Genomic DNA, 144,179 nt, shown 5'->3' with positions numbered 1-144,179 from the left:
CAAGAAGGATGCCGCATTCGGCAGAGCTGTACTGTTTTCCTGCGTGGCATGACCCACCTCCAGGTCAGTAGCTTGCTATTCACCCATAAGTGTGCATTTCACGGAGGACACGAAGAATAAATAAAGGTTGCTTACCTGTAACCGTATTTCTTCGAGTGTCCATCCGTGAAATTCACACGACCCGCCCGTCCTCCCCTCTGTCATGCCTATATGTATTATGTCACTATTTGGCGCTGGGGAACTACCTCTCAGACGCACGCCACGGCCTATATACCGGGGGGGCGGGGGATGGGCGGGGCTTGGGTTGTGTTCAAATAATCATTTTTAAATCATTAAAATCTCTAGAAAGTTCCGGATTGCTGCGCATGCGCGGAGGGATAACCCATAAGTGTGAATTTCACGGATGGACACTCGAAGAAATACGGTTACAGGTAAGCAACCTTTATTTCCCTCCTGCCAGACTCCACCAGAATGGCTAGGATTTTTTTTCTAAGTTCATATATATTTTGTAACTTCCAATGTATCCTCACAAAGACCATAGGATTTCAGTTTTAATCCTATTAGATTTTGAAAATAAATTTATAAATGTGTTCACCGGGATTTGCATTCCACTGAAATATAAAATATGCATGTGGAATACATATAAAAGGTATAATTTTCCCCTGACATTAAGTCTAGTTGTGTCCACATCTGGGAGGTGGTGCTCATCTCCATTTCTAAGCCAAAGACCCGGTGTTGTCCGTAGATGCTTCCAAGGTCATGTGGCCAGCATGACCACATGGAGCACCATTACCTTCCCGATGAAGCAGTACCTATTAATCTACTCACATTAACATGTTTTTGAACTGCTAGGTTGGCAGAAGCTGGGGCTAACAGCGGGAGCTCACCCTGCTCCCTGGATTTGTTGGTTCACTGAGATAAATCACCTTCCTTATATCAACTGCTTCGACCTCACAAGTTCTATTTGTAGGCACAAATGACACTGGACTCCTTAAAGCCAAAAGCGGCACTTATCTTCATTGGCAAATATACACTATATACGAGAACTTTCAACCGTGTCTGTTCACATCTGGACATGCCGCAAGAAGCACATTCCTATCTTATTGGTTCTTCATTTCCGCCTTACACAGGAACCTCCTAAAGGTATACTCTAGCAATATATCACAACTCTTATGTATTAATTTATGCATTACTTGACCACACAGTTTAAACTGTAAGCAATTTTCACATCATATAAAATACTGACAGGATTCAAGCCACTGTCCTTTCGGTCAGCAAGTTCAGCAGCTCAGCAGTTTAACTGTGCTTCCGGGAGCTCCAGTGGTGCATATCTTTCTAAAAAGAAATGAAGACCTGTATACTGCCTACTTTATTACACATGCCTTTGTGTAATTTAGCAGCCTCACCCCTTCAAACATACTTTACCAGACAGCAGGTGCTGGTCTGAGTCTCTTTAAAAAAAACAAAAAACAAAAGGAGGAGGATTGTTAAAGTCTTGCTTCTTTCCTGTGCCATAACTGCCAACTGAATAGACCTAGATCTCCTGGTGCAACTTCTCTCTGGCAAACAAAGTTTGGGAGTGCAATTATAACTCTTGACAATAGTTACACAATCGTGGCTACATGGTCTTATTGAAAAGAGAAATTAAAGGCCCGAAATTCTAGTTTATGAATCCATAACTGCAATACAAAATGCTAGCCCAGATCCTTAAGATTTCCACAAGTTGTGCTGCTGCCCAATTGAATACTATATACAACTACACTTTTCTAATAGAAGGAAAATATATTTTTTATTTATTTTTCTAAGTAAAGAAATTTATTTATTTTATTTATTTACTGTATTTATATACCATTTTTCTCACCCCTGGAGGGACTCAAAGCATAATCATGGCAAAATCCAATGCCATCATAGACGTAAACACCAGAGCATCAATCAAACAATAACAAATAACTATAAATAAAACTGTTAAAACCATATTAAACTATAAAAAATAAACAGCATTTAGACATTAAGACATAGAATTAAAACATATTAGTATAAACATTAAAATCACATAATCCAAATCATAATCCAAAGCCATTCCAAAGGTCAATTGCATGTATTCCCTATTCATTTCTTGTGCTTAACCAAAGGCTTGGTCCCACAGCCATGCCTTTGCTTTCTTTCTAAAGACCAAAAGGGATGGCGCTGATCTAATTTTACTAGGGCAGGAGTTCTAAAGCTGAGGGACCACCACTGAGAATGCCCTGTCTCTCGTCTCCACCAAACGCTCCTATGAAGGAGGCAGGACCAAGAGCAGGGCCTCCCCAGAAGATCTTAATCTTGATGGTTCATAGAGGGAGATGCATTCAAACAGGTAAACTGGGCCAGAACTGTTTAGGGCTAAAGCCAGCTCAGTAGCAGACTGGCAGCCAGTGGAGCAGATGTAAGCCAAACAAATAAAACACAAAGTCAGCTAGCAGAATCCCTCGCCTCAATATCATTGGTTAGAAACCATACTTTTTGGTGCAATTTTCCTGATCAGAAATATATTCTATTCTGTCAAGTGTCTGTTGAAACTTTGAATTAGAAATGTATGTGGGAAAAACTTACCCTACATCTTCTATCAGCCCAATTAAGTTATTTAAATAATGGTCTTCGAGAACTGGTAATTTTATGATGTTAAAGTATTATTATAGTGTTACTCTTACTAGTAACTATAGGATAAGAAAACCACTAATTATCAGTCGCAACAGTTAATCAGGCTTAGCGTATGTGGTGGGAAATGGAGGTGGAGTTCTGTATGTAACAAAAAGATAAGCAAAGGCATTAATTAGCTATGCTATTAATGTAGGGCACAATGGATTGCAATACAACCACGCATACTTATTAAGGCTATTATTATTGTTACCCCCATATTAACTTAGCACTAACTGATTTCATTGATAAATAAAAGCACATGTGTGCACAAAACAGGAACATCTACGCCTCCATAAGCACCATTAAAATCAACCATCCAGGGTCCAGTTTTTGTTAATGTATTCTTACTCTGTTTTTAATTATTGGCAACCTACATTGCAATTACAGATTCATAATCTACCGTTAGGGATTTGGAACTGCTCCATACTCATCTATGGAATTTATTCACAATTATGGTGCTATTGCTAAAATTGTAAATATTCCCCTCTTTGAAGCATATTTTTAACCTGAGCTTCCACTCATTGCACTGTAGTTTGGAGGTGGGAGAGAGCTAGTTTTCGGGTCCAGATTCACTCAGATCCCAGCTCAGATAGGTGTCTCACAAGGGTTCTGGTGCTGTTGGCAGTGTTATATAGTAGGCCTTTCACTTTTGCAAGCATTGGGGGCATAGGGTCCCTCTGAACATGGAAAACCCACAGATTAAAAAATAAAATACTGTTCCATTATCTAGGTGGAAGCCAAAAGGGGGATGCTGGGCAGAAAAGGATAATCCGTTTTAATGGGAGGGGGGAGTTGGAGGAAAAAAAATCCCTGTTTTCACTGGTTATTCCTGCTCCCCACTTCCCATTTCATAAACGAGTTATTTCCATGATGTCGACATAGGTGGAGGGGAATAACAGGAAAACAGTGGGAAATTGTTTTACTCCTTCCTCACCCCCAAATGGACTATCATCTCTCTGGCGCCCCGTTTTGGCCTCTACCTGGATAATGGAGCAGTACCAAAAATACTTTTTTTTTACCTGAGGGAACACTTCTCTAGGAATATCTGTTCTTCATTGATGATAGAATTGCCCTGTAAGACCTAGAGATCCCTAGAGAAGTGCTTTCTATAAATCTCTTGGTCTGCCAGGGTGGCTTTATGGTTAATTTTTGGCAGAAATAATTTCTAGACGTTCCTAGAGAGAACATATTATTCAAATCCATAAAAAAATCAAAACTGCCAAAATTAAATGCACAAACATGGAGGGTCAACTGTAGTCTAATCCTCAATATCCTTGATTGTTTGTAAAGCCATGTAAGAAAAGTTTCTTGACCCTTCTTCCAACATTTTCCTGCAAAACCTCCGAGCCATCAACACCCCCAAAGGCCATTTGAAGAGCCAGTTCATTTTGAGTGGGAGTTCCTCAGGAAGAGCAATCACCCCAATAAGATTGCAGACTTTAGTCCATTAAAGTGAAGAGAAGAAAGCTGCTTCCTTCCATCTCAAGCCCCTCTCATGCCTTACCCTGCATTGTTCAGGAGGATATCCTCTCCTTGAACCTTCTTGAAAAGGTTAGGGGGAATAATTGTTGCAACGTTCTGGCGAACTGCTGTTTCCTCCATGAATGTCCTGAAATTACAGTAGCTTATGAACCAAGCCATCAATGGAAAGAAGGTCCCAATAAAATCAATAGTTCTTAAAGATTCCCACTGGAAACAATGAACGGGTACAGGTAGTCCCTAAGTTGAGAAGATAGGTTCTGTAGATTTGTTCTTAAGGTGAATTTGTATGCAAGCAGAAACAGTGTTAACTCCAGCACAGGGAAGATAGATAGCCCTGTGGTGTTTGTTTTGCTGTCTGTGCCCCAGTTCAGAAGATTTCACCTAATTTTCTGTCCCGGTAATAATTGAATTTTGAAAAAATTATCTTGTTATGGAAGCAGGGATAAGGAGAAAGATTCAGTAGAGACATCCTTTCCCCCTGATAACTCTTTCAATTTCCCTTCCTAGGAGTAGATTTCTCTCACTTTCTATTGTCTCAGTCCTGTTCTTAACTATGAGTCGTTTCTAAGTTGGATGTTTGTAGCTTGGGGACTGCCTGCACTTGCATTACAAAGACCTTTCTGTCAGAGTATGCTCAAATGTAAAAAAAAATCTAATAGTTTTTAAAACTAACCAGATAAGGGGGGAAAAACATGACATGCACCAATGTTCTCTGAATGCTTACTCTTGTACAAATGGCTTGGATTTTCTCACCACCATTTTCAGGAGATTTTTGGTTGGTCCACGTCTGTGGCCAAACGTGTACTTAGTTCTCACAACTTGTTCATCATCTCCTAATGATCTTCGTAGGTAGTTGAAATGGTCTTTAAGGGCTCGTTTCCATAGAAACTGTATGGGAGGAAACATTAGTGTTTTCTTTGAGCTTTATTCTCTTCAAGCATGCTATCTCTTACTCCCCAGTTGGGTGGGAACCAGTTTATTTCCAACACAGTGTTTTTAAAACAAAAATCTTTGGAGAGGTTCTTTGTGTTCCTTGTCTCTGGGGAAACATGGAATTCGCATCTTGGAAAGAAAGCAGGTAGTACCTTGATATCAAATTACTTTTATGTTTTTTTTTACGGTAAGTTTTCTGCATTTGTATTCCACAGTGAGATTCCATTAGAGAATGAGCAGAGGCCCTTTGCAGATCACAGATACTCTACAAATCAGTACATACTCTGTATGGGAATCTCCCATTCTGGTTATCTGGATATGGCTGTTGTACAATGGACAATAAAAATGCTGTGCTTGCAAAACACATAATATGCCTGTGAGTGTCACTAACACGATGCTAATCCACATAGCCCTTTGAGCAGTGAAAGTAGTGCTATATCATATAATCATAGAGCAAGATGAGAACTCATGGGCCATCTAGTTCAACCCCATTCTGCAATGCAGGAAAAGCGCATTCAAAGTACCCCTGACAGATGGCCATCCAACCTCTGTTTAAAAGCCTCCAAAGGAGGAGCCTCCACTACACTCCAAAGCAGAGAGTTCCACTGCTGAAGTGAAAATGATTTCCATATTTATATCCCACTCTTCTCACCCTAAAAGGGGACTCGGGCCAGCCTTTCAGCAGGCAGCAATTTGATGCCAATACTTATAAATATAAACAAATACAATTAAAACTATACAATTAAACATTAATTATTAAACATCAATTAAAATCCCATAATCCAGATCATAGTCCAAGGCCTGTCCAATTATCAATTTCATTACGCTGTTATCCTTATTGCATGATTTACTGGTTGAATGCTTGGTCCCACAGTCACATCTTAAGCTTCTTCCTGAAAGACAGGAGGGAGGAAGCTGACCTGATTTCATTGGGGAGGGAGTTCCATAGATGAGGGACCACCACCACTGAGAAGGCCCTATCTCTCATCCTCACTGATCGCACTTGCAAAGGTGGTGAAATTATGAGTAGGGCCTCCCCAGATTATCTTAACTCATAGTGGGAGATACTTTCGGACAGGTAAGCTGGGCAGGAACTGTTTAGGGTTTTATAGGTTAATGCCAGCTCTTTGAATTGGGCTCAGTAGCAGACTGGCAGCCAGTGGAGCTGACGTAACAGGGAGGTTGATTGCTCCCTGTACGCCGCTCTGGTGATCAACTTGGCTGCAGTCCGTTAGACCATTTGATTTAAAAATAAAAGCACATTTAAAACATATGAAACATTACAATCACTATTGCAGACCATTAGATAGTCTTCAAAGGCAACCCCATAACAGAGTGATTGCGTTCTCCCTGTACGTCGCTCCAGTGAGCAATCTGGCTGCCGCCCATTGACATTAAATTGGCAAGAATGTCTGGGCTTCAGTTGTCTAACATGAGCAACAAGCACAGTTCTTTCTATAGTCTAAACTGCCATGTGTGCTAGCCACACAGAAAAGAAAATACGGTAAGTGTAGATTTAACACATTTTAAGTGCAGCTTTTCCTTTTTTAATTATATGGAATACAAACATATTTGTTTGAAAGCTACTCCTATCGTCATCTAAAAAAGGGTATGCCTGCAGCAATGCATTGACAACATCATACTGCTGCGTAGTAGGATATCTGTCAACAGAAAACAAATGCAGCTCAAAATTTATTGAAGTGCTCCTGCACAGCAATTAGAAGACTTAATTGCAATATTGTATGGCATTCTAGATTGGCTGGCATTGACATAGGGAGATCTAATTATGTAATATCTCCTGACTCAATCTTCTCTCCAGCCTACCTTGAAGAGTCAGCTGCTGGATCAAGCAAAGCAGGTACATTCAGCTGGTGATAGGGGTACCAGTAGGATCACATTTTCAACTCCCTCCCATAAACCAGCAAGGCTACAACAAGAACTTGCAACAGGGATCTTGCTTCAGATTGTTGAAGCCTCTCCAACTGATGAGGGGCTAGAAACGTCATCTTCCTTGCACCATGATCAGAATCTGAACAAACCTCCTTTGTCCTGTGTGGGTAAGATGGCATTTACTAGATTTCCAATAAGATAACATATTTTTACCAAATGCAAATCAATTACAGACCCATAATTGTAGTATACATATCCATACATAAAATCATGATGGCGATTGGTCAGAATCCTATTGTGCAGTTATGAAGATGTAATTCTTATATTTATAGGTGTCTTACAGACCAATAAAACCAGAAAAATTAAAAACAGGTAAACACGTCAACAATAAACATGTAAGGCTGATTTTAAAAAGCAATTAAGTAAATAATTGAAACTATTTAAAAATACATCATTAAAAGCCTGTTACAGTCAGTCCCTAAAGCCTGTTGCCAGTAAAGGGAAAGCCAGTCTCCAGTTGCCAGTAAAAGGAAAGCGTGGAAGTAGTCATTCAACGCTACCAAAGACTGGGACATCCACAAGGAAGGCGGTTTATTTTTAATAGCTACTGTTGCAAAATCTCTGATTTTGTAAGTTTTTGTGGGTTTTTTCGGGCTATATGGCCATGTTCTGGAGGCATTTCTCCTGACGTTTCGCCTGCATCTATGGCAAGCATCCTCAGAGGTAGTGAGGTCTGTTGGAACTAGGAAAAAGGGTTTATATATCTGTGGAATGACTGGGGTGAGACAAAGGACTTTTGTCAGTTGGGCTAGGTGTGAATATTTCAACTCACCACCTTGATTAGCATACAATGGGCTGACTGTGCCTGGAGCAAACTCTTCTTGAAAGGTAATTAGATGCCCCTGTCTGTTTCCCCTCTGTTGTTTTGCTGGTGCAATTTTAGAATTTTTTAATACTGGACTACACAGAGAAGCCATTGAAATACACAAACATGTGGACAATTTCAACAGAAAGGAGGAAACCATGAAAATGAACAAGATCTGGCTACCAGTATTAAAAAAATTCAAAAATTCTAAATTTCCACTATAATGTCAGGGCCAATTCTCCACTGTGGGCAAAAGACAGGCAAAAGTGGATTACCCACTTAACAGATGGCAAGCTATATAACCTCAGCATAATGAAAGCCAAAACCAAGGTCACAACAACATCTGTTATAGAACTCCAATATGCTGATGATAATGTAGTCTGTGTGAATTCAGAAGAAGACCTACAAGCCACTCTAAACAACTTTGCAGAAGTATACGAGAAACCTGGCCTCTCATTGAACATTGAGAAAACCAAAGTGCTCTTCCAGTAGTCACCAACCAATCCCTCTGCAATGCCAGAAATACAGCTTAATGGTGTAACATTAGAAAATGTTGACCATTTCCACTACCTTGGCAGCCACCTCTCCATAAAAGTCAACATTGACACCAAAATAAAACACTACCTGAGCTCTGCAAGTGCAGCATTTTTCCAAATGAAGCAGAGAGTGTTTGAGGATTGTGACATCCATAGCAAAACCAAGGTGCTTGTTTATAAAGCTATTGTCCTCCCAATCCTGCTATATGCCTTTGAAGCATGGACTGTCTACAGATGTCACCTGAAACGATTCCATCAGTGTTGCCTCTGAAAAATCCTGCAAATCTCTTGGGAAGCAGGTGGACAAATGTCAACGTGCTGGAAGAAGCAGAGACCACCAGCAATGAAGCAATGCTTCTACACCACCCACTCCGCAGGACTGGCCACATTGTCCGAAAGCCCGATCACCATTTCCCGAAGCAGATACTATACTCCCAACTCAAGAACGGGAAATGTAATGTTGGTGGATAGGAAAAAAGATTTAAAGATGAGCTTAAAGACAGCCTTAAAAATTGTGGTATAGATACCGAGAACTGGGAAGCCCTGGACCTTGAGCACTCCAACTGGAGGTCAACTGTGACCAGCACTGCTGCAGATTTCAAAGAGGCACAAATGGAGGGTGAAAGGGGAAAACATGCCAAGAGGAGGTGCGTCAAATCAATAATGACCAAGACCGCCTTGCACCTGGAAACAGATGTCCTCACTGCGGGAGAACATGCAGATCAAGAATAGGACTCCACAGCCACCTATTAACCCACCGCCAAGACACTACACTTGGAGGACCACCATCCTCAGGTTACGAGGAATTGCCTAAGTAAGTAAGTATCCCCATCACTGCACTCTTGATGTCGATGTGGAAACCAGTGGTAGCTGGTGGCTGCAATGTCAGTAGGGCACTGAAACCACTCTGGATTTTAGTTTGAATTTTAAATGAGACATTCAAAGTGCTAAAACTTCTCTCTTAGATGGACATTTCTTTTAAAATTCACTCTATGAGTTCTTCTGGTGTAACAAATGTTCTCTAGGTTTCAGACTAAGCTTTAAAGAATATATTTTGGGCATAGGGTTCAGTATCTCAAATTGCTCCTCTAAAGTTCAGGCTTAATCTCAAAATGGATTCTTCACCACACTAATTGGAAAGTCACCAGCCATTACTGAAAAAAGATATGGAAAAGTCTGCATACAAGCTGCAGGAAACGCATAGAAGAGCAAGAGAGGGTGGTGGGACAGACACTACAGTCAAGGTTGCAAAAACAACAACATGGCAGGATCTCAGTCAAATGGAATGCACAGAGTGGAACTGTGAAGTCTTGGCTCTCCCTTTTCCTCTTCTCTGCTTTAGTTTCCCCTGTTTAGATTTTCCCAATAGTGTAGATGCCTTCCTTTGTATTAGTTTTGGCCAGCGTTAGTTGGTCTATTCCATTTGCCTGTAGAGAGCTTTTTTTGCTGGACTTAATGTATGAGTCAATACACATGTAGAAGCTAGAAATAGGCAAATTCACCTATCCTTAACTTCAGCACAAGTAAAAGACATTCCTAATTCTGTTTTCTGTGATCTGGTGGTGTGCACAAAAATAGGTTGCTACAAAAATAATTCAGTATTTGTGGAGCACAGTTCATACATAGGGTTTGTGGTGAGATAAAACATCACCTTTAGCTGGACTTGGCTTCCAGATCAGCCCACATTTGAGAAGTTATGTTCAGCCACAAATATATTAACCATGTCTTCTTAACCAATTAATCACTCTTCAAACCAATGTTCTCAGCATATAAATCAATGCATTATCTCTATGAAAATTCTTACCATGCCTTATTTCTCCCATGAGGCAGATTGCTTTAAAAAAGCCCTTAGTTGAAGCAATCCTTCACGGTTCTTTGTCATGTCAGCTTGCAGGAATTTAATTATCCTGATTCTCAAACTGTGGTCAGGCATATCCTCTCTGCTAACATGCATTTCACATCATAAAGAATGCGGGAAGAATATATGAGTGTTTCCACTGCAGTGCCTTGTAACTTGCTCTAACATGTATCATATTTTTTCAGTGAAAGAAAATAGAAGACATTGAGTTTTATCATGTGGACCTTTGCTAGTTCAATTACTTAAACCTAATCGAGGAAGCACCAACCTCTTGTAACATGAAGGTGCTTATGCTAGTATACTTTATGCCTTGCGATTTTCTTTATTGTGTCAGAAGCAACTTGAGAAACTGCAAGTCGCTTCTGGTGTGAGAGAATTGGCCATCTGCAGAGACATTGCCTAGGGGACACCTGGATGTGTTACCATCCTGTGGGAGGCTTCTCTCATGCCTCGAAATGAATATAAATTATATTTTCCTTTGAATAATTAAAAAAACAGTTGATTTATTTAGCTTTATAAGAAGCTACTCTCTCCTGATAGTCAGAGAGGGAGCAGATCAAGTCCTATGTAGCAAACTACTAAAGTGTGGAAGCATGATCCATCTACAAACCCCTAAGAACAAGGCTATGAAAACAAGCAATGGCTTTTATTTCCCTTTATTCAAATAATTTGTAGGTATGGGACGAACCTATCTTTTCCTTTTAACAGACAGTTCTACTACTTGTAATTTCATAACCTTAGCTGTTTCTGTCTGAATTTTTATTCTTCCACACTAAATTGTGATATATTAATAGTTTTGGGGTTTTAAATTATTAAATTTTCAGTCAATTAAAATATTTATTTGCAACATTTATAGCCCGCCTTTCTCAACCGTATGGCAACTCAAGGCAGGTTACAGATTGGCACAATTCGATGCCATGCATTCATAAAAGTGCAATTAAAACCAGTCAACATAACAATATAAAACATGTATAAAAACAATTAAAACATGTGGTCATCGACGTCATCTTGTTAAAATTGTTTTCCAGTAACATCGTCTGGCCATTCCATGTTCATCATTCATAGTTTCATGTTATCTATTCCGTTGCATTCTCAAAAGCTTGCTCAAAGAGCCAAGTTTTTACCTTTTTTGGAAAGTCAGGAGGGAGGGGGATGATCTAATATTCCTGGGGAGGGAGTTCCATAGCCAGGGGGCCACCATTGAGAAGGCCCTGTCCCTCATCCTCACCAATCATGCTTGTGATGCAGGCAGGATCGAGAGCAGGGCCTCCCCAGACGATCTTAAGCTCCTAAATAAAATAAAGAAACCACACATAAACATATGTATATAATTCTTGTTCAGCTTCTGCTAAACGTAAACCAATATAATTAAAATAAACACATAACTATAAAGAACAATTTATCCATTTTGCCTAGAATTCAAATTCTTATTTTTTAAAATAAATTAATCTTTGGATTATCTCCCCAAACTTCATTTCCTTATCTGTGACTACTACTCTCTTCAAGGCTCACAGATCACTTAAGACAAATAATGGCTCATGTGGATTATCCTCTGACGTCTTTCACATCCAAAATACATTAGTGTTGGTTTTGAAGCCCAAAACCAGGTTTCCCCCCATAAATTGTATCTCCCCTATAATAAGAGGGAGAACTAACTCCAGGGCTCACCCCCAAAAGTTCTTGTTATTCTGAAGAGTGTAGTTCCTTAATTTAAGGCAAATGTAAATAGACAGGTATAATAATCCTGTAACATTTTTATGTAAATGTATGTATGTGTGTGTGTGTGTGTGTGAATGGATAGATGATAGATAGATAGATAGATAGATAGATAGATAGATAGATAGATAGACAGACAGATATGCAGATGATGAATATGTCTTCTTACCACTATGAAAATACCAATGAGATCTATATATAAGAGTCAAAGTATGTCTGCCTGCATGTATATATGTGTGGCTGTAGGTGACAATCTAGTGGTCCGTTGTGATGTCACTGGATTGGCTATTGCTGGATGTAGGGTTGACTATTGCTAGATGATGTGACTCTCTGTGATGTCACTGGGAAAGAAAGGTGTCTTCCCTGTGCATGAGAGAAAGCAAGTAAGAAAGGAAAGAGTCACTAACAGAGCCATGTTGCAACTGAGACATTATGTGAGGCCCTCTCAGAGCTGGAAGGAAAGGAAAGATTTAAAAAGGTAAAGCAGGGAGGTGGGAAGAAAGATAAAGGAGGGAGGGAGTGAAGGAAGGAAGAGAAAGGAGAGGGGGAAAGATGTGAAGGGAAGGGAAGAGAGAGATGGGATAAAAAGAGGGGAGTCTCAGCCCCTCTGATACCCAGGCAATGCCAGGTAGATATGCCAGTTCTGAATGAAGGCAATAAAATTTCCAGAATTAACAGGGATCCCATAAATTCACTATGTTTGAGAACTCTGTGGTCAATGGATCCATCCTCATGACATTCATTAGGAGAGACCCAGTTTATCTGTTTCAGAGTGAACTGAATGCCAGGACTCCTGTAAGAAATAAAATATAATTAGTTATGACTCACAATGCCAACAAAGATAGAAAATGCCTTGGCAATCCAAGGTATTAGTTTAAAATTCGGAAAACCCATCAGCAGATGACATCCAGAAATTTCCATGAGGCTGCTTAACTATGCAGATGACCCATGGTTCCTACAGATAAGATAGGCTTTAATTGTCTAGAGAAAATGTCTAAGCAATTAGTTGAAGGCCAATATAAAAGATCAAAAAATTAAATGTCAGAAAACCAAACTTACCAAGAGCAATGATTCCCCCAGAGCCTACACAAGAGATTCCATTTACTCAGTGCAGCATAAGTCCCACTATGGAGTAGCATGGCAAAAGCTGGCACTCTCCCTACAGAAATGAATAGACTGAAAGAAGAAGAAAAGTATGATATAGAGTTGACCTAATAGCAAAGTACTTTCAGAGCAAGTTAGATCTTTTTTTCTTCAAAGAGAATAATCATAGCATGTTCATATCATGAGTTGGTAATCGAGTATATTTATTACATAATAAAAAAGATCAACATGCAGCAAACCCTTCCCTATTAAAATTGATTTTGCACAACCCTTGAATGCTTTAAAAAATACCTGTCAGTCAAACAAGTAAACAAATGGGGCAGCTTAGTTGCCTATACCCCCCCCCCCTTAATTTAATGATAAATCAATCCATACAATTCACTATTCTGGACACAAAGTAGTAGGAAATGAATATACAATTACTCCATTAAGGCTGAAAAAAATCCACTGATTTGGAGACCACTGTGAAGTTATTGCATGAATTACAATGGGGTTTTTACTGGGACCAATATTTAAGATTTTTCGTTCTTTCTAATTATTACAAGGAAACTGCTGCCTTTTATCATTAACAAACAATAATACTAAGATTTGTTAATATTTTAAAACACATTTTCTTGAAAAAATATGTATGAATGAATACATTTTATACTAGGCTTTGCATTTATGTCTGATTTTTGGAATGGTTTTTAAGCTGTAAACCTATGAACAGTCACCAATTACTTTATCCATATAGCCAAAGTTTTAAAAAATGACTTTTGGATTATGGTTCCTGTGTTATCATACTGACTAGGGAATTCTGGGAGTCATTACCCAAAATGTAACTTCTCTAAGCCTAGCAAGTAACCCGGAATACAAGCTGACTTTTCCAAACACTTCTTATGGGCCTATGATTTTGATCAAGAATAAATATACCTGCACAGCTACTTAGGTTCCTTGCTTGTCTTCAGGTTCAGCAGCCATTTACATTGCATATTATTATTATTATTATTATTATTATTATTATTATTATTCCACTTTTCTCTCCACAAAGAGTCTCAAAGTGGGTATAGTGTAAATCTAGACGAGGTTTTACTCCACACTTTAAACAACCTATCCAAGGTGCTGAATTTTATGCTTTAAACACCTTCACCACCTTGGATAGGTCCTTTAAAATTCAGATTACAATCCAGGGGAGATTCCTGACTGTCAACACAAAAACCACCAGCTGCTCCTGCAATTATTTCCCCCTCCTTTGTGCAAGAAGAGATGCTCAGGCCATCTGAAAATAATACTAATTCAATTAGAAAATTGGAAATTAAATTACTATTAAAACAAAGAACAAGATTTAAATTATAATGAGAGCACATCAAGAAAATTAATGACAGTCAAATTGGGACAGTTGAAAGATAGGAAATTGGTACCAAAAGTAACTGCACGTGGACCTTAAAAGTATGATACATGAGAAATTTCTCTGATCAGAGGTCCTTCAGTGATGCTGACCATATTTCATATTTGCAGATAGATACCATAGTTGTACTGATTCCCCTGCTATCTGAAATTCAGAGGCACAATAAAACACATTTCTATCTACTTTGTTGGTCTGTGATATATGTTTTATAAATTCCTTAATTTTTAAATTCTATAAATATGTAATTTTGAAGATAGCAGGAGGTTAGTTAGGACAACAGTAGTTATGCAGCTCCTTTCACGGGCTAAGGAGCAATAACAGGGTGTGAAAAATCATTATTTGGAGAGAAGACTGCTGTAAATTAAAAATCACACCTCCCTCACACACTTCTTGCTTCTTTAAAATGCTAAGGATTAAAAAAAGTCACCAATATAAAAAGGCAGAACATATTTCATTGGAAAAAGAATGCATATTAAATTTTGATATGCATTTTAATTTAAAAAAGAAATATACTTTATCACTATAACTGATGCCTTTAATATATGAATGTATTGACATTCAGAAGTGGACAAAAACAGACTAAAAGGTCAAGGAGAGTCGAGCTACTGGAAAATGAGTGATTGTGGACTTTTTCAATTTCAGTTACCACATTGATACTAACGAATATTCATATATATTTGCCTTCCTAAAAGTTAGGTTCTGGCATAAAAAAGAAATGATGTATGTGACATTTAAAAGTACAGGAAAGAAAAAGAAAAATAGGGAAGGAAGGAAGGAAGGAAGGAAGGAAGGAAGAAAATTTGAAGCTGCAAAATTTATCATCACATATTTAACCAACTCCACACATTATGTAACCTTATTCATTATCAAAAAAATATTCTCTTAACCTCAAAAATACATCACTTGTTAGTTCTTCCCTATGTAAGAGAGGACCTGGAAAAGTTTGGTCCGAGCCACAGCAAACGAGCAAAACAATTAACACCCTCCTGAGTCAGAAACTAGTAGCCGAGATCTTGCCTGAAACATAAATCCATGATATGTGGTTAAAATCGGTCTCTTAATCTGACCCCTCAAAACCCTCCTTAAAAACCAGGCGGCAGCAGCACCGAGGGTTGGCCTCATCATACATGCCATCAGAATTGCCAGGGATCATGGTGAATCCAGAGGTGCCCAGCGGGGGATGGGGGGAACTCATCGCCCCACACCCCACATTGCCCAGCTTCCCTCCCCTTCATCCCATGGGGGAAGCATCTGCTGCCTGGCTTCTTCCCATTGATCCCAGCATAACACAGGAAGCTTCCCATGTTGACATAGCAGCATATGCCAGTTCCTTTGTAGTTTTGCAATGGAGACCTGCTGGAAGTAGTTCTGCGTTGTGGGATGGGAACATCACAAAATTTCATAGGAACTGTCATATGCCGCCAAAACCAACCCCATCTTATGAGGTTGCTAGTGAATGAAGGGCAATGGCATCACAAATGAAAATATGAATAACAGACAGTTGTGAGGTTGTAAGCCTAGATTTCCTTTACTTACAAACATTTTCATAATCTATCTATCTATCTATCTATCTATCTATCTATCTATCTATCTATCTATGGAGATTTGGGGTGCACTCATCTGCTCCTAGAATTCAGCGAAAAGGATCCAAATTCCAAGCAAAGAGGGAAGTTTTACTCTTCCTTTTTGTATTGCTATTAGACATATCTGTTATCTTGTATTAATTTTTACTTAATATAAGTAATTCACCATAGTCAGCCTTTAGTCCTTATTTCCGGCACCTCTATTCAAATGAACAGTACTTTCGTCTATTTTATTTAAAAGCACAAAGTTTTTTGCCAACATTTTCAGCAGTTAGAACTGCATGACAAATACACTATTATCTCATCAAATACAATTTGACCTATACTCCCATGCCAAAGGAATCCAGATTTGAAATTGGTAAGGAACCATGGACTGATAATGGGCTTGCTATCTAAAATCAGATATTTCATATTATTGATGGGTTTTTGCTTTTTTCAGTTTTTGCAGAAGTGGTTTAAAATACTTCTTTCTGTCAAATAGCAATATTGACAACTGAAACATTAGCTACATTTGGCCCATTCTTTAGCGCATGTTTTAAGGTTCTCCCATAGAGGTACATTCTGGAAGGAAGTAATCCCACAAAGACATTTGGTTTTGGAAAGTTCCTTGATAGTCTGGGAATCTGTCCATTTCTTCTGAATTATTCACCTGTTTCTTGGAAATTAATACGCAATCAATGGAAGTGGATTTTTAAGCCCTTTTGACTACTAAAAGATTTATACTTTGCAACTGGAAAGATAATTTTTATCCACCTGAGATCCAATGGATAAGATCTATCCACACATCCAGCATTTTAAAAGGATGATGCACAGTATAGGAAAAAATATAAGTGGACATTTGGGCAGTTTTCATAGAAACTTACAGCTACTATAGTTATTTTTCTTCCCTTCGTGTGCTTCTTTTTCTGCTTTCGTCATATTGGAACATTATAATATGTAATTGTGATCTTTTTTTTAATGTAATTATTTTTGAATTTTTTTAAAAAAAATATGTCATGCTTTTTATATAATACCACATGCTAACATATGCACCATCTACACAGCCATTAAAATGCAGATTGAAATGTATTATATGGTCATATAATCCAGTTCAATATGGTTAAACTACATTATAATTCAGTTCGGATATCAGCCAGCACACCAACGCCTTAAATCATGAAATAATTTTCTAAGATCTATAGAGATACTCACAGGAACATCTCAGCAAGTGAGAACCCAAAAGTGGCAGGCTAAAACCCAGCACCTCAAGCCATGGCTGATACCAAATGAGAGACTCCCTCCTGGGCACACAGAAGACTGGGCAACTTGGAAGGCACTAAATAGACTGTGCTCTGGCACCACAAGATGCAGAGCCAACCTTAAGAAATGGGGCTACAAAGTGGAGTCCACGACATACGAGTGTGGAGAAGACCAAACCACAGACCGCCTATTACAATACAGCCTGAGCCGTGCCACATGCACAATGGAGGACTTTCTTATAGCAACACCAGAGGCACTCCAAGTGGCCAGATACTGATCAAAAGACATTTAATAGAATGCCAAGTTTTTTAACCTTTGTGTTTTCTCAAATACATTGGTTCGCTCCTGATACTATAAATAAAATAAATAATCCCACATCCAACACTTTTGCATTGATTTCAATGTGACAGATGTCCCAAGTGTTTAGATGATGTCTATTAATCATATCTATAGTCTTCACTGAAACAATAAGAGAGAGAAGACCATTTTAGTCTGTTACAGCAAAAGTACATCTTAAAGACTAAAACATTTATTTATGCCATAAATGTCTAGGTCACAAAACCTTATGTCAAGAATGTAATGTGACATGTCATAATAAATGACATGTTAAACCTGATAGCTATATTTAATAATATAGCATAATAAATCTTATAGTTTGCAAGACGCCAGGTGATCATTTCTTATTTTTGCTATGTTCTTTGGTTCTTAACTTTTTTTTTCTCAACCATGCATCCAACTTTCTCTTACTTCCATATTATCTTTAGAACTGAAGTACTCCATTTCCTGCATCACTAGACAACTGGGAATTAAATTGCTGTGTTGTTCTTCTTTGTTTTGCTTGCTTGTTTAGAAGAGTAATGGCCATAGCACTTGGAATTAATAACAGGGATAGTAAGGACATTGCCTTTTAAAAAGACTGCTTAAATAACCATTTCTCCCCAGAATAACAGATTAAGCATATGTTTCTCTCCAGAGCTTTATTGTCCTTTCTTCAGAGCATAGGACAAAGACTGTAGATCTTACTATTTACAATTCATAAATTTCTTCTTCAAAGCTCCAGTGGTCTCTCTTATACAACAGTACTAGAGCTCTTGAGTAGTGAGGCATTCCACCAAATTACAAAATCTAAGGAATTTGTAGAATTCAGCTATATATCATATCAGCTATAATGCTGTGTCTCCAAAAACTTCAATTGTGATGAAGAATTCATTAATTCAACTGGAGTTCATGCAATTATTTGTATGGACATTGATTCTGCACCCTAATGTGTATTCTATTCATATTCCCAATGAGAAATGCAGGTAGGTATCATAGTGGGCAATTATCTTCTATCTGAGATTAGAAATAACAATGGGCTTTTTTTCTGTTCTGCTGATGTTTCCCTTTGGAATATGAGTGTAGTCAATGAATGGAAGTTTACTGTTATCACAAATATCAAATTGTAAAAAAACAGCAAGATTTCCCACCACTCCACTTGCAGAATCTATTGTCCATTCAGGCATGGACTTTGTTCTACCCTATTCGTGTTTCCCTATCTGGAATGTGAATCCTTTTATTCCCCTGAATAGAACCATCCCTGAAACCACTTTTTCTCATTTCAAGTCGATTTGAATACTTTTTCAATTTAGAATGATGGTGCTGGACTTTATCTCTGTCCACTGCTGAAAACATAATGCTTATTTGTCATCATCATATAAAGCAGGCATGGACAAACCAAGGCCTGCAGGCTGGACACAGTCCTTTGAGCGCTTTCTTCCCGTCTCCATCAGCCTCAACCCTTATGTCAGCCTGAGGACACGGCAGCCCACCACTTCTCCAGGCTGAGAGGAAGGCCAAGGCAGAGGCACGTGGTTGCCGAGAGCTAAATGGGGAGCTCTCTGGTAGAGAAATCGGTTGTGGCAAGGCGGCTTCCTCCCTCCCTCCCTCCCTGCCTGCCTTCCTCCTTGAATCGTCCTCCTCCTCAGGAGCCGGCAAGAGAAAGAAGGAAGTGAACAACCACAGCAATACAAATTCAGAAGTACACATAATGCTCCCACACTGCTCCCTAATAATAATAATAATAATAATAATAATAATAATAATAATGCAGAAGTACACACAGTGTTCTCTCACTGCCCCCTCAAAAAGGTGCTTTTTCAAAAAGGATAGTGCTCACTTCACTGTTCCTTCAAAATAGTAATAATAATATTGCAAAAATGCACATAGTGCTCCCTCACCTCCACAAAAGATGTTCTCTACTCAAAATTATGATGATTATAATTAAAAGTACTCCCTCATTGCTCACTCAAAAAAGGCCCTTTCCCCCAAAAAGGATAATGCAACCTAACTATTCTCACAGAATAATAATAATAATAATAATAATAATAATAATAATCCAGCATATAGATCTCATTTGCTGTGACATACTGTGTTTTTGTGTCAGTAAAATAATAATAATAATAATAATAATAATAATAATAATAATAATAATAAGTACTCCCTCACTGCTCCCTCAAAAAGAGGTGCTTTTTCAAAAAGTGTAGGGCTCCCTCCAAACAATAATAATGAAATAGTACTTTAAAGGGCAAAACTTTATGTTTTGGCTTTTACATGCAATTTATATTAGTTCAAGGGGCCTGGCCTATCTGCCAAATTTTAAAATGCAGTGTGGCCCGTGTGAAAAAGTTTGCCCATGCCTGATATAAAGTATCCTCTGGTTTTTCTTTAGTTTGGGTCACTGCAAGGCTTTCTTCCCCATTGCTGCAGCTACCTCCCTAATCGTCTAAGAGTTCCAGCTTCTCATTAAAGCACAGAAGATTTAAAGGTCTTTGAAATGGCATTGTCACTTGTTCTACTCTCTCCGAAAAAGTTGGTAATAAATATTTAGGTAATGCTAGTAACAATTGTTTCTAAGGATTTTTCTGAATGTGTTTGTTAGAATTTATGTAAGAAAGGGATGGAGTTTACAATCTACATATCATAAATTCAAATTTCAGCTCAGTTTGTGAGTTTGTTCTGTTTTTTTCTCACTATTAATATGCAGATGCAAAAGAAGTAATTTGCATTGTTTTGCGGCTGAATTTGAATAACAAAAGTACGATGACACAAAGTGGGTTTTCTACTTAGGGTGTAAAATTGTTATTTTTCCCCACCAGCAGTCTTTTAGAAATAATTTAGGTAAGTTTAGAGTTGATGATTTAATTCAGTATATCTCTGTAATGGAAATAAATGCAACGTAGTAAGATATGTAGCATAAAACATCAGGCAGAAGCAGTGAAGATTTTCATCCTCTTGATCTGCTCACTTTACCATGAAGCTGTGGACAAGTCTACATAGGGACCACCAAATGCTGCGCCCAGACAAAAATCAAAGAACATGAAAGGTACTGCAGACTTATTCAACCAGAGACGTCAGTCATAGCAGAGCACTTGATGAACCAACCTGGACACACCATATTATTTGAGAACACAGAAATGCTGAACCACTCTGACAACCATCATGTTAGATTGCACAGAGAAGACACTGAAATCAACAAGCATGTGGACAATTTTAACAGAAAGGGGGGAAACATGAAAATGAACAAAATCTGATTACCTGTATTAAAAATATATATAAGAATCAAAACAATAAACAAGGAACACCACTCAGAAACAGGGGAACTCCAGACAACAAGCAATAAAGGGACAGTTGACATCTCCCAAATAAAGGATGCATTCAGGAAACAGAGGTAAGGCTAACTGTATGCAAATAGTTTCACTGATTGCCTTTGCAGCTTCATGGCTACTCAATGCTATTCAAGCTTGCCAATTGTGACATTCACACTTGCTTCAAACAGACGAGGGTTCGTTCTCCCACCCAGGACATTCCACAGATACACACACACACACACACACACACACACTCCACTTACTTCACTACAAACAGAACCTTTGAAGATACCAGCCACAAATGCATGCAAAACACTAGGAGAGAATGCTACTGTAACATAGACATACAGCCTGGAAAACGCACAGCAACCAAGGGATTCTGGCCATGAAAGCCTTCAACCCCCTTGACCACATATCTCCCACTGATTATATGATTATATGATGGAATGGTCTAAAAATTTTGTTTACATTATACATTATACAGATGGATCAGTGGGCAATTTCTCTGGAATCAGATCATTTAGCAATGATACATCATTTTATAGAGGGTTTTTTTAAAAAAAGAAAAAAAGCTTGTAATACAATATAAAAATAATATAATGTAATTTTCAACCCCCTTGACCACATATCTCCCACTGATCCATCTGTATAATGTAAACAAAATTCTTAGACCATTCCATCATATAATCTTTGACTTGTTCACTTTTTGACTTGATTTTAAAGTCAAAATCATCATAATAAATTGTAACTAACAGTCAAACTGATAACTGAAATTTCATTTGTTCCTGTCCCCCAGAAGCTATAAATGAACATTGTTGTTTTTATCAAATCTGTACATGTACGTGAAACTTCAGCTCCCCAAATCAAAGTTTTTCCCTCCCAAAAACCTCATTGCTTTAAAACCTTGACCTCCACACTCTCCTGCATGAAATCCCCATCTAATTTCAGCTGTCAATCTGTGCTAAAAGCAATGGCAATCTCTTCTGTCCTCCTTCTTTTCCTTGCTCAGGCAGCAGACACAGTACTTCATTTGTGCAGTAACAGCAAAGCCACCCCATAACAGGCAGTGTCACATAAGTGTGAGAAATGGTTGGTTTTTAATTAGTTTTTCACACAGAAGAAAACGCTGCTGTGAGGATCTGCAAGTGGGGTTTGGTTATTCAAAGTCACAAAAAGCTTTCCATTCATGATTCCTAAATATTTCCCCATATAAACAATCTTATTTGGACAGGAATCCAAAATTATAGCATATGGGTGTCATATCTGCTGGGAGAGAAAAATGTTGTGTGGGTTATTACTCATATAGAGGTCAAGAAGCTAAAGGATTAGTCAGTAGCCAGAAAAACCAAGATAGGCAGAGAAAAAACATAAAAAGAAGAATTAGTATCCAGTTTCAAAGATCCAGAAAAGAGGGCAAATTCTCCAAGCTGACTGGGGTATGTTTTCTACAATGTTGGGGACAGATGTTGCTTCCAGTAAGTATTTGTTGTCTGTCTTATCTAAGTAGACTCATTGTCCTGGTAGAACAGCTAAAGCCACAATACCTGAACAGCAGAAATACAGAAACACTTCCCAACTCCTTGTGTACTGTTTCTATCCCAGAGGGAGGCTTGGCAATGGCAATACTTTTATAGGGCTTTCTTGTGGAAATACTGAGAATGACAATCTGTCAATGATGTGCACATATAGGGCATTGGTTGTTCCTTTTTCAAAAAGGAAAGAAATATTTAAGAGTTTTTTTTAACATGTCAAAACAAGTTACTCTATCTACTAAGGGTGCATCTGCACAGTAGAAGTATTTGAACTGCCATAGCTCTGGAGTCTTGGAGGGTTATGATTTCACTAGGTGTTTAGCTTCCTCTGTCAAAGAGTGCTGGTGCTTCCAAAACTACAGATCCCTTGATTCCATAGCAATGAGCCATGGCAGTTCAAATGGTGTCAAACTGCATTAATTCTACAGTGACGATCTAGATTAACCCAAAGTAACATTGGTATGTTTATTACAAAATGATGGGCGAGTCTAAGTTATTTGGCTAGCAGACACCAAACAACACCAGCGGAAAGCCAGGTCTATTGCACCCCTGAGCTTGCACAGAAATGGCTTTAAAGCAGGGGTAAGCAAAATGTGATACACAGGGCTATTTTATTTTGTTTTCAATTTGTTTGACCTCATATGCTTCCTAGGGGGCATTTCTATATTTTGGACCCTCCCTGGGCCATTTGATGCCAGAAAAGGCCCTTTTAAAAACCAGATGTGATTTCTAGTTACTTCCTGTTTTGAAAAAAAAAGGTCTGTTCTGAGACTGAAATGGCTCAGGGAAACATAAAAGCATTGCAACCTCCCAGCCTCATTCATAGGTGTTTAGGAACTGGGGACAAAATTAGGCTTTTTTTCTCTATTTTCTTTTTCATTTTTGCGGCATAGGGGGTGCATACTCAAGGTCTTCTAGAAAGCTAATGTGCCCCTTGTAGCCCCTCACAATTGTATTAAAGCCAGGGTGCCATTTAGTTATTGTTGGATTCTGCTCTAGACAATACAACAAATGTTGAAACCTGTGATTCAGCAAGTTGCCCACCCCTACTTTAAAGAAACATTTTTTTCAAATCTAAAGAAGCAAAAAGTAATCAATAGCGTTTTGCTGTTGTCTTTTGCTCTAATATGTTTGAAGGCATGTGAAACAATCATGTTTTAACATTGTGTGGTACAGAATTTATTGAACAGTAGGAAGAAGGAGGAGCAGGCCAGAGATTAGCAAGAGCAATGTTGGCAATTAAACCACTGTCAGTCTGATTAAAAAAATATGAAAGCAAAACACTTGCTTTTAGTGCAAACTTTGTGACAGACCATTTCCTAGTTTCATCTAAAATTCCATGTTATAGGATGTTTTCATTTCTGTAGGCAATAAAGTTTATTAATTTTACAAATATCAAACCCTGGGTCTATGTGAAAACTATTTGTAACTGATATATGATATTTACTGCTGAAAGGCAGGTTGTTTTGACAGTTCTAAGGTTTTGTGGGGGAGCGGGGAGGGTTCTGAGATTCTACTCTAATTTTAATTGGATCAATGTATTCAATATTTTTTCCAAAATTGTGACCACAGACACAAACGTTTTTTGATAACAAGAGGGTTTGCCATTCAACTCACAGTTCCTATAATGAGACTTTCTGCATTATCTTAGAGATAAGCTTCCCACTCACATAACCAAGCATTGCACATCTAGATTCTAATTAAAGAAGACTCTACAGCAGTAGTTCTCAACCTTCCTAATGCTGTGATCCCTTAATGCAGTTCATTTGATGGTGACCCCAACCATAACATTATTTTTGTTGCTACTTCATAACTGTAATTTTGCTACTGTTGTGAATTGTAATATCTGATATGTAGGATGTATTTTCATTCACTGGACCAAATTTGGCACAAATACCCGATACACCCAAATTTGAATACTGGTGGGGTTGGGGGGGATTGATTTTGTCATTTGGCAGTTGTAGTTGCTGGGCTTTACACTTCACCCAAAATCAAAGAGCATCCTGAACTCCACCAATGATGGAATGGAACCAAACTTGGCACACAGAACTCCAACGAGCAACAGAAAATACTGGAAGGATTTGGTGGGCATTGACCTTGAGTGTTGGAGTTGTAGTTCACCTACATCCAGAGAGAACCGTGGATTCAAACAATGATGCATCTGGACCAAATTTGGCTCAAATACTCAATATGGCCAAATGTGAACACTGGTGGAGTTTGGAGAAAATAGACTTTGATATTTGGGAGTTGTAGTTGCTGGGATTTATAGTTTAGCAACAATCACAGAGCATTCTGAACCCCACCAATGATAGATTGGGCCAAACTTCCCACACAGAACCCCCATGACCAACAGAATATACTGTATTTAGATGGTCTTTGGAGACCCCTCTGACATCCCCCCCTTGTGACCCCCAGGTTGAGAAATGCTGCTCTAAATGTTGCTTGTATAGCCGAGAAACCATAGGGAAAAGTATAGGCGAACTCATCAAAAACTCTAGTACAGGGTAGAACAATGTATAGCACCATAGATGTTGCTGTGTACTTTCAAGTGACCCTAACATACCCTATCACAGGGTCTTCTTGGCAAGAGTTCAGAGAGGGCTTGTCTTTGCCTTCCTCTAAAACTTTAAGAGTGTGACTTGTCCATTGTAATCATGTGGGTTTTCATGCCTGAGCAGGACTCTAGTGCTCAAATCCCTTCACACCAACTCTCTGGATTCTATATACTGGCCACAATTTTTAAGTTCTCTATATTCTGCACTGGGAAGGAAGCCTTCTGCTGTGAGTAAAAACTGCCATCTGATTGGGAACCTTGCTCTATCAGGATCACAGGAGGATGTCTGCTCACATTCAAGCAAAGTTGAGTAGAAGTAATTTTCAGGTTTCTACACTCACTGTGGGGAGGCTGGGTAGTATGGGACTGGTACATGTGCGAATACGGTTGCCAGAGAAATAAAAAGTAATACCTCTGTCTTGAAATTCAGCAATGACAAGCCAAAATTTCTGAAATTCTCTCTTCCACACAACTGTTAAAGGAACAAGAGCCCTGTCCCTTATTTCATTTGGCATCTTTATGTGTGAATATTGGACAATAGTTAGTGCATTTATCTCTATGACTCTTATGAATAACTTTTGACTTGTGTCAGAGCATATGTGAAATAGATTGACTCTGAGAAAGATAGAACTGCATGTTGGCCCATTTCTTTTCTTGGGGTTCCAAGAGAGAACAGTTTACCCAAGTCTCTCTCACACATGCAAGCATACATGCAGGATGTTGCAGGGATGGCGAAAAACAACCTGTTACAACTTTTGTTTTACTGATAAGGAGCACTGAGGCTGAGAGGAAATTCACCAGCATAAATCCAGTAATATTAGAGAATTAGAAGGGGGAAAGGAGTCAAAAACCCTTAGACTGAAACCCACCTAAAGATCTGCCAGAAGATCCCACTCCACTGGAACAATGGCTTCAAACTACAGGAAAGGAGATTCCACCTGAACATGAGGAAGAACCTCCTGACTGTGAGAGCAGTTCAGCAGTGGAACTCTCTGCCCCAAAGTGCGGTGGGGGCTCCTTCTTTGGAAGCTTTTAAGCAGAGGCTGGATGGTCATCTGTCAGGGGTGCCTTGAATGTGATTTTCCTACTTCTTGGCAGGGGATTGGACTGGATGGCCCACAAGGTCTCTTCCAACTCTATGATTCTATGATTCTACCATCTTTCTATTCCTCATTTTCATCATGAAAGGACACATCTGACCAAAATTGGCAAACTTTTGTCCAACCCTTGCCCCAGCAATATACTATTATAAGGACTGCTGCATCAATTCAGTCTGTTATCTCAATGAATATTTGCAGATCAGCATCTACAATCAGTCACATTTAAAAAACAGACTTTTTTTGCTGAAGGAAAACTGCTACTCCTATTCTTCCAGCAGCCTCTTTTCAGCCTTGTGATATAAAAATTACATGAGGCTTACATGGTGAATCAGATATCACCTCAGCAAATTGTTTTGCCTCTTCTACCAATATGAATTCGGTGATAAGATCATCTATTATTCTTACCTGTAATAGATGTTTATAAAATCGAAGGTGTAGTTATCTGCTTAAAAAGCTCACACACACACAGAGTCCATTTTTAAAATAAGCGAAAGAGTTGCTCTGGGGAATTCAGTCCGGAGGTGTCTTTGAGTAAAACATGGTGGCATTTTTACAGAAGGCTAATTGCTAAAATCACACAAATCCATCTCCACCCACATAATAAAGGGTCAAGCTGTGATGTTGTATCCATTTACATTGCAGTAAGCTTCACTGCACTCACTTCGCACTTATCTCTAAGTAGACAAGTACAGGATTGTGCTGTTGGTGTTTTAAAATCGTGAAAGGCTGCTATCGTCCTTATCATTATTGCCATCCTTGTTGTTGTCATCACCATTCCCACCCCCGCCACCCTAGTAGTGGATGAGAGATTCCACACTTCTGAGCTGACACTTCACAGATGACATGCCTCTTCACCAAGATGACTTAGAAATGTCAATACAATTAAAGCACCTTCTAATACACATTTTGGTGACTTGGATGTAGAACAGCAAGAAGCAATATTCTTTTTTATCTACTTATAGTTCTCATGTTATTAAATCCTAGTTTTCAATATAGTTCTTATGGGATTTTACCTTTTCAAAACAATCTGTTTAGATCTTTGGAACAGCTGTTGGAGTAAAAGTTGCCAGAAAAGTTGACAAGCTGGAATGTGTCCAGAGGAGGGTGACTAAAATGAAAAAGGACGCAGAACAATGGCTTCAAACTACAAGAAAGGAGATTCCATCTGAACACGAGGAAGAACTTCCTGACTGTGAGAGCCATTCAGCAGTTGAACTCTCTGCCCTGGAGTGTGGTGGAGGCTCCTTCTTTGGAGGTTTTTAAACAGAGGCTAGATGGCCATCTGTCAGGGGTGCTTTGAATGCAAGATTCCTGCTTCTTGGCAGGGGAGGTTGGACTGGATGGTTCATGAGGTCTCTTCCAACTCTATGATTCTATGATTAGTGATTCTATGCTTACTTGAGATCTACCTAATATCTTGTCACAATTTACTTTTAAAAGTGGACCATGCATCAGAATGACTTGTGAAACATCATCACTTTGGAGAAGAGAACAGCTCTCTATTATTATTACTGAATCTGTTTATCCAGCCAAATATACTTCTTAAATCCGATTTTATTTCTCTCTGAAGTGCTTAATTGTCTCCAAACTAATGGGATTCAACAGTGCTTTTTATGAATTGTACGCAATTTGTTAAATATATTTATTGTGTAGGAGGAGAGAAGCTACAAGCAACCCTCAGACGAATTGTCTAAAAGGGAATCTTACAAATACTTTCACCAACATATTTTTGGAATCTGATGATCAGCCAAGATATGCCTCCACAATGTTGTGAGCTAAGCTGTTTGTATCGAATCATTTTTTAAATCTGTCAGAGCTAATGAAGATAAATGTCACTAATGCATCAATATTGATCTGATCTCTTTTCAGTGTGTTTGCTCCTGCTGTATCACAAACACATTCACATGTGACGTCTACAGAATGCCTAATGTATTTTAAAAGGGCCGTGAGAAAATTTCTTAGCCAAAACGTCTCAAGTATGATGGAGCTGCTAATTCTTGGAACATCAAAAGGCTCACATATCATATGGCTGAAGACATCCAGCACTGGTGATATCTTGGAACATCTTGAGACAGTATTTTAACATTGTCTGGAAATATCTACTTAAGTTTATCCAAGCAGACAAGAAAAAAAATCTTATAATCTTATAATATTTTATGATTATTCTTGGGAGGAGAGCAATTACCAATCTTGATAAAATAGTTAAGAGTAGAGACATCATGCTGACAATGAAGATCCACATTGTTAAAGCAGTAGTTGTAATAACCTATGGGTGTGAGAGCTGGACCATAAGGAAGGCTGAGTGAAGGAAATAAGACAATTTTGAACATTGGTGTTGGAGGAAAATTCTTAGAGTGCCTTGGACCTCAAGAAGATCCAACCAGTCCATACTTCAGGAAATAATGCCTGACTGCTTACTAGAGGGAGGGATATTAGAGGCAAAGATGAAGTACTTTGGCCAGATAATGAGAAGACAGAAAAGCTTGTAAAAGATAATGATGCTGGGGAAAATGGAAGGAAAAAGGAAGAAGGCCCGACCAAGGGCAAGATAGATGGATGTTATCCTTGAAGTGACTGGCTTCAAGGATAACAACATGAGGTGATGGTGGCCGACAGGGAGCTCAGGCGTGGACTGGTCCATGAGGTCATGAAGAGTCAAAAATGACTAAACAAATAAACAACAACAAAAAGAGCAACTTTATTCTAAAAAGAATAAAGAAAATACAAGGACTCTAAATAATGAGATTAATCCATTACAGCAAAGTTTGGTTTAACTGGAAATCCCATGTGTTGTTTTGCTTGGAAAAGTGTTAGAAAAAGACCTGGGGGTGTTTGTGATTTATATTTTCTATTAAAAGCAGAACACAGAACATTTAATTCTAAGCCAGAGAAGTATTTTCTCATTTTAAAGATTCTGTATCTTTATTAGTGAACAGGTTTTTCAGACGCTGCTTATTATAAGGGATACCCCCTTATTTGAACATGCCAGGATGGCATCGCAGGTTGAGTCCTGGATAAAGACCCTGGGAAAGCATAGTTCGAATCCCCATTTGGCCACAGAAATCATGGGCAGGTCACAGTCTCTTAGATGGAGGTACGGGATATGTGTTCAAGAAAAAAATCCAAGATACAGTCACCTTAAGGTTGCCATATGCGAGAAGCCACCTGATAGCACATGCAATTTATGAACATGGAATATGTTACTTTTGCAGACAAACATATGGCTAATTTAACTGAACTCAATACTTTTATTTGACAATTATGTCGAATGCAAACTTGCTAATGGATGTTGCCTGATTGCCAACATGCATGTCATGAATTTCGACTGCCCTTTATTGCAATTTTGAAAAACTATGAAGATTATTTCAGAGATTTTTTAAAAAATAACATCCAAGCTGTAGGCTGTGCCTCAAAGGTGGTTTTGAAATCTTTAAAATATATAATTACACAAACTGCATGTCTATTGTTTAGAACACTGTTGAAATACTTCAAAAAAGTGGGTTACCAATATCTCAAATAAAGGTGCAGATGTACTTCCAGCATTACCCTATTCTAGACAATGAGTTAAGAATCAACAAACACACATAAATGCTTGAGAAAGTCTCAAAGAGGATATAAAAAAAACCAAACACATGCTGATACAGAATATGTAGACCTAGATGTAGAAACTCATCACAATGAAGACAGAAAAATCCACAAAGTAGACCCATATGTAAAAATGTTTTGAAAATCATTTTGGTTCTTGAAGATTTAAAGGAGCGTTTTGGAAGGAAATGACCTACCATTGCTCAGAGAATTGGTTCAGAGTAGTGCATGATCATATTTCTAAATTGTAAACCTAAGACAGATAGTTTTTAAAACCCTGGCTCATTCTTTGCTCCAATGTATTCAAACAGTAATAGATCCAACAGGTCACTGGATTTATTACTGGCTTGCATCCAAAGCTCTGCGATGCGCTTAAAATCTTAAAACAAAATTTGGGAAATTGTACAATGCAACAAGAGGTTGTTTTGGCAATAAAAGGCTAAGGATTTCAGCATTAATCTATTCCATGAGAATTGGCAATATCGAAGACATTAATTGAGCATTGGCAATACTGAAAATGCACTTTAAATCTGAGCTCAGAGAAGCATGATGAAGCAGTAACACGTCCTTCCAAAGCTCTCCAGCTGCACACTTCCACTAGGTGGAAGCAAATATAATTAAAGGGAGCCTTTTCCAATTGAGATTAAAATCCCCTAGGCTCCAGCACACCATTTTGACTGCTGCATTTGCACTATTCTTCAGCCTTAGAACTGAAAAGTCCCTTTGCTTATGTTTGCTGTGTTCGAAACAGTTAGTATGTAAGAGTGAACCTCACAGTGGGCAGTAGCAACAGGGTTAGTGTCCTCCCTCTATGTCTACCTAAGATGATCATTCTGTAAATATAAACTGATATTCTTAAGCATGTTTCTTCACTTCTTCTTCCCATGTGTCCTCTTCCAAGATGTAGCCTAGATTAGCACCTGACTAGCTTTCCTATCTTAGGACAGAGTTCCTAACAATAAAGCTTAGCTTCTTTTCAAGGGGAGTCTTTTCAAGGCATTGGTGTGTTGGCTCCTTAAATCAAGATCTCTAACCGCTGCATTCACTCTAATGTGCTGCATGATGAGGCCATATTATCTTTCACTCTCTATGTATACATGAAGATTCCTAGACCCTCTGGCAGTGAGAAAGTAGTACTGCTTAAAAAAATGCAAGCTTCTGCATATTTACGGAGAAGTTGGGCATTAACTTTAATGGGGCCTGTTCCCTACTAAGTGAGTTTAACATTCCTTGTCCTAGTGTTTTATTGTTTTTCTCAAGAGGCATCCATCATTGTGCCAACTGTATAATGAGTCAGCATGGGGAACTTTTTTCCCTTTTCCCCCAAATTACAGAATTTTCCTCCTTTCTGAAATGTAGGTATGCGTATGAAAAAAAAACATATGACTATCCAGTGACTGGAGCAGTCACTGGAAATAAAGCAGACAGTCAACAGGGACATAACATTATACAAAGCAGGTCAGTTTCTCCCAACCACTTCTACTGGAATTATAATGAAGCCATACCCACTCTCAAAGGAGAACTTCCTATTGCCATTTAAGCCTGTCTTAATCAAACAGATTTTTCATACAGCAAGCTGTTATATATAAATAAGTCCAGCTTCTTGTTTCCCTTCCTTAGTTTTATGCTAAGGTTTTATAACTGTGCTTTGCTTATATTGCAAAGAGGAGTAGTAAGTGTGTCTCCAGTCTCGTAGCCAGAAAAAAGATTTTTGAGTGGGGTTGAAACTTTTCCCCCCAAGATGACTTTTAAGGTCAGTGTCTCTTGATCTGACAAGAGATCTCAACAAGCCCCTGCAATTACCATCATTGTGCAAAGGTTCTTCACAGGTAATAGGTCCTGAATCATTGCTCCCTCTTCAAGCCGGCTCTTGTCAGCCACAAAGAACAAGTTTCCACAATTGGCAGAAGTTTCTTTCTGTTTTCTTCTTATTTCCTTTATTGTGATGACAGGTTACCTCAAGATGCTCTCCACTGTGAATTAGCAAGAAGCTTTCAGCCAAGAACAAGTTGTTCTGATGTTTTTTGATGAAGACTTCTATTGCATTTCTTCATTGCAAAAATACTTTAGCAACCAATGCACCAAGCTTCCGATGACCACCTTTACCTCCAACTTCTCCTCCAAGCGGCACACAGTACTTACGGAGTGCACCTTGTTCATGAAATAAGTAGGCCAACCAGGGAAATATGTTGAACCGTTTGAGTTGAAAACTTATGTGCCTCTTCTTATCCACAGGAAATATATATCCTGGCAATGGAGTCTGTGGATTTTGCACTCATTGAGCTTTTACCTGGTCATCAAGAACAGTCATGTTCATATAAAGTCCAAGGCCTAACAATGACACAATTTCTTCTCTTTGCTCCTGTTCCATGGTTTCTTTGGCAGGGCTTGGATTAGATGGACCGATGGGAGGCACTGCAGTTTCCACAGTTTTGACATGCAATACAGGGCAAATCCCCTTTGCCTGCCAGGTGCAGATAGGCCAACTCGGACACTTCCACTATGTCAGCTATTGCTGCTATTACAATGTAAATTGGTAGAAAGGTAGGTAATGATAGTGTGAATCATCAAAATTTTGTTGAAACTGTGCTTGCTGCTCTGGAGTGATACTAAGTTTTGCTTCTCATAGACTTGGCATGGGGACTTGGTTAAGCAGTTAAAATTCATGAGTAAACCAGGTTTCTTGGGCGTTTTTTTTACCTGTAAATTTTTGGTGGTGGTTTGAACCCCTAAATTGCCTCCCTTGGCTACAGGCTTGTGTTTAGTGAAGGCAAAGGGCTCTTTAGTTGAGAATTCTAAATGCCTTTCCTAAACTGCATATCCCAGGATTCCATACAATGTTATGGCAGTAAAGTGAAATATAGCACTACAACAGTCCAGTGTGATGGGGCCCTAAGAGTTGGTAGATCCCAAGAATCTTATAGTCCAATTCCTTGCCAATGAGGTATCATTCAACCTCTATTTTTTTAAAGGAGTGTGTGTGGGGGGGGGAGGGGGACAGTTCAATATGTGAGGGGGGGAAAGGGATGGGAAAAGCAAAGAGAGAACACCTAGTCGAAGCTGGAAAATATGTTTTTTTTTAACCTAGGCAAAGCTGGGTATTTTATCTAGATTCTCAAAAACATGACTGTGCAATGTCTGCTTGTAATACTTTGCCAGTAAAATCTTGCTCTTTCTGTATATTCTGCCATGTGTGTCATAGGCTAATGGTTATGTTTCCTGGGGGCAGCCCTTTGGTTTTCATATGCATAAGAAGACTTTCACGGTTCAACACATGGATCAAAGCCATCATTATTCTGTAGCATTTCTGCCATTAGCTTAAACCCAGTGTATGCCTGCATGCCCAGAATACACTGCCAGCATTTATTGGCTTGCTCGTGATTGGCCTTTCGTTATTAAAGAAACATTTGCGATGGGGGGCGGGGGCTGAACACATTACCCAGGTGAATACCAGTCCTGATATTTAATCACAGGGATTTGCAGCCAGTCACAGATTGCTTGAGCTTTGCTCTTACCATGTATGACTTCAGCAGCATCTCTTGATTAAATTATAGCATTGCTCCATCAAGGATGATGTATTCCTTTTTACTACTGGAAAACAGAAATGGATAACAGAAAGTCCCTGTAATGGTGCCTCGGTAAATAGGTTTGTTCATAATCTGGAGGGATAGGTTCTCTGTTTGTTTATATAACATATTAATATAATTCTGTATCTGGAAAAGAAGACTATATCAGCTTCTGAAGAAGTGGTGATTCTGTCAGAATCCACTCGCCAACTGATAAACTATTGGTTGCCATGATACTTGCACACACACATTTTTATTTGAAAAGCAGCATTTCCACATGTGCCATCTTTCTCAAAAAAAAAAGTTTTGTTGTTTCACAAAAGCATATTAGTGAAGATGGCAATCTCCATTCTGAAGTTACAAGCAGTGATTTCTTTACTCACTTCTCAGCCTAAATATTGGCACATCAAAGCACTAAATAACTCTGCTGGGTCACACTGATGCTATTGTTTCTCAAACAATAGAACTGCTGAATGTCAGAGGTGCAAACATTTCCCTTAAGCCAGACATGTTAGATATAATTTAATAAGGTTACATGCATAGACTTAGATCCTATAATTAGTCTCTCAACTACAACAGACAATTGAATCAATATAATATTTGTTGCAGTTGTTGTGTACCTTCAAGTTATTTCCAATTTATGGCAACTCTAAAGCAAACCCATCACAATATTTTCTTGGCAAGATTTTGACCAAGAGAACTTGCCTTGCCTTCCTCTGGGGCTGAGAGAGTATGTGTTGTGGATGAGTCTCTGAGTAGTAGTAACAACAGGGAGTTGGAGACTAGGCAGGCAAAAAGGTCTACTCGGGAGCAAGAATCTATTGAAGAGCAACAGCAGAAGAGAATTCGGCAAATACTTACAGAACCCACTGATGAAGAGTCTTTTGAAGGGTTTGATGGGGAGGATGGGTTTGGCAATGAAGCAGATTCTATGAGAAGTGCTGGGAGTGACACTGATGGGGTTGGGGATGAGATGGATTGGACAAATGTAGCAGAAGTGAGAGAAATGTGTGAGGAGCCTACAAGTAGTGACACATTCAGAGTTTACTGGAGATGAAAAATGGAGGGAGGATGAGTTGTCTACTGTTTGGGGAGATGTAAGTAGAAGCAGGAGAAGGACCTCTTTGAAGGCAAAGCAAAGAGCAGCTCAGGCAGCACAACTGGCAGCTGTGTGTGGGGTGTTGTCTGATTCTAGTTTGGAGGAGAATGCAGGAGCAGCTGAGGGTGGGGTGTTGTCTCATTGCAGCTCAGAGGAAAATTTGTAATATAAGGAGAGTTGGTTGCAATGGGGACTTTGCGACTGGTGAAGTGTTTGCTGGGTTGTGATTCCTGAACTTTGTGGACCCTCTGCTACTGCTTTGGCTTGGACCTTGGATCACTTCTGGACATCGCCTTTGCTTTTCTGTCCTGACCTTGGCTGGATGTTTGACACTCCTGTTGTGGTATCCTGTTTGCTGTGGATAACCCCTGGACCGGTTTGAATATGACTTTGCTACACACTGGAACGTGCTCGCTGAAACGATCGCGAGTGTCCTTTCCTTTGCTGTGTATTTTGGTTAGTGGGTTGGTATTTTTAGGACTTTTGGACTCTGATTTGCCTCCTTTTTGACCAGTTGGTCTATGTTTTGTTTTGGGAATACTATTTTGTTGCTGTTAAGCATTTTTGGTTTTTTTGAGCTGTACCTTCAATAAACTGTTGTTACTTTGCACTTGGGACTGACTTTCTGGCGTCTGCACCTTGACAGTATGATTTGCCCAAGATCATCCAATGAGATTGATCTGGATTGGATTGGATTGGAAATGGATTGGCAAGATGATATATATAAGGATATGGTTTTATTGTTCTATCAATGGGTTTGTGGACTGAGTATTGTTTTAATGACTGTTATGATAATTGGTGATAATTAATTGCTATTGTTTTAATTCTGTATGTATTTATGGTTTTATACTGTGTTATTGATTTGTGGCATAGAATTGCTGCCTTTGTTAGCTGCTCTGAGTCCCTCCCCCCGGGGGGCCTTGAGAAGGGCGGGGTAAAAATGCTATAAATAAAGCTGAGCGGGAATTTATACCGTGGTCTCCAGAGTCATCGTCCAATGCTCATCCCACTACACCACACAATGTATGGTAAATGTTAACCGAATTACCTTCGATGGGGTGCATATACACTGTAGAATTAATGCAGTTTGATAGCACTTTAATTGCCATGGCTCAAAGCTGTGGGATCATGAGAGTTTTATAAGGTTTTTAGGCTTCTCTTCCAAAGCGTATTGCTGCCTCAACAAATTACAATTCCTTTGAGAAGGGAGGGATGGATGCTATGATCCAGAATTATTCATTCTAGTTCTGAGTTTCTTCCAGCTGGGACTAAAAATTGGATTAAAATCGGGATTGGCTATTGTACATCCCTCCAGAGACTGTTGGGTTACAATTCTCAGAAGGTTTAGCCAGCATGACTGAAGATGAGGAATCCTCTCAGTTGAAGTTCAAAAATATCGGGAGACAACAAGATCCTCATTCCTCATTTAGATGACAGTGTGTTATCTAGGTAATGTCTGAGATAATGGACTGTGCTATTTTAAGGAAGCGGATGCAGTGGTATCCCTATGTAGGGTACTAGTTTTAACATAATAAAAGGAACAGTAGATTTATCTGGGCTTCTTATGTAACTAAAATCTAATGAGAAACATTGAAATTCCTGATACAATGGTGGAGGTTATGAAGTAAAAATAATGGTACTAACAAAACTGAAAAGTTTTTGTGAGGGAAATGTAATTATTCAAAGAATTTAAGCAGAAATGCAGGGTCAAATACTGCTAAAATGTGGTGGTGTGGGGTAGTATGGAGAAGAGGAAGATGAAATGTGAGACAGAAAATATCACTAATCTTTTAATTTGTATGGAGTCCTTCCCTGTGACAGTTATTGAAAAATAAAGAACTATTTGGAGCCTATGCTTTGCATCTTTTCATGCTAGATTGATCCAAATGTCAGCTTGAATAGCAGCTCTACTTATCAAGTAATTGCTTGGGGTTCCCATTTAAGCAAGTATAGGAAAACCTATATTATACCTATAAGCAGGTGAGATATGTCCTCAAAAAACAAAAACCATAACATGTTCAGAGTCCATTTCTTATGGGAAGAAGTAATCAGGAGCCCTTTCATTACCACTACACATATATCAGTCTGAGGTTAATAGTTACTTAATTCTTTAGCCTTAAGACCTTGGAATGGTATTTTCTAAAACCCTAATGCGTCAATATGAATGGTGACTTTTCAAAAATAAAGCATAGCACATTACTAACATGCCATTCTAAATTAATTGCTATTCTTTTAAAGCCTCAAAATTGAAATAATGTCCACCACTACCATAAAACTATTGTTTGAAAAAGCAATATTGTAAATTAGGGTTGTAATCATGTTGGACTGTAGCTCCTAATATTCTTTATTGTCTAAGCTGCTTGAAACTGCTAAGAGGTAGTTTGACAATGTCCAAAGGACCACATGTTTCCAACACTTTCTTTAAAGTAATGGGAAAACATTACTTGTCTCACAGAGAAATAATACAAAGCAATAACATATGGCTGAACAACAGACACTGCTACTCCGAAAGGAATGTGGCAGAGATAACATTATTACCTTAACTGCTTACAACCAAACTCTTCCTAGTTTCATCTATTCTGAATGCCCACATGGGATGGAAAAGGAAAATCATCTGCTTACTTTGAGTAGATCACACAGAGGATAAGAGAAGATTTGTAACACTATTTATTTATTTATTTATTTAAAACATTTATATTTTGCCTTTCTCATTCCGCAGGGGACTCAGGGCAGAGCACAGCAGATATACTGCAAACACAATGCCGGGTCATAAAACCATAAATATATACAAACTCCAGTCTGAGTCCCTCTACGGAGGTGAGAAGATTGGGATATAAAAGTTTTAAATAAATAAACAAATAAACATTAAAATCACTTATATCCACATTAAAAGTTGCTTTAAAACCATCTCAGGTTTCATTATAACCACCATTGCACTGTCTTCGGTAATCCTGGGTTTTGCAGTTTGGTGAGCTTTTGGATCTTTAACAACTATTTCTTCCTAGATTGCAAACTCCAGGATTCCATTGAACAGAACCATGGCAGCTAAAGTGGAATAGTAGTTCTATAAATCTGTTGTGTAAATGGGCCCCAAGAAGGGACAAGAAGGATGAAAATAACTGCATAGTTCAACAAGGATTTTTATGTGATGCCTCTGCTTCAAGCAAAAAAGTACCTGGGACCAGTACTGAAATGAACCAAGAAGGGCATTTTATGACAAAGGTTAGCAATTAATTCTTCCCTGTTGCTCTATTCATCAAACTCTTTCCTACTAGGTTCTAAAGCTGAATTTAATCTGTAAAGAAGGTATCAATGCCACTAGATGCCACCAAATATATAAGGAAGGGGTTAAATCTGCCACCAAATAAAATGTAAAGAACGTTCCTAGACTGCTATTAAATTAAACTGCCACCAATCTGTTTAGAGACGCTGGTTTGTGTCTCTGTTTATCCTTAGTTGTGTTGTGAGGTGACGCTGGTAGTGTGGAATGCACCAAGCATAAAAGCAATGTAGGAGGCAGGTTTGAAATACAAAGAGAACAAGTTTTATTGTTAACAGAACGTAATTGTTGCAGTTTTGAGACTTTGAACTTGGCACAAGGCCTGATGTTACAAAATGGCTGGTTTGAGATACATACAGGCTTCTGATGTTACAATTCTACAAACTTCTTCTTTAGTGAAGTGCTTATACTACTTCAGAGTTCCCTATTGTGAATATCCACACTGTTTGCCCTATACTCGGAACAAACCACTGATCACCAGTCTTTCCTTACTGGCGATCCTTTAAACCCCCTCTGTTAGATTCTTTAACCTAAGCAATCTAACAAGGTATCACCTTCAGCTCTCTTGCTGAAGAAATATTCACAAATTCTAAGAACTACTGAATTCTCACAGCTTCACAACACTCATCCACCGGACTGAACTACTTTTCCCAGAGTCCTTTCTTGACTCTGCTATTTCCCAGAGCCCTTAACTGGCTCTGCTCTTTTCCGGGTCTCATCCACCGAACTGAAGCTTAACTGCCACTTACAAACCTTTTTCTCCTTAAGCTCCGCCCACCTCCTCTGCTGCCTTGTCTTGTCACCATGGCAACCTATCCCTCACAGCTAGGCTATGGCAACAAATGTAAACCACAAATACAGTTTTAAACACATTATAAATAACACTTTATAATAAACACATCTCTACACCTTCCTCCCCAGAAATATATTTTTGCACATTTCTTAATCCTAGAATGGCAAAAATAATTCCACATATTATTTAACAATAAATATATATACATCAATTCTGAAAGGGAAACACATCATAGTTAAGTACATTTCAATTATACCTATATACAAACCTTTAACCTATGGAATCCTAGATAAGGCGTCCGCAACTACATTTCGTTTACCTGAAACCTGTTTTATGTCAAATATGAAATCTTGTAAACCCAAACTCCATCTTAACAATTTGTTATTGGTACCTTTTACATTATCTAACCATTTTTATTTGTTGACATACTACATTTATATATATATTTGTAAATATTTATTGCCTATTGCAAAACGTATATACCTATCACACTTTAATATAATGGGTTCATATCTTATACCTAGGGTATGAAACATATACAGTTCACCACTGTAATAACATCATACATTTCACAAATCTGCAATTAAAACAGGTTATCCATTTTTATAATATTACACTACATTACACATCTATTACCTTTTTACCTTAACATATATAATTGACCTTCTACCTAGTCTGGTCAATTTATAAGACATTTATCTATATACCATACCACAACTTTTCTCCATACATATGGTCTCAATTTGTTAATAGCCCATTCAATAGTTAAACTCCCACATTTGATCATTGACATAGATGTCTTAGTGTCCAATGTCCCATGGTTCAAACACAACCTCGGTTGTATTGGACCAACTGTCTACAGCAATGTCTCTTTATGATGATCTTTTAGCTTCTTTTTTCCACTTCTTCGTTTCTTCTTTTTAGGTTTCTTCTTTTGTCTCTTGATGTCTTTTCGATTACCTGGAGATATGGTTTTCTTCCTCACACGGTGTCTGCAAGTCTTTTCTCCTCTCTTTTTTTGTTGTTGGGGTTTCCTCTTTTAATCTAACCTTCCAATTATCAGGAACAGTTCTGTTTCCATCGACTTTCAGGGCTTGAACAATGGCTTGCTTCCATGGAGCATCAGGTTGTAGTGAATAATCTGGAATTCCTTTAGCATCTTTTCTTGGCACTGAAGAGAATTCACTGTCATTAGAAGAACGAACACGAATATTGTCCTTCTTCATGGCAAGCTCATCACTGCTATCTGGACAAACTTCCAAAGCTAGAAATTGCAGTTTTTTCTTTTTATCACCACCAATATAGTCTGCGTACATCAGCTCTCCTGACAGTCCATTAGCTTGGCTTTTATTCTCTCCTTCCTCTCCGTCCAAGGATAAAGGAGATCTCTCTTCCGACACATGGCCAAATCTTCTTTTTCTGTTCACTTTCTCTTCAGATGTATGGATCTTTGTTTCACAGAAGACCCCTGGATATTCTGAACTCGCATCAGCTCCTACTGTCACATCCAAAGTTTGTTTTCCTTTAGCTTTCTCTTTTACTTTTATTTTATTGTCTTTGTCAAAAAGTTCGACTGAGGTAATTTCTTTATGTGGAGCTGAAGGAAATACATCTTTTAAGGTCAAGGATTCCTCTTTCTCCTCAGAGTTTATCACTTGTCTTTCCAGACCTATTGTTTCTATACTCTCTTCACTGGTTCTCAAATAATCAGCCACTGGAATCGGCTCTGCTGCAGGGCTTGTTCCTCGTTTGCATGGTCTCTTCTGGCTGTACACTTCTGACTTTATATTTGGAACACCATCTTCAGCAATAAATCTATAGGGTTGTTCTTCTGCTCTTTGTTCCTGTTGAATTTCCTCAACTCCTCCCGTCTTCTTAACAAGCTTAGCAACTGTAGCACTGGCTTCTGGGCTCTCATCCCCATCTTGTCGGATGGCAAAACACAGGGCTTTCTGTTCAGGGCTTTTGTTGATACATTTTTTCTCTCCACACGCCATCTTACAGTATTTAATCTCCTCAGCCAAATCATTTCCAATTAAACATTGGTATGGTATGTTAGGACTGACTGCAAAATCCCACACACCCTTCCATCCTTCATATTGTATTGGCAAAGTCACGACCGCTGTCGGAATCGCAGGACCTAAGCCTTTTAATCTTACTTCAGAGGTTGGCTGCTGAAATCTCTGAGGTATTATTTCGGGATGCACTATGCATATTTCGGAACCTGTATCTCGAAGTCCTTTCCTGTCCTTGTTATCAATATAAATGGTTTCTAAATAATCCTTAGATGGGCTGCCTGACAGGATGAACAAACATTGTTTCTCTTGAGGCTCTGAGCTTGAACTCTCCTTTGCAACAGTATCTGGTTCTGCCTTTGGTGTTTCTTTCATTTTATTTATAAAGAGGGTTGTTTTCTCATTCCTTAACAGGGGACACTGATATTTTATATGATCCAATTTTCCACATTGATAGCACCGTCGTTTTACCTCAGGAGCAGTTGGTCTTATTACACTCTGCCTCCTACAGATGGTGTTTTCTATGTCAGAGCCCTTTTCATGCTGCGGGCGTGTTTGTTGTGGATAAAATGGCTGCCTGTCTGTTCTTTTGTCCCCTGGCAGATCTTCCCTTTTAAATCCTTCTTTCAAGATTGTTATTTGATCTGCCATACCCGCTGCCTCTACAATCGTGGATGGCTTGCGATCTTGAATCACCCAACGAATTTCATAAGGAACTAATTGGAAAAATTGTTCCAGCTTCAAAAGTTCCCTCAGCTGTTGATAATCTTCTACCTCAGACGTCTTTATCCAACTATCGAACAGTTGAGACAATCTAGAGGCCACCTGAGCAAAACTTTGTGTTTTATCTTTCTTTAAGGTCCTGAACTTAAATCTATAATATTCAGGAGTCAATCTAAACTGTTGTTGAACCTGTTTCTTAAACAGATCATAGTCTCCATAAGACTCCTCAGGCATCTGTCCATAAATCTGCAAAAGTTTCCCACTTATCTGTGGCCTAAGGTATGTCATCCATTTTTCCTTAGCCACTCCAAAATCTCGACAACATCTCTCAAAAGATATTAGGAATTTCTCTGGACAATCGTCCTTGGTATATTTTGGGAATTTCTTCATCAAATCTGGGGTATCCCCTCCAGATCTCCCTTCCTGAACATCACTGGATGTTTGAGATAAAGCTAATCTTTGCTTCTCTAGCTCAAACTCCATTCTCTTCAATTCTAACTCCTGTTCTCTATCTTTTTCTCTTTGTCTTTCCTCCATCTCCAATCGTTTCAATTCTCTCACTCTTTGTCTTTCCTCCATCTCCAATCGTTTCATCTCTAACTTGTATTTAAAAGCCATTTCTGACATAGGCATTGGCTCCATTTCTGCCTCAGAGCCCGAACTTTCTTCTTGGTCTCCCTCTCTTTCCTCAGCCAGCTTTCTCTGCCGCCTGGTAGCCATTTTTCAGCAACTTTTACCTCACAACTTATTTTAAAATTAAACTTAAGGCACTCGATTAGTTGTTACACGAATCCCGTCGTCTGCCACCAAAAATGTAAAGAAGGTATCAATGCCACTAGATGCCACCAAATATATAAGGAAGGGGTTAAATCTGCCACCAAATAAAATGTAAAGAACGTTCCTAGACTGCTATTAAATTAAACTGCCACCAATCTGTTTAGAGACACTGGTTTGTGTCTCTGTTTATCCTTAGTTGTGTTGTGAGGTGACGCTGGTAGTGTGGAATGCACCAAGCATAAAAGCAATGTAGGAGGCAGGTTTGAAATACAAAGAGAACAAGTTTTATTGTTAACAGAACGTAATTGTTGCAGTTTTGAGACTTTGAACTTGGCACAAGGCCTGATGTTACAAAATGGCTGGTTTGAGATACATACAGGCTTCTGATGTTACAATTCTACAAACTTCTTCTTTAGTGAAGTGCTTATACTACTTCAGAGTTCCCTATTGTGAATATCCACACTGTTTGCCCTATACTCGGAACAAACCACTGATCACCAGTCTTTCCTTACTGGCGATCCTTTAAACCCCCTCTGTTAGATTCTTTAACCTAAGCAATCTAACAAGGTATCACCTTCAGCTCTCTTGCTGAAGAAATATTCACAAATTCTAAGAACTACTGAATTCTCACAGCTTCACAACACTCATCCACCGGACTGAACTACTTTTCCCAGAGTCCTTTCTTGACTCTGCTATTTCCCAGAGCCCTTAACTGGCTCTGCTCTTTTCCGGGTCTCATCCACCGAACTGAAGCTTAACTGCCACTTACAAACCTTTTTCTCCTTAAGCTCCGCCCACCTCCTCTGCTGCCTTGTCTTGTCACCATGGCAACCTATCCCTCACAGCTAGGCCATGGCAACAAATGTAAACCACAAATACAGTTTTAAACACATTATAAATAACACTTTATAATAAACATTATAAATACAGTTTAAACACATTATAAATAACACTTTATAATAAACACATCTCTACAAATCTCTTCATCTTAGAAATTGAGATGAGCACCAATCCCCAGAGTCGGACACGACTGGACTTAATGTCTGGGGAAAACCTTTACCTTTTCCCTTTAGAGGTAGAAAAGAGGGGAAGCAAGGGGCAGTGGTAAAGACTTCATTGGAGAGAATCAAAGAAAGTGGGAAAGGTTTAGTACTCCTTTCACCCTTTTTATTTGAAAACAATAGCAGATTGAAACCACTTTAACTGCCATGGTACCATTTTATGGAATCCTGGGGTGTATAGCCTGCTTGAGAGCTCCAGTGCTGAAGCTTGGTGGAGTGAGATTTACTCAATAGTTTACAGAGGTTTGGGTTAGGGCAGACCAAAGAAAAGAGTCAAAGTTTACTCAGCCCGAAGCTTAGCAGAAGAATATGCTCATTAAATACCAAATCTACAGAAAAAAGAACTGGCCTCTTACCACCAATTTTGTCAAAGTAATTTGTTTTTCACATCCAGTGCCCAGCAATTCATTTCAGGTTGCTTATAGGAAGTCTCAAGAGAGCTCTGAGGTTTCCTTGCAGAGATTATTACTCGCTGGATGACAAAAAGCAGAACACATTTTAAACATGACTTGAACTTCAGAAATGTCACGCTCTTCCATCTGATTTCGTTGTCTTTTTTTAAAAAAAGAAGTTGGCATTTTGACAGCAAACCATTCATAGAATGATAAGTCAAAAACATTTTGCTTCCCAGACTTAGAGCTAAATCTTATTTCATCACTATTGACAAAGCAGGTTGCTCTTTTGGACATGGGAGTAATCAAGATAGCTTACAAAGCCGAGATGATATGAGGTCCCACGTAACAACTCTATCCATTCCACACCACTCAGACTGTGTTGCCTCTGGCAGCCACCTCACTTTGTCTAATGGTAGAAGGATGGCCTTGAGAACTTATTTCAAATTGAATTTGTCCCCTGTGAAATTGAGCTGAGGGATGTTTTCCTCTTGTGGGCTAAGAGCCGTATAGTCAACACAAAGTGAATGCAAGACTTTGTTCCTCACTTTACAATATCAAAATGGGTATGGAATTGTCAGATCTGAATTGTATTTCGTAACCTAGAAAAAACACATAGGAAGGTTGAGCTAAAAAAAACGGCCAGTAAGCTAACATGAAAATTGCATTGTGCTGTAACCCATTTTAAGCTTAATCCTATTTGACTGAGCTGTATGTGAGACAGTGTTTTTGAAAATATACCTGCACATTATCATATAACAGTAGTTTTGTGAGATTACTTAATACTAGTGGCCCATAGCCAAGACTTTAGCCAATCAGTAATTGAAATGCAGTCCACTGTGGCTTTTATTCCCTTGACAGATCCCCTAGCCCATGTCCTCTGTACTGCAAATAATAATTTTATACATATATTCCTGCTGAACAGAATGTGCTCTGGCACCATGAGATGCAGAGGCAACCTTAAGAAATCAAGCCACAAAGTGGAGTCCATGACATGTGAGTGTGGAGAAGAGAAAACCACAGACCACCTATTACAATGCAGTCTGAGCCCTGCCACATGCACAATGGAGGACCTTCTTATAATAACACCAGAGGCACTCCAAGTGGCCAGCTACTGGTCAAAGCACATTTTGTATAATGTCAAGTTTTAAAAATTTGTGGGTATTTTAAAATACATTACAACCGTACCCTTGGTTCACTCCTGATATGATAAATAAATAAATACCTAGATTCCTTTGTTGGTAATACCACCAAAAGGCTCTTCCTGTCCTGACACTACTGTAGGGCACATGGTGAATCAACAGTTTATTTTCAAAGACCAATTTGGGCTCTTCTCTCTTTCAGTTAAGGTATGCCAACTCAATCCCTGCTTCCCACTAGTAGGCAGTTCTATGGCATTAAATAGGCAAAATCAGAGAGGGGATTGCCACCACCAAAATAAGATTTCAGGGTTAGTTGGTTTCAAAATGAAAAGGAAAAATTGAAGGGGAGGATCAAGCAGCTCTTTTAAGACTAATTTATTTTAGTGTGAGCTTTTGTGGATTTCACTCCACATCTTCAGATAATTGATGGAGTACAAAATTAATGCCACAGGTATTTAAGCTGAATAAGAAATCTCTTTATTGCAAATGAAATGAAGTCTGGTTAATCCTCTAATGAGACAGAAGCTGCCTAGACTGTGATGAGGTTTCTGTTCTGGGAATGGAAAACTGTCCATTTTGATTTTTCAGTTTAGTAAAGGAAAGAAGTGTATAGTATACTTATGGGAATGCTTTTTCTGTCTAAAGTCAGGATTTTTTTTAAAGGATGAAGTCATCTTCTCGTATGTTGGAGAGAAAGATCACTTACCTGCCTCCCCAGAACAAGACTGCTGCTACCTCTATAGATAAGACAGGCCTTGGAAAAATGCAGGTGACACATTTGAGTCCCTGTATCAGAAGAAAGGTGGATTAAAAATAAAGTAACAAATGAAATAAAAATGCTGTAACCCTATGCAGTTGTCATTGTCATAAATGTGACAATGCCTTGTAAATATAAGACCTTCCTGTTTGCTTGATTTGCTCTAAATATTCTTTCTCATCTGCCTAAATACCCTAAGTGCACCAGATCCTGTCTCATCTTGGAATCATGAGACAGCCAAGGAATATCAGACATTTTGCACTGTATTTCAGAAAAAGAAACTGACAAAACCGGCCCATCTCTGAGCATTCCTTGCCTAAGAAAACTCTGAAATTCATGGGGTTGCCATAAGTTGACTTGAAGACACACACACATAGAGCAGTTTCAGCAGTTTCATTACAATGTTGCCCTGCTTCACCCACTGAATTTAATGGGGCCATTACCCTACATTGTTCTCCTTTAGTAGTCCTCTCCCTGTTCTTCCATCTATTCTTCTGCCTTTTATTCTTACCAGAAAAAATTATGTTATTGAGATCTGGCCAAATATTTACCAGTACCTTCGGTTTGCCAGCTTCAGAAGTCCTACCCTTGGAAAACACATAATACTTCATGAAACAATAAGTGGCCTTGTACGTTGCACACTGAATGATGGAGAGGAGAGAGAAGAAAAGTCTGCTTCTTCTGTATTCAGGGAATTCTGACCCAAAAATATAACTTTTCCAAGTTCTGTTAAATACAAATTCAGGACATTATCACACAAGGGTTATAATATAAATTAGGGGTTCCCTAACCACTAATGAAAAAAATTACCATTACATGACATAGCCCTGAGTCAATCCGCAGCTTGTGGTGATGCAGTCATTCTGAGAAAATGGGAGAAACCCATTTTAGGGCTGGTGAATGTACATTGAAGGAGTCTTCATATGTATTTTCAGCCATGCAGTAATCTTAAGCTGCTTTCGTAGTGATTTTGGTATCAGTGATGTCTATCATGGGCATGTTGTGGGTGTTATTTCTGTCCTCTTCAGTTCACTTTTCCCAATCTGCTACCATGTGAATTTCTGTAGGCAGAGAGAGAGAGAGAAGCTCTGGAAGAAAATCCATTACTGCCCCCTTTCTCCCTGTTCGCTTTCCTCTGCACAGTTCTGTAACTGGATCAAGCCACTGATATGAATTTTCCATCTTAAACATTTCACTTTCTTGTATAACAATACAATTTTGTACAACTTCATGCTCATATGTAGTTGTGTGTCACTAAACAAGATTTCAAAGTAAAAATCACACCTTCCCTTTGCAGAAAACGCAAAATAAAATATTTAATTGCAGAATGCTTCTATATTTTTAAATTAATATTTTAAGTGTTTGTAGGGAGTGCTTCGTACAGAAGTGTGGGGCTTCAAATTTCCAACAAAGTCCAGTCTCGTGAAATTGTGAATTCTCAGGGTTGCACAATTCTCCTGGAAAAAAGTGGAGGCACAGATAAAGACAGGGAATGCATGGATTGCAATAAGCTAAATGCACTTTGAGCTTTCTCAAAGCACTTTCAGAAAGGATTGGTGCAAAAACAGCAGATGCCAGCCAGGAGTATTCTTGCCTCAAGCAAGATGGGTTTGCAATGTGAGAACCCATTTTATGAGCCTCATCTGAAAAGATTCAAAGATTTATATTTTATGCAAAGTCATGGAGACAAAAAGTAAGACCTCAAAAATAAGACTGGATAAAGAAAATCCTTGATATAATGAACATGGATAAACTGATATTTTTACTTTCAAAGATACAGAACAAACACATGAAGATGACAGACTGGACACCTTTGAAGACTTGGTCAAAAGAAAATAAAGTGAAACTATTGATATAAAAAGAGAATAGGAAAGATAATAATTAAACAAACAGAACCACCACTAGAGGAAGGAAGAGGAAGAGAAGAAACAAGACTCTATATAGACAATGCCACTATGGTGAGAAACGGAAGAAACCAGCACCACCACCCTTTTTTTCTAACCCCCACCCCCAATGTTTATTGTAGAAAAAATCCTTTGATAAAAATCTATTAAAATTATATTTTACTGGAGCCTTGGTGCCACATCCAGGAATATAATATTAATTCAGTCTAATATTTCTTGTGGTACCAAATGCTAGCTAGGTCTTCTGTACTGGCACACTTGTACAGCTTTCTTGACAAATTACACACTCATTTTAATGACCATATCTGACAGGCAGGCAATGGAATGACAAGGTGTTAATACGTTAATAAATCTCAAGACTATGGCTGAACTTTCAGAAAGTTCATTCTTAAGAGTTCAGTATTTCAGATTATGCTTGGTTAATTAAACTAATTCCATTGCTCAGTGATATTTAGCTAAAGAACTGAATTGGGCCTTTTCAAGAGAATTACTCGATTTACACAAGCTTTTGCATTGAATCACCTCCCACATGAATGAAGTGAGGCATCTCTAAGGCTATCCTTGCTGGCAAGATTTCAACATGCTTTCCTTGACACCTTTCTGAAATAAACCTGTCTTGAGCTGTCTTCTATTTAAGACTGTTAACAAATAACATGCCTTTAAAGAATGAAGACACCATAGTTTCAGCTAAAAAGGGGGTGAATTAGAAAAGAACTTCAAGGACATTCATTTTAAATACAGTGACCTCTTGGTATCTATTGCAGTTTTGTCCCAGGACCCCTCATGGATACCAAAACCCATTGATGCTCAAATCACATTATAAGAGTTCCTCATATAAAATGACAAAATCAAGCTTTGCTTTTTGGATTCTTTTTTAAAGTATTATCAAGCAACAAATGATTGAATCTTTTGCTCTGAAGGGTCATGCTACATTGTTGAAATGTAATATTTTTCTTTTTCCTTTCCTCTAGTATCAATTTTTGCTTTGTTAGGTTTATTGCAAAAGTGGTTATTGAAATTCACTAGAAATGCACAGTGTATAAGCCTATATCTATCTATCTATCTATCTATCTATCTATCTATCTATCTATACACATAATAAAAATGTGTATGTGGAGGAGATGTCCACTTACACAAACAGGATTCCTTCTCATACAGAGATTGTACAAGCAAATGGACAATAAAAACAATCTTCAAATCTTCCTCATCAGCATGGTGACATTGGGGAGGCTGGAATGCAGGGCTTGCTGCATATCTCCACCATTCAATCTTCACATAAGCAAGCTGAATTCCTTTATATGGCTGCTACCTTACCTAATTGTGTAGGTATGCTGTGATATATATGGGGCCTACCTAAAGGGTTCAGGGATGGGGTTCATGGGGTCATGGGGTTTGGGGATGACTGAGACAAGGTGATGGCATGTGGGACAGTATTGTTTGAAACTGACCTGCAGTCAGGTACCAGATTGAGTAAGCAAGGCTAAGACAAAGATATTGCCTTGGAGTGGCTAGACATCTGGAGAGGTAGATGTGAGATTGTTGGTCTTCAACAGGATGAATTGCTGATATTGCTGGATTCATTTAGAAAAAAAGTGTATATGACCTGTTATCCCCTGTTGCTTTTGGAAGTCAACTACACTCCCAAACAAGTTGAACTGCAACTGCCTCTACAAAATGTTTTCTCAATCCATGTTGTCATTGAAAAGAATGGACTAAGTAGAATGGGCACTAAATAGGTTTGGTGTGACCACAGTTATAGCACTTTCTACATGACAATTACCCATTTTCTTTATTTGTTTGAAATTGGCACCCAGTGTTTTCATTGAATAGTAGCCATTGACTGTAGAGAAGATGTCTTTCCACACAAGAAGATCTTCACAAGGCAGCCAACAAATTCACATTCTCTATAATTGTGCACACTAAGAAAGGAGCATCTGGTTTGTTGGTTTGTTTGTTTGAAAAAATAACAACATACATTTTTTAAAGTTATGTAAATTATAATTTGACACACACAGCGCACAGAGAGAGTTAATTTCATATGACGATGTGGGTCGGACTTCTTAAAGAAATAGTAATCTGCTTGCTGTTTGAATTCAAAATATACTATCTATTCCCAAGAAGAATTATGCTTCACTTCTTCCATGTATGTCAACTCAGCTGGAGGTCCCTGATGGATTTTTGTACAGAAACAGCATTAGTAATGCTCACAACATCGTTCATGTGCAGGAAGTCTGTTGTTATGGAATTGGATAGTAAAATCATGCCCTCCACTCACTTTCCAGCAAACAAAGGCTGATCACATGAGAAAACATCAACGTGTCATGCAGAAATATAGTTAAAAGGATTGAATAGCTGTATTAACAAGGGTCATTCCTACCACCTTTCCTGTAGACAGGAAATACAGTGCTCATTTCCACCTACATAGCATTTGTCCAGTGCTGTTTATTCTGGTAAATAGGCTACCAAGAAAGCGGCTACACCATTCAGCATTTTCTTTGGAGAATTCGTGAGGAAGCATGTCTTCTCTAGGTGCTTTCTAAGGCCCCTTCCACACAGCTGAATAAAACCCCACATTATCTGCTTTGAACTGGAATATATGGCAGTTCAAAGCAGATATTGTGGGATGTTTTGCCTTGAAATTCTGGCAAAATTGTGTGGAAGGGCCCTTAGAGTTCAAAGATGCAATTAATGACTTTACCTCATTGCCAGAGACTGGTTCCCACTCGGTAGAAGAGAAATCTTTGTCCAGCCCTGCCACTTCCAAGGTGCTTGACTGGCTGCAGAAGATACTGGAGAAGTATTTCATCCAAGTAGAGGCAGGGATTGAGGCTTCCAATGTATATCTTACTCCTTGTAGTCCACTGGTAATAAGTTCCCAGAATTTGTCTTCCTTCCGTTCTGTTACAGTAGAGTCTCATTTATCTAACATAAACGAGCCGGCAGAATATTGGATAAGCAAAAATGTTGGATAATAAGGAGGGATTAAAGAAAAGCCTATTCAATGTCAAATTTTGTTATGATTTTACAAATTACGCACCAAAACATCATGTTTTACAACAAATCAATAAATGTCACACAAGATCTAAGCTCTTTTATAATGAGTTGATAGATGCTTTGCTGACCTATTACAGTAGAGTTGTTGATGTATGCTTGTCAAAAGTTACTATGTATGTAATATCTCTTTGATATTGCGGTCAGTCCAATTGACCACTTCAACCTACTTTCCCCCAACAATTCTTCAGTTACATTTTCTTTCCTCGTTACAGCCTGTTCAAGTGTTGGACATAAGGGCATTACTAAAGAAAAATGGTCGCTTTCTGTGCATCCCAGGATTTCAAGACAAGACACTTGCAAAGCTAGTGTTTGTTTTCTATACATAGGTTTAATTTTCATCAACAATCATAGATACTGCAATTAACACCTAATTCCAGATTTATAATGTTAGCCCATAAGCAAGGAATACAATATAATTGCTAAAAATGTATTTAATTTAGACTGTATTTTACAATGTTTTTTTTTTAAAAAAAGAGTTTTCCACTTGTTTAATTTGCAATCCTTACAAACAATGTTGCTTTTATAAACTATAATACTGGTTGTATGGTTTCAAATAATGGCTGAGAGTTATTCTTGCTTATATCCAACACTGCAATCCATGGGATTTCTTATGCACATCAATCTCATATCCTGTATTATCTAGTATACGATGATGAGGGATTGGGGCGAGGGGGGTGTCGCTGTATGTTCTGTATTTTCAACTTCCAGAATCCCTGGACAGTACAGCCAATGATATGAAATTACTGAATTTATAGTCTGCAACATCTAGAGGGTTAAAGGTTCCTCACATATTTCGACCTGTTCCACTGTGGCAGGGATTGCCCCAACTAATCCTCTAGCTTCCCACTTTCTCAGTTGTTTTTAAAATATTCTGATTCCTCTCTCCCACTTTTCCCTGTCATCCTCAGATTACTCTGATTGCTCCAATGACAGTTTGAAGTAGTTTGCATGCAATCAATTTATTGGGAAGAAAAGGAGGGGGCATTTTTCTTTATAGGGTTCAGCAAAAGAAAACCTTTACAACTACTCCTAGCTTCCTAACATAACGTTCTGTGCTATAGGACTCCAGATTTCTTTGAGAGATGAGAAGAAACACCCTTTACAAAAAAAAAAAAAAAACCTGATGGATGCTACAGCCCTGAGAATGAAGACAGACTTCCTTGCAGCTATCTCCTTCAAACAAAAGCACCCTGGAAGTTTACACCCTGGAAATTGTATTCGGTTTTGTTTCAGCCTCTGTTTTGCAGACACATGGATTGTCCCCTTTCTAGTTGCCCTAAGATTAGATCAACACAGTAGTGCAAATAAGCATTATTGATTTGTCTTTGCCCTCATCTTTTTAGTAGTGATTTTTTTTGTTTGGCTTGAGATTTTGCTTTCCTCTGAGGGTAAGAAAGTGTGACTTGCCCAAGGTCACCCAGTGGGTTTCCATGGTTGAACTGGGATTCTAACTCTGTTCTCCAGTGTTGCAGTCCACTTATCAAACCACTACAACATGATAAGTGCATGTACTTGCGTAGGGATCCTACAGGCAAAGCATTTTCAAACCATGAGCTTCTAAGTGTGTAACTTGCCACAACTCTTTACAGAAGACACAACTGTCAGACAAATAATTCCTTCAAAAAGAGGAGTTGGAGATATATTTTTGTGAAAAATGCATCATGAGTAGAAAGACTACTCGCTGTAATGTATGCTTTTCAGAACCATTTGATGCTAATTAGGCATGGGACAGATATATTAAATGCATGCATCCAATGTTTCTCCTTTTCTCCTTCAATGGTTTAGTACCAATATTTTCCATCCTGTTGCCTTCCATTTTCATACATTTCTGGGCCCAAGCTATGTAGGAATCAGATTACCCACTAAAGAAAACTGGTCTCTATAACAAACAATACAGCTATGCTTTCATTATGGCCTTTTTCTTGCAGCTATTCATATTCTAATTTGATTTAGTTTGTCCCTGGCTGTCCTTCAGTCTTCTTTGGATGCCCCTATCCATATATATCATCTCTACTTGAGTCCTGTGTGTGTTCTTTAGCCTTATAAAAATGTTAAATCCCCCTCCTCAGTACATCACTGGTAAAAAGGGTGGGACTAGAATCTTTCAAAGTCAGTAAAAAGCTACCCTCATATGACTCAATTATTTTTAGAAATAGAGACCCACCTGTACTTAGACTATCAGTGTTATTATTTTTAAAAGATAAACCAGAGAGAAATAGTACAAATATTTATCATCATCGACATTCACTCGTGTCCGAGTATGATTGTCTTCCAAATGTAATGTCTTGACAGTGGGCCCATAAGTGACCAGAGAAACCTATTCTTGGTCCGCATGTTTTTCCACAGTGAAGACATTAATTTCCAGGTTGAAGCCGGTCTTGGTCAGGGTTGGCATGATGTGTCTTCCTTGTGACCCATTTCTTCTTTCTGCCCTCCATTCGCACCTCTTTAAATTCCGTAACACTGTTGATCACAACTGATCTCCAGTTAGAATGCTCAAGAGCCAAAGCTTCCCAATTTTCATGCCACACATTTTAAGGTTGGCTTTAAGCCTATCTTTAAATCTCTTTTCCTGTCCATCAACATTCCGTTTTCCATCCTTGAGTTGGGAGTATAGTAACTGCTCTGGGAGATGGTGATCAGGCATTTGGACAACATGGCTAGTACAGCGAAGTTGATGGCGGAGGATCATCACTTCAATGCTGGTGGCCTTTGCTTCTTTCAGAAAGCTGACATTTGTCTGCCTGTCTTCCCAAGAAGTTTGCAGGATTTTTCAGAGGCAACACTGAAGGAATTGTTCAGTGTTGCCTCTGAAAAATGTGAGTGTGACGTCTGTAGATGGTCCACGTTTCACAGGCATATAACAGGGTTAGAAGACATTGGCTTTATAAACAAGCATCTTGGTATCCCTATGAATGTTCCGATCCTCAAATATTCTCTGCTTCCTTCTGAGAAATGCTGCATTTGCAAAGATCAAATGGTGTTGCATCAGTGCAATGTTGACTTTTGTGGAGAGGTGGCTATCAAGGTAGCAGAAATAGTCAACATTTCCTATTTTTATACAATAAAGCTGTATTTCTGGCATTAATGCCACAAAGGTAATCTATGGCCAAGAAATCAAGGCATACATCCTCTATACTCATCAGAAGGAACCAAACTTGCCACCATCATCACCCTTTTCAAAAAAAAAAAGGAGGGGGGGGAGAACAGACTGTGGAAACTATTGAGGTATCTGCCTTCTAACCTCTGCTGGGAAAATCCTCTCAAAAATCCTTGCAAACCATCATCTACCTATTTCAGAAGACATCCTCCCAGAATCCCAGAATGGCTTCCACCCCTCCAGAGGAACAGTGGGCATCATCTTCACTGCATGATAGCTCCAAGAAAAATTTAGGGAACAAAATTAACCTCTGTACATGTAATGAATTGACCTTGGAAAGGCATTCGACACAGTGAATTGCAGTGCTCTCTGAACTATCCGTCAAAAAATTGGATGCCCTGACAAATTTGTGAACATTCTGCAGCTCCTCCAATACAAATATTATGCTTATCTTGGAGGGATAACAGTAGTATTAGAAATACTAATACTACCTCCCAGTTCTCAAACTTGCTGAAATTATCTGGTCTACACTGGATACCTGGCAAAATTTACTATTTGTCCCTCCAGTCTCTTCATTATTCTTTTCAAATGCAAGAGTGATTAGCTCCCCTTTGCAAAAGAGCAGTGTAATAAAAATTCATGAACACTGGCAGAAAAGAACAGAGGGCAGAAATGATGGCTCCCTGTAGAGCAGGTGTTTTAAGAACATGAGAGAGCTGTAACATAACAGAGTGAAAGCCACCTGTATTTAAGAACATAGCCACTCCTTCTGGATGACACCAGTGGCCTATCCAGTCCAGCGTGCTGTTCCCATAATATCCAACTGGATAACAACGGGAAGCCGAGAAGCAAGACATAAGAGAAATAACACCTCCTCCCTTTCCTCCACCACCATATTATTTAGTAATTGGTGTTGAGATGTGTAGTGTTGCTGATACTGTATTCATGATCAATACACCTGGATAGGCTTCTGCTTCGTGACTTTATTCTTTTAAAGCAATTGACAGTCATTTCTGCAGCTCAACAGCCTCACTAAGGTTGGGTCACCCAGTGCAGTAGCTAATAGTGTCAGTCACCCCTAATGAACCTCCTCCTATACAGAATCTTTAGCTATATTTTTTGTAATAATGTCACTCATAAATCATTACTTGTAATTTAATAAAATCAGAAACCAGCAGCAACACAAATATCAATGTGGTCCTATAGTGCATACAGATGAAACCATGTGATTTGAAGCATCATAATAATTGGGCAGTAATGGCAGCTCTGACTCAAGCACATGAGTATTAGAAGCTTGAAAAGCAAATTAGCATAAGGGTTTAGCCTTCTAAGTATTGCTTTTTGCTTTGTTCAGATCTCACCTGGAAAACTGCATCCACTTCTGGACACCACAATTCAAGAAGGATATTGACAAACTGGAATGTATTCAGACAAGGGTGACTAAGGACTTCATTCCATTTGAGGCAGAAAGCAGGAGAAATTGTCTTCTGACCACAGCATTTTCTGCCTTTCCATATTTTTTTTAAAAATGGATAATTTATTCACCACCATCACATGTGAAGGATTCCATCCATTTCTAGACAAATCCTCTGCTTACTCGGAATAGTTTCCATCCATTCTGCTTTCTTTCTTTCTTTCTTTCTTTCTTTCTTTCTTTGCTATTGTGAATCCGAGGTCTACACAAAGGGAAAATATAGCTACAGCAAATTAGAGATATATCAAAATTGCACATTTTCTGAAGATTTTTTTAAAAACTTACCATTAAAGTTGCATGAAAAACAATTAATAATGACAAAAGGAGCACTGGGGCACATTTAAAGACCACCCACAAGAATGCCCACACTTTTATGTCACTAAAATGATCTAAAATGGTGAATGGGGAGATCTGGAGTTGGTTGCTCCCTGACTTCAAAAACCTCAGTTTCTACACATTTTAGAAGCAGAGTCCCGCAGGCAACCGACAGGAAGTGCTCTTGCGTCATTTTATGGGCTCCATGGGATTCCATCTTTAAAATGTCTTTTAAGTGTTTAGAAACAGCGAAAGCCAGCATATGATGGGGTCCTATAACAGAATATGGCCTGGAAGCCAAGCACTATTAAAAACAGCTTAGGAAGTTGGGCATCTTTCATTTAGAGAAGATAAGCTTAAGAAGGAACATGATAGCAATATTTGAAATATTTGAAAGGATGTCACATTGAGGAAGGGGCAAACTCATTTTCTGTTGCTCTAGAGCAGTGGTTCCAGACCTTTGGTCATCCAGGTGTTTTGGACTTCAACTCCCAGAAAACCCAACCATCTTACCAGCTGTTAGTAATGATAAGACCTGACATCCAAAACACCTGAAGGACCAAAGGTTAGGAACCAGTGCTCTGGAGACGAGGGCATAGGAAAATAAATTGCAGGCAAAAGATTATGTCTAAACATTAGGAAGAGCTTCCTGATAAGAGCTGTTTAACAGTGGGATTGAGGTGGATTCAGCTGCTCTGGAAGTTTTTAAACAGAGGCTGAAAGGCCATCTCTCAGGAATGCTTTGATTTTATTTTCATGCATGGCAGGGGGTCAGACTGCAGAACTGTTCTGGTCTTTTCTGATTCTATGATTCTATGATACAATATGTTATGTGATCCTAAAAAAAATGTTTCTGCAGTTATGCACACATGAGATGCCACTCTGCACCTTGTGGTAGTAATTCTAGTTTGTCTATGAAGTGTGTAAAAAGAGATATCTGTCTGTTGCTCCTGAATCTCTTACCATTCAACTTCTTTTTTATGATTATGTGGCCAGTATTATGCGAGATGTGGTAAAATGTATCACACTTGCTTTAAACTTTGTATGACATATTTTTCCTGAAAACCCTTAGGCATTGCAATATTTCTTCTCAGGGATGTTGCTGCTGGTCCATGCTCATTTCGCCTAACCTTTTCTTGACCATCTCCAGCTTTAAAGTCTGTAGCTATTGGTTACATTATATGTCTAGAGTAAATATCATCCAACTTCTGTAAATTGCCCAGTATTCACAGAAGGATGGTAATAATAAACCCACTAAACTGATGGAAACTACAGATGGTAACCTGCCTCTCCATGCAGTGAACAGCAGTCACATGATAAGTTTTAGACTGGTTACTATAGCATCATCTGTTTGCCTTCTAGTATATTCTATCAGAATGGACATCTGTATAAATATATATTCTGTAATTGGCATACATGTCTGCAAAGAACAGAGTCCATACTATAGCTACTTTTTAGATTTGAGCATCACTGTTGCCTTCCTGCATCAATTGAATTACTTGCTTCCTGAATCAACAGAGCTATTGCTGGGCTTTTATTACCATAGCAGGAAAGGATTATGTACCCAGAGCAGCTGTTGGGAGAGCAATATGATCACTATGAATTGTTTGCAAGTGTTTACTGTGCGCATTGTGTGTTATATACAGCCACACAAAAATGGCCAGTATTTACTAGAAAGAGATTATTATTTCTGTTTTCTCTTCAGACCAACACGTACAGGGTTTGTCTAAACCAGAAATAAATTCATACTCATCTATTCTTGTGCTGAGGAACACATGGTGTATGTCTAACAGTGGAAGAACTTGTTTTAGACTTTAAAGCATTTTAAAAACTAACTCAATGTGTCTTTCTCCTTGTGTCTGTCAGGACAATGCCACTGCCTTCTCTGTCAGGTGCCTCAAGTGCCTTGTGAAGTCTCTTGCTCTGTGGTCAGAGCAAAGCACTCAGCCATGAGATCAACAGTGAAGGGGTTAATCAGGTTGCAAGGCATACGTTTCAAAAGATCACAAATGATTTTCGAGCTCTAGGAGCAATGCTAAAAGAATGTAATGTACAGGTGGTCTTTTCATCCCTCCTCCCTGTTGTAAGACACGGACCCACAAGAGCCAGAAAAATAGTACAGGTCAATGACTGGCTTAGAAAATGGTGTCAGGAGGAACGCTTTGGCTTCCTCGACCATGGCCTGCTTTTCCAGGAGGATGGCCTACTGGCAAGGGATGGGGTGCATCTCACACAAGTAGGAAAACACCTTTTTGCTCACAGACTCGCAAACCTCATTAGACGCACTTTAAACTAGGTCCACCGGGGGAGGGGGACAACAGCCTTGCGAACACTACTTTACCCATAATGTCTGGGAATCGCCAGAAGGCTAAACGGAGGGCTGCACAAACACAACAAGGACCAAGTACCAAAAGCACAATAATCCCAATTAAACAGCTCAAGGGAAGATCCCAGGGGCTCACATGTCTTTACACTAATGCACAGAGCATGGGAAATAAACAAGACGAACTCCAACTTCTAGCACAACACCACAAATATGATATCATAGCCATCACTGAAACCTGGTGGGATGACTCCTATCGCTGGAATGTAGATATCGAGGGGTATAACCTCTTTCACAGAAACCGAACAAAGGGGAGAGGAGGCAGAGTAGCCTTATATGTCAAAAACTCTTATGCTGCAGAAGAAATTCAAGACAGCAATCTGGGAAACCAGCTTGAAATCATCTGGATAAGAATCAAGGGAACTGGGACTCAAAAAGATGTCGTTGTAGGCGTCTACTACAGACCCCCAAGCCAGGAGGTAGATCTTGATGAAGTCTTCTGCCAACAGTTGACCAAACAGGCACAGAAAAGAGATGTAGTAGTCATGGGCGATTTCAACTATCCCGATATTTGCTGGAAAACAAACTCGGCCAAGAGTACAAGGTCCAACAAATTCCTCGCTTGCCTTGCAGACAATTTCATGGTCCAGAAGGTAGAAGAGGCAACAAGGGGATTGGCTACTCTTGATCTCATCCTAACAAACGCGGAGGACCTGATCGATGCGGTCGAAGTGGTAGGATCCTTAGGGGCAAGTGACCATGTGCTCCTGCAATTTGAGGTACAAAGGCAGGCCGAAACTAAGACAAGTCAAACCCGCATTTTGGACTTTAGGAGAGCTGATTTCCAAAAAATGAAGGAAACGCTGAGCAGCATTCCGTGGACACAGATACTAAAAGACAAGGGAGCTACGGATGGATGGGAATTTCTCAAGAGTGAAATACTCAAGGCGCAATTGCAAACCGTGCCAACAAAGAGAAAAAATAGGACAAGTGCAAAGAAGCCAGAATGGATGTCCAAAGAACTTCTAACTGTGCTAAGACACAAAAGGGACATGCACAAGAAGTGGAAAAAGGGAGAAATCACCAAAGAAGAATTCAAACAAATAGCCAACACCTGTAGGGAAAAGGTCCGCAAGGCTAAAGCAAAAAACGAGCTCAGACTTGCCAGGGACATTAAAAACAATAAAAAGGGCTTCTATTCTTATGTCAGTAGAAAAAGGAAAAACAAGGAGGCGATAGGACCTCTTCGAGGAGAAGATGGGGCAATGCTGACAGGGGATAGGGAAAAGGCAGAACTACTTAATGCCTTCTTTGCCTCGGTCTTCTCACAAAAAGAGAATCTTCAACCTCAGCAAGATGGAGTGAATGAGGGATTGGAGGACATCCAACCCCAAATTGGGAAAGAAGTCGTCCAGGAATACCTGGCCGCTCTTAATGAGTTCAAGTCCCCAGGGCCAGATCAACTACACCCAAGAGTATTGAAGGAACTAGCGGAAGTCATTTCGGAACCATTGGCAACCATCTTTGAGAGTTCTTGGAGAACGGGAGAAGTTCCAGCAGATTGGAGGAGGGCCAATGTGGTCCCAATCTTCAAGAAGGGAAAAAAGGACGACCCAAACAACTACCGTCCGGTCAGCCTCACATCGATACCGGGCAAGATTCTGGAAAAGATTGTTAAGGAAGCGGTCTGCAAACACTTAGAAACAAATGCAGTCATCGCTAATAGTCAACATGGATTTATCAAAAACAAGTCATGCCAGACTAATCTGATCTCTTTCTTCGATAGAGCTACAAGCTGGGTAGATGCGGGGAATGCCGTGGATGTAGCGTACCTGGATTTCAGTAAAGCCTTCGACAAGGTCCCCCATGACCTTCTGGCAAGGAAACTAGTCCAATGTGGGCTAGGCAAAACTACGGTGAGGTGGATCTGTAATTGGTTAAGTGGACGAACACAGAGAGTGCTCACTAATGCTTCCTCTTCATCTTGGAAAGAAGTGACGAGCGGAGTGCCGCAGGGTTCCGTCCTGGGCCCGGTCCTGTTCAACATCTTTATTAATGACTTAGATGAAGGGCTAGAAGGCATGATCATCAAGTTTGCAGACGACACCAAATTGGGAGGGATAGCCAATAGTCCAGAGGACAGGAGCAGAATTCAAAACGATCTTGACAGATTAGAGAGATGGGCCAAAACTAACAAAATGAAGTTCAACAGTGACAAATGCAAGATACTCCACTTTGGCAGAAAAAATGAAATGCAAAGATACAGAATGGGGGACGCCTGGCTCGAGAGCAGTACGTGTGAAAAAGATCTTGGAGTCCTCGTGGACAACAAGTTAAACATGAGCCAACAATGTGATGTGGCGGCAAAAAAAGCCAATGGGATTTTGGCCTGCATCAATAGGAGCATAGTGTCTAGATCTAAGGAAGTAATGCTACCCCTCTATTCTGCTTTGGTTAGACCACATCTGGAATATTGTGTCCAATTCTGGGCACCACAATTCAAGAGAGATATTGACAAGCTGGAATGTGTCCAGAGGAGGGCGACTAAAATGATCAAGGGTCTGGAGAACAAGCCCTATGAGGAGCGGCTTAGGGAACTGGGCATGTTTAGCCTGAAGAAGAGAAGGCTGAGAGGAGATATGATAGCCATGTATAAATATGTGAGAGGAAGCCACAGGGAGGAGGGAGCAAGCTTGTTTTCTGCTTCCTTGGAGACTAGGGCGCGGAACAATGGCTTCAAACTACAAGAGAGGAGATTCCATCTGAACATTAGGAAGAACTTCCTGACTGTGAGAGCCGTTCAGCAGTGGAACTCTCTGCCCCGGAGTGTGGTGGAGGCTCCTTCTTTGGAAGCTTTTAAGCAGAGGCTGGATGGCCATTTGTCAGGGGTGATTTGAGTGCAATATTCCTGCTTCTTGGCAGGGGGTTGGACTGGATGGCCCTTGAGGTCTCTTCCAACTCTTTGATTCTATGATTCTATACCCCCTCACCATTGCCTAGATACCTTGTGCTGACCTCAGAGCAAGAGACTTCACAAGAAGAGCTTTGCCAGGGAGATGCATGGCAGAAAAGACAGTGGTGGTTCTTCAATGGCCCCAAGGAGAAAGACACCATTTATTTCAGCTTTTTAATGGTAAAGGGCTGGATCTGCTTCCCCACCATTTGTCTCATTCATGGCAAGAATTAGCTGGATGGCTTCCCCAAGGAAAGGGAGAAAAAAAACTGTACTGATCTGAATTTTGAAAGGGGAAATGTGTAGTCATCAATATAACGTCAGTGTGGTGATGTAACACTAAGAGGGTGGGGATCCAAGGCAATTATGGAGCAGAATACTCTGGTTGTGAGCTGGATAATTTTGCTGGTGTAGATATCAATGAGAATTTTTTTGGAATAGAATTGACTAGAAATTTCAGTGTAATAGAAGAAGCGGCTTTGTGCAGTCTTAGGCACATTCCTGTTCTTATTGGTTAAGAAGGGCTTGGGGAGAAAAGAATGTTTCAAATATTATATATAAACTACTAGCTTGGGGACCCGGCACTGCCCGGGTTATTAGAGAAAGTGGGTAATGGCGGTTCTGTATGCCAAGTTTGGTCTTTATTGGTCATTGGATGACGGTTGAATTATTTTCAGGAAGTGAGTGAAGGTACTTGAAGTCCCATCATCCATGGTCCATCCTCCTCCAAACAGCAGCAGGATATAGAGTGGGTCACGGGGGCTCTGTGTACCAAGTTTGGTCTTTATCAGTCATTGGATGAGGGTGGCAGTGGTTTCAGTAAGTGAGTAAGTGAGGTACTGCAAGTCCCATCATCCAAAGTCCATCCTCCTTCAAACTGCAGCAGGATGGAGAGTGGGTCATGGGGGCTCTGTGTGCCAAGTTTGGTCTTGATCAGTCATTGGATGAGGTTCACAGCAGTCTCAGGAAGTGACTGAAGGTACTTCAAGTCCCATCATCCACAGTCTGCCCTCCTCCAAACTGCACCAGGATGTAGAGTGGGTCATGGGAACTCTGTATGCCAAGTTTGTTCTTGATCAGTCATTGAATGAGGGTTGCAGCGGTCTTGGGAAATGAGTGGAGGTACTTCAAGTTCCATCATTCATGGTCCATCCTCCTCCAAACTGCAGTAGGATGTAGAATGGGTCATGGGTGCTCTGTGTGCCAAGTTTGGACTTTATTGGTCATTTTGGAGCCTCAGTGGTCTCTGGGAACTGAAGTGTTGGAAAGTACTACAAATCCCATCATACATTGTCCACCCTCCCCCAAACCTCACCAGGATGTAAAGGGGTAATTGGGGTTATATGTGCCAAGTTTGGTCTTGTTCAGTCATTGGATGAGGGTCGTGGCGATCTCAGAAAGCGAGTGGAGGTACTTCAAGTCCCATCATCCATGGTCTGCCCTCCTCCAAACTGCAGTAGGATGTAGAGTGGGTCATGGGGGCTCAGTGTGCCAAGTTTGGTCTTTATTGGTCTTTGTTGGGGGCCACAGTGGTCCCTGGGAAGTACTACAGATCCCATAATCCATGGTCCACCTCCCCCAAACCACACCAGGATGTAAAGGGGTTTATGGGGGTTATGTGTGCCAAGTTTGGTCCAGGTGCGTCACCCATGTTGGTCACAGTGGCCTGTGAAAGTGGCAGCCAATCAGAAAGCTGCCACATACTCAGAAAGCTGCCACATACACTTCCGCCCTTCCCCCCTTCCGCCCTCCGCATACAAACAAACATTCACTTTTATTATATATACTGTTTTATGTTTAACATATATAGTTCTCTTTTTAAACACCTCTGGCCTTTGGAATTCCATGATCCTGAGAGGTGTCACAAAAGATGTCTGTGGCAGCAGCAATGAAGGTAGGTATCTTGTTGGGCATACAAGTAACATAAATCTTTGTAAGAACCTTATGGGCATTTAGACTGCCAACACACTTTGTGTTATAGAAGGGAGACAACAAAAAGTCCTTACAAGCAACTGGAGGAAACCATCACACTGAGTCTTTGTGGTGAACACTTGAAGGCCTCACTTACGATCCTACCATAAACCCGCAGGATCCCTTTGATCTTCTGGAGAGGCCCTCCTTTCGCCTCTTCCCCTATCACAGGCTCGGCTAATGGGTACGAGGGAGAGAGCCTTCTCCGCTGTGCCCCCCCCCCCCCGACTTTGGAACTTACTACCAGATGAGATTAGGCAAGCCCCCACCCTAGCAGCTTTTAAGAAAGAGCTAAAAACTTGGCCTTTAGAGAGTGACCACCTAACCCATTTTTGTAAGTCTCCACCTACAGTTTGTTTACACCAGGGGTCCTCAAACTAAGGCCTGGGGGCCGAATGTGGCCCTCCAAGGTTATTTACCCGGCCCTCGCTTAGGGTCAACCTAAGTCTGTAATGACTTGAAAGCACCCAACAACAACAACAATCCTATCTCATCAGCCAAAAGCAGGCCCACACTTCCCATTGAAATACTAATAAATTTATATTTGTTAAAATTGTTCTTCATTTTAATTATTGTATTGTTTTTAAGTGTTTTTTGCATTACAAATAAGATACATGCAGTGTGCATAGGAATTCATTCATGTTTTTTTCAAATTATTATCCGGCTCCCCAACAGTTTGAGGGACTGTGACCTGGCCCTCTGTTAAAAAAGTTTTTAGACCCCTGGTTTACACGATGCACTTTCTCCTACCCCCCAATGAAGTCCTTGCCCTACCGCTGCCCTGTCTCGGACTCCTTCCATTACAAGTATACCTTTTACTTCCAATCTCACCCAGGGTTTTTAATGTTTTTAGTGTTTTTAGCATGTATGTTGTTCATCTGGCCCGCCCTTTGAGACTGGTTTTATTATGTTCTTGCACTGTTTATTTTATTTTATTTTGATGCATTATGTATTTGCTGTATTTATTTTCTGTTATGTTTGCCTCCCCAAATCCCCATTGGGGAGATGGTGGCGGGATATAAATAAAGTTTATTATTATTATTATTAGATCCAACGTAAAGACATCACCTATCAATTTTGCAATGCCAACACTTTGTGTATTGCAAACACATTCTCCAAGCAACCCAAGAAGCGACTGTATAAATAGACATCATTTGATAGCCAAATACAGAAGTCAAATAGTCAAATTGGCAGTAAAAGATAGTGAAGCTTCAAAAACAAGAATAGGGACAGATTGTGGTATAGATCATAACTAGCTAATACAATAATTACAACTATAAAATAATTCTAGACCAGTCACCATGTTGAAATGCAACCTGAAGAGCATCCCTGCAGAATTTAGAGATATTGTGAAAAATACATTTTCACTATTAAGCTTGATTGGCTTAATAGTCTGAACTGTTAGGAAGGAATGCATGAAGGCACGATCAGTAACAAGCAAAAAAGGGATGCCTTCATGCACGATTGATGAAACGATTCCAACAGTTAAAGACAGAGCAGAAGCAAAAGGAAAGGGACTGAAATAGTCCTATCCTTCCCCCAGGGGCGTAGCCAGAAAAAAATTTCGGGAGGGGTTGAAATTTTCAGGGGGGGGTTGAAAATTTCGCGAGGGGGGGAGTTGAAACCTGCCTCCTAGCTCATGCTGAATCAAAGAGCACAGCAGGGGGCAGAGCAGCCTTCCATAGCCTGCAGCTCCGCCCCTGTCAACCACCTCCACCAAGTCTGGCCTCCTTAATGAGAGCATTCAACACACACACACCCAACTTGGTTGCTTCACTACATCGGCTATTGCTGCAAGTAACGACAGTGTGAATAAATTGTCAATATTTGCTTGAGATAGTGCTTGCAGTTCTGGAGGGACTCTTAATTTTTTGCATCTCATAGACTTAGCATGGGAATTTGGTTAAGCAGTTAAAATTCATGAGTAAACCAGGTTTTTTAAAAATCTGAAACATTTCGGGGGGGGGTTGAACCCCTACCCCCCCCCCCCCTCGCTACAGGCCTGCCTTCCCCAATACTGTCCACTTTTAGTTGAATGTCATGTCTCAGATTGCGAGCCTGAGGGCTGGGAATTGCCAAGAATGTGTAAGATGTTCAGAGAGCCTTTGTGCCTGACAGCAGGGGGATAAATATTCTCAACAAACCAACAAACTTTGCGCCAGCGGTGTCCCTGTGGGGCGAATTCAGGGGCCTTTCCAGGGGAGGGGAGGGGCGGGTGGCTTGGCCCGTCCTCATTCCCAGCGCGGCCTCTTGGGGCGGGATGCTCTCCGTTTCCAAGGCGGATAGAGCACCCAGCGCTGCCCCTGCTCCCCCTCAGCGGGGACTTCAGCGGGGATTCCTCCCTCCACACATTTACCTGGGGAAGGGCTTCAAAGGACCTCCAGCTGCTCAAAGGGAAAGTTCCCACTGAAGCGTATGAATCAGGGCAGCCGGCCAAGGGCAGCGCCCCTCGCTTTCTTGGGGAAACCACGGCCTCTAAAAAGGCGCTTCCACGTCACTGGAGATCCCTGTCCGGGATGAAGGGCAGTCAAGAGAGAGAGAGGCGCTCCTTCCTCCCAAGCCTGAGCGGGAGGGGGAGGGAGGCTTGGCGAGCGAGAAGACTTCTGGGGAGAGACACCGTCTGCAGTTCAGGAGCTTCTGACCTTCTTGGTCAGAAATGTCTCTGCCTCGAGGACACTTTGGGGAAGTGAGTCAGGCCACGCACGAAGGAAGGAAACAGGTCCACAGCCGCCTTTCACAGGAGGAGCTGGGCGTAGAAGGCGGCAAAAAAAGCAGGCTTCCTTTCACCCCTCCCCCCCCCCCCAACAAGGTGCTGATGGTTGCGCCCTCGGCCAATGGACTTGTAACCAAGCCGGGCACGAAGCCGGGAGGGTGTATTTCTCACATGGTGGGGAGGGGGGAAGAACTCTGAAGGTTGCTCTCTTGGTTCTCTGGGCAAACTTTCTTGGGAGCTTGTGAGAGGCGCCTCCCTGAAGACACCGGGAGTGGAAGGCGGCAAAAAGCAGAAGGTTTCTTTTTCCTCCCCCTGAACCCCCCCCCCCCAATAAAGGCGCCAATGGTTGCGCCCTCAGCTAGTGGGCTTGTAACCTCACATGCGAGAGGGGATGGCTCTGAAGGCTGCCCACTGGGATCCCTGGGCAAACTTTCCCGGGAGCTTGTGAGAGGCGCCTCCCTGAAGGCACGTGGCCCCGCCCCCAGGGAGGGAAGGGAGGAGGGAGGGAGGGGGGCAGGCGGAGAGGGAGAGGCTTCCCCGCCCCAATGGCACCGCTGCCTTGGCGAAGGGCCCGCTGGGGGCGGCCACATCTGGCGGCGAGGGGGCGGCGCAGCAGGACTTGGGCTGAAGGCAGGAAGCCCGACCCTCTTCCCCACCTTCTTCTTCTTCCTCCTCTTCTTCTTCCCCGTGGCTCTGCCCAGGCGCTGTGGTTGGCTTTCCGCCTCCCTCCCTCCTTCTCCCCTTCCTCCCTTCTCCCCCTTCATGGCTCTTTCCCCAGCCAGAGCCCCGCTCCGAAGGCGGAGGGCGGAGGAGGAAGCGCCGCGCGGCTGAGCCAAAGGAGAGAGCGAGAGGGAGACGCTCCAGAGGCGGAGGAGAGCACCGGGGAGCCCGCCTCACCTGCTCCAGGTAATTCGCCCTGAAGGCAGAGAAAGCGAAGGCTTGCCCTAGTGCCTGCCTGTGTCAGCCCCCCCCCCCACCCTTTCCCCCCCGCAAGGAAATGCTTGCTGCCTGGCTTCTTCAGAGGATGAGAGCAGCCACTGCCGCGCGCTCTGGGAATCCCAGCAGCTGAGAGACGCAACTCTTTGTTCTTCCAGGATATGTCAGTATCCATCTAGGGAGGCAGGGCACACACAAGGACTTGTCAAGAAAAGGGGGAAGGGGCCCTTGCCATGGGTTTCTGTTAGAAAAAGGCTGCCTTCCCCCCAAATAAGGCACCCCTTGCCTCCCCCAAAGAGGACCCCTCGCTCGCTCGCTCGCTCGCTCGCCTCTTTGCGGCTGCTACACCCTCTTTTGTTCCAATCTTTCAGCCACAATTCAGCCTCGCCGCTTCAGACGTGGAAAGGGTGTTCTCCTGTGGGTGACTATTTGGAAAGGAATTCCGCTCAGTCTATTTAGGTTTTACACTCCCTTACACACACAGGGAATGTTTGTAGGGAAGAGGAGACAGATGGAAACTATCAAAGGGGAGAGGATACTCCCCCCCCCCCTCATCACAGGATTTGTGAGGAAATCCAGTCATTAAATCACATTGGAATTGCAGCCCGGAATTCTTAATTAATCAGACAGATGGCTGTGAGGAGAGTGGCATGCTCAGGTGACCTCTCAGCAAAGAGTTCAGTGGTTTGTAGTTAACATTTACAACGTCTGGCCACTTTACACAAAATTTGGTCCATATGGTGAGCCACTGAAATGAGTCAAAAGTATGGAGGCTTTCCTATTCAAGCGTGGGGGGGGGGGGGTTGTTTATTGACTTGCACCCTTACTGTGTTCATGTAAAATAATTATTAGTGTGTGTTTATGGAGGTTTGTTGTGTTCCTTCAAGGCATTTCAGACTTATGGTGACACTCAGATGAAGTTTCTTGGCAAGATTTGTTTAATCCGGGGGGTTTACCTTTGCCGTCTTCTAAAGATGAGATAGTACAACTTGTATCCGCTCCCCCGGTGGGTTTCCATGGCTGAGCTGAGATTTGACCCCTGGTCTCCAGAGTTGTAGTCCAATAACCAAAGCATTACACCATGCTTATTTTCTAAGCATAACCTACCTGTTGTGAAATGGAGCCTCAAGTGGCACTAAAAGTGGTAAAATTCTGGTGAAAATGAAGTTCTTGGAATGTATTGTCAAAGGCTTTCATGGCCGGAATCACTGGGTTGTTGTAGGTTTTTCAGGCTGTATGGCCATGTTCTAGAAGCATTCTCTCCTGATGTTTTGCCTCCATCTATGGCAGGCATCCTCATATCTCACTATTGCTGAGGATGCCTGCCATAGATGCAGGCGAAACGTTAGGAGAGAATGCTTCTAGAACATGGCCATACAGCCCGAAAAGCCTACAACAACCCAAAGTTCTTGGAAGTTCTGCAAGTAAACAGAGGGGAGACAGGATTTGATCCATGTTCTTCAGTGTAGCTCTTTCTGCACTTTTCCATTTCTTTGAAAACCCCACAACCAAATATAGCAATGAACTTAAATGTTTTAGTCATTTTTTTTGTTGTGTCAGGAGTGACTTGAGAAACTGCAAGTCGCTTCTGGTGTGAGAGAATTGGTTGTCTGCAAGGACGTTGCCCAGGGGACGCCCGGATGATTTGATGTTTTTATCATCCTCGTGGGAGGCTTCTCTCATGTCCCCATATAAGGAGCTGGAGCTGATAGAGGGAGCTCATCCGCCTCTCCCTGGATTCGAACCTGCGACCTGTTGGTCTTCAGTCCTGCTGGCACAGGGGTTTAACCCACTGCGCCACTGGGGGCTCCATGTTTTAGTCATGTAAGTAAAGGTAAAAGTTCCCCCTGACATTGTCTAGTCATGCCCGACTCTAGAGGGTGGTTCTCATCTCCATTCTAAGCCAAAGAGCCGGCGTTGTCCATAGATGCTTCCTAGGTCATGTTGCTGGCATGACTGCATTGATTACTGTTACCTTTCCACCAAAGCGGTACCTATTGATCTACCCTCATTTGCATGTTTTTAACGGCTAGGTTGGCAGAAGTTGGGGCTAACAGCAGGAGCTCACCCCACTCTCCAGATTCAAACCGCAGATCTTTCGGTCAGTAAGTTCAGCAACTCAGTGGTTTAACCCACTGCGCTAGCAGAGGCTCCATTACCCAAACCATTACACTATTCTAACTTTCTAAACATAACCTACCTGTTGTGAAATGGAGTCTCAAGTGGCACTAAAGGTGGTAAAATTCTGGTGAAAATGAAGTTCTGCAAGTAAACAGAGGGGAGACAGGATTTGATCCATGTTCTTCAGTGTATTTCTTTCTGCACTTTTGCCTTTCTTTGAAAACCCAACCAAATATAGCAATGAACTTATATGTTTTAGTCATGTAGGCTACAATATTGCATGTGGGGAAGGTGCTTTAACTTCACAGTTAATGGCCATAGTCCATGTGCAGAGTTATACTCTGGGATGGAAAGATTGAATTGATCCTCTTCAATAAACCAGAGAAGTGTCATATTGTGTTACTTACTGCAATAATGCAAGGTTGCTTGACACAATTTTCATAACAAAAAATCAGAGTTTCCAAAGGTGTATGAAAGGCTGAAGGAAGGGAAGAGAAATCACTTTTTTTTGCATTTAACATTTGGCTCAGTCATTGCTATTCAAGAACATTCAAAGGGAAATATGTTCTTATTAAATAGAAGTATGAATAATTGAATCATTTGCAGTGGTGCCTTGTCCAAGTCCTAAAATGGAGCACTTTTAACATCCACATTATATTGCCAGTAACATTTCTTTGTTTCAACAAAAAAACTTGTTAATAGGCAATTTGGGTGCTTGATTAACAATTAATCTTTTATCCTGAACAGAAAGCTGTATGCATATGGAGAGAAGCTCGAGTACAAATATCTAATAATTTGGAGGAGAAATCGTATGTATTTTGTATTGTGTTGGCATAGAAACATATTTTACACATTACACCTTTTCCAGCATCAGTGTGATTCAGGGGGAACTCTGAAAGAGAAGGGAAGAAGGGAAAAGAACACTGTCATGAGAATTCATTCCTCTCACTTGGAAAGTCTAGACCAAATAAGGAATCCACTCATCTGCCCCTTGGAGTTATGAAGAGTGTCCAAAGTGTGCCTTTTCAAGCCTCAAGAGTACATGAATGTGGAGAGCTCTCCACACTAGAAAACCTGTTGCTACTAACATTTTCACTTTTATGTACCTAACTGTTTCAGATTCTGTCCATCTGGTGTTCTTTGAAATATACTGGATGGTATACTGAAAATGTTGACTAAAGATGATGGGGTCCCATACAAGTGGCAGGAAACAAGTTAGACAAGATGAAGATTTTGAATTATGAGACACTTACGTGTACCTCATTCATTTCTTTAAGTACACTCTTGTATTTGCTTTTATTACTCTCTCTAGCTACTTTATCCAAGCTAATGGAGGAAGAGGAGGACTTGAGGGTTAGGGAATACTTCGCACATTTATCTGATGTGGATTTTTCTTTTGGAAAATTTCTGCACAATACTCCATAAAATGCAGTCTTTGGAAAAGGCACTTTTTGAATTTTGTTTTCCAGAGAGCTCCATCCACATGACCAGTAATAAAGTCCATAAATAGCTCTACAGAGATCACAGTGCTTTATATGAATAATGCCTCCAGACAGTTACATGCGGTATGGGGAAGAATCCAACTTTTATATTAGAGCAGGAAATTATACCACTATTAAGAGCACATGCCATGAAGAAAATATATCCACCAGGGACATTAAGAACAACTGCTAATCTCTCATTTATATTGAGAAACAGTGTCTTGGCAGACTTTTAAAAATCATGTCAGAAGCGACTTGAGAACGTTTTACAAGTCACTTTTGGTGTGAGAGATTTGGCTGTCTACAGAGACGTTGCCCAGGGGATGCCTAGATGTGTTAGCTGGGGGGCTTCTCTCATGTCCCTGCAAGCTGGAGCTGACAGACGGGAGTTCAGCCCCTCCCGAGGATTCAAACTGGAAACCTTCAGGTCAGCAACCCAACCTTCATGTCAGCAGTTCAGTCAGCACAAGGGTTTAACCCATTGCACCACCGCAGCTCAAGGAAATACCCGATGAGGAAGTTTTCCATGCATTTTCTTTTCATTTCATATCATCTTTTAGGAAATGTCATTGTGCTCAGAGAACAGTCTGGTTTGTATAGAAAACATTGTAGTGTCTGCAAGAAACTAGTTTATCTACTGAAGATAGTATAAAACTTTGTGTTTTTGTACAAATATTTTACAAAAGATCACGCAAAAGTTTAAAAATGTGTAACAATTCTGGTAATTGCACTTAGTGAGAAGGAAACTGTTCAGTGTCTTTGTTCTGGCACATAATATCAAAATAAGTATTTTGAATTTTACATGTTTCAGTTTTACGGATTTCATTATTTGTATATTTGATTAAAACTGTTGAAATTTCTAGGTCCCCTAGTAAAACTAGTAGAACAACTTCCTTAAACCTGCTCTCAGTTAAAAAAGTGGATTTTTTGTTTGTGATTTGTCCACAAAAAAAGCAACTGATTGTACATGTGTTCTGCTTTTAGGACAGTTCCTCCTCCAGGATATTGAACTCTGTATTATAAATGCATAGGATCCTGCCTTACACTGAATCAGATCACTAATCCATTTACCTAATTACTGTCAACATTCACTGGAAGTGTCCTAGGATTTCATAGAGAAAAATATTTCCCTTGTTTTTTGGTGGTTTTTTGTTTTTTGAGATACTAGAGATTTTCTGCATTTATACTCTTCGTGAGGAAATGTATAAAGTGGCATTATATGCCGAGCGGGTTTTGCTGGAGGCTGACATTATTTTGTTTCACATTAACTAATTTTTATTTAATATTCTTGGTATGTACATGCATAGATGTGAGCACACACTCAGTGTGTGAAACATCATAGAAATAGAAATTTGTTTTTATGCAAGTGGCAATCTCTCACCACTGACTTTGGGATTTAGTGGTGGCTATAATATCTGGGTAGAAAATCCAGACAGCTGTGAAGACCATTCTTCTTATGGATTGTATTGTCCAATGTCCAGTGGTGATCTTGCTAATCCCTTGTCATTTTGACAGAAAGAGAACATCAAAAGTATTGTCATAATCCTTTTGGAGCTTAAATATGCTAGCACACTCAATGCCCATCCCAAAAATACTCTTCAGGAAGCACTCTAAAGTTATTGCTCTAAGCCTTGTCTACAGCCTAAAGCTTTTTCACTGAGAAGGGGGAACTGTTTCAGGATTCAAACACTAGACTTGCTACGGGGAAAGAGACATAACTCTATGATTTTGGGATGCCCAAGGATTTTCTGATAATAGATTAGTAACTTGGCATGAAAGAATATTCCAAGTTGATACTAATCCCAGCAGCAAAAGAAGGGGAGGAAGAGGCAAAGATAATGTCATTCTGAAGTGATGGAGAATCCAGTGCAAAGGAAAAGTAATCCTGAGATTTGTAACCTTAAACATTGTCATTGGTAACTTTCAAAACAGCATCCCTTTAATGTTGATACAAAGAAGCCACTAGCAGTAAATCAGTAATAGATCTGCAAGAAGAGAAAGATGTGTTTAATCATAGTTGTGGGACAACTTGCTCCTCAAGGATCCTTCTCTGTGTATCTCACTGATAAACTTGAATGGTGGTTGTTTGGACATCTTTGCATAAATCCAACTTTATCCTGTCTTTTCATCACTCACTATGAAATGCTTTATGCAGGAAGGATCCCCAGACTTCAAGCATAGCACAAAAGACATGCCTGCATAAATTTATTGTAAAATTTTGAGTCTCTCATAAGAAGCAACATAAAATATTGCCTATTTTGAACATTAATAAAGCTCTATGATTATTCAGAGGAGAGTTTTCTTTCTTTGATGGTCAGCATTTTGAAAAAACATATTTGAACAAATGCTTTCCTTACATGGCTCAGAGAAGTTGGGAAGTGGTAACTTTAATATCGTCCTTTAATTATGGCATAATTTGTATCTTAATTAATTTTAGCAGAGATAATATTACATGATAAGAAAGTGTGATAATTTTTCAATGTGTTTCACGTGGCCCAGAACTTTTCAATTAAACTTTGCGGCTTCCTTAAACAAATTAATTTAAAATGATTGGAGTGGTGAAATAACAACCACCCTATAAACTAATTAAATTTGTCACAAGTTAATGAGTTTCCAGAAAGAACTGCTGTCTGTTTGTACTTGATGATGAACTTTCATAGAAGAAGATTACTTTCATTTGGAAAATGTGTAATTTAAAGACATGATTCCACTATTAAACATATAGCTGGATCATTCAACCTGGTCTCTTTAGCTTACATGGTTGCGTGAAAAGATTGTAGCCAAGGAACAGTGGACGAGAACTCTAGGCAACTGCTTAGAATCCCTGCTTGACCATGGAGACCTGCTGTGCGACCTTGGAGAAATCTCACTTTCTTGGCCTCAGATGAAGGTAAAGGTAAAAAAAACCCTTGACAAGAAAATCCCAGAATTATGGTTGTCGTAAGTCTGACGTGATTTGTACATACATAATAACAACAATTGTATTCATGTAGAAAAATGAATATGGTAAATGGTATGGCAACCAAGCACTGTGAAAAATGACAGGAAACTAAGGGTTAGTGTTTTAGTCTCTGGCACAGCAGAAAACAAGCTTTCTCGATCTTCTATTGGACATACTCAAGTATGGCTATTATATCATCACTTAATCATATCTTCACCTAGATAGAGTGATTGTATAATAGCCACACTTGAATATGTCCAATAGAAGATGGAGAAAGTGTGTTTTCTGCTGCGCCAGAGACAAAAACCACTAACCAATGAATTTGAATGACAATTTTTTCCTAAACATGATTAAAACTTTGTATCACAAAGAACAAGTTCAGTGGTGAAATAGTGTTTCTCAGAGGAAGCTTGGTTCAATTCCATCATTGGTAGAGTTCAGAATGCTCTTTGAATGTAGGTGAACTATAAATCCCAGCAATTACAACTCCCAAATGACAAAATCAATCCTCCCATCCCAACCCAACCAGTATTCAAATTTGGGCATATTGGGTATTTGTGCCAAATTTGGTCCAGTGAATGAGAATACATCCTACATATCAGATATTTACATAACTATTCATAACAGTAGCAAAATTACCATTATGAAGTAGCAATGAAAATAATTTAATGGCTGGGGGTCACCACAACATGAGGAACTGTATTAAGGGGTTGTGGCATTAGGAATGTTGAGAACCACTGCTCTAAGGTAAAGCCAACACAGGGTTTTCTTGGCAGGATTGTTTAAGAGAAGATTTGCTTTTGGTTTCCTCTGAAGCTAAGAGAGTTTTTTCCAAGGCTTGTTTCCATGGCTGAGTAGTAATTTGAACTCCAGTTTCCAGAGTTGCAGTCTAACTCTCAAACAACTACACCACACTTGTTCTTGTTGAATTGATTATTTTTGTGTATTCTAAAACATACACACACATTATGATTTAGAATGTTGTATGGTTTCCACCAGGCTGTATGGCCTTGTTCTAACAGCATTTTCTCCTGATGTTTTTCTGCATCTGTGGTTGGCATCTTCAGGGGATCCTCTGAAGATGCCAGCCATAGATGCAGGTGAAATGTCAGAATAAAATACTGCTAGAACACGGCATACAACCAGGAAGCCACACAACACTCCAGTGATTCCAGCCTTGAAAGCCTTCGACAATAAATTATGATTTCCTGTTTTTCCCTTTGGCTCTTCTCTTTCACTTTTGTCATCTCTTAACATTTTAGTGCCACAAAAAGACACAGCAAGAGAAGTTCCTGTTTAATTTCTGCATGTCATATGGCTTTTTAAAGCACAAAGTTGTGTGAAGAAATAAATAAAAATGCTGCTGGTAGGCAGGGTAGCTGGTAGGCAGGATATAAATCGAAAAGTAAATGTTTGGTGACCATTTAAAGACTCCCGAGCTCTTAAATAACCCTACAAGTCTATAGGGCTAAATTGTTAGAACTAACATCTGTTTCTTGTTTTCTTGATTGATTGATTTTTAACACTAACACTCTAATATACAATCAAAATAATATATGTTTAAAGAAGGTGAAAGAAAAGAAAGAGAAAAAAGCAAAACAGGGAGACAAAAAGGAGAACCAACATACAACTGAAACACAGTAGGGCTCTGACTCACCAGTTCTAATTGTAATGAAAAGAAAAATTAAAAAAGAAAAATTGACATTTTTCTACCTTCTCAGATCCAGCTAAATAATCCAAGTGAAATTGGATTTATTGCATTGTTAGATTTTTTATTTTTCAATCTTTTTTCCATGCTCAGTACTTCCATCCATTTCCAAATGTGAGCAAACCATGTTCTTGCTGCTGCTAAAGTATTCTTTCTAGATTTATTTATTTATTTGCTTCATTTCTATACCGCATTTTTCAGCCCTTAACAGGCGACTCATCTACATGAAACCACTGGGGAGGTCATCCAAAGTTTTGGAGTATGGTGCCACCTGAATGCAGATGACACCCAACTCTACTACTCCTTTCCCTCTACTGCCAAGGAAGCTGTCCTGACCCTAAACCAATGTCTGTCATCAGTAACGGACTGAATGAGGACAAATAAATTGAAACTTAATATAAACAATACAGATTATCCTGGTCAGTTTGGAGATCCTCCTGGACTCAGCGCTCAACCTGGAGGCCCAGGTATTGGCAGTGGCTGGGAGGGTCTTTGCACAATTAAAACTTGTGCACCAAGTGCCCCCATTCCTTGAGAAGCCAAATCTAGTCACAGTGGTACATGCCTTAGTTATATCCTGTCTGGATTACTCTATGTGGGGCTGCCTCTGAAGAGTGCTCAGAAACTTCAGCTGGTCTAAAGAGCTTCAGCCAGGTTGCTCACTGGGGCTGGCTGCAGGGAGTGGGCAACTCTTCTGTTGAAGCAGCTCCATTGGCTACCAGGCTGTTACCAGGCACAATTCAAAGTGCTGGTTATGACCTGTAAAGCTCTAGATGGCTCAGGTCCAGGCTATTTGGCTGACCTCATCCCCTTGCCTGGGCCCTGAGATCTTCAGGAGAGGCCCTTCTATCACTCCTACCTTCATGTCAAGCTTGGTTGGGGGGAACAATAAAGTGGGCCTTCTCAGTGGCTGCCCTTTGAGTCTGGAACTCCGTTCTGCCCAGGGAAGCCAGAATGGCACCTCCCTGCTGTCCTTCAGGTGACAGGCTAAAACCTTTTTATTCAGGCAGGTTTTTAAAAATGAAGGTGTCTAAGATCTAGTTGGGGATGCTGTGGTTTTTACCTGTTTTGATGGATTTTAACTGTGAAATTCGTGATTTTTGTAATGCTGCTTGTGTTTAATTCTATGTTAATGTTTGTATTTTTTTATATTTCAAATGATATATTAGTTTTTTATGTCAAGCTGCTTGGAGTTCCCTTTGGGGGAGATAAAATGGAGTATAAATACAATAATAATAATAATAATAATAATAATAATAATAATAATAAGTAACTCCTGATGTTTGGCAGACATTAACCATATTGTCATCCCAGAGAACCTAGAGATTTCTCAAGAAAGCATTTTAATCAAATCTGCAAAAGTCAAACCCACAAATTTGGAGGGATGACTATTAAACCCTTTTCAAAACATTTGGCTTTATTGCTGCAACTCTATCCAGAAGGGATAAATTTAGCATTCCACATTATTCAAAGTCTTTTAATTTCTTCCAAGACTTTTTCATAGATATTCTGAAATAATAAACTGTTGCTTTTCAGAATTGTAATGTCAAAATATTTAATTCCCCCCTTTCCACTTTATATTCTTTCTTTTAAAGCAAAGTGGATAGTACATTAAAAAGCTATGATGAGTCAGCTATATTCACACTTTTGCCACCATACTGCCAGTAACTTATACTTAACAGAAGTTGAAAATAACTCTTAGCAAGTAAGGAATGAAAACCGCCTTTAAAATTTAAAGCAACAATGATACAAGCATGGTATTTATGCTTGGTTCTTCAGCACACTTAGATATTGTAACTAATTATTAAAATTGGAAGGAACCTTTTTTCCCTAAACACCAACAGGTGTAAGCAAAACTGGTGCTCACATGTTTGTGTCTGTAGTTGTTTAGACATATCTACCTACTGGAATAGCACTGATGTACCTGTGAAATACATAATGCACCATAAAATGCAAAGTTAATGTTACTTTGTGACAAATTCTATTAAAATTAACAGAACAGAATTGTAAAAAGGAATTTAAGGATTAGATGTGAGTCCTAAACCTTAGTTTTCTGTTAGCAGTAAAGTCTATTTATAGTGATCCATAACTAATCCAGAAAACAATCCAGGTTTCCATTATTTTTGAAAACTATGATGGCCAGTTCTGGGAAATGTCAAAATTTAAAATCAACTTGAAACTGTGATTAAAATCCCGCCTTGTTCTAAAGCTAGTCATTGTCAGTGGTTACTCCTTTCTTACACAGTTAACCCAGGCTGTGGAACTCGCTGCCACCTGGGGTTTAGTTGGTTCCTTGATGTTGGGTAGCAAAACCCTTTGGCTCTTAACTCAGTTGACAGAATGGTCTTTAAAAATATTGTGCTGAGTTTTATATTTTTAATTATATTTTACATGTATTTCAGACTGTTTGTGTATCTTTCATCACATAATCACAGAGTTAAAAGGGGCCCCATAGGCCATAGAGTCCAACTCTCCTATCATTTGTCACACTCAGCAAGTGACTTCAGAGCCAGGGGATTGCAAAGCAAAGAGCTGTAAATTGACCCCTTCCCCCAGTTCATTTGCAGATTATCCAGCAAGATAAAGAAAGGAACAACAGCAAGGTTTTCCGCCAGTTCAGAAGTTGTTACACCATTAGACTCTGGGATCTACAAAACCCCTCCTTGTCTTTTCTCTACTCTTCAAAAGAAGGAGGTATACCCTTGGCCTCTGTCATGTCCTACTGGAGAGAGGTCTTCTCCATCTGTCTCATCTAAATAGTAGGTCTATCTTGCTCTCCCATGCTGTGCTGTATACATTGAGGTGACATCAAGGATAGAAAAAAACATGCTTTCTTCCGGAGCTCATTTTGTGATCTGTCCACTTTGAAGGGCATGTTATATATTATTGTAACAGCCTTATCTGGGCCTGTATTCTACTTCATGTAGAATACTAAGGCTTAAAGTAGGCCAGTTCTGTCACTGAATAGTTATCTGCAAATTATTTTTTACACTGTAAGGTGTAATTTCACAGATGTCCTTTAAACTTTTGAAAAATGCCTCCTGGTCTGTGAAGATAATACAGCTCCCAATGAATAGGTTTCTGTTCTGGGAAGAGGAACAGGGAGTCTTGGGTAGAGCCTGGAAATTTTACTCTTTTTTTGGACTTAAACTCCCAGTATCACCCAGAAGAGATTCTGACAATTGTCATCCAACAAAATGAACTTTTCCAAGCTCTACTCAAGGGATGACTGAAGCTGTGGAACATATTCTTTACATGTTGAACAAAGTGTGAAAGACTTCACGATGCATGTTAGACTGGCATCTCTTGAGGACTGGACCTTCTTGTATTTGGAAAACGGATTGGACAGGATTTCAAATAAAAACTCCTCTGTAAAGTAAAACTCATTGCTAAATGTAGAGAGGTAAAGCCTGGTAAACACTAAAGTTTGCAGAAGTACAAAAGAATACTTTAGGTGAAAAAGAAATCCTAAGTTAATGATGCTCCCAAAAGCTTCTCAGTGGAAACAGAGCATGCTCAGCAGCCATAGAATGGTGAGTGTTGCAGTGTATGGAAATGGTAAATGACACAGAGAGCATGGGATGGATTATTGTAGAAATGGGCATGACTTACTGGTTGCCTAGAACAGTGAACAAGAACACAGAGGAAGCAGCAATAAGAACCAATAACCTATTAGAAAAGGGTACATGATAGATCCCCCCCCCCAATTCATTCATGATGTATTCATTCGATTTAGAAATCCCTTCAGTTTTTGAATACAGCTTCATCTGATGCATGTGGTCCGTCAGGGTAGTCTTACCATAAGGTAGAATGAGTCACTGACATGGGTGAGGAAGATGGCAAGGTGTTGTGAGATAGAGCATTGTGTATCTTGCACTCCTAAAATAACCTGCTGTCATCCAAGACAGAATCAAATTACCACTCTGCCAGTTTTGATGTTTCTGTGGCCAGTCCAATTAGTTCCTGTACATGGATGAAGAATGTAATAATTCCTTTGCCTCAGACAGAAAAATATCTTGATATGGTTCTGGATTTAGCTACCATATAAAAACCATGTCATTTCAGAGGTAAGTCATATAGTTTTACTGAGTTACACTTTCAAGCAAAAAGACTTAAGACTGTAATTTAAACCACCCACTTGCATGGCTTTATCTGCAACAGGCATGAGGAACAAGTGGTCAGAAATAATGAGAATCTCAGTCATACAATGTGTGGAAGACTATGTAATTCCCATCCCTGATACAAAGCTCACTTAGTGTGGATGAGTGGATCCATGCATATATACATGTATAAGTATGTACAGATACATGCACTAATTTGACAAAGGATGGCTGTAAAGGAGGGTAAAACTACTGCCACCTAATCTGTGAGGAAAGCCGGGCAATGATCAATATCAGCTTATGAGCTGGTTTATAAAGGGACTATTAATTACTGAAGGCTTTATTCATTTGATAGCGTAGTGTTTACTGTCCTTGGCTTGACTTTACTTCTTATGCAGGCTGTTTGACTTAAGAGAAACTGTATCAGGCAAGGTTTGAGGAGAACAGTAACAAGTTTATTTTAACAGGAGTATAACATGTTTAATTGTTTCTTCACAAGAGGCACGAATCTTGATTGGTTACATTAGTAAGGTTTCATGAGTAACCTCAGGCACAGACTTCAAGAGGTTTCTATAAGCAGATGTATCTCTTCTGGACAACTGTCCCAACAAAACAAATAAGCCAAAAGGCCTATTCAACAGAATTGGCTCCCAGCCAAACCTTGATTCTCAACCCAGAATCAATAACCCCCTGTAGTTTTATCACTACCTTTCCTGTAACCCCTTTGGTCACAAATAAACTCCCTGTTTCTCCCACTAGAGAAACCAGTCCTTCCCTGTAGCTCACCGGCTTACAACTGCCACTTTCAAAAAGCTGCTCCGTGAAGTGATAGTTGATTCCGCCCCCATTGCTATGGCAATTCAGCTCAAGCCACCAGCCACCATCTCTAACAAAATATAATCCTACATACTTACCATTTATTAACTACTGTTTAAACACATAACCATAAGAATAAAAGTTACACATCGTCACATCATGACTTTTCTCTGTAGGTTCTTAACTGAAAACTGAGGGGAGAAGGTCCTGAAAGACTGGGTGTGTGTATTTTATTCTTCTCTTTACTGGGATGCAAGAAATGCTTTAGTTGTGCTTCTTGGGTCTTATGCTGAAGCAGGGTTTCCCTTTCTCATCCACTCAGCACTTTACTTTATAAAAGCAGCAATTATTACTTGGCAACTCTGTGAATGCAAAGACTGTCACTCTTCAGGGAGCAGTTGAACTTTTCCTGTGTTTGATCTCATTCAAAAGAAATGAAAGAAGTACATAGAACTTGTTCATCATGTCGAGTAATGAGCAGAGGGGGTAGCATTCTTGTTTATTTCTGGAATCAGAGTCCTTGGGTAAACAGGTAAAATTTTCAAGTCCCAGAACAAGTGCACTAACTAAAGTGGGCCTTTTACACCATGCTGATCAATTGAAAACAACACATACACAGAGAAAACAATGGTATAGTATAGCATCATTTTAAAAGAAAAAGACAAGTACTATACCAATTTCTAGGGGATGCCTAATGTTGCAGATATTATAGTAAACCATACATTTTGCCAATCCTTGGGCCAGAACTGTATCATTGAATTGAACTGGAGGACCTAGAAAGATCCACAAACCCTTTGGAGAAGGGATGGATATTTTGTGGAGTATAGGTAAATGAAACAATGGATATCAAGACTGCTTTAAGCCTGTGTGATCAATGAAAACAATGGGTTGCTGTGAGTTTTCTGGGCTGTATGGCCATGTTTCAGAAGCATTCTCTCCTGACATTTCATCTGCATCTATGGCAGGCATTCTCAGAGGTTGAGTGGTCTATTGGAAACTAGGAGTTTAGCATTATGCTGATCTAAATTCATTAGACAATGTTTTATGGTGCGTTAGGGAATATGTGTTTTCCATAGCTATTTCTGTCTTAAGACTGGGAATCAGTTTGTTAGTTCTCCTGTTAATGCAGAGCCATGGATATTATTTTTAATATGTTACATTTTACGCTGCAAATAACAAATTACTGGCATTATTTTAGAAGTTTTTTTTCTTTTAAAAAGCAATATATACTTAGAAATAGAAATTTGGGAATTTCCACCCAAGTAATTGCTCCCAAACCAGTATTATAGGAGATGTGAGTAAATGTTGCTTATTAATCTAAAAAGTGACATTATGGACTGATGCATTATTTCACACACACACAAAAAAACATTGTTAAGCCATTTCATGTCCCCCTCCCCAAAGCAGCTAAAGCTCTTACTTTTAATGCACTACTTCCAATCCCTGCCAAAAGCTATTCATTTTCTGGTTTATAATCAAGACTAGCATTTCTCAGAGTTCTTGGGATCCATGAAGCTTATGGAGAGGTCACTAGGGACTCTGTGAGAGATTGCAGTTTTTAAGGAAGAAAGGGAGGAAGGGTGTATAGCAATTTTTATGTAGGGGTTCCTTAAGACTGGAAAATTGGATTCCTTCCAGAGTAAAAAGACTGAGAAATGCTGACCAATTGAAGAATAACCTCTGGCTTTTCTCCATGCCCCTATGAAGCTGCAGACATGTAGTTTATTGAGCAAGGATCATGCTACTGATAACTATTTTTGCTCCATGCCCCTGCATCAAATGCTACTGTGCTGCTTCTTTGGAAATTATGGCTTGTTTTTTTGTTTGGTTTTTTTTTTACTGTACTGGGAATTTGAGGGCCAGGTTATCATTTTGTGAATGAAACTGGTTATTGCTAAACAAAGTCGCTCTGATCAAACATCCAATAAACTTAGTATTTGGTGGGTGTGATGTGTTTGGCATAATTGAGCTGGAATTGGGGATCATATTGTCTTCCAAATGTTTCTGAATTTTAATTCATCATCATCATCACTTTATTTCTTAATTAGTCACTCTCCACCAGTGATCTGGGCCTCCATCAGCAGCGATGAGTCCAACACAACCCCAAGGCTTTTAACAGTGGCAGACGGAACCAGAGCTTCCCCATCGAAATCAGGCAGAGACTGGGTTAATTCTGGTGGCTGGCCGGGCCAGAGTATCTCAGTTTTTGCAGGATTGACTTTTAGTCTGCTTGCTCGTAGCCAACTCATCACTGCTTCCAAACACAGCTTAAAGTTCTCAGGAATCGCAGTTGTTCCAGGTTCGAGACGCAAGAGTAGCTGGGTATCATCTACATACTGGTAGCACTCTATGCCAAAGCTCCGCACCAGTCCAGCAAGTGGTCGGACGTAGATGTTAAATAACAGGGGCGAGAGGATAGCACCCTGGGGAACTCCACAGCAAAGGCAGGAGCTTTCAGAGCTTTGGCCTGACCACTCCACCCTCTGTCTCCGGTCCCGGAGGAATGAATTGAACCATTTGAGGGCTAAACCTCGTACACCAGACATAGCCAATCGATGAATCAGCAAGTCATGGTCCACAGTGTCAAATGCAGCTGTGAGGTCCAAGAGTACCAATAGCGCTGATCCGCCTCGGTCTAACTGACGATGAATTTCATCAGTAATAGCTACCAAGACAGTCTCTGTCCCATGACCTGAACGAAAGCCTGATTGAAAGGGGTCCAAAACTGCAGTCTCATCTAGCTGCCCCGCCACTGTCTGTTCAATTCATAAACAAGTCAATTCTAACCAACATTTCAATAGGAAGTATGGGCCTGCTTTTGGTTGATGAGATAGTCAAGTCAATTAGGATTGTTGTTCTTGTTGTTGTGTGCCTTCAAGTCGTTTTAGACCTAGGGCGACCCTAAGGCAACCCTATCACAGAGTTTTCTGGTCAAGATTTATTCAAAGGGGATTTGTCTTTGTCTTCCTCTGAGCCTGAGAGAGTATGACTTGGCTAGTCACCCAGTGGGTTCAGAGCCACAGTCTGTGGTTTAAATCATAACACCATGTTTTCTGAATTCTTTCCCTCTCTTTTTCCTACCTACTTTTCTTTCTCTCTTTCTTACTTTCCTTCCTTTTTCCCTCCCTCCACCTTTTTTCCTATTTTTCTTTTTTGTCTTCCTTCTCTCTTTTTCCTTCTTCCTTCCCTTTCTTCCTTCCTTCCTTTCCCTTTTTTCCTCCTTTTGTTCCTTCCCTGTTCCCTCCCTTTTACCCTTTAGTCCCTTATTTCCCCTTCCTTCCCTCTTTCCTTTCTTTTCTACCTTTTTTCTTACTTCGTCCTTTCCATCTTTCCTTCTTTTCTCCATTCTTCCTTCTTTCTGTCCTCCTTCCAATTTCTCTGTGAACAGCTGCAGCACAAACAGAGAGTAAATGAAAGTGGAGTGAATGGGTGTTAAGGGGCACTAATGCAAGTGATATGCATGGGGTGTGAATACAAGGAGTGTGAATGGGTGCAAATGCAAGTGGCATGAATGGGGGTCAAATGCAAGTGGAGTAAATGGGGTGTGGGCACAAATGGCGGGAGCCAGGAAAAACCATTGGTGCCTTGGTTTGATGGTCCTTCTCTAACCTCTTTAACTGGGCAGGTTTTTACAACTTGGATAATTTTCATAGGTCATATATCTTGTCATGAGAAAACCTTGTCATTCATATTTCACATCTGAGAGGCAGTACGGACGATATCACATCAGAGTTCTAAAACACAGGTCCCTGTTTCCCAGTCATTCAGTTTGCTCCTGCAGAATTCTTGTAAATATATTTTGAGGTGGAGCCTTTGAAATTCTCAACCGGAGAGGTCCTTAGCTTCCCTAAATGACATTTCTCGGAATTGTGCAGGAGCAAACCGGGGGATTAGGAAATGCAGACCTGCTTTTAGGTCCCTTTCCACACTGACGTATAATGCAGTTTGAATTGGTAGCCATGAAAAGCATACTGTCAATACATCTAAGGATATACCACATATTAAATAAAATCCAAGAATGTCTGAGTTCCAGCAAAAAAATGCAGTGCAGCAGATCCCAGGTCTAGGACCAAATAAACATCTGCTCCTGCTAGAGATGCTAAAGCGCAGTAAAGGATCCAGACAGGGGCTGCTAAAAAACACCCCAAGGGCAGAAAGAGGCTTTCCCTTTCCATTTTTTCCTTCCCATATGACTCTGATGCACTGATGTGCATCCCTCCTAGAAATGGAGGAGTGGAAACCCTGCGAAGTGGTTTGTGGCTAGGATCCATGTGTAATCTAATCACTTTCTTGGCCTCAAACCTGTTCCAGGCATGGCAATCTGATCATCCACACTGTGAACCCAATTCCTCTCAAAACTAGTTCTAAGATGGATGATAGTGTAGAAACACCCCAAGCCTCCTTAGATGAGCTTGCCGAACTCATCCAGAAAAAAAGGCATTTTGGACTACAGTTTGCAGAATTCTGCAGACAACTTGACCATAGTCATAGAATCATAGAGTTGGAAAGGACTGTATGGGCCATCTAGTCCAACCTCCTGCCATGCAGGAAAAGCACATTCAAAGTACCCTTGACAGATGGCCATCCGGTCTCTGTTTAAAAGAAGTAGCCTCTACTACACTCCAAGACAGAGAGTTCCACTGCTGAACAGCTCATATAGTCAGGAAGTTTATTGAGCATTGTAGTTCATCGAACATTGAAGTCCAAAACAACTTCCCCAGGTCTTTGAGATGATAAGTAATACATAGGACTCTGAAGCAAACATTTTTCAGTATACTTTCAGTATAGTTCTGTTATCCTGGAATTCATGTAAGTATTTTTAAATAAATAAATGATTTTATATTGTGCCAAGGAAAGCCATTCTTATTACATTAGATTGTAAACTGGAATGATTGCAAAATTTCCTTGCTTACATTTCTTTGGCCTTAATTGCATTAAGTTTGGGATTTTGTCTAGCACAAGATCAAGCAGAATTTCTGTTGTGATCCATCTGAGTTATAATGTTACAAGTTATTGTAACATCTGGCATGGAGGTTCAGAACAAGCAGCTCTTTATGAAACAACATCAAGGTTGTTGTATTCTTTTTGTGGACTGTTTGTATTATTTGAGTTAATTAGAAATGTGGCTTGTATAGATATAAATGGTGAATACCACAGCTCAGATGAGTTCTGAGCTGAAAGAAACCTAAGAATTTCATGCTAATAAGGTTCCAATTAAACATTATGCCAACCCCATGAGGGGGAACATCAAAGAGCCACTGACATAGTGCTTCCTCATACTAGAGTAAATGTTACAGTATTCAAATAGTTGTTATTGTTTTTGTATAACTTCAAGTTGTTTCTGACTTATTTTGTCCCTACATAGTTTTCTTGGCAGGATTGTTCAGATGGGATGCCAGGTGCACCTCAAAACCATCCATGGTAGCAGGGACTGTGTGGGTCCTTCAAGCCACTGGAGAAAGATTATAGCCAAATTCTGTCTTTGATCAAAGAGTTTCCCCTTACACAATTAAGGGTACAGACTGACCACCTTCATTCATGAATCAAAAGGAACAGTTTATTGATTGGCTGACACAAATTTATAAATTCACATTGCAAGGGTAGCACATGTATGGATAAAGATTGGTTTAGTTACAGTATCATTAAAGTATAATGGTTCAGTTACACAGTAGTGCAGGATGATTCCAGTCTGTCCTTGAGTGACTATAATGTATTTGTAGTAATGGATGAGAACTGAGTTAGGCACATTACCTTTTTCTTGTACTTTATCTGAAAAAGGTGGGAATAAAAATGAGAGTTGTACAATAAAATTGAGGTATTTTTGTTCTAAAGCCAAAAGATCTTTCAAACTCTGTGTCTCATAGGACACAGTTCTCAGGTAAAATATGTGTTACTTCTCAAAAGTAAAGTTAGTTAAGCTCTGGATACTTATTTATGGTATTGCAACACGTGTTGGGGAAGTTTTTCTCCAAAGTACCCTTTACCCCTTACAGTGTTGCAGCATTTTATAGACCTTATTTCATCAACCTTATTTCATGAAAGCCATATGACTGTTTTTTTCTACTGCAACAGACTAACACAGCAAACCTGGGAACGGATCCCAAGGAGAGTGATCCATGTTGTTGAGATGCACTGCTTTCTATTTGCCATTGTTAGTAGGAACCTCTTCACATGGGGAAATTTTGGCTCTGGCACATACATTCACCCACATTCCTCCCAAAGTGGAGGGGAATTGGCGCAACATGTTTCCTCCTCAACGACACAGAAGAAAGTGTTTTTTGCGTAGTTCCGATGGAGCTAGCCGCACTTTCCTCTCCATTTCCCCATAAGATGGGGAAAGGGTGCCGGGGACACCTTTTTGCCCACCTGATGGGGACAAGGCAACAATATGCCTTGTTCCATCTCCACCATATGATGGGGGAAAGAGGGGGTGCATAGGGCACCACAAGGCACCCCATGCAGTTTCCCTTTTGATGGCAACTGCTGGTGGAATGACACAGTCCTAGGGGCTGTGTGAAGAGGTTGTAGCTCAAGAGTATTAGGTGTAACATTAGACTTCCCACCTTATCACATCGAGAAATGTTCCCATCATAGGACACTTCATCCTCTTTTCAAGCATGGGGAGGCACTGAGCCCATCTCATGAGTTAAACTACTTCAAGCCATCATGCCTGAAAAGAGGCAGAAATGACCTGAAAGGAGGGAAGTCTGGCAATTGACTTCATCACATTGAGAAATTTCCCCCTCCTAGGACACTTCAGCCTTTTTTCAAGCACGGAGAGACATGAAGCTTATCACATGTTCCAGGGCTGGAAAGAGGCAAAAATGTCCTGAAAGAAGGGAACTCTGAACACCGGCCAGCAATCGTGTTCAGAGTTTCTACCTCTTATCAAGCTTTACTCCCATAGTTCTAATGGAAAAACAGGTGGGATGTAAAACATCAAAGTTCCCTGTCCTGTTTCATTGCCCAACCATCAGCAGTCTCTTGTATGATATGAGGTTTAGGGCAGAACAATATTATTCAATTTTATCCCATGGAAAGAAGTAGTTTTAAACTGGTGTCAGTCTCCTTTAATGTAAGGGGCTTTGGGAAGGATAAAGAAACTCTTGGCTTTTGGGTGTTTGGGAGGGGGGGGGGGTAATACTGACCGTATAATGAATGTAAGATGAATGTATCGCCAGCTCTTAGGTTTCCACATGTGTGATGGAGAGACGGAACTTGAAACTGTTGTCCCTGCTGACAATATAAGATTATTTATGCTAAAAGGATGGCCACCTGTTCTTTTCTATCTTAATGTGATGAGGTAATAAGCACCATGACTAGAGATGAAAGTAGTTAAGTTTACATTAGACAATAGCAAAGCAAGTTTGAAAGTGGCCTAAGAAATCAAAGAAGAGAAAATGCAGCTGATAAAACAGCAAGAAACATTTCCACTTAAGCAAGTATTAAGTAATTTCATTCAGAGAGATGTAAGAGTTGTTCAGCTCACCTTTAATAAGGGTTTCTCACCGAAATCAGTGGAATTCACTTAACTGTGGCTGAACGGTGCCTATGATACCTTCCTGACTGCTTATCTCAGGTACAGAAACTCATCTCACTTGTCATAACATTTTCCCCATCTTGTGTTTTTATAGGCCATTCTTTTGGATGACACAGATTTAGTCAGCATTCTATGAACCTTCCTAAAGTATCTCCCTTCTCCTTGTGTGAGTGTTTAATAATGCAAAATAGCTACATTAGTCCAGAAAAACTACATAGCATAAAAAGAAAGAAATATTTTGCGCTCCAATGCTTACTCTTTGCTTGCCATTTTTAAAGTGGCAGGAGAACATATCTATATGAAGAGTACATGGATTCTTCCTGTTTTTATTCACATTATTGGAAAATGTGCATCTGTGTGCATGTTTGCAAAGCTGATAATCTGATTTGACATTATATTAATAATGTGCATCAAAACCATTATTGCCTGTATGGAAACTTTCAAGCAAACAGCAGGGTGAATATAATAATGGGTAGTAAGGAGATAGAATGCACTACGTGATCAAATCACCCAAGAGGATATTTAATTAAATTTTCATCAAAACTCTCTAAGAGTATGTCCGTACTGGTGAAATTGTCATAAATAACTTATTTGTCCTTTTAAGCATTAATAGAGTAATAAATGTTATTAACACCACTGAATGTCCTTTAAATAATCCTTCAAATATTATTATTCATGAAAGAGTTGATAGCCAAACAATAGGACACTTTTAATTGTGGCACTGTTTATCACCTGCACAAAGAAATAGACAAAGTCTGGAAAATGCACATCAAACAGGGTAGGAGCCCACCAAACCTTCACAAAGCAGAATTGCTTTCCCATTGAAATTAATTAGGCAGAATATTAATTGGGCTCGGTGTGTCCCCTCTTCTCAGAGGAATGATGTCATATTTGAGTCGGTGGATCCAAACCTGCCTTTATTTTATCCGTGGGATTTGGAAATCCTCTTTCAGTGGTACATTTCACAACTTAAGAGTTGGAATGGGCTGGAAGAATCATTTAGTCTTTTGCCTCTACCTTTGCCATGGAGGTCTCACTGTGGCTTCTAGAGGATCCATGACCCCCTTCCTATATGGTAGCAGCCTCAGATGACTAAATGGGTTAGAATTTCTCTGTATATTTTTCAGGCTAACCTATGATTTTACTTTAATAGTTAATTTAACAAGTTTCTTCTCTGGGATTCTAACCCTAGTTCTCCAGATATATAAACTTGGAAAAAGCTATGGTTGTTTGAGCAACTGAATTTTTTTTTCTATACCAGTGGTTTCCAACCTTTGGGCCTCCAGGTGTTTTGGACTTCAACTTCCAGAAATCCCAGCCAGCTAATAATAATAATAATAATAATAATAATAATAATAATAATAATAATTTTATTTTTATACCCCGCCTCCATCTCCCCGAAGGGACTTGGGCAGCTTACAGAGGGACATGCCCAACAAAACAGGTTAAAATAAGCATCGAAAAACAAGCAATATCAGACATCAATAAACATAAAATCAGACAACATTATAAAAAAGATTAAAAGCTATCATGGCTGAGCAAATAAAGTGCTGTGTTTGGTTCATAGTTACTAAATGCAATGAATCCTAAGAAGAGCCAGGGAAAGTGCGACAATTGGAGGGCTGGGCTAGGAGGCAAATGTCCTTAGGCTATTAAAGTGTTAGAAGTGCCAGAAAGGGACCGTGATAAAGTGCATGAGATGGATAGATCGGGAAATTCTGTGGTGAACTGCCTAATCAAAGGCACAACGGAACAGCCAAGTTTTTAATGCCTTGCAGAAAATGGAGAGAGTGGGACCCTGTCTGATTTCCCTGGAGAGGGAGTTCCAGAGCCAAGGAGCCACCATAGAAGACCCTTTCCCTCGTCCCCAACAACCGAGCTTGTGAGGGTGATGGAAGCAAGAGAAGAGCCTCCCCAGATGATTGTAAAGTACGTGCTGGTTCATAGGGGAAGAAGCAATCACGAAGATAAAGCCCGAACCATTTAGGGCTTTATAGGTGATAACCTGCACTTTGTATTGGGACCAGAAGCTTATTGGAAGCCAATGGAGCTGTTTGAACAGGGAGGTTGACTGTAACTAGGAACTGTGACAGCTGAAGTCCAAAACACCTGGAGGCCCAAAGGTTGGGAACCACAATTCTATACAATTTTCAGATAGATAGACCACACGGGGAGAAATAAATAAATAAGGACAACAAATCCTTCCTGCAACAATCTGTATGCAATTTAATTCAGGCCTCAATGATTCCTACTTGTTCCAAACACAAGCCCTATTGAAAGAAAATATATGTAGGAGTTCTGTTCTTTGGTATAGATGGAAGCTCAAAATTCTTTGTTTGCTAACTGTACATTATTATAAATGTATCAAACATCCGCTCTATATTAACTCATAATGAACATATCCATCTGTCTATGGGTATTTCACAAGTTACAGTCGTCATGTTGATGGCTACCGTAATCACACCATATGGCAGCTTCTACCATATGCTAAGTTGCTTGTGTTGTTTGTTGAAGCCAATTACTACATGGATTTGGCAGGCATTTTTACACACCATTAAAAGTCTTTTAAGCCAGTGAGCAGGCAACTTATGTGCAGGACAGGGGCCAATTTCCCACCCTCAGACACACCACAGGCTGCCATCACCTTGTCCTGCTGGAATCAGATGTGCCCATATACCCACTTGCAGCAGGCTGAAATAAAGTGCATCTGAAAAGATGTTCCAGGATTTTAATTCTAACCAGCCCAAGGAGTTGTGTGTGGAATTCATGTCTCCCATTTTATTTGTTTCTTTCGTTTCTTTGGGAACACGGAACAGGAACATCCCACCTGGTATAAAAATCATCTCAACACAAAAGCAAACAGGAGCGGGTACTGGCTCCTGGCCTGCTTTTTGCCATCACAGAGTAAAAGGTGCTCGGCTGCAGGCACTGGCAGGCACAGGCACTCCTGCACATCTCACATGCATTCTGTAAAGGATGAACGTACACTTGGACAGGGGGGCCAAGCAATCACACCCACTGCCCAACAGCTTACAGGGTTATCGTTCAGCTGGACACTTCTTTGAATAAAGATAGTTAACTATAACAAAGGGGGAAAGACTCTCTTATCCCACCTTAGTACTATATTTTTTAAGTGACCAACTGGGATGTAGTTGTAGACCGATGTATTTGTTAAAATCACTGCCACTACCTCAATTAAATAGGTCTGAGGAAAACCATGTGTGTGAAGGTGAAAAGAGGCAAAGTTGTATTCAAGCTTTTTGTTCTTCTTTTTTTTTTTTTTAAATATATTCTTTATTAAGTTTTCTGTACAAAACCATCCCAGAGGGTTCTGAGATGTGGGGAGGTGAGAGGGAGCGGATTAGAGAGTGAAGGGAAAAAGGGGTGGAGAGGGTTAGGGCTTGGTGGAGGGTCTGGAGCGGGAAGTCAAGATGGGTAAGAGGGATAGGTGGGGTGGGGAGGGGGAGAGAGCAAAGTTAAAAAAGCTTGGCTTCCGAATAGTCTGCTGGGGTTATTCCATAAATTTGCTTTCTTGTTCTTCTATTTTTTATTTTATTTATTTATTTATTTTTATTATTATTATTTATTTTATTTTTTTTTCCCTTTTCTTGGTGGCTTCCTCTACCTTCTGTCCCAGCAGTCTGGGGCAATGTTTTTCTTGTCCTTTAAGAATGCTTTCATTAGGTCCCAGTCTGTCCTTTTTTCCTTCTTTTTGTCATACATTAAGCTGGCTAGTGTGTCCATGTCCATTGTGTCTCTGGCTTTTAGCAGCCAGTCTTCTGTGGTAGGTAGATCTTTTCTTTTCCACCTGCTTGCAAGAACCGTCCTTGCCGCGGCTGTTAGGTGGTATAATAGCCTTTCTTTGCTTTCTTCTAGTTCGAAATCTATTAAGTGCAGTAGATAGTACTCCGGTTTTAAATCAAACTTAACCTGTATAATTTGTTGAATTTGTTTGTGGATCTCCACCCAGAAACACTTCACTCTTTTACATTGCCACCATGAGTGGAAGTATGTTCCCAAATGGGACCCACACTTCCAGCAGCTGTTGTTCACCCCTTTGTAAAATTTTGCTATTTTCTGAGGTGTGAGATGCCAATGGTAGGCCATTTTAAGCCAGTTTTCTGTTATCGATGCCGCCTTAGCAAACCTTATTTTTTCTTTCCAGATTGTCTCCCACTCCTGAAGAAGTATCGTATGGCCAAAGTCTGTAGCCCACGCGATCATACTTTCCTTAACTAGCTCTGTTTCGGTGTCCCATGCAAGGAGTCTTTGGTAGAGCATTCTTATCAATTTTTTTTCCTTCTTCATTATTACCTCCCAAAAGTTCTCTTGTAGGGCGAAGCCGATTTTCTTGTCCTCCTTAAAGGCGTCCGCCACCTGGAAGTAGTGGAACCAAGACAGATTTTCATCCATCCTCCTGATTTCGTCTATCGGTTTCAGTTTTACTTGGCTATCCCTAATTTCTAGTAGGACTTTATAGGTGTGCCAATTGTTACTCGGAAAGTCTCTCTTGTGATTGGCTTCAATGGGGGAGAGCCAGAGGGGGGTTTTACTGTAAAAGTTTCTTTTATATTTGACCCATACTTTGAGGAGCGCTGCTCTGACGTAATGGTTGGTAAAGTTTTTCTCGATCTTAGCTTTGTCATGCCAGAGATAGGAGTGCCAGCCTCTTCGGATATCGAATCCCTCCAGGTTTAGCAGTCTTTTTTTTCCAAGCGTGGTCCACTCCTTTACCCAGGTGAGAACACATGCCTGATAATAGAGCTGGAGGTTTGGTAGGCTCAGGCCTCCTCTCTCCTTCGAGTCAGTCAGCGATTTGTAGTTGATCCTAGCTTTTTTGCTGCTCCACACAAATTTCAGGATGTCTCTCTTCCATTGAGTGAAGCAATAGCTAGTCCTGAGTATCGGGATCATTTTGAATAGGAATATCATTTTTGGGAGTAACTTCATCTTCACTATAGCTATCCTGCCAAGAAGGCTAAGATTTAAGTGTTTCCAGCTGTCCATCTTCTTCGTAATGTCTTTCCAAGTTGTTTCATAATTATTTTTTATCAGCTGGGCATTGTTTGCTGTGAGATGGATCCCTAGGTATTTTATCTTGTTTGCTATCCCAAACTGTGTTCTTTCCTGCAGTTTGTCTTTTTTTTCAGTACCCATGTTTTTTGTCAGGATTTTAGTTTTGGCCTTGTTGACTCTCAGACCTGAGACTTTCCCATAGGTGTCTATCTTGTCCGTCCACTCTTTGATCGTCTCTATCGGGTCCTCAATTATACAAACGATGTCATCGGCGTATGCCTTTACTTTGAATTCGTCCTTCCGGATTTTGGTGCCCTTCAAGTTTGTATCTCTCCTTATCTCTTCCAACAGGATTTCAAGTGTCATAATAAACAACAGGGGCGATAATGGGCAGCCCTGCCTTGTACCCTTTTCGATGTTTATGTTTTCTGTTTGTTGCCCATTGACTCTAATTTTTGCCCTCTGTGTAGAGTATATCGTACTTATGACATTGGTGAAATGGAAGCCCATGTCCTTCTCCCTAATGACTTGGAGCATGAAATCCCAGCTGACGCAGTCAAAAGCTTTCTCTGCGTCCACGAACAACAGGCCCAGTTCTTTCTGCGTGTTGGCTGCGTAGTATTCTATTATGTTCAAGATTGTTCTAAAATTTTCGCTCATATGCCTTGTTGGGAGAAATCCCGTTTGGTCCTCTTTGATGGTAACATTTAAAAGTTCTTTCAATCTGTTTGCTATTATGCTTACCAAGATTTTATAATCTGTATTGAGGAGCGAAATTGGTCTGTAGTTTTTCATGTTTTCCGTGTCAGTTGTTTCTTTTGGGATAAGGGTGATGGTTGCTTCTCGCCAGGTATCTGGCATACTGGCTTCCATTTGAATCTTGTTGAATATTACTTTTAGGTGCGGAACCAACTCTTCCTGGAAGGTTTTGTAGTACTTTGAGGAGAAGCCGTCCGGGCCTGGAGCCTTGTCTCTTGGCAGGTTATTGATGGCTTTCTTAATTTCGGCTTCCTCTATTTGTTTGTTGAGGGCCTCTCTCTGCTCATCCGTGATTTTTTCAGGTTTGTGGTTTGCAAGGTATTCTGTGATGTCTTCCATCCGTATTCTGTCTTTTTGATAAAGTTCGTTGTAAAACTTTCTAAATTGGTTTTTGATGTCATCGTCTGTATGATAGCTCTTCCCGTCTCTTGAGATTTTGGCAATATGGTTGTGTTGCTTTTTCTTCAGTAACTTCCTTGCTAGCCATTTACCTGGCTTGTTTGCATTAGCAAAGTGGTTGACCCTCATGAACTTTAGATTTTTTGCCAGTTTCTCTAGTTGGTAGGAGTTCAGCTGTTTCCTCAGGAGCTCTGTTTCTAATTTGGTTTTCTTGCTTTTTGGTTTTCTCTTGAGTTCTTCTTCCTTGTTCCTTAAGTTCTTCATGAGGGTGTTTAATTCCTCCTGCCTTTTCCTATTTCTTATCGCACCCTGCTGTATGAAGTGCCCCCTCATTACCGCCTTCCCAGCGTCCCAAATCACTTCTTCCTTTATCTCGGCGCTCTTGTTTAGTTCAAAGAATTCCCGGATAAGTTTTCTGTATTTTTCTATGTCCTCCTCTGATCTTATTAGGTAGTCGTTTAGTTTCCAATTTCGTTGTGGTGTTATTCCTTGGAGTTCTGTTAAAATGGGGCAGTGATCGGACGTTGCCCTGGGCAGGATCTGGATCTTGTTTATCTTGTTCATCAACGTGTTGGATACCCAGAGCATGTCGATTCTGGACCACGAGGAGTGCCTGTCCGAGAAGTAGGTGAAGTCTCTTCTTTCTGGGTATCTCGTTCTCCAGGTATCCTTCAGAAAGAACTCTTTTTTTAATTGGAGGAAACTAGTTGGTAGTTTCCCTCCGTTAGGATCTTTTCTGTTCTTTTTTGTTCTGTCTATGCTACAATCTAACACCCCATTGAAGTCCCCTAATAAGATCATCTCCTTGTTAGCGAATCCTGAGAGTCTTTTCCTGAGCTCCTTTACGAAGTTTGTTTTTGGACCCGTGGGGGCATAGATGTTGCATATTAAAATTTCCTGTTCATTTCTTCTGATTATTATCCCGACCATTCTCCCCTCCTCGTCCTTGAAGGCGATGGTTGCTTTTAAGGATTCCCTGGCGTAGATTACTACCCCTCTTTTTTTTTGTGATGCTAGTGCAAGAAATTCGCTACCCAGTTGTGGGTGTGCCAAAAGTGCGCTGTGCTTTTTCGGGATGTGCGTTTCCTGGAGAGCAATGATATCATACTTGCCTCTCTTGAGCTCGTTGTAAATAAGTCTTCTTTTGCTTGGAGAGTTCATTCCATTAACGTTATTGGAGTATATTTTTAAGTTATTCATCATTGATTGGATGGTTTATCTGCGTTGAAGGTCCCATGTCCTTTTCTTCCTCTTCATTGTCCAGTGAGTCAGGCCTGGGTCTTTTCTTATCTTTTCTGTTTCCTTCCTCTTCCTTCCGCCTGTCCTTTATGTGTTCGGGGTGGCAGTTGGTACTTTCCCTCTCTCTGTGGGTGTTTGGTGTTTGTGCCAGGTCTTTTTGAAGTTTTTTGTAAAAATCTTTTGCTTTATCTTCAGTTGTTAGCCAAAATTTGCTCTCCTTATATGTCACTTGAATTCCCTCTAGGCGCTCCCATCTAAATTTAATCTTATGTTTTTTAAGCTCTTCTGTCAGGAAGTAATATTTTTTCCTCTTGTTCATTGAGGCGGGCGAGAATTCTTTGAGTATTATTACTTTTTTACCTCTGTAACTCGCCTGGCCAGTGGATTTCAGTTTTATAATCTCATCACGAACGCTCCTCCTGCAAAAGTCAACCACAATGTCTCTAGGCACTTTATGTTTCCTAGCGTAGCTTGAGTTGACTCTCTGCACTGTATCTATTTCTTTGCACAGCTCTTCTGGTGCGATGTTCATTAGGTTCGCCGAGATTTCTTGAATAATCTCTCTCAGATTCTCGCCTTCTTTTTCATCTATATTCCTGAATCTAAGTTGGAAGTCAGTCTCTTTACACGCCCAGAGTTCTTGTTGTCTTTCTAATTTTCCGTTCGTTTCCTCCAGTTTTCTTATTTTGGCCTCGGTTTTTTCCTGATTCTTCTTTAAACTCATGGACTCCTTCTTTAATGCTTTGACTTCATCTTGGACTCCGCTGACCTCTTTCTTTATCAAGGCCATGTCTTCCTTCATTTCTTGTCTGAGTTTCCCTATTTCTTTCTGGAATAGCTTTTCCATATTTTGCTGGGTTTTTTCCTGACTATCTTCTATCTTTTTCTCTATGTTTTCCTGGATCTTCTGCATCTCCTGCAATAATTCCTTGAACATTGTTTCTTGATGTGTTGACATTCTCCTCGCTGGGGTGGGGATTGAGTTTGCCGTCATCAATGGAGTGTTGTTCAGGGAGGTCGTGGTGGTGGTTGTTATTATCGGGGTTGGAGCTGCGCTTGTTAACTTGCTTTGCTTCCCTGCCATTGGGTTTTTTTCAGACATTTTGGCCCTTCCACTCGTTGTTGTTAAGCTTGCAATTATTTTTGGGTTACCTTTCCTTGATTTCTTAGGGATGTGTTGTCCCCTAGGGGGCCCGGATGTCTTCCTTGGGGGTCTTCCTTCTTCCTTCCTGTGGCGTTCTCTGTGCAGATTGTCTTTGACTGCCTATACACTCCACTTGATATTATGTTGGGGCTAAATTAGTGCGCTTTGGTCCACACCTTTGCTTTATCCCCTTGGAGTTTGCACCGGGAGGGAAAGGGGAAGGGAGCAGAGGGAAAGAACGCAACTGGAAGAAGGGGAAAGAGACCTCTGATTAAAAAGGAAACGCGGAGAGGTGAAATCGGAGAGGGTGAGAGTGGCAAGGTAGAAAAGAGGCAAGAGGAGGAACGTGGAGTGGAAAAGGAAGGAAGAGCAGAAGAACAACAAGATAAGGAAGGAGGATAAACACAGAAAATAACAGTAGGAACAAGCAGACCTTGGTGGAACGGGGAGAGAAGTGGAGGCTTTTTGTTCTTCTTTGACCACTGTTATTTTTTGCTGACTGGACTGAAAAGAAATCTTCTTTAAGTTAGCTGAGATGCAAAGGTTATAATAGACTGAGGCAGACTCCAATTTGAAGGTGAAATAAGAAACAGGTTTATTTTAGAACTTAATGAACAGATCAACTCTTAAAAAGAGTGGTACAATAATCTTGATGCAGTTCAGTTTCTTGAGGCTTAGCTGGTTTTAAACAGGCAGTCTTACAATAAAGGCTTCAACTTTTGTTTCACAGTGAGTTCCTTATCCCCACACTGATCACTAACTGACACAGTGTGTCTTTGAGCACAGTAATACAAACTGCCTCCTAGAGCAAATCAGGCTTCCCTTTCACTGCCCCTACTCTGACCAGTGAACCAGGATCCTTTGTCTATCCCTTGCTCTAATTCTCAAGGTTCACACAAAAGTCTTCCCTCCCTGCCTAAGATATTCACAGCTCTCCCTTCTTAAAATATACGTCTTTACTCCACGATGTCTAAACTCCAACTTCCCTTACTTGTCAAATAAGCCAGCCTTTCCCCCCTCTAAATCTTAACTCCACCCCTGACTGTCCTTACTTACTTACTTACTTAGGCGATCCCTCGTTGGACGAGTAAGATGGTCTTCCATCATGGGTTTCCTTGTGGGTCCGCATGTGGCTGTGGAGCCCTATTCTTGCTCTGCATCTTCTTCCGCAGTGAGGGCATTGGTTTCCAGGTGGAAGGCGGTCCCGGTCGGGGTTGGCTTGACGCGCCTTCCTCCTGGCACGTTTCTCTCTTTCACCCTCCACTCGTGCCTCCTCGAATTCTGCAGCACTGCTGGTCACAGCTGACCTCCAGCTGGAGCGCTCAAGGGCCAGGGCCTCCCAGTTCTCAGTGTCTATGCCAGAGTTTTTAAGGTTGGCTTTGAGCCCATCTTTAAATCTCTTTTCCTGCCCACCAACATTCCGTTTTCCGTTCTTGAGTTCGGAGTAGAGCAACTGCTTTGGGAGACGGTGGTCAGGCATCCGGACAACGTGGCCTGTCCAGCGGAGTTGATGTTGGAGGACCATCGCTTCAATGCTGGTGGTCTTTGCTTCCTCCAGCACGCTGACGTTTGTCCGCTTGTCTTCCCAGGAGATTTGCAGGATTTTCCGGAGGCAGCGCTGATGGAATCGTTCCAGGAGCTGCATGTGACGTCTGTAGACAGTCCACGTCTCACAGGCATAGAGCAGGGTTGGGAGGACAATAGCTTTATAGACAAGCACCTTAGTATCCCTACGGATGTCCCGGTCCTCAAACACTCTCTGCTTCATTCGGGAAAATGCTGCACTTGCAGAGCTCAGGCGGTGTTGTATTTCGGCGTCGATGTTGACTTTGGTGGAGAGGTGGCTGCCAAGGTAGCGGAAATGGTCGACATTTTCTAATGTTACACCATTAAGCTGTATCTCTGGCATTGGAGAGGGGATGGCTGGTGACTGCTGGAACAGCACTTTGGTTTTCTCGATGTTCAGTGACAGGCCAAGCTTTGTGTATGCTTCTGCAAAGGTGTTGAGAGTGGCTTGTAGATCTTCTTCTGAATGCGCACAGACGACATTGTCATCAGCATACTGGAGTTCTATAACAGATGTTGTTGTGACCTTGGTTTTGGCTTTCAGTCTGCTGAGGTTAAATAGCTTGCCGTCTGTCCGATAGATGATTTCCACTCCGGTGGGAAGCTTCCCATCAACAAGGTGAAGTATCATGGCGATGAAGATGGAGAATAAAGTTGGGGCAATAACACATCCCTGTTTGACACCCGATTCCACCTTAAATGGGTCACTTTGGGAGCCATTGCTGTCCAAGACTGTTGCCATCATGTCATCATGGAGGAGCCGCAGGATGGTCACAAATTTGCTTGGGCACCCGATTTTTTGGAGGATGGTCCAGAGAGCGCTGCGATTCACTGTGTCGAATGCCTTTGCAAGGTCGATGAATGCCATGTACAGAGGTTGGTTTTGTTCCCTGCATTTTTCTTGGAGCTGTCGTGCAGTGAAGATCATGTCCACAGTTCCTCTGGAGGGGCGGAAGCCGTTCTGGGATTCTGGGAGGGTGTCTTCTGAGAGGGGCAGAAGGCGGTTTGCAAGGATTCTTGCGAGGATTTTCCCAGCAGAGGTTAGAAGGGAGATACCTCGATAGTTTCCGCAGTCTGTTCTTTCCCCTTTTTTGAAGAGGGTGATGATGGTGGCATCCTTGAAGTCTGCTGGGATTTTCTCGGTCACCCACACTTTTTCTATGAGCTGGTGGAGTTGGTGTGTCAGCGCAGGTCCTCCCTCTTTAAAGATTTCAGCAGGGATCCCATCCGGTCCGCTGGCTTTGTTGTTCTTTTGTTGGCTGATGGCATTGCTGACTTCTTCCAAACTAGGCAGTGCTGCAAGCTCATCCCTGGTTTGTTGTTGCGGGATTTGTGAGAGGACCTCTTCGGCCACACTGGAGCTGCGGTTTAGGAGGCTTTGGTAGTGTTCTTTCCAACGTAGTGCAATTGCGTTTTGGTCCTTCAGGAGTTTGGTTCCGTCTGATGAGCGTAGAGGCTGTATGCCATGGTTTCTCTGCCCATAGATGACCTTTGTGGCTTTGAAAAATCCTTGAGCATTATGGGTATCTGCCAGGTGTTGGATTTCTTCAGCCTTCTTTGTCCACCAGATGTTCTTGAGTTCTCTTGTCCTTCTTTGGACCTCAGCTTTTGCACTGGCGTAGATCTTTTTCTTAGCAGCACAGTTGATGTCTCTCTGCCATGTTTGGAAGGCTTTCCTTTTCTTGCCGATTAGCTGTTGGATCTCGATGTCATTTTCGTCAAACCAGTCTTGATGTTTCTTGGCTTGGTATCCAATAGATTCTTCGCAGGCTTGGATGATGGAGGTCTTCAGTTTGTTCCAATGTTCCTCAACATTTTCGGGGTGTACTGTGGGTAGATGGTCCTTGAGTGCTGTTTGGAGATGGGCTCGCCTGGAGGGCTCCTGAAGGGCTTGGGTGTTCATTTTGCGCCTTGTCTTTCTTCCTTGGAGTCTGCGCTTGGGGGCGATCTTGATAGCCATCGTGGATCGGATTAGCCTGTGGTCGGTCCAGCAGTCGTCAGCACCTGTCATGGCTCTTGTGAGGAGTACGTCACGCCGGTCTCTGGCACGTGTGATTACATAGTCTAAGAGGTGCCAGTGCTTTGACCGGGGGTGCTTCCATGATGTCTTGAACTTGTTTTTCTGGCGGAAGAGCATGTTGGTGATGACAAGGTTGTGCTCCGCACATTTGGTGAGAAGCAGGATGCCATTCGAGTTGCTGTTTCCAACCCCGTCTTTTCCGATGGTCCCTGGCCACAGGTCGAAGTCTCGCCCGACTCTTGCATTGAAGTCCCCCAGGAGAATGATTTTGTCCTCCTTAGGTATCCCTGATAGGACGGTGTCCAGCTGACAGTAGAATTTCTCCTTGATGTCTTCGTCAGCATCTAGTGTTGGTGCATAGGCACTTATGATGGTTGCCCGTTGGTTTTTGGCAAGATCGATTCGGAGGGTTGAGAGTCGTTCGTTGATGCCAGTGGGTGCTTCGGACAGATGTTTCACCAGATCATTCCTGATGGCAAAGCCAACTCCGTGCATTCTTTGGTCTTTTTCAGGCAGTCCCTTCCAGAAGAAGGTGTAGCCTCCTTTTTCTTCCTTCAGCAGTCCCTCTCCTGCTCTCCGGGTCTCCTGAAGGGCTGCTATGTCGATGTTGAAGCGTCCCAGCTCCCTTGCGATGATGGCAGTTCTGCGTTCGGGGCGTTCACTGTCACTGTTGTCCATCAGAGTCCGTACGTTCCACGTACCGAAGTTCATTTTCCTTTTTTGGCCGCAGGGTGGTGACCCCACTGGACGCGGCAGTCCAGTCAGGGATAAGTGAGGCAGACTATGTTTAGGGCACCTTTTCTAGCCCCCTCCCCGTGTGGGGTGAGCAGAGTGGGTCCTCAAAAGGGCTGCTCAGTCGCGGATACAGCTGCCGAACTACTCAACTGCCTCGGACCTTGAGGTAGAGCGACTGAGTCCGTACCCACCGCCCATGTGCCAGTCTGTGACTAGGGGCTTCCAGATTTCACAGTCCTGCCCCCGTCGCCACTCGCTGATCGCCATGGGACTTTGGTTGCTTGGTTTTTATTTTCTTTGGAAGACGCCTGTGCGTGGGTTTTTTTAATGTGTGGAGGTCAGTGCACAACTGAACAACACACAGTCTTCACAGATGAGGTTCCACTGGTGATGTAGTTTAACACAATGACCATGGCTTCTCAGTCTGTTGCAGCCTTCTTCCGCCTTCGCAGCCGTTGTAACATGTGCCATGTTATCCTCCGCCTGCTCCGCCGTTGAGGTCTTTGGGTCTTCGGACTGTGCTTGGTCTGGGACCTCCCCCGCGGCCACTCCTGGGAGTGCACGACTCCAGTTGTTGTGCCCACAGGTTCATCGGAACACGCAAGCCCCCTCACCACGACAAGGTGACAGTCCATCGAGGGGGCTGACTGTCCTAACCAATCAGGAGTCGGCTGACTCCTCCCTCCTGCCTCTGGATCTCTTGCCTAACCCAGACCATGTCAGCTACTGACTTTCCAGGCTTCAGCCTTCCTGCCAAAAAGGTCAGTTTCATGACAATTCCTCCCTGCCTTAAATCCTTGCTGTAAGACTTAAATTTCTAATTTACAGTCTGCAAGAAAGGGGTTTCTCATAAAGAGACCTAACCTTAACTTAACTCCCTTTTCCTGCACCTAGCAATCTATCCTAACCTAAACTAAGGCAAGGGCACTCTGTCTGCATTCCTATATGCTATCTAACATACCTAAACATTCTGTAATACTAAACATTCCTATCTAACAGGTTACTAATCCTAACTAACATTACATTGCATATATATTCTAAACAGCAATTGCAAACAATACATTTACTCTATGCATTTTATACAAGCAATCCTGTAATGCAAAATAACAGTTAGTACAATTATACAAACCTGTAATAGAAAAAAACATGTTAAATACAATGCATTATATTACATAATACATTCTATAGTGCAATATTACCTGTATAACCACTATACCAATCTTGACAATGCAATAAATAACATCGATACACATTCAAGGTATCATTTTTAACTTGCAATCAATTGTTTTAAACTGCAAATAATTAATCTGTGCTATCTGTATAGCAATGAAACTTGTATTGAAGATATCTTGCTGTAACTTCCTAAAGTTACCCTGGGGTTTTCTTTTGCTTAGTTGGTATACTCAAATTTAAACTGGGAACAACCCGGCATGGCAAAATATAAAGGGGCTGAACCTTTTCCTATTTCATCCAATGCCACAAACTCTATTCCCGACTCTCAATTTATCATTACCAACGGCTATCTCGAACCCCATATCACTATCTTCAGATGTTTCCTCCCAGGCTGAAGCTGAGACAGTGCTATCACCATACAGCACTCTCTGGACTTTACGCACCAGCTCCACCTGCTGTTCTTGCCCGGTACTACACAATCTAACTTTTCCCTCCAAATTCGACAAACAACCAACTGAACACACTCTCCCCCATTTAGACAGAGCACCATTCCCCTCAGTCTCTGGAGAAAGTTTTCCTACAACTTTGGTTCTGTGAAAATTTGGTTCTCTGGGCAATGTCCAATGTCCTGAGCACAATGTCTCACAGCTTAATCTCAGTCCTGCTGGTACTGAACCAAAGGTACCAAACATTGTCCCTTTTCGATGTCGTGAGGGCTTCTCCTCTGCTGTCCCCTGACTTTGATGGATGACTCGCTGGCCTCCTCGAGGGATGACCTCCCTCCTCTCCAGATGACCACGAGACCACTCCACCTCGCTCTCACTCTCCAGCCGTTGCTTCTTTTCGAAAACTGAGGCGATCTCTGACCTCTCCGGGCTGTTGACCATCGCCTTTCTTCTCCTCTCTCCCTCCTGCACCGTCTGCTTCGATGTTGAGGCAGTCTCAGACCTCTCTGGGCCGCTGACCGCTGCCTCTCTCCTCCTCTCTCCCTCCTGCACCGTCTGCTTTGATGCTGAGGCGATTTCAGATCTCGCTGGGCTGCCGACCATCGCCTTTCCCCTTCTCTCTCTCTCCTGCACTATCTTCTGCAACGTCGAGGCAGTTTCAGCTATTTTCGGGCCGCTGACCGTTCCCCTTCTGGCCTCGCTGGAACACACGACCGGCCCCTCGGGGACTGACTCAACTGTGCTTCTGGTTCCTGGCTTTTCGGCTTCCCCGGCCACCATGACGGGCCCCTTGGTCACCCTCGGTGCCAGTCTCTCGACCACGCCATCCAGCCTAGGGTCAGCTCCGTCACCTTTGTCCCCCTCATCTTCCTGGACCACCCTCCCGGCTACCGCAGCTAGCCTTGTGGCTCCCCTGATGAGAGACAAACGGCTTGGAGTCCCTGGCTGAACTTTCTGGTGCCAGTCTGCCGCCTTTGCCACAACCTCCTTGGCACTGTCAATGTCTTTTCTATGCCTTAAATGTGTCTCCACTGCCAAAACTGGGTCTGAGCCACACTCCAGACCTCCTGCGCTTTTTACGGTCATATCTGCTTCAGTGACAAGACCCTGATCTACTGTCTGTCTTGTCACAGGCCCCTTGTCTTCTCCAAGCTGTTCTTTTACTGCCTCATTCAGGGCTTCTCTTGATCTCACTACTTTCACTAGTTTAATCCCTCTGGTGTTATAGATGGCAGGTTTTACTTCTGTGGGCCTGATTTCCTGAGTTCTAGCCATTTTCCACAAGCTCTTTTCCCCAAGCCTGACCGTCCTAAATAACTTGTTATCTACATTCTTGAAGATAACTGGTTTCGTTTCAGTGGGTTTAGTCTCTTCAGTTTGTACTAATTCCCACAGGCCCTTTAAATCTTCAGCATGTTGCTGTTCCCTCATGAACTCAGCTGGCTGACTAGATGGCAACATTATAGGGAACTCTTCTGCGTTGTTACAGTCTGAGCCTGGAGCCATTTCTGAGGTGGATTTTCTTTCCTCAGAAATTCCCGCTCTTTCTGCCTGGCTTCTAGTCACAGCATTGATCTTCAGGGTATGTTCTGACAGATTGTTCCCTATTAACACAGGGACCTCCAAGTCTGACAAGACCCCTACTTTCCACTTTCCACAGAAAGTTTTGTATTTGACTGGGATCTCTGCCACATCTACCTCAAAGCTGGGACCAGTTATTCCCTTTAGTGTCCACTTCTTTCCTGGCACTATCTGTTCTTTTTCAACTACATGAGGGCACACCAAATTGTCCAAATTGTCTCCATTTTGCACTTCATCCTCATTGACCACATCAGGTTCACTATCCAAGTCAGACCCAGAAATGTTAGAAGGGGGAAACACAATCACAGATTCAGGCTCAAACACAGGCTGAGTCCCACCAGTGGCAAGGAAACACATTTGAGGCAACAAAATGTGTGTTGGCCAGTGTAACAGCAAGGCAAAACCTGCACATTCACATGGAACCATAAAAAAGAAAGATCAACTTTAAAATGGTAGAAGCACAAAGCTGTGGCAAGGAAGCAGAAAGCACAAAGTGAAGAGGCAGAAGCATCATTGTCTTCATACTGTACTCATTCCAGCCTCCCTCCCTCTCTCTCTCTCTCTCCCTCTCTCTCTCTCTCTCTCTCTTCATGAAGCCAAACATACCAGGAACAAAAGTCACACAGAATCAACTAATCCAGAGTTCCTCAAAGTGGACAAGAACAAAAGAGACCGCACTCTCCCAAAGCTGACCAGAACACGAGGCATGAAGCCTGTACCCTTGAAGACCTAAAGCCCTGTACTCTCGCACTACGCTGCCTCTGGTGCTAGCTCTTAACTCAAAATGCTGCTCTTATGTCAAAGTGAATCCCAGGCCAAGCAACAGCTATTACGTTGGGGCACTCTTAACTAACGTTTCCAATGTACTTCTGTATCACTGGAAATGTGTAACAAGACTTTTTCTGCAATACTGCAAGTCACACACCCTACCAGTCAAAAGAGGAACACAACTTCTGACTTGATACTTGCCCTTAAAATCCCATCTCTCCCTTACTTAAAAGATATCCAGCAGGCAGTCAATAGGTGTATCCCATCTGTGGGGAAAGCCTTGCCAGAAAGAAAGAGATATAAGGAAAAGTGGAGGTATGATAATGAATTAAAAATGGAAGCTCAGAAGAATATATTCAGGAAGCTCAGTAGGAAGCATTTGAGCTTGGAGAGAAAATGACACATTGTGGTAACTATTGCCTTCTTTATGCCACACATAAAAGCACAAGATGCATGCTGTCTGCTTTCCTTTAGGGAAATGGCAGGGTTCATTTCTTTTTCTTTCTCCCTTGTTCAAACAGTGCAGAAGGTCCCTAAGTGGAGCACATATCTCTTTCTGGCAGAGTGTTAACAATGGTTATATTCACCTGAAATGCTTAAGGCAGATTTTATGAAGCAGGACAATATGTATCCTTGATTTGATATTCTCTGGAAAATTCACCAGTTTTCTTAGTGGTTGAAATACCTTTTAATAAAAGTGTTATAAAAATAGCAGAAAACTTAAGACACAGCTGTTCTGGGATGCCTATTTTAAGATCCTATCTTATCTGTATGACAGCTGGTCAAAAACAAACAAAATTTTTACAGCTACTGTTCTTACAAACATGTTCATTGCTTTGCTCAGTTATTTAGCTAATTAATAATCCTTCTATAGTGGTCAGAATAACTAACCATGATTTAACATGATGTGAACAAGCTGTGAACCTATCAGGCTTCCACTACCTTCAGGTGTATAGTGTTTAAGTTATAGGTAAAAGTTCCCCCTGACATTAAGTCTAGTCATGTCCGACTCTGGGGAGTAGTGCCCATCTCCATTTCTAAGCCAGCGTAGGCATCGTTCATAGACACCTCCAAGGTCATGTGGCCAGCATGACTTCATGGAGCACCATTACCTTCCTGTAGAAGCAGTACCTATTGATCTACTCACATTTGCATGTTTTCAAAGTGTTAGATTGGCAGAAGCTGAGGTGAACAGCAGGAGCTCGCCCCACACCCAGGATTCAAATCGCCAACCTTTCAGTCAACAAGTTCAGCAGCTCTGCAGTTTAACCCATTGCGCCACCAGGGGGCCCTTTATAGTTTGTAGGTTGTGATAAAGCACTGTAAGACTTATAGTTCAACAACATTTGGGAAAGTCACAGTCTTCCATTCCTGTTTTATGCCATAAATGAATACGGTCATTTAAAACAAGCACTGAAAATGAGCAGCAATTAGCATTTCCTGTGGCAGTGAATCCCTTCTGTGATGTAGTGTGTCAAATGAATAATCTCCTATTTAAGTTTTGGGGGGTGGCGGTGGGGAGAGATGGCCTTATTCACAGAACAAAGATTACAAATTTTGGGAAGAAAAGTCTGTCTTACCAAACTTTTGGAGTGCATCGAAACTATGCAAAAAAAAAAAAAAGATGGCATGATATTGACCTATTTCAAATATCATGGTAAGAAAAAGGGCGGGTACCTATGGTGTTCCAAGGACCAATTTTCAGCCCCAGGAAATTGGGTGCTGCACAAGGCACAAAAATGACCGTAAAGAAACAAACAGGGACATGATTACAAATCCACTTCTGATTTTGAAAAATAGGGCAGCACCACCTTTTAAAATTTTTTGAAGGGGTGATTTGTAATGGCAAATAAAATAGGTCTGAGGCTGAGAACCACAAAAAAAGTCTTGTGAGGCTGCATGATGCACTTGGCTTGCCTGTGCCAATTATCATTGTGTACTGTAGACAATATTAACGGTGACTTGTTTCAAATCATAGTAAGCTATGGTTATTATTAAGCCCTATGCCAAATCACAATAGTTGACTATGGTTAATTTTGGCAGTAGTATGTTTCAAACCAGTTTGTTTTAATTAAAGAAGAAGCCGTAAGTTAACTCTAGTCTTTCAGAGCAGAATAAAAGGGATAAACCCACAATTCTGTGAAAACTTAAGTGAAGCCTTTTAAACTCCTTCTCAAGGCAATGCTTGAAGAGAAGAGGGAGCATTTGGGCTCTAACTTCTTTGCAGTTTGTTCTGTCTGTTTCAAATCATGCTAAACCATGGTTTAACAAATAAGGTCATTGTGTACTTGGTGTTCTCAACAGCTTCTAACAGTCATTTACCAAAGGCCTCTCAGCAATTTAACCATCACACGATATGAAAACAGCATGCTGTCTGGCATTCCACAGATGCAAACTGGGGCATCTGTGTCCAAGCAACATCAGAGTGTTGTCGGGATGGCAGAAGTTATTAAAGAGGAAGATCAGACAAGTGAGTAGAGGCTGTGGCAGATTGTTTTTGCCTGATCCCATAACAAAAGGCAAAATTCCATGTTTTTTCTCTCCTTGACCTTGTATTGTGTTAACTGACTGCAAACAACATTTGCACTTTGAATTCAGTTTGTAAGACTTCAAACTGGGATGTTTTAAAAGCTGCTGAAAAAGTGGAATGACAGTGGTTGAATTGGGACTGTCTCTTGCTTAAATGGGATTATTACAGGGTATGAAACATCCTTTCATGGTCTACAACTTGCTAAAGAATAGAATATGTAACTACTACTGAAATAAGGGCTTTCATGATATGTGGATCCCTAATCCTCCTTCTATTATATCCTTCTGTATTCACAGCAATATGGTATGTAATGCCATTTTTAAAAAATATATATAGGAACTGAGATTTATTTATTAACATTAGCAACAGGTAGCCACTTACTAAACTCCTGCTCTAACCTCTGGGCTTGATCCTTTACCTTTTAGAAAACTTGTACATAAATTCTGTTTACACAATCAACAGTGGGGTTATTATGGCTGATTTGGAGACTGATAACAATGAGACAGATTCATCCTGGGTGAACAGAGAGAGTTAATGATCAACTATCCCCCACCCAGAGCAATTTTGATAAAATAATGAAAAGTTGAATAGTAAAAGCAATTTTGCATTTCATGGTACCTCAAAAGTACCTCATTTAACTTTTACTATCACACTGGCAATGAAGATCCACATAATTAAAGCAATGGTATTCCCCATAGTAACCTATCGATGTGAGAGCTGGACCATAAGGAAGGCTAAGCAAAGGAAGACAGATGCTTTTGGACTGTGGTGTTGGAGGAAAATTCTGAGAGTGCCTTAGATCGCAAGAAGATCAAACCAGTCCATACTCCAGGAAATAATGCTCAACTGCTCACTGGAGGGAAGGATGAAGTACTTTGGCCACATAATGAGAAGACAGGAAAACTAGGAGAAGACAATGATGCTGTGGAAAATAAAAGGAAAAAAGAAGAGGGGCTGACCAAGGGCAAGATGGATGGATGGTATCCTTGAAGTGACTGGCTTGACCTTAAAGGAGCAGGGGTTGGCGACAGCCGACAGGGAGCTCTGGTGTGGACTGGTCCATGAGGTCATGAAGAGTCGAAAGTGAATGAACGAATAAACAACAACAAACATCCCTAATCTGGTGTGCTGCAAATGTTTTGATTGGCATCTTTATCTGGTGATCCCATTGGCTGAGGCAGGTGGGAGTAGAAGTCCAAACCTTCAAGAGGGCTTCAGGTTGGAGAAAGAGCGTGCACATGGTACTTTTTAGGTAATGAGTTTCTTGCATTAATAGAATAGTAAAAGTTAAATGAGGTACTTTTGAGGTACCATGAAATGCAAAATTGCTTTGGATTGATTTTTGTTTTCTTTGGAAACACTTTCTTCTTAAGTGTGGTCTGGCTGTTTGTTCAGCTTTGGCAGAGGCTCTGGAAAAATACAATAGTTAACTTGGCAATTTTTTCCAAGTGGACTAAAAGTTCCCTTTGTTTTTCTCTTCAATGGAGATCAGTGTGTGCTGCAAGCAAAGGACAAGTTCATTTTCAAAGGTATCTGCCTAGCATCCAAGCAGAGAAATCAGTTTTTTTCAGGCTTGGTTTGTTTGCAAATAAACTCAACATAGATGAAAATTTTAACACATTTATATGAGGTAAATAGTGAAAGACAATATGGAAAATATGTTCTGAATGTATCAAAGATAAATAGGTGAAGAGTTTTTTAACAAAAAAATCCTCATTAAACATATGAGAGTGCAGCCCCCACATCTAACTGCTCTCACTCACTTTCCTAATGACACTCTCAACTTGCTAGCTGTCATCAATAGTATATAATAGTAACATAAAATGAAGCTCACCATAGACATTAGGAAGTGGCCAACTCCAACAATTGATTTTGTGTGTCTTGAAAGGCCAGCAGACTATTTATTATTTGATTTAGTTCCATTGTATTTTTACCAGCAAGCCAGCATGGAGTGTTGGATTATGGCTCTGGAGACCAGAATCTGTATTCCTGCTCAGCCATGGAAACCCCACTGGGTGGCCTTGGGCAAGTAATACTCTTGCAGTCTTTGAAAAAAACTTGCTAATACAACAATGTGATGGAGTCACAGTAAGTCAGAAAAATACTTGTTGCAATGCTAGAAATTTAGAGACTAAAGAAAAAATTCATATGAGACACAGATTTTTATTGGGGGAGGGGCTGTTACTTCATTTTTTTCAACTCTGATTAGTATTATTTAAGTGGGAAAAAGAAGAAGAGTACTCATTTTTATGGGATCATGAAGACTCAATGCAAACTAGTTTCCAGGATATTTTTCTGGTAAAGGCAGGTGCATTAAAGCAAACAACTAATTAACCTTCACTTCACTTTAATTCACTTTAATTACTTTCCCCATGACAGCCGTAGGGTAAAGAAGAAGTAAGCAGAAGGATGCAGACACTTCTCTGAAAAAGAAAAATCAGACATATAGAAGGAAGAAAAACATCTTACCACCACAATCCTTATCTTAATTTACTAAGTATTATCTGTTGGAGAAGATATAGCAGAGCATTTTCAAAACAAATCAGTTAGTAGTTCTCATGTTAGAATTCCAGCCCAGTCACTGTTGCGAGTTCAGTTGAGCTGACCATATGTAAAGTACCATAAACCAATGGCCAGTCATTCAGGATTATAGGAATTGTCATCCAAAACATTAGGAGAGCACCATTTTGTTTACTCCTAGGCTAGTTACATGTTGAACAATTAGCACAAAATAAGGGACTTTGAACTTAGAAAACTTCAACCCCTTCTCGTCCAGCTAGTAGATGCCATTATGGAATACAATTCTGGAAATGTGGTTCAAAAGAGTAACTTTCCCATCCTCTAGTTTTTCAAGCACCCTATAGGTGTTTTCTACTCACCTGGGGTAATCAGGCAACTAGTGAGAACCCTTAAGTGACAGCCCTATACTAAAGGCAAATGGAGGCCGTGTCTACACCAGGAGTAGTCTGGTCCAGGGAGTCCATACATACTGGCAAGGAAGTGCCCCAAAGCCATTTTGTAGTCAACATGGCCAACCAGGATGACTGCACATCAGCACTGGCACTGAATGAAACATGTAGAATAATCACAAGATGTCTCAGCTGGCATTGCTCCCCCCCTCCCGATGTGCAACGGGAAGTTGCTGCTAACTGTGAGAGAAATAAGGTTGAACATTGTGAAAGCCGCCCACTGCATGGCTATTCACCTCCTCCCACCCAGCAGACTCAAATCAAGGAAAAGTTTCATGAGAACCACCACTCCTCTTAATGTTCCTCCAGCAACAGCAAGAATATCCTTGTGGGCAGCTAAACAAGGCAATTCCAACTGGATGGTCCCCCACTGCCTCCAGGGGCAAACCAAGAATGGGCAACTTGGAAGTCCCTGAACAGACTCAGAAGTGGAGTTGGCAGATCAAAAGACAGCCTGGCCAAACCTAGAAGAATCCTCCACCTTATGCGACTGTGAAGCAGAACAAACAACTCAGCATCTGTATGCTTGCCCACAATGCCCTGCCTCATGCACAGAGGAAGAGCTGTTTAAAACTACAGACAATGTGGCCACTGTTGCCTGTTTTTGGTTAAAAATCATTTAGCTACTTCTGTTCCCGCTATTTTATCAATTCTATACATGTTTATTTATGCAATGCTTTTGACTGACATAAAATAAGTAAGTAAGTAAGTAAATAAATAAAGCACTGGTCCCCTGCACCCAATACAAACACTCAAATATTTTTTTCTCTTAGGAAATTTTTCCAGAATTATTTTCCATTCGTTGTTGTTTCAAAATCTGTCAGCTCTCTCCCAAAAACATTATAGCATCTCAGTTTATTTTTGTATCTAAAATATTTTGTATCCAAAATCTCTTTTTTTCTTCATTTATGCCACCAATTCCTCTTATCCCCTTCAGCTCCTAGGTGTCATTCTGAATCAAAGGGGCAGAAGATCAGAGCAGAGATGTTTTAAAAATGCATAGGTGTTTTCTAATCAGCAGTAACCCACCATATTGAACCATCCGGTTTCCACCCATCTCTCACCTCTGCAATCCATGATACAGCTTTCCAATTGTTGGTATATTGTTGGGCACCATTGCTAAAGCACAAATAAGGACTCAAACCATTTGTATTCCCTAGCACAAGACTGCTTTTGTGAATATCAGTGTCTCAAATAAATGATGTTTCATATTTCAGAAGAGAATTTTAATTATTTAGTTTCTCTCTCTCTCTCTCTCCCTCTCTCTCTCTCTCTCTCTCTCTATATATATATATATATGCTTAATGGGGAGAAAAATCTAGTTTGCTGAATTCCAGAGGACCAGAAATAGTAGTTGTTTATTTGCTTGTTTATCAACAAGCAATTAATGATCATGGACAACTGTAGCTGTATGATGGACAGAATATGTTCTGTGCAGAATGGAAAACCCAGTGGGAGGAAAATGATTAGCAGTTGTGGCTTGTTGTGCAAATCCTTCAGAGCAAAAAATCCCTTTCCATTTCCACACGATTGCCTACAGCAAACTAGATGCTGTCTATTTTAATGAAGGATTGTATAAGACAGTCATTCCAGAAAAGAAGAGACAAAGGACTTATCCTGAAAATGATGGATCCCAAAGATGACAGGTTCTTTTCCTTCTGGGTTCATTGTTCCATAAAATGATCAGGGCTTCAGAGTAGAACCACCTTTCCAAGCATATTTAGTTGCAAGGTGGTGGGTATGTAGAGAGAAGATAGCACCTGGGACCACTGGGGCACCTTGTCGTCTTGACACATATAAAACTAGCCATCAGATGCTTCTGGGAGAACCTATTCCTCTTACAAAGGCAGAAGGGATACACCAACTGAGTCCAATTATTCTAACAGGCTGAGAGCACCAATCTCTTGTACAGACAGGTAGCTGCATGTGAATGTTTTTCTTCCCCAGAAGAAGGGATATACACAGTACATGACTTTGTGCAACTGTTCATGGTGGACAGATCTAAAATATTAGCAATATTCTCGGTCTCCACCATTTTCTCTTTTCCATGCACACACACAAAATTTCCCCCTGTCATTTCAGTACACTTATTTTCCCCATTTACTTTACTTTCCAAGAAAAGTTAAGGAGCCAATTTAATCTTTCTTGCTTGCTTGTAGCAGATAGGTTTCTAAGGTGTAAAGATTTGCATTTTGAAGAACCAGAATTATGTGGGGCAACCCATCATGTTCAATGGTACAGAGATGATATTGCAGGGTGCAGTATTCAGTGTGTGGAATTGGTATGCAAACTATGCACTCAGCTCCAGAACATTAATCACCTTTATATGGGGGTGCTCCTCTAACAACACTTTGGAAACATCTCTTGTCACAAAACAGTGTCCTGCCTTCTGATGGGCTAGCTGTCTGAGCACCAGCTTATACTCTTTTCTCCTTGCACTCAAAATTCAATTTAAGATACTTGTGATAACTTTTAAATACCAAGATTACCTTAGAGAAGTTTATAGCACTGTATTTCTATATGAATTCAGAAATTAGTCTCAAACTCGTTCTCAGGTATTTTGATTTTGTCTTGGTTCAGGTACAAAAGTCCAAAGACTGGCATTCTTAAGTTTCTTTCTTAAGTTTTGTAATTTTGTTGCTTTGGACTCAAGATAATAACAAGTGTTTCAGATGCTTCTAGAAGCAGTCTGATTTGCTTTTATTTAAAGCTGGCTTTGATGGCCAGAAAGGGCTAGGAATATATTACTACTGTATATGGTTACTTACATTTGGGATGGTGCATGCCAGGGGATGAGGGCATGGGCTAATATCCCAATTGCATAGCAAGATATATTTTAAAATGTGGAGTTGGAACTAAACCAAGGAGAGCTTTTGTTTCCATAGAGCACTTGCCTTGCATCTTTTCCTTTTTCAATGCAGAGGAAATACAGAATTGGTCCTTGGTGCAGATTAGTTTAGCATTCCCTGAAAATATGATGCAATTGTTCTTTGACAATTGTTGCAAAAGAGGACCTCCCCAAAACACAAAAGGAGCTGTGCAGCTGTCCATATTATTAATGTATTATCTGTTTATAAAATCTGTATGATGGCAAGTAGTTTAAAACGGAGCATTTGGTTTTTATTTGGTTTGCTATTCTTTCCCCTTTTGGAGCAGATGTTCAGATAGAATGGATATGGCCTGTAATGAGGGAGGAGATTTCATGCCAAATGGTTTACAGATGTGCTCAATTTAAATTCATCCTTGAACGTTATCACTTTGATAAGGATAAATAACTTTTAGTTGTTAGGTGTGGGCGAATTACCAAGCTGTGTTAATGTTCCCCCCACATATTTTGCTGATTACCTGTCTTGAATATATAAAGTGTTGAAAGTAATAGTTGTGTTATGTCTTAATCACCAATATAAATAAGCCTGATTTGCATATGGCAACATTAACTGTTGCCCCTTAAAAAATATATATGAGTCAGTTGACAGTTTAGAAACATAAAATGTTTCCTAATAGTTGAGTAAGGCCTGTAATTGCAATGACTATTACAAATTCTGTCATGCTTTTTTACTTTTAAGAGTGCAACAGAAAACTCTATTTTCTTGATGTAATGAAAGGTTGTACAAACTGACTTTTCTATGACAGCTTTAAGAAGGCTTTTCTTGAACTATATGCCCTTTCCAGAGTTCTGTACAGCTCTGTCGCATATGAAGAAATGTACACACTTTGTCACAGGTCTACTCAGTTCCAATAATAATATAATATGGTAGTAATAATAATAATAATACAATTTTAATGTATTGTCGAAGGCTTTCATGGCCGGAATCACTCAGTTCTTGTGGGTTTTTTCGGGCTATATGGCCATGTTCTAGAGGCAATGCCTCTAGAACATGGCCATATAGCCCGAAAAAACCCACAAGAACTGAATACAATTTTATTTGTTAGCCACCTTTTCTACTGGCTCAAAGCAGGGTACAACATAGTTAAAATATATGGATAAAACAAAGGACCATTAAAAGTATACATATTAAAAAAATAGAACAACAACCAAAACACCAATTCTAATAAAATGTAAATTTAAGATTCATTGTTTAAAATTGACTGGGTAGGTCTGTTGAAAGAGATAGGTCTAATTGTGTTTTAAATTCTGACAGCTAATTTAGCAGATCATTCCACAGTCACAGGGCAGCTGATGAAAAGGTCCTGTGGATCACTGCTGCCAGTCGGTTTCTAACTAATTGAAGTAAATACTCCCCAGAAGACCTAAGTGTACTAAGGGGTGAATTATATGGGAGAAAGCAATCCTGCAAATAACTTGGACCCAAACAGTGTAGGAAATCAAAGCTAAAACTTACACTTTATACTTTAATCAGAAATTAATTGGCAACAAGTGATTGATTGTAGTACAGGTGTAATATGCTTATTTCTAGATGTTCCCATAACTGATCTGGCTACCATCTTTTGAAAACACAAGTTTCCTAAATTGGTACAGAGGTAGCCCAATATAAAGTGCATTTCAAAAGTCTAGCCTTGAGGGGACTTAGGACTTCATTAGATAAGCAAAATTGCTCATCCTATGACACTTGTACCTCTCTTCAGACACAGAGCCTGCCGGATTCCATCACATGATGTGGACCTACTTCTGGCAAGGCTCCATGCCTGAAGAGAGGTACAAGTGTTGCGGGAGGGAGCACTGGCAACATGGGAGGCTTCCTGTGTTGCATAGAAAAGGACAAGGGGAAGCCTAGAAGCTACACCCCCCCCCCCATGGGATGAAGTGAAGAGCAAGACAGGAGAGGTGTGGGGCACCAGGATTGCCCCACTGCCCCACAGATTCGCCACAGAAGCTGGCAAATCACTCCACTGCCCCATATCATTGTGATGAGGTCCTAGTACATGCATCACCACCTGTATATCTTCCAATTACAGAAAGGAGCACAGCTCGGTGTACCAGGAAAAGCTGGTAGTAAGCACTCCTGACTATTGCATCTACCTAGGTTGACATTTGGAGAGATTGATCCAGGAGCACTTTTGATCTATGAACACAGTCTTTTGGGGGGGGGGTGTAACCCCCTCCAGAACTGGCTGACATACTTCCAACTCCAGGTTAAGACCCTTAATAGTAAGCAACTCTGTCTTATCTGGATCCAGATTCATTTTTTTCTTCATCCAACCCAATACCTTCTCCAGGCTCTTTTCTTCTGTATGGTGACCCATGCCACCTGCTCAGTTGGGGCAAGTGTAACAAGAGTTACTGCTCCAGGTGACCCTAATCAGTGTGATGCCACAGCTATTATTCATATGTGTCAGCTGTAGATAGCTGATTTAGCATACAACATTTATTCCGAACAGTACTTGGCAGTACCTCTTCACAATTGTGAAGTTAATCAAATCATGATTGCAAACATAACATTTATGTGCATGGAAATACTGCCTCCAGAAAGTGCAATGAGAATGGGGAAAGAAACAAATTAATGTCTTAAGTAGGCACAGCACTACTTTGCAGAAAACACCCTGCCTATGTGTCTGTGACATGATGGTTTGCAGGTTAAGAGATTGTACACAAAATTGTCCTACTCCCTCTTTCCCAAATAGGAACAAACAAGAACAAATTTGACTTGATTCATCATTTCTTTCATAGCAGGATGACAGAGCCAATGGAAATAGTTGCCTGATGTGATGTGGTGTAGCCCTGAACTATGTATGTTTACTTAGAAGACAGCCCCCTTGTGTTATTATATTCAAGTATGAAGTCTTATTATTAATGTGACAATATATCTTAATTTAAAAATCTGCTCTTGGATATGATGTAGGCTGTTTGACTTGAAATGACTGGAAAATCCTTTCTCATTCAAGGATGTATTGAATGGCGTGGCCTTGGGGAAATTGCTCACTTTCAGCCTTGTCGCCAGCTATAAAATATGAGCAACAATGACCAGCCTCATTGAGATTTTTCATAGGGATGCTTAAAAAAACACATACACACAAAATATATAACTCACTGTACGCCTGAAAAATACTCATCTATGTATTGCTTTCTTTTTGAAATGATTGCTATACCAAGGTATTTCAGGGTTTTTTTTTTCACCAAAGGTACTTTTTATTAGGGATTGGATAAGTTTATTAATGTTAACTGTATTTATTGTGCAATCATTTCCTATCTGTGTTCAGCCAGACAGAATAACAGCCAAATAAATTTTTGGTTGTAAATGAATGTAAACCTACAAAGATCCCTGGTGTCTGGAATTTATGTTATAATAGAGCAATGCTAAAGTCGGACTTAGCAAAGTGCCAATCATACTGTTTGAACAATGGTATCAGATGGCAAAATCTAAGTGCATTTAACAGTTTTGACCTTTTCAGTTTTACCAGTGGTAGTTTTCTTCACCCAAAGCTTCACATATCCACAAGTGTGTTACTGAGTGTTTATCTTGCCTCATTCTACTATTCACTATACAGACCACAGATATGAAACAGATGTATAAAAGTGAAAAGTGCATGACGGCTTGCTTGGAATTTAGAAAAAGAAAACATTTTGGAGTGACACACACAAGACAAAATGCTTACTGCAGCCTTAAATGTATTGAAGCCTTGCTGAGAATAGGGATGATTTTCTAATCATTTGGCTTATATTAAGAGTAATATATTTTTGAGCAAAACAAAAGGAACTTCTTGTTCTGCAATTACTGGCTTTGCTAATTGCCCTCGTCATTCTGAAAGTTTAGAATATGGCCAAGATTATAAAAAAAACAGGCATCCTTCCTAGATGCCTAGGCCTCCTACTGGCAATCACACTTGGAGCGATGAAGCATTATTCACTTTCTCCCTTCTCTCTTGCTACTTTGCAGGTAGTCTGTTCCTTTTCCCACACAGAGTGATTCATTTCCATGCCTGTCTGCTCCTGTCAAGTCCTTTCTTCTAAAATTTTCCTTATATAGAAACATTCCTGTTTTCTGGAGCTGAATGGGGCAGACAGTGCAGCTTTGACAGATTGACTACGGGTTTTCTTAAAAAGAAGTTTCCCCTGCGGATGGAAAACTGAATGAAATAGTAAAACTGTACCCCCTCCTTTTAGTAAATAAACATTTAGCAAAAAAAATCAGCATGTGTAAACTACTAACAGTAACCCTGATGCAGGTGTCATACAGAATCATATTCAAATGTATTTTGTAGGTAGTTGATTAGATCCATGGATCTTCTTATAGCCCCAATCTTGCTCTCAGAGATGGATGAAGATGGGTCATCAAAATCCACAGCAGCTGCACCATCACCTGAGGACTTACTCTTTCTCTGGAGTCTTCCTTGTCAGCAAACCTATTCTTGTGTTTTGAAGTTAAAAGGAAAGATGATAAGCCAACTAAATTCACAGTTGCTTGTACCACCACCTGAGAATCTAGATTGGGATCCTGGCACTGAAATTAATAGTCAGTGACTCTGGAAGCCAAGCCAGGACTCTTATTTTTTTAATTTATTTTATTTATTTACATTATTTATATCCCACCCATATCAGCCCGCAGGCGACTCAGGGCGGTCTACATATCGGCACAATTCAATGCCATCAATACATACATTCAAAAAGCAAAAACAATTAAGTGCGTTTAGACAAAAAAAGTGCAATAACAATTTAAAAAGAGCTATATCCTCTCATTCCAATCTTCATCCATTTCATCGTCTTGGCCATTCCTGGGTCAAGCTTGACTATTTATTCCGGGGTTCCGAATGCTTGCTCGAAGAGCCAGGTTTTTACTCTCTTCCGAAAAGTCAGGAGGGAGGGGGCTGATCTAATATCCCTAGGCAGGGAGTTCCAAAGCTGAGGGGCCACCACAGATAAGGCCCCGTCCCTCATCCCCGTCAAGTGTGCAGATGTGTTCACTATATTTGATTCACCTGGGGAGTCACATGCCTCCCTCTCTTTTGCTTCCAGCCAGTGGTGCAGGTAACATACCAGGTGGAAGTCCACTGAAAGGAGGAGAAGCCCTCACTAGTTTTGACCTGGTTAATGATTCATATTCCTCAGGTGGAAGGTACAGAGCTTAGATGAGACAGACTGGATGAAAAGAGTGAATTTACCTTGAGCCTTGGGTGGAGCTTGTTACTTACTTGGAACATTCCATGTGTTGTCACCACTGGAATACCTTGCCTCATGAGTAATTGCTGTGGGGGAATCTTGTGTTTCAGTGTATGTGCCAGAGTGTCAGCTGTAACCATCATACATAGTACTGAACAGTGGGAGATCCATGAGAAGTAAAAATCAAGCCATTCCTCACACAGAGCATAATTAATGGACTTTGCTACCTCAAGATGTAGGGATGAATGTCAACTTGGATGAATTTTAAATGAGATTAGACCAACAATAAATGTAAGACTTCCATTGGCTGCTAGTCATGATGGTTAAATATTGCTAAGCATAATACTGGGTATTTATGCTTGGGAATCCCAATTGGAAGGGAAGATATGGGAGGATGCTGTTGTTTTCATGTCACATATACACCTAGTTGGTGATTATGGAAACAAAATGCTGATCATCACAGCCCCTCTTAGGTTCTTATGGTTTGGACAAGTACATATCATGTTTCATAATACCACAAAGAATGTGAAAGTCTCAAGAGGCAGCGGATGTTACTTGGCTCCAGCACTGAACGTTTATCTTTGCTGCATTTGAAGCCTAGTAGAATTTACATTCTTCACAAAATTCTCTTCCAGACTTACAGGAGAGATGCCAGCTCTGTTTTCAAGACCAGACAAACCACATTTTCTTTAAATCATTTAAAGCTTTTAAGGCTTATGTTTAAAGGGAAATTCTGTGTGCAATTTCATATAGAGCATGATTTGTTTTATTCAAGAAAGTAATTTCTGAATGCCTCTCAAAAACATCACTCAGCATATGTGTTGACAATTAATATAGGAAAGAAAAATACTTACTCCAGGGAGCATCCCTTCCCTTACAATTTCACTAATTTTCTTGTCTCTTTTCACAGTCTACGTAAGGATAAATTATATAAGTGTATTTCATTTCACTTGGCCCAAGAAGCAGACAAAATCTGTACCTTGTCATTATGAAGATTCATCTTGACTTTCGTTTATTCCACAAAAGTAGAAACAATGGATTAGTTCCAGAAAAGGATGGTTGGAAGCTTACAGTCCTGCCTGCCTCTTCAGTTCCCTTGCAGGCCTCTCTTAAGTGGGATAAGCTGTGACACATGGAGCTGAGAATTTGTCCTCATCCTGTAGTCTCCCTTTTCCCATGACAAGTGTATTTGCTTCTCTCCATGACTGTTGGTCATTCTAACATGCATCAAATTCAATAAGGATAGCTCAAATGCATCAAATTCAATAAGGATAGCTAATTATATAACTATTTAGTGTTTCACTTGGATGTCATGTTTTGCTATTATTTTAAAAAAACAGTGATTTTGGCCCTCAAAAGCAGAAATACACAAATATTAAATAATGCATCTTATTTCCTACTCATAGAAGATGCTTCTGTCCATTTCCCCATGGTATTACTCCTTGTCTACTATGCCAAAGTCCACCTAATTTAACAATCCTTCCAGCTTTATTGTTGGGGGTGGGGGTATTTCCAGGGTATCCAGTGGATGGCAAGGAGAAGAGGAAGGAGCACAGTAATGGTCCACTCACACTTTCTGTGAGTACGTCTCCATATTCAATTCAGTATCCCAGGGGTCCATATGAAATATGGGATGTAAGCATCTCCTCACCCATTTTTGCAGCCTTTTATTCCTTCTGCTACTGCCAGATATGCTGACATTTAGACCCCTTCTACACTGCCATATAAAATCCAGATTATCTGCTTTAAACTAGATTGTATGGCAATGCAGACACATATAATCCAGTTCAAAGCACATAATGTGGATTATCGGATTTGATAATCTGGTTTATATGGCAGTGTAGAAGGGACCTTGGTGGCCTGGCAATGGGGGCTAAATCGCAGTTCCCTTTTCAAAGTGTTCACTGTTTCAAAATCAAGGAGGCTTCTGGGAGTATTACTGAGTTTGAAAAAAAGATGCATGTTTATTATATGCTTATTTTAAGAGGCTTTTGCTGCTCATTTTTAATTTGTTTCACTGGGTTCAGAGGCAGTCTGATTGCACACTTGCTAAAGTTGCTTATCAATGTGCCATTTAGTGCATTTCTTTTTTCTTTTTTTACTAATTACCAGGTGAATTTCCCTATGACATTACTACAGAATTTTCCTGTATTTAAACGAGATTGCATGAAGAGAGACTCTGAATGGATATAATGAACTTAAGAGCACTGCAGCTAATTCTCATTTAGTATATTAAAATTCTAAACATATTTCATTTTTGTAGCACTCTTCACACAGCGGAATATGAGATCAGATGAAAGGTTATTAGACATTTTCAAGATGATCAAAAGGTTCCCCCCACCACCACCACCGTGTGTCCCTACATTGATCATTTGCCCTTTCTCTTGATTACAGACTTCACTGGAAAGGAACCCTTTTAAATGTGTGCATTAGCTCAAGTAGCCCCCCTTCTATTATTTTGATATTCCACCAATCTCCTCCCGTCCAGGAGGATAGCTCAGATCAATATCATAGGGGTAGGTCATTGCAGGTCTTTGGTAACAATACACAAATAGATCAGTGTACAAGGAGGAGTTAAAATATGTTCCTTCAACTTGCCTGACGACTCATGGCATTCCCTTGAATTTGAGTAGTGCTCAAATAAGGTTTGCCATTGCCTTTCTCTGAATATGCCTGTAAAACTGAGTTTTTCTGGCAGTCTTTCTTACAAGCAGTAAGCAAACCTGATCTTGCTGGTGTCCAAGATCAGGCAGGGCTGGATACCTTTAGGTTTATTATCATTATTATAATTGTTACTACAAGCAGCAGCAACAACAAAGTAAGAGCAGTTATCACCACCATTATATACAAATACATTAGTACAGATCATTAAAAAGGATTTACCATCCCAGTCATACTGTTTTGGACATTCTGCATGAAGACTATTTCTGCCACTATGGGCTAACATGAGACAAGTATGTTAATCTGAGGAATCCATGCCCAACCCTTGAATTAAATTTCCAGGATAGTTCACAAGGTTTTTTTATATGGAAAACATATATGAAAATCTATAAGAGCAACATAAAGCAAACCAGTAAAGATTAGCAAGTGTACATGAAATTTAAATGACCAGATTTAACTTGTTAGTGAAATAATTTTAAAGAATGTGTCCTGGGGGATGCATTGCATAACTGGGGTGAAATATCCATTGTACATACATATCATGTCCGGGGGGGGGGGGGGGGGAGGGGAGTGTCTTAGTTATCAAATGTCAGATGTGGAAACGTGTTGAAATGACAATCTCTCAGTAAATTTGATTCCAAGAAATATAAAGACTTACTTTAATGAAGCACAAGGATAATATACAAGCTCAATTAACTGCTCAGAGCAAGAAAGGGCATTTTATCAGTTACTTTATTCATTTCCATTTATTTATCACAGCAAGAGTGAGGAATCTTTTTTCTTATGGAGTGTTTATGCATAGGAAAAGTCCATCAGGAACAATACCTAATGATGTGTGCAAGCAGAGGAGTGTTGGCGAAGATTGCAGGACTCATGGCTTGTTCACTCTGTAATACCACTCATCAAAATTAGGCCACTGAGTGAATACAGGCCACAGCTTCCCCAGTCCAAGACTCTAAATTATATAAATGAGGGAGGTGGTAAAAGTTTTTCTCCAATCAGGCCTTCTGCATAGCTCCATCTCTGTGGTTCTGTGAGTGTCCCAAAATAAGAACAGCCATGAAAAGTAGGGCATTATCCCAAGTGAAGCATTTAAAAAAACTTTCTGAGATAACTTTGGATTTTTATTTTTAAGTTTTGTGTGTCAAATTGTTCTAATTGCATTTTGAGGACTGGATCTACACATGTAGCAGAAAGAAATAAAGATAGTAAAATAGATTGCCTCAGCTTGCTTTGCAAACTGGGTGATCATCCTCAAGCCAAGAGTAGGTCCATCCTCAGGTACTTCACAAAAAGCAGAGTTGCTACCTCAACCTATGTGGTAAAAATGAAAGGAAATGATATATCTCGGACTCAGGTGACACCTTGCAAAACTGCTTTATTAGGCATGGGTACCACAGTGAAGCAATTGTATTAAAATGTCTTTTAAATGGCTGGTGAGCTATTAAGTTGTTTTCTATGCCTCATTTGTTACAAGCACAAAATAGCATGGCTCTATGTCAGCCAGAGGCCACATTATGATTTTGATGTTAATGGCGAGCTGTTACTCAGCATGCATTTACTATAACACTTCATATTCTTTGGAAATGTATACTGTATTATATTCATTAGTATCTTTGCAACAATTTGAATAATGGCTGCAATAGCAAATCTGTAACTGTCATTGTGAAACCACAGGTGTGCTATATTCCACTTATATTACACATTAGATAAAAAAGACTGGTTCTGGATCAAAAGGAGAAGCCACAAATACCAGAACAAATGCATTAGGGAGAAATCTCATTCATGATTCTTACACTCATGCATCTTCTGCAACTATAGGAGCCCTTTCTGAACATCTTAAGTCTGTGTTACCAGGACTTACTTATGAAATCAGCCACGGAAGTGGCATTTGATCTCTCTCTCCATTCAGAGTTTACAAACATCCTCATTTCATCACTGGATGAGATAACATGCCTTTTAACAACAACAACAACAACAACAACAACAACAACAACAACAACAAATTAGCCTTTAGATATGGAAGATGCCAGAATTTGTTTAATCAAGTCAGATATAAAACCAGCAGCTTCACCTTCAATAGTCACTATTTAGATTCGGATTGTCAGTTGCTACATTTGCTCGTTATTATTATATATAGTTTCATTAGTCACCCTGCCCAAGTTTTGCTTCTGCCCCATTTTCTTTTGGTGTAAGGTATTCACTGTATCCCTTGCCTGAGAAAGCTCAATGAAAATTGTGTGATTGCTAGATGACCTCAGTTGAAGACTTTCTGCAATGGCCAATGAGAAATAAAAGGCCTGGGTAAACCAAAAGACCAAAGGAAAGAGCAGAATGGAGTCATCCTAAATGCCTGGAATTCCACAGCTAGGAAGAGCCCCGCTACCACTAAGTGTCTTTTGGACCCTTTTGGTGGGTCCAAAAGACAGTCCTATGAAAATCTTAAGTATGCCAACAAGATAGAAAAAGTCCAAAATAAAACTTAAGATCCCCTGAAAGGGTGGTCTTTCAGTACCACCACCAACACAGTTGTATCTTGGACTTCATTGTTGGTGGTGGTTTTGCTTTCATCTAAATCTCCCTATCATCAAAAGTCCTGTTCAGTTCTTGCAGACTCAGGGCTGTGGCTTTCCTGATTCTTAAATGACTACTTTTCTGGAGACGGACAGTAAGTGAATTCTACTTCCCTGAACATCCCTTCTCAAACAGCACAGAATCATCATGATGTGAGATATGTAAATGTATATCTGACCCATGGCATTTGCAGCAAATACTTCAGTGCTGTGTTCACAGACGTGAGTTAAGTGTCTTGCAGCCAACTATTAGAGGTCTTCTGCTTAAATTTCTTCAGTGAGTTAGTTTTTTTCAACGTGGAAAAAGAATCCCGAGATATTATGAATATTTCCTATTTGTTACATTTTTAATCTACCTTTCATCCAGAAGTTTTTGGACAATTGTGTGTACGTGTCTATCCATCTGGAATGTGATCTCCCTCTTTTCTTACTATCTTTTATCTCACCAAGTATTGTCTTTTCTAGTGAGCCATGTGTTCACATAGTGTGAACTAATCTTTTGGTTTCTTGACCTGAGTCTCTATTCTCATTAAGGACTGAGCCAAGGTATGGAAAAATTTTAACTATTCAGTATCTTTAATTGTCTACTTTAAAGTTATGTAAATCATCTACAGTCATTATTTTTGTTTTTTTTCGGTGTTCAGCTATAAATCTACCTTTGCTTTTTGTCCTTGACCTTCTTTAATAATCTCGAACTCAGAAAGCTTAAAAACAGTTCAGAGATAGATAATAAACTCAGTCAAGAAATGGGAGAAGTGACAAAGGTACAGCAGACAGAAGTTTGAATATTATAATTCTATCCATTTTACATGCAATAGAAGAGAAATGCCTTGAAGAAATGTAGAAAATAAGTTAACATTGCTTTATCAAATATGTTGGCTATGAAATTTCTCATTATGATTGAACTGCATTTCTGTTGGGAAAAAAACCAACAATTCTTACACAGAAACTTTGTAAGCATCTGTGATCAAACAGAATGTATTAGACTGAAATTCCTTCGGGCAGCACCTGTCATTTATTGAGGCATTTATAGAATACTACTTTCTGCCAGAATATATCTGCTTTTGTAGTGAGGCCTAGCAGATAATGTCCCCAGCGCTTTAAAACACTTGTGAAATAAAGTAAAGCAAGGTGAAAGACGACATAAGAGAATTCACTTACTGTCAGTCTCCAGAAAAGTAGTCATTTAAGACCACATCTACACCTACCGGATAAATCTGATACAGCCAGGGAGCATCTCTTTTCAAACAGCACAGAATCATCATGATGTGAGATACGTAAATATATATCTGGCCCATGGTGTTTGCAGCCAACTATTAGTGATCTTCTGCTTCAATTTCTTCAGTGTTAGTTTTTTTCAATGTGGAAAAAGAATCCTGAGATATTATGAATATTTCCTATTTGTTACATTTTTATCCAGAAGTTTTTGGACAATTGTGTATATGTGTGTGGCCACACCATAATACCCATATATGGAATTTTAATGAAAACAGAACATTTGTTTTGCTCCATGGTCTGTATTCATGTATTTTGAATAGCTGACTTGCCTTCTGGTTTGGTTCTGCAACTGATCTTTTTAGGAATTAAATATTGAGCCGAAGCAGTCCTTTACATACACACACACACACACACACAATAGAGCATAAGAAAATGAAAAATACCCTGACATCCTAGATACCATTTTGGAAGGGGAATCAGACACCACATCTCTTGGAATATGGAATGAGCATTCAGTCACTTTTCGAGATCCTAGACTCCACCTATACTTCAGTTACAGCACTTTAACTGTTGTAGAATTCTGGGATTTGTAGTTCAATAAGATATTTAAAATTCTCTGCTAGAGCATTTCCCCCTCTGGCTAAGGCATTGGAACTCTTCATCAGAGAATTCCCGTGTAGCATCCAGTTAAATCCATCAACTACAAATCTTAGGATTCTGTAGCATACGGTCATGAAAGTTAAAGCAGTATCAAACTGCTCTAATTGTAGTAAGGATGCACTTCTAGGATTTTTGGTCTCAATGAGGCTCCCAGAATCAGGCATATAATGTTTTCTAGTCACACCTAAAGAGAAAAGCAGTGGTTTGTAAACACTGTCAATGACATAGAAAAGTATCTATCTACTCCTTCATCTTACCCCACATCTAATAATAGCACTTTTGCTAGGGAAGTGTGAGCTGACAGGGTTTAATGAAGTTTACTTGCATGACAAACATTCAGGTTATTCTGGATTGATATGGGCAAAAGTATATTCTTTTTCATTTCTTTTGTCTTCTCAGCAGATTATCACAGAAAAACTATCAATTTGTTTTCAGTAGGTCATGATGTGCTTCATGTCACCCTATACCATCACTGGAAGGAAATTGTATATTTCATTTTTCTTACACAAGGAAAAATATTTTGCACTTATAATAGACCACTTGAAAGTTGCTTCTAAAATTCATTCTATGAACATGTTTTCCTTCACTTGTTAATTGCCATTAAGTCAACTTCAACATTTAGCAACCCTAAGAATGACAAACCTCCAAGTCACCATATCATCAACAGGCTAGCTCATGTCTTGCATACTCAGGCCCATTCACCGTTCCTGCTGCCATCTACCTTACAAGGCATTGTCTTCTGTAATGAGGCATGTCTTCTCATGATAACCAAGGGACAACAGTCTCTCAGTTTAATCAGCTTAGCTTCTTGGGGAAAGCTTTGGCTTGATTTGACTCTAGAACTCATTTATTTTACTTTTTTCCTGCCCATAGTAGCTATAGAACTCCCTATCAACACCAAAGAGAGAAGACTCTTGCCCTTCCCAGTGGGCTCAGGCAAAAGCACTGCATCCTCTCCTAGCATGAGTACTCTTCCTCTTTATTAACTTTTGCCATTTTGACCACACTCTGATGCTGCTTGGCCATATGTGTCTGGGGTTTCTTTTATGAAATGTTGAAGGGTATGGAGGAGAAATTCTATCTCTTCCCAGTGGACCCCACTAACTGGCAGCCCAGAGGTCATGACCCTTCTTGTCCTACATTGCACTCTTGTTATTTCCACCTCTTGTTCTTTATCTCAATTTATATTTCAATTTTCAAAGCAATATGTCCTCCAGGTGTCCTTATTAGAAGAGCTAGCATTGAATGAAAGGTATAATCACGGAGTCAGTGTGATAGTGGTTTCAACATTAGACTACAACTCTGAAGACCAGAATTTGAATCTGTGCTCAGTAATGAAATTCAGTGGGCAACTCATGTTCTTTCAGGGCACATTCAGACAGTCACTTTATTGTGGGAGTTTCTGCAATAAATATGACATTCCAGAGAAACCCGAATTAATCTGCCACAAACCAGAAAAACCCTGGTTTGTGGCAAATTAATTTGATAGTGGGCTTATTCCGCCCCTTTTTGGAAGGTGCAGAATAAACCCACTACTTCCAGTGTCTGGACTGCAGTCCAGACAATATTCCCATGGTTTGAATTAGCCTGGAAAGCTATGAGAACACCAACCCCCTCCCCTAAATCCCCCCCAAAACAACATAAAAAACAAAAGAACTTATCTGGTATCTGTAAGACGCCTACAAAATGAGAAAGACTGAAGCCCTGTTGGAAAGATCATTCTTCTTTAGTAATATGTTAATTCTCATGAGTGAAAACCCCACCAGCAATAATGGGACAGAGTCTCAAAGGCTGCACTCTTTCTTTGCTCCATCTTCAGTGGCTGTTCTGGTAAAAATACCCCCAGCAGACCTGATGTGCTTGCATTTTGGCTCCTTCTGTTTCCCATCTATATTGCAACACCTGTCTGTGTAGAAGCCGTTAAGTCTTCTTGAATAGCTGTTTATAGCTTGCACCTGTCTTCTTGCCTTCTTTGAAGATGAAATCAGGCAACTACACAAAACCTAACAATTTGTGTGTTTATTTCTATACTGCTGCAGTTATGGAAAATCTCGGAGGCAGGTTAAATAGCAGAAAAATGGAGAGAACACGAGTATTATTATTGCCAAGTTATAGTCTGTGATTGAACCAGTTCTTTTTTAGTTTTTAACAATATACCGAGAAAGTTAATAATATGAACTTTATGTCCTCTGGCACGACTTCTTCATAGGAAAACTCATTATCATTGCCCTTTATGCCTTTGTATTATTCTACTGCTTTTCGTCTTGTCTCTTCTTCCCTGCCGATTTGCCGAAAATACAGCTCTTGAGTTTTGAAGTGTGTTATCAGTTTCCATTTTGAAATAAGAATAAAAATTTCATCTCATTGCAATTTTCTTCTTGGCAAAAAACCAAACCAAACCAAAAGAATCCACTTTTATCCCACTATACCAACTTTTCAGGTGCTTCTTCTGTGACAAAGGCAAATGTTGTTTTGTTGTAAATCTTCTATAAAAGCATAATTGATGACAAGGGAATTTTAACTCTGGGAAATGGTTCCTCTACTACTACTGCACACAATGATTTCTTCTGATGTTTAGAGGCAAATGCAAACTCCTGGACAGATTGGGATGTGAAAATCTGGGTTGAAAACTAAAGATTATGTCCAAAAATAGAGATAAGTGTTGTGATTTAAGCTTAGGGGAACCCACAGCAGAGCATGTATTTCTTATGAAATTGTGTTCCTTTATTTTTATCCCTCTCATTTGCAGAAAATGGTTGGATATTTTTTTAAATCAGCATTTTATAAGTGACAAGATGTGATGAAAGCTACAGATGTAACTGAAGAGAGGCTTTGATTGAATGAATAATGTTCATAGTTACTGCAAGGGAGTAGGAAAATCAAGAACAGAGAAAAAAAATTGCAGAAAGGGGTTAATGCATGTAGTTATTAATCATTAATAAGGTAAAAAACCTAATTCAATTCTATTGACATTGGAAAGGGGAAATGTTAACTAGGACATTAATGTTAAATTGCCATCTAATTTTAAATTAAATGCCAATGCCAGCACTAAAAGCTTCATCAGAATGAAGTTGAAGTTGAGAAATGTCATCCATTATTTTATTGTTCCACTCACCCCCTATATCCCTACTTTTAAGCTTGAGAGAGCAAGAAACAGTTGTATGAATTTTCCATCCACTTGACAGCTGCTTGGTTTTCTGCATTTACCATAATAGGTACTTCTGTGTGTTCATTGGCAGAAAAAGATCTTGTCAATGTGACAGTCAGTATTTTAGTGGAACTCAATTCTCAGAACAACATACTCAAAGAACTGCGTGACTAGTTACTGTGTGACAGCAGTTCTTTGTAATTATAAAACATTCATATGTTTGTGGAATTGAATTTTACTGGCACTGGATGCTTGGACAGATGTGTCTTGGAGACTGTGGCCTAAATCCAGTCTCTAGTCCCAGCTAGATTTTATTTAAACTCATTAAATCAGATTGCCTTCATATCATCTAGGAAGCACCGGGAGCATGTTGGAGGAAAAACATAGGAGCTGGAGGGTACAAAAATAACTTTGGACCCAAATGTGGTCCATGGCTACATTTTCCTCATCCCTTTGTATGTAGAATCAGTTACATTTCCATCTGTGCTGGGTTACAGTGCAACAGCCAATTCAGTGAAACTTTAATTGCGACTGGACTGAAGTCAAGAAGTGTTTAGGTAAACTAGAGGAAACTTTAGAATCATATAATCACTGAGTTGGAAGAGACCTCATGGGCCATCCAGTCCATCCCCCTACCAAGAAGCAGGAAAATTGCATTCAACGCACCCCCAACAGATGGCCATCCAGCCTCTGTTTAAAAGCCTCCAAAGAAGAAGCCTCCATCACAGTCCAGGGCGGAGAGTTCCACTGCTGAACAGCTCTCACAGTTAGGAAGTTCTTAATGTTCGGGTGGAATCTCCTTTACTGTAGTTTGAAGCCATTGTTCCGCGTCCTAGTTTCCAGGGCAGAAGAAAACAAGCATGTTCCCTCTTCCCTATGACTTCCCGTCACATATTTATACATGGCAATCATGTCTCCTCTCAGCCTTCTCTTCTGCAGGCTAAACATGCCCAGCTCTTTAAGGTGCTCCTCATAGGGATTGTTCTCCAGACCCTTGATCATTTTAGTCACCTTCCTGAAATTATACTTTTATGGTATGCATTTATCTTTTCTCTTGCTTTGGCCTTTACTTATGGTCCATGATGGACTTCAAGTGTTTTGATAACTTAGTGGAGCACTACATATTTTGTAGAAACAAATAAATGTCTGGTTTCAGTAACATGGGTCTTTTATTAGTTTGAGGACTGGGTAGGAAGACCAGTTACTGTGAACACTCATTTCAAAAGCTCTGAACAAATGTATTTCTTAGGTTCTTGTAGGTTTTTTCGGGCTATAGGGCTCCCAGAAACCCATAAGGACTCCACCCCACTCAGACCCATCATGAGTGCCATTGGATCCCCCACATACGACCTAGCAAAATTTCTTGCTGCACAGTTACAAAGCCATATTGGGCTCACTACACACTACATCAAGGACTCAGCCCACTTCATAGAAAAAATCAGCAATCTCAAGCTAAATACCAATGACAAACTGATCAGCTTCGATGTGGTATCTCTATTTACCATGGTCCCGGTAGCAGACACCATGGCACTCATCAACCAGAGGTTCCCAGAAGACATCACGGTGCTGTTTCACCATTGCCTCACCACCAGTTACTTTCAGTGGGACAATGAATTCTACGAACAGAAAGATGGAGTAGCTATGGGGAGCCCTCTCAGCCCAGTCATAGCTAACTTCTACATGGAACACTTTGAAAAACAAGCCCTGGAGACAGCAACCAAAAAGCCCACGATATGGTTCAGATATGTGGATGACACCTTCACCATTTGGAGCCATGGAGAAGAAGAACTCAACAGGTTCCTGGACCATCTTAACAGCATCCACCCAAAAATCCAATTCACAATGGAAAAAGAAAATGAAGGAAGACTGCCTTTTCTAGATGTCCTAGTCATCCGCAAACCAGATCAACAATTGGGTCACACCGTCTACAGAAAACCCACACACACAGATAGATATCTACATCAAAACTCCAACCATCACCCAAGTCAAAAAAGAAGCACCATTAAAGCCTTGGCAGACCGTGCAAAAAGAATCTGCAAACCCCACCTCCTCCAAGATGAACTGAACCACCTCAACTGGGCTCTCCAGGCCAATGGATATTCCACCTCAGACATCAGAAGAGCTGCAAGACCAAGAACAAGCCACGAGAATAAAGATGAAGATCCACCCAGAGGAAAAGTGTTCCTGCCATACATCAAGGGACCCATGACCGCATAGGGAAGCTGATGAGGAAACACAACATACAAACAATCTACAAACCCACCAAGAAAATCCAACAAATGCTACGTTCAGCAAAGGACAAGAGGGATCCTCTCACCTCTGCAGGAGTCTACCGTATACCATGCAGCTGTGGACAAGTCTACATAGGAACCACCAAACACAGCGCCCAAACACGAATCAAGGAACATGAAAGGCACTGCAGACTACTTCAACCAGAGAAGTCAGCCATAGCAGAACACCTGATGAACCAGCCTGGACACAGCATATTATTTGAGAACACAGAAATGCTGGACCACTCCAACAACCACCATGTCAGACTACACAGAGAAGCCACTGAAATCCACAAGCATGTGGACAATTTCAACAGAAAGGAGGAAACCATGAAAATAAACAAAATCTGGCTACCAGTATTAAAAAATTCTAAAATTACAACAGCAAAACAGCAGAGAGGAAACAACCAGGCACATCTTAACACCTCTCAACAGGGGATTTTCCCAGGCTCAGGCAGGCCTTCAAATGCTAATGAAGGTGGTCAGCTGAAACATTCACACCTAGCTTCAGCAGGGAGCTCTTTGCCCCACCCCAGCCATTCCACAGATATATAAACCCATTTTCCTATTTCCAACAGACCTCACTACCTCTGAGGATGCTTGCCATAGATGCAGGCGAAACGTCAGGAGAAATGCCTCTAGAACATGGCCCTATAGCCCGAAAAAACCTACAAGAACCTAGTGATTCCAGCCATGAAAGCCTTCGACAATACAATGTATTTCTTACTCTTGAATGAATGGTTTGACTCTTATGACCTAAATATTATAATTCATCAACTCTTAATGGACTAAAAGAGCCAAAAGTAGTTATATAAAAAAGAATTAGGCTTTGGTGAAGAAGCAGCTGGGAATGTAAAATTCATTGACTCTTTAGCACTGCCTCTCATTTAATTAATTAATAACTTAATTTTGGAGAGGAGCATGTCTGCATGCTCGGCAGGAGCTGGAAGGTGGCCTAAGCAAGACAGGGAAGGGTGATCCTCCACTTGCTTACTCATGAGCAAACTGCTTATTCCTGAATAAACCACTAAAAATAGTGCTGATTTGAATGTGGGTTATGGACAGCGATGCACTTTCAATACAGTGTATTACAAATGGTTCTGAAGCAAATGGAGTGAATCCGGCGCAGCTGGCACTTGGGGGTGATGTAGACAAAGCATTTGAGATCTCTTATTCTTTGATCCATAGTGTGGTTCAGAAGAAAGCTACTTGAGTCAACCACTTTGAGGCAAAACACAAGCTGGCTGTGGAGAGCCATTTGAAAGAGGGAAGAAAGTGGTACCTGAAAAAACGGTTGGAGTTTACAACTGTTCTCTTATCTTGTTGGCTAGCACTTCCTTATGAAACATCCTGTATTAGAGAGCAATAAGTGGATCAGTTCAGTCCTCATAAGTGTCTTAAGATCACATGGTCAAGTTCTCAACAGCCAAACACCCAGTCAATGCTTCTGCTGTGGTTTTTAACTATGAATATGTTTTGATGGATTTTAACTGCATTTTTTTTAGTGCTATTTGTATTTAATTCTGTTTTAATGTTTGTATATTTGTATATTTTAAATTGTATACTAATGCTTTTATGTCAAGACGCTTTGAGTCCCCTTTGGGGAGATAAGGCAAAGTATAAAGAAATATCATCATCATCAGTCATCATGTGCCTCAGGCCCCTTCTACACTCTCATATAAAATCCAAATTTTCTGCTTTGAACTGGATTATATGGCAATGTAGACTCATATAATCCTGTTCAAAGCAAATAATGTGGATTTTATATGGCAGTGTATATGGGGCCTGAGAGAATGTGATTTGCCCAAGATCAATGAATACTTGAACACTATCCTACTCCAACATTCAAACTACTGTATCATGGTGGCTTTTTTTGTAGTTCCTACGTATGCTCCTAAATTTTTTGCAAGGGTGATGTTATAATGACTTAAAGTTATCAGACAAAGTTATTGTACCTCCAGCCTTTCTCCCAGAATGGGATTTAAGGTGGTATTGTAGAAGTCACAATCATCACTGCTTTTTTCAGTTCTGTCATAAAAAACAGTATTTTGGGGTGAGAAAATATAATGGATACAATGCCCAAAAGAACATCCCTGATGCATGAGATAAAAAACACTACTTCCCAGCATTCTCCTTCTACTGTGGACAATAAGGTGGCTATGGCAAGATAATGGCAAATACATGAGAACAGTAGCATGTAGCTGTAGTTTTTGATATGTCTGTCTTCAGGCATAGTATAGCAGAGCAGAGGTGGACATTGCTGACCTTATGATCAATAGAGGCAGATGGACCTCTAGGAGGGCGGTTTGCGATTCTTTGGCCCAGATTCTATCGAAATAAGGTTGAAAGCCATAACGTGGTTGCGGAGGGATTACCAATCACCTGACCGCTCCACTCGTCTCTTAATTACACCGGAAGACAATTTATGGCTTGGCGAGTTACTGGCAATGCGATCCTGCCTAAAGAAATGGGGCATCACCATAAGAAGGGTCGTTGTGGACCATCATATTCACCCCCTAATCGACACAGTGGTACCTTCTCACCCTGTTCCATCAGGTCCCTGTGAAAAATCCGCAGACAGTTCCTCGGTTAGGGCCCCCCCTCCTGGTCTCTACCAATTTGAAACCCCTTCTGTCCCAGTCGGCCCCACACAATCACAATCAGCCACACTTTCCCACCCAAGAACACTTCCCTTGTTTAGTCCACCCAGCTCCCTCGATGGCTCTCTTTTTAGTTTAACATCGGAAGCATCCCTGCCTGAAACTCAAGAGAGATTACACCCTAGCCTTAGTTCTTCTGAAAGTTGACTAGCCACAGATTCCATCCACATAGGGGGGGAGGGGGGACTGGAGGAGGAGGGCGCTATTCAGGTCGTGTGGGGGAGGAGACTTGCAGTTCACCGACGCTCCAGGGAGAAGCGCAACAGAGTATTTGCGACCCTGGAGAAGGTAGGAAATGGTAGGCCCCATGGCAGTCCTCTCAGCCTTAAGGTCTTGCTGATTAATGCCAGATCCGTCAATGGTAAGACCGCTGCCATTCAGGACTTGATCCTGGATGGGTGGGGGAGCGGATCTGGCTTGCATTACCGAGACCTGGTTGGACGAGCTGGGGGGAGTAAATCTCACTCAGCTCTGCCCACCGGGCTTCGGAGTGCATCAGCAAGCCAGGCTGGGGTGGGCGGGGAGAAGGGGTCGCAATTGTCTTTCGGCTTTCCATCGCCGTGGTCAGATGCGCTGTTCCGCAGGCATCTGGGTTTGAGTGTGTTCACCTGAGGGTGGGGAACCGTGATAACGTGGGGTTTCTGCTGGTGTACCGCCCATCCCACGACCCAGTAGTTTCCCTGACTGAGCTAGACTTTTTGCGACCCTAAACCTCTGCAGGGGTGGAGGACAAATTAAGATGGTCCGCCCCAGGAGACTGATGGATCCGGAGGGACTCCTGAGGAATCTTGGGGTTTTTCCTGCCATGGAGCCTGGCGATCCTGTCGACACCTTGGTCGATCTCTACAATAGGGAAATGACCAGGGCGATAGATACGATCGCTCCCGAACGCCCCATCACGCTGCGTCACGACAAACCGTCTCCCTGGTTCACCAGGGAGCTGGCTGGGATGAAGCATGCAAGGAGGGGGCTAGAGCGCACTTGGAGGAAATCTCGGGGCGTGTCTGATTGAGCACGGACTACAGCCTCTCTTAGGGTGTATACCATGGCTATACGGGTAGCCAAGGAGTCCTATACGACTACCCGTATAGCGTCTGCAGCAAATAGATCATCGGAGTTGTTCCGGGTCGTTGGGGAACTCCTTCAGCCACCTGTGGTGGAGGAGGTTTTTGACGACCCGGAAACTCGGTGTCGCGATTTCGCACACCACTTTGCAGACAAAGTCGCTCAGATACACCTTGAGCTCAACTCCAATTTCATCGCAGTGCAAGGGGAGGTGATTGAGTCATCTTCTTGTCCAATTTTGTGGGATTCTTTTAAGCTTGTTCCTCCTGAGACTGTGGAGGAGGTCCTTGGGGCTGTGAGGGCAACCACTTCGGCGCTAGACCCTTGCCCGTCTTGGCTAATCAAATCAGCCAGGGAGGGGTTGGTTGACTGGTTTGGGTCGATTATCAATGCATCATTGGAGCAGGGGTTTTTTCCATCGGGCCTGAAACAAGCTGTGGTTCGTCCACTCCTTAAAAAGGCTTCCCTTGACTCCACAGTGCTGAACAACTTCAGACCGATCTCCAACCTCCCTTTTCTGGGTAAGGTTCTGGAGCGGGTGGTGGCCTCCCAGCTCCAGGGCTTTTTAGATGACACCAACTACCTAGATCAGTCACAGTCTGGTTTCAGGCCTGGTCATGGCACCGAGACAGCCTTGGTCGTCTTGGTGGATGACCTCCGTAGAGAGCTGGACAGGGGGAGTGTGACTCTGTTGGTCCTCTTGGACATCTCAGCGGCTTTCGATACCATCGATCATGGTATCCTTCTGGGTCGTCTCTCTGGAATGGGTCTCGGGGGCACGGTTCTGTCGTGGCTCCATTCCTTCCTGGAGGGTCGATCCCAGATGGTGAAGCTGGGAGACACCTGCTCGGGCCCCTGGCCTTTGACCTGTGGGGTCCCGCAAGGCTCTATTCTGTCTCGCATGCTTTTTAACATCTACATGAAACTGCTGGGAGAGGTCATCCGGAGTTTTGGAGCTAGGTGCCATCTCTGTGCGGATGACACACAGCTCTACTACTCCTTTCCACCTAACTCCAAGGAGGTCTCTCGGGTGCTGGATGAGTGCCTGGCCGCTGTGTCTATCTGGATGAGGAGGAACAAGCTGAAGATCAATCCCGACAAGACAGAGGTCCTTCTGGTCGATCGCAAACCTGACCGGGGTATAGGGTGGCAACCTGTGTTGGACGGGGTTACACTCCCCCTGAAGTCACAGGTCCGCAGTTTGGGAGTCCTCTTGGATTCTACGCTCTCGCTTGAGGCTCAGGCGTCGGTGGCGTCTGGGAGGGCTTTTGCACAACTGAGATTTTTGTGCGCCAACTGCGACCGTACCTCGCGAAGGTGGATCTGGCCAGAGTGGTCCATGCCTTGGTCACCTCCAGATTGGATTACTGCAATGTGCTCTATGTGGGGCTGCCCTTGAAGATGGCTCGGAAGCTCCAATTGGTCCAACGATCAGCAGCCAGGATGCTAACGGGGGCCCCTTACAGAGAGAGGTCAACCCTCCTGTTTAAGGAACTCCACTGGCTGCCGTTTATATTCTGAGCCCAATTCAAGGTGCAGGTGCTTACCTACAAAGCCCTGAACGGTTTGGGACTAGCCTACCTGCGTGACCGCATTTTCATCTACGAACCCACGCGTTCTCTTCGGTCATCTGGGGAGGCCCTGCTCGTGATCCCACCAGCGTCGCAGGTGCGCTTGGTGGGGACACGGGACAGGGCCTTCTCCGTAGTGGCCCCCCAACTCTGGAACACCCTCCCCAAAGACCTTAGACAGGCCCCTTCATTGGCTATCTTCAGAAAGAACTTAAAAACCTGGCTTTTCCGATGCGCCTTCCCAGATTAGGAATTCTCCACTACCGAGTCCCACAAGCACTTTACCAGAACCAATGATTGCTGCACATTGCACATCGCACTTGCCCTAGAAACCCTTTATACACCTCCTGTCAAATCAGCACTTTTAATCCTTGTACCCACCTTTTGGCCCGGCCCAGTTTTACTGTGTTTTAATGCACTGTGCTTGTTGTTTATTCTTGCTTTAATTTGTTTTAATTGTTTGATTTGCTTGATTGTATTGTTATGTTGTATTGTTGTGGCCTCGGCCTGTTGTAAGCCGCATCGAATCCTCTGGGAGATGCTAGCACGGTACAAATAAAGTTTAATAATAATAATAATAATAATAATAATAATAATAATTTAATAATAATAATAATAATAATAATAATAATAAAATAGGAGTGAGGATAGTGTAACTAGACAACACAAAGGTTATGTCTCTCCACCTGAAAATAGCACCCCTTCTCTCTTCTTTTCTTCCTTCTTTCCTTTGGTAACATTGCATAACACGATATAGTACAGCATTTTGGAAAATGGCATTCATAACTTTTTTGAGAACACCATTTGGAGATCATAACTTTTTAAGAAAAGCATGACCTTTTAGAGAAGTGCCAAAAACTCTTTAGAGTAGAAACTTCTCTTGTGGTATTCAACCAAATATAATTATGCTAGGCAATGATTTCAGTTGTTAGACTGAATAACCTGTTTTCTGTTAAGAAGACAGAAATTTTGCCAGTGCATAAAAACAGCAGTGCTTCAGAAGTGTTTTTCAGTGCCCAAAAATGTACACTTTCCCATGAAACAACTTGTTTTATATCAACTTGTTTTATATCAAGAGAAAAAAATAAAGTAGACTTTGAGAAAAATAACATATTTGTTTACTCAAAACCTTCATGTATTCAGCATACACAGGTACAAGAACTTATCAGTCCAGTTTCAGATATGTTGGAGATAATTCTCTGTGCCATCTAGCCAGGGCAACTCTTACAGCAAAAACAGCAAGCAAGTGTGTGACCTGAGGTCTGAAGTCTGTCTGTCTGAAGTAGTCTGTCTGTATGTGATCATGTGGTCTCCAGCTCCTTTTGTAACTTCTCAGGAACCGTAGAGTAAAGGAAGCTGCATACCAGAACATACAGGAAACAGTAAGCAACAGGAACATAGATAAACATTACTAGAGAAGGCGTGAAGAAGGTTGTCATTTGCAACACAGCATCATTCCATTCCAAATTTTCCTTGCTGTACACCATCTCATTGGCAGTTGCTTTTGATACCGTACTGTCCTGTGTTTCTAACCCTTGGTGGAAGATAAAAAACACAGGCGTTCTGATTTCATGTAAAATTATCTCTAACATTTGAGGACAGAAGGGTTTAAGCTAAGTTACTACAGAGCTGCAGTCTCCATGCGGCTCTGAGATATGTACAGTGGGCCCAGGGTACTTGCTCCTCCCCCCCCCCCCCCAGTGGATGCTGAAATCCCATTATATACAATGGCATAGGAAAAGGGTGCCCCTTATATAAAATGGCAAAAACAAGCCCGGTTTGTTGAACTTTATTGAATTAATTTAAGCCATGGCTGCCTGAATCCATGGATACAGAATCCATGGGTATGGATATTATCTATAACATATCCTGAGTGTTCAAGAACACACCTCTCCTCCACACATTGTACTACCCCACTTTACTGTGATGCTATGTAACAGTGGAAGTACCCTAATACATTGAGTGCTGGGCATCTTTGTGGCAGCCTTGTTTTAGCTCTATTTTTGGTTTCACAGTAAATATGCAACAAATATACAAAGTGTTGATTCTGTGCATTGCTACATGGCTGGCGGTGCAGCAGTGTACTCATTCTTATGCTACGGCTGTCATGGCAACTTGCAGCACTACTACTCCTACTGAGAGGTCTGTAGGCTCGGTGTTGGAGCTTTCTTGTTGCTAAGCATCCGTGGTACTTGCTCCAGTCGGGAATAGCTGCTTCTGGCAAGTATATGAGGAGCAACAGACTAGTCACTTCATAGAAACCTTTCCTTTTTATAATCACACAAACACTCTTTAATGTGGGGGTGTGGGTGTCTCCCAGTATATTTTATAGTGTGCGTGCAGGAGAAGAATATAAGAGGCTGGCCTATATTTTTGTATTTATGAAAGTCAAGAAGAAGTAAGTTTTATAAAAGTTGTCTAAGTTAAGGAATGGGCTTAAGACTATAAAACTATCATCTTTTATGAACTGGATTGTTTCTATTTTTATATTTCAGTATAAAACATGAAAGCATCACTTTAACGGAATTTACCAGGTCAACCCCCCACCAAAATTTACTCATGACATTTTATGACTAAAATTCCTCTGTAGTTCTAAATGACTGTATTTGGATTTAGGGTACAGTTGCTCTCTCGTTACACATTTCATCCAAAACTGGATCAAGTGGTTCTTTAGCTTTTGCAGCAAATGTAGACATCAGTTGCATCTGCACTGTAGAATGAATGCAGTTTGACCCCACTTTAGCTGCCATGGCTTAATGCTATAGAATCCTGGAAGCAGTAATTTAGTGAGGCACCAGCACTCTTTGGAAGAAAAGGCTAAAAGATCTTGCAATTTTACATGGTTTGCCGTCTTCTCTGCCAAAGAGTGTTCGTGGACTCCCAAGGTTTCATAGCATTGAGCCATGGCACATAATCAAGTTGAATTAATTCTACAGCATAGATGCATCCACCATCACTGTCAACTAATGGCACTCCTATCAATCATGTCTCTTTTTATACTGCATTTTAGGTGTAGATGCCAGAAGTGTTACATTTTATGGATTACAGAATGCAGACTCCCCCAAATTACCTGTCCATTCTAATTAGGAGACTATAGTTCTTGTGTTTCAGACGAGATGGTCCAACTTCTCTTCTAAATGTAGTTGTGATGCCACTGTAATCAAGGCATTTTAGCTTCTCCTTCTAACTGTCCTTTTAATTAGATGATTCCTTCTTATTCTTTTCAGGAAGCTTCTAACTTTTGGCTTCTGACATCTAATTAGCAAATGTTCCTTTTTGAATGGCTTTGAGTTACTAATCTGGCTCTGTTCCTTGCTGTAGATGAAGAGTAAATTACTAGATACGTCTTTGCAACTTTTGCACAGTTGCCTCTTAAAAATAAAATGATAGGCGAGTGCTTTGATTCCCCCCACCCTCAAAAGGACAGAAACCACTACTGCATATTAGATAAGAGGAAGATATTATTTGTGGTTTGATTCGGGAATCCTGGTTTGCCTGATTTGTATGATAAAGTCCTCAGAGACAACAAATGTCAAATACAGTTACAACAGTAAAGCCAGGAAAGTAAGAACTGAAATCACCCATCACAGGTGTCTGGTTTTCCTCTGGGTTCTGTGTTGTTTATAATTGCCAAACCCCAGGAATGAAGTTTCAACTATTCTTAAGGAAAGAAGAATCCTTTTAACCCTATAACTGCACTGTTCCCCAGCCAGTGTACAATTCCTTTCATTAATGTTTTTAATACCAATCCACTTCAGGCCCGAATTCAGAAAAGATATAATGAAAAATAGGGGTCTAGCATAGGGATGCAGGTGTGGGGATCTTGGAGACCACAGAAACAGCCTTGGAAGCTGCCATCCACAGGCTGCACTTTCCCCACCCCTGACCTTGAAACACCCGACTCCTCTTGTGAGATATAGGACCTTGCAGAGCAGTGGGTGAGATGGCAGGAATGTTTACCTAAAGAAGGTAACATGGTTAACATGCCTTTTCCCCTGACACTAATGTTAGAATTTGCTCCAGAAATGCTATTGCTGATGGAAGCAAACTCAGTATGCCAAGTATGATAGTACCATTTTAATTACTAATCAGTTTCACAAATTGCTCATTTACTTCAAATGCAAATGTTGAATTGCTTTTCATTGCCACTTTGTATCTGTGGAAAAAGAATGCAAAAATATTACTGTTAAATACAGTGAAATTCTGTACTAATATCACAATCCTATTCCTTGAAATCTGTATGTACTTAGGGAGGGAAGTGGGAGGTAATCTCTTCCAGCAGGCATACCCAGACAGTTTTTAAACTCATGTCTTTTGTTTAGTGTCTGTTTTGTGTACTTTAATATGTATTTTATAGAAATGCAGTTTTAATACCGATCTTTTATAGAAATATGTATATTTGTTGAATTTTTTTCAATGTTGATGTTTTTAAATTGTGTTGTAACCCACCTCGAGCTGCAGGGAGAGGTGGGTAAGAAATAAAATTATATTATTATTATTATTATTATTATTATTATTATTATTATTTTATTGACACAAAAACACAGTATGTCACAGCAAACAAGATATATACTCTGGATTTCATATCACAAAATCACAAGTCGAACACTTCCCAAATGTCTAGGACTGTGTGATGTATTTTCGAATGATGTGCACAGATCCAAGTAAGGTGGCATTTTGCAGTTGACAGATTGTGATTTTTTCAATGTTTATTGTTTACAAATGCCATTATTATTATTATTATTATTATTATTATTATTATTATTATTATTATTATTATTACCATGAGGGAAGGAGGTTGCCAGAAATGCAACTTGAGTTTGCCCCTTGTAAAAGTCACTCTCTGTGGTAGTTGTGTGTGTAAGAAACAAAGCACTGTTTTGAAAGAAAGAATCCACTATCACCCTAAGACACTTTGCTGAAAGTGCCCTGTGATGGCCACTTACAGTCAAATGTTCTGCTCCAGCTAGTGCAACTGTGCATGAAGCAAGATTCTAGAGGTATAATGCATGCAAATCTAAGTTGTTGTCTCAAACCTGTATGTATGAATGTGTACATGTCTAGATGGCCATCCATATCTCTTATCTACTTGAATGAGGGCTGCAGAATTTTAAGTCAGATCTTAGTTTACACTCAATTATTAATTATTGCCTACAAAGATCTATTTTGTTCATGTTGGAAAAAAACTGTTTTTCTGTTTTTGATTTTTTTATCCTAAACTTTTTTATAGGCAAAAAGCAGAGAAATGGCAAATTTATTATGAAAGAAAATGATTTCCTTCTATCATAAGTCAGTTTTTAAATCATAATAAAGTTATCAGCAGTTATGGAAAACATCACAGGAGATGAGAAGAATAGGCACTTCACAGAGTTTTCTGACATTTCTTAAAAATAGACATGTGCACAATCAGCACCTGATAGAGTTGATAGCTGTAGAATTGTTTCATCAAATTACTACAGACAGATTCAACCACCCACAGACAGACAGACAGGCAGGCAGGCAGACAGGCAGACAGACGTCTCATCAATAAAATTATGGATAAGTCAAAGAGCCTTGACATGAACACTTATGAATCAGAATCCATTTGTTTCTAGATAAAACAATGCAGTCTTTCTACAGAAACATGTGTTATAGGGCACTGAGGTTACAATATGACAACTGATGTTTAGCACCTGGTTTGGGTGCAGTTAATGAATCATAGCTTAGGGTGCAGTTATTAAATAATAGTTTGGGGTACAGATGCTGAATTTGTAGTTACAGAATCATAGTTTGGGGTGCAATTACTGAATTTGGATATCCATTTTCTGCCTTCACACATTTGGAGGCAATTCTTATGTGAAGTAGTATACCAGGTTTTTGAGATCATGTTCAGTTCTTATTTATTTATTTATTTATTTACTTACTTGCTTTATTTCTATACAGTTTTTCTCAGCCCTCAGGTGACTCAAAGCGGTGAACAACATCAGTACAAAATATTACAAAATAAGTATAGGGCAATTAAAAACAATTATCACATAAATCATTAACATCAGTATAACAATCATTAGAGCCTCAACAGTAAAATCAGAATCCAGTCTCGTCATCCATTATTCCATATTCCTATGTTTAATTACACTGTTTAATCAAATGCTTGTTCGAACAGCCAGGTCTTCACTTTCCTCCAGAACGCCAGCAGGGAGGGGGCCAATCTGATATCTGCAGGCAGGGTGTTCCACAGCCGAGGGGCCACCACTGAGAAGGCCCTGTCTCTAGTTCCCGTCTGTGATGCAGCTGGGACCGAGAGCAGGGCCTTCCCAGATGATCTTAGTGTCCTAGTCGGTTCATAGGAGGAGATGCGTTCGGAGAGGTAAGTAGGGCCAGAACTGTTTAGGGCTTTATAGGCTAAAGCCAGCACTTTGAATTGTGCCTGGTAGCAAACTGGTAGCCAGTGGAGCTGGCGCAACAGAGGAGTAGTATGCTCCCTGAGTGCCGCTCCTGTTAGCAACCTGGCTGCCGAGCGCTGGACCATTTGAATCTTCCGAGCAGTCTACAAAGGCAACCCCACGTAGAGAGTGTAAGCCTGGTAAGCAATGAAGAAAGGACTAATTTCACAGTACTTCTGAATAATTGCAATATCAAAGGATGCAGATCAAATTATACTAATTCATAGGATTCATACTTCTTGTTTCTTGTATACAGTGAGGAGCTTTTCTTGTATTTGACATCTGTGGTCCTTACATGCATAGTGAGGTTGCTATCTATATTGTCATCAGCTGAAACTTGTTTCTGAACTAGTGATTCTCATTGTCACAGTGTTCCCCTTCATGCAGTTCCATGAAGGAAAGTCAGCCTACCATCATTTCTGTTTCAGCTAGTGTGTCATTTTTCAACACCATTTAAAATACTTGGGAAGTTTAAGACCTCTATAAATATGTTAAATAAATAAATGAGCAAATAAGAGACAGGCTACAAATATGGATATAGATACATTTAACAATCACAGAAATGTTGATTGGACACATTGTGTTTACTCTCATTAGAAGTAAGAATTTAATGGGCATGAAGGGCATACAGTTGTTCTTAAATTACAATTTTTAGAAAAGTAATGTTTCCTAGTGTGTATTTATTATAACTTTGTTCTGTCTTGTTTTCAAATCTAGGTTGAAGTGAGAAATTATGATTGCAACTGGGGGAGTCATAACAGGACTGGCTGCATTGAAGCGGCAAGACTCTGCCAGATCCCAGCAGCATCTAAATCTTGCAACATCACCAGCTAATGAAGAGCAGAAGCCAGTCAAGCGCCGACCTCGGGCAGATGTTGTTGTGGTCCGAGGCAAAATTCGACTTTATTCCCCATCAGGATTCTTCCTTGTTCTGGGAGTGCTCGTTTCTTTCTTGGGTATTGGTATGGCCATTCTTGGATACTGGCCTCACAAGGATCTTTATGCAGAGTCTGAAGACAGTTTGTCACTCAATGAGACTCAAGGCATAGGAAAAGAAAGTGGCATTATAATCCGTTTCCTTGAACAGCATTTACATTCTGATAAAATGAAAATGTTGGGACCTTTCACGATGGGCATTGGAATCTTTATCTTTATTTGTGCAAATGCAATGCTCCATGAAAACCGTGACAAAGAGACAAAGATCATACACATGAGAGACATCTATTCCACCGTCATTGATGTACATACCCTGAGGATCAATGAACAAAAGCTACTGAATGGTGCCTACGCTGGTTTAGTGGGAGAGAGTGAAGTCAAGCAAAATGGAAGCTCTTGTGCATCACGGCTGGCTGCAAATACAATTGCACCTTTCTCAGGCTTTGCAAGCAACTTCCAAGTGGAATGCAATGTTGAAGAGGATGACATTTCTGTGAGCGATAGCAAAAATACCACTAGTCTTTTGCCACCTTTGCTGATTGAGCGCTCTGGTTCAGTCTTTGGCCTTTACCCTCACTCTGGGAAAACAAGGGATGACAGAAGTAGCAGTTCTCTAAAATGTGAAACAAAATCCATCGTTTCATCCTCCATTAATGCTTTCACTTTACCTGTAATTAAACTAAATAACTGTGTTATTGATGAGCCAAGTATAGACAACATTACAGAGGATTCTGCAAGCTCTAGATGCAGACCTAAAAATTTGTCCATGGACTCTTTAGCTGTCCCACTGACAGATGCCAACGACAGCTACAAACCCACTGGTGGATTGATACCAAGAAACACTTTATATGGAGATTCTACATCAAATCATTTCAAATCGTCTATGACTCTTGGACCCAGTGCTGGAAAGCTTTTGTCACCTGGTGCAGCCAGAAAACAGTTTGGGTCTAACACCTCTTTGCATCTTTTGTCTGCACATTCAAAATCCCTAGATTTAGATCGGGGCCGTTCTACTCTCACTGTACAAGTCGAACAAAGAAAACATCCAAGTTGGCCAAGACTGGACCGTAGCAACAGTAAAGGTTATATGAAACTAGAAAACAAAGAAGACCCAATGGACAGGCTCCTTGTGCCATCGGCCACAGTCAGGAAGGACTTTACTAATAAAGAAAAGCTTCTTATGATTTCCAGATCTCATAACAATTTGAGCTTTGAACATGATGAGTTTTTGAGTAACAACCTAAAACGGGGCACCTCTGAAACAAGGTTTTAACAATTATATGACTGTAGTTTATGTATTTCATGCCAGTATTTTTTTAAAGACAAAATCAGACTATTTTGACATGATTATAGCCAGATGTTCCTTGTTTCTGTTTCTTGCTTTGTTTCTAGTACAAGTCTGTTTTTTAAAAAAGGAAAAACCAAATCGGATGAAAATTGCCTTGTGTTAGCAATGGTTATTTTTCACCTCTGCCAACTGTTTAATGTCAAGAAGCTTGTTCAAGACACGGTACTGGCAGAATGCCGATGAGATGATGTTTGTGTTAGATGGTAACAGGATGGTGGATTGAGAATTGACATCTTCTTAATTTACAACTGCAATACTGTAGATTATCATTGCTTGATGTATTTGGGTGCCTCAGATCTATTTTCTTCCATCCATATAAGCATGCTATCTGTCATTGCTGTGAATCAACAATAAGAGCTGACTTAATAAGTATCAAAATTCAGATCCATCATTACTGGCAACATTTTAAGAATGCTGATTTTAGATAAAGATGCAGATGAATGCAAGGTTTGCAGAAGAGCCGAACTTAGCCCTAGTCCAGAGTGAGACTTGAAGTACACCCAATGAAAATGTGGGCTGTTT

The 144,179-nt window shown here is 40.5% G+C and overlaps 1 protein-coding gene and 1 long non-coding RNA gene across 5 annotated transcripts; one reads left to right on the top strand and one right to left on the bottom strand.

Annotated features, from left to right (window-relative positions):
* Nucleotides 1–4,968: 4,968 nt before the first annotated feature.
* On the bottom strand, nt 4,969–11,410 carry LOC137095893 (uncharacterized). Its single transcript, XR_010909041.1, has 3 exons — nt 11,368–11,410; nt 6,919–7,143; nt 4,969–5,049 (listed from the first exon to the last, which is right to left on the bottom strand). It is a non-coding gene; the product is annotated as an uncharacterized lncRNA (long non-coding RNA).
* Nucleotides 11,411–65,614: 54,204 nt separating this feature from the next.
* Nucleotides 65,615–143,966, top strand: TMEM200A (transmembrane protein 200A). 4 transcript variants are annotated; one of them, XM_067466764.1, is made up of 4 exons: nt 65,615–65,987; nt 88,503–88,653; nt 105,875–106,040; nt 142,091–143,966. In XM_067466764.1, exon 4 carries the CDS (start codon nt 142,107–142,109, stop codon nt 143,580–143,582), a length of 1,476 nt encoding a protein of 491 aa, XP_067322865.1. In that variant the 5' UTR covers nt 65,615–65,987; nt 88,503–88,653; nt 105,875–106,040; nt 142,091–142,106; the 3' UTR covers nt 143,583–143,966. The 4 variants fall into 4 exon arrangements, with proteins under 4 accessions (XP_067322865.1, XP_060609328.2, XP_060609327.2 ...); XM_060753345.2 differs by lacking the exon at nt 105,875–106,040; XM_060753344.2 differs by lacking the exons at nt 88,503–88,653; nt 105,875–106,040.
* The last annotated feature ends 213 nt before the right edge of the window (nt 143,967–144,179 follow it).

Source organism: Anolis sagrei, chromosome 1 (assembly GCF_037176765.1).
Source record: "Anolis sagrei isolate rAnoSag1 chromosome 1, rAnoSag1.mat, whole genome shotgun sequence".
Taxonomy (NCBI): domain Eukaryota; kingdom Metazoa; phylum Chordata; class Lepidosauria; order Squamata; family Dactyloidae; genus Anolis; species Anolis sagrei.
This window is presented reverse-complemented; position numbering and strand designations above follow the sequence as displayed.

Excerpts from the sequence above, each read along its gene's own strand:
- TMEM200A (XM_060753344.2), top strand. The coding sequence starts at position 142,107 with ATGATTGCAACTGGGGGAGTCATAACAGGACTGGCTGCATTGAAGCGG.